The 127,719-nt window shown below is 33.2% G+C and overlaps 9 protein-coding genes, 2 long non-coding RNA genes and 1 pseudogene across 14 annotated transcripts; 6 read left to right on the top strand and 6 right to left on the bottom strand.

Annotated features, from left to right (window-relative positions):
- Positions 1-9,799: 9,799 nt before the first annotated feature.
- Positions 9,800-13,672, top strand: LOC130946829 (zinc finger protein ENHYDROUS-like). Its single transcript, XM_057875688.1, has 4 exons — positions 9,800-10,603; positions 10,732-11,128; positions 11,223-11,419; positions 12,672-13,672. The coding sequence occupies exons 1-4, from the start codon at positions 10,471-10,473 to the stop codon at positions 13,322-13,324; spliced, it is 1,380 nt and encodes a 459-aa protein (XP_057731671.1). The 5' UTR covers positions 9,800-10,470; the 3' UTR covers positions 13,325-13,672.
- Positions 13,673-14,830: 1,158 nt separating this feature from the next.
- LOC130944408 (uncharacterized) lies at positions 14,831-15,732 on the bottom strand. Its single transcript, XM_057872725.1, has 2 exons — positions 15,587-15,732; positions 14,831-15,500 (listed from the first exon to the last, which is right to left on the bottom strand). The coding sequence occupies exons 1-2, from the start codon at positions 15,730-15,732 to the stop codon at positions 14,831-14,833; spliced, it is 816 nt and encodes a 271-aa protein (XP_057728708.1).
- A 14,671-nt stretch (positions 15,733-30,403) lies between these two features.
- On the top strand, positions 30,404-34,591 carry LOC130943821 (probable protein phosphatase 2C 55). The gene is made up of 4 exons (XM_057871850.1): positions 30,404-31,437; positions 31,839-32,163; positions 32,599-32,748; positions 33,988-34,591. Exons 1-4 carry the CDS (start codon positions 30,842-30,844, stop codon positions 34,282-34,284), a joined length of 1,368 nt encoding a protein of 455 aa, XP_057727833.1. The 5' UTR covers positions 30,404-30,841; the 3' UTR covers positions 34,285-34,591.
- Positions 34,592-35,114: 523 nt separating this feature from the next.
- Positions 35,115-40,018, top strand: LOC130943461 (J domain-containing protein required for chloroplast accumulation response 1). Of its 2 annotated transcripts, none has more exons than XM_057871344.1 (9): positions 35,115-35,843; positions 36,409-37,145; positions 37,234-37,556; positions 37,710-37,812; positions 38,283-38,347; positions 38,442-38,504; positions 38,586-38,663; positions 38,825-39,001; positions 39,752-40,018. In XM_057871344.1, exons 1-9 carry the CDS (start codon positions 35,395-35,397, stop codon positions 39,788-39,790), a joined length of 2,034 nt encoding a protein of 677 aa, XP_057727327.1. In that variant the 5' UTR covers positions 35,115-35,394; the 3' UTR covers positions 39,791-40,018. The 2 variants fall into 2 exon arrangements, with proteins under 2 accessions (XP_057727327.1, XP_057727328.1); XM_057871345.1 differs by having other exon boundaries at positions 35,131-35,843; positions 37,234-37,550; positions 39,752-40,016.
- A 3,649-nt stretch (positions 40,019-43,667) lies between these two features.
- Positions 43,668-47,936, bottom strand: LOC130944899 (lysophospholipid acyltransferase LPEAT1). Of its 2 annotated transcripts, XM_057873486.1 has the most exons (9): positions 47,118-47,936; positions 46,609-46,725; positions 46,471-46,508; positions 46,144-46,208; positions 45,722-45,790; positions 45,170-45,303; positions 44,946-45,086; positions 44,545-44,608; positions 43,668-44,171 (listed from the first exon to the last, which is right to left on the bottom strand). In XM_057873486.1, the coding sequence occupies exons 1-9, from the start codon at positions 47,670-47,672 to the stop codon at positions 44,152-44,154; spliced, it is 1,203 nt and encodes a 400-aa protein (XP_057729469.1). In that variant the 5' UTR covers positions 47,673-47,936; the 3' UTR covers positions 43,668-44,151. The 2 variants fall into 2 exon arrangements, with proteins under 2 accessions (XP_057729469.1, XP_057729468.1); XM_057873485.1 differs by lacking the exon at positions 43,668-44,171 and having other exon boundaries at positions 44,270-44,608.
- A 10,092-nt stretch (positions 47,937-58,028) lies between these two features.
- Positions 58,029-62,245, top strand: LOC130943802 (uncharacterized). Its single transcript, XR_009071894.1, has 4 exons — positions 58,029-58,296; positions 61,126-61,174; positions 61,274-61,352; positions 61,783-62,245. It is a non-coding gene; the product is annotated as an uncharacterized LOC130943802 (long non-coding RNA).
- Positions 62,246-62,589: 344 nt separating this feature from the next.
- On the bottom strand, positions 62,590-67,116 carry LOC130944407 (uncharacterized). The gene is made up of 7 exons (XM_057872724.1): positions 66,996-67,116; positions 65,648-65,807; positions 65,485-65,537; positions 65,334-65,383; positions 63,765-63,858; positions 63,019-63,252; positions 62,590-62,886 (listed from the first exon to the last, which is right to left on the bottom strand). Exons 1-6 carry the CDS (start codon positions 67,114-67,116, stop codon positions 63,194-63,196), a joined length of 537 nt encoding a protein of 178 aa, XP_057728707.1. The 3' UTR covers positions 62,590-62,886; positions 63,019-63,193.
- Positions 67,117-71,917: 4,801 nt separating this feature from the next.
- LOC130946873 (transcription initiation factor TFIID subunit 13-like) lies at positions 71,918-73,636 on the bottom strand. Its single transcript, XM_057875756.1, has 5 exons — positions 73,534-73,636; positions 73,347-73,384; positions 73,186-73,245; positions 72,984-73,058; positions 71,918-72,301 (listed from the first exon to the last, which is right to left on the bottom strand). Exons 1-5 carry the CDS (start codon positions 73,634-73,636, stop codon positions 72,170-72,172), a joined length of 408 nt encoding a protein of 135 aa, XP_057731739.1. The 3' UTR covers positions 71,918-72,169.
- Positions 73,637-81,870: 8,234 nt separating this feature from the next.
- LOC130946430 (transcription initiation factor TFIID subunit 13-like) lies at positions 81,871-93,092 on the bottom strand. Its single transcript, XM_057875183.1, has 5 exons — positions 92,990-93,092; positions 92,802-92,839; positions 83,157-83,216; positions 82,955-83,029; positions 81,871-82,272 (listed from the first exon to the last, which is right to left on the bottom strand). The coding sequence occupies exons 1-5, from the start codon at positions 93,090-93,092 to the stop codon at positions 82,141-82,143; spliced, it is 408 nt and encodes a 135-aa protein (XP_057731166.1). The 3' UTR covers positions 81,871-82,140.
- A 4,264-nt stretch (positions 93,093-97,356) lies between these two features.
- LOC130944606 (transcription initiation factor TFIID subunit 13-like) lies at positions 97,357-105,527 on the top strand. 2 transcript variants are annotated; one of them, XM_057872998.1, is made up of 9 exons: positions 97,357-97,814; positions 102,471-102,522; positions 102,622-102,700; positions 103,135-103,164; positions 103,738-103,841; positions 103,994-104,031; positions 104,133-104,192; positions 104,321-104,395; positions 105,084-105,527. In XM_057872998.1, the coding sequence occupies exons 5-9, from the start codon at positions 103,739-103,741 to the stop codon at positions 105,213-105,215; spliced, it is 408 nt and encodes a 135-aa protein (XP_057728981.1). In that variant the 5' UTR covers positions 97,357-97,814; positions 102,471-102,522; positions 102,622-102,700; positions 103,135-103,164; position 103,738; the 3' UTR covers positions 105,216-105,527. The 2 variants fall into 2 exon arrangements, with proteins under 2 accessions (XP_057728981.1, XP_057728980.1); XM_057872997.1 differs by having other exon boundaries at positions 103,135-103,841.
- Positions 105,528-111,964: 6,437 nt separating this feature from the next.
- On the bottom strand, positions 111,965-113,125 carry LOC130943985 (uncharacterized). The gene is made up of 3 exons (XR_009071931.1): positions 113,097-113,125; positions 112,371-112,517; positions 111,965-112,013 (listed from the first exon to the last, which is right to left on the bottom strand). It is a non-coding gene; the product is annotated as an uncharacterized LOC130943985 (long non-coding RNA).
- Positions 113,126-115,539: 2,414 nt separating this feature from the next.
- On the top strand, positions 115,540-116,651 carry LOC130943475 (transcription initiation factor TFIID subunit 13-like; annotated as a pseudogene).
- Positions 116,652-127,719: the final 11,068 nt, after the last annotated feature.

Genomic DNA, 127,719 nt, shown 5'->3' with positions numbered 1-127,719 from the left:
TTCATGCATTTCAACCTATTTTAGGAGCAACTAGCCTAAGTTTCACATAGCATTATATATTAACCAAAGGAAACTGAAATCATACCTTAACCGATTTTTTCTAAGCTTAAAATGCCACAATTCAAACTTCCAAGATTTCAAATCAATTCCAATAAGCTCTGGCCACCAAAGCTTGATTCCAAGTGCTCTAATTCGCCAATTCAACTTCAATCCAACACAAATTCAATACAATCCATACAATTCACCACAGTTAACACTAGGATTCATAAAATTAGACAAATTACAAGAATTTAGAGTTTTCTTACCTTATTCATTGATGATTGGGATAAAATCTAACAATTATCTAATGTTAGATTGCACATAAACCACCAAAATCATCAAAATCTCTCAATAAAAAATCCAAAAATGCGAAAAATAAAGGGATTGAGAACTGGGCATGAAAATCTGAGATTCTTACCACTTTGTTCAATTAGAATCGAAAAGTTCGACGAGACGAACGCGTGGCCACAAACGGTGCAGCAATCGGAGATCCAGATTAAAAGTTATGAGCAATTTAAGGTGATGTGTGAATAATGCTTCAAAGGATTTTGTCTCCCCTCTTTTTTCTACGGTGCTTTCCCCTCTCTTCTATCTTTTTAATGAGCTGAAAGTTCATGGTGGGTGATTAAATGAAAAACTCCAATATGGATTCGATTCAACTAGTTTAATCTGTTGGTTTAATTTTAAGTCAAAATTTTTGAAATTAGTATTTTAATTTCTATTTTAAATAATTTTATTTTTTTAAATTATAAAATTTATTTTTTAATCTTTTTACTTATAATTAATTTATTAATTAATTATTTATTAATTTTAAAATTTTATAATATTTAAAATTTACTATAAAAAATAAATTCAACAAATTCAATATCAAATTTATAGAGACCAAAAAATTTGCCATAAAGATTTTACATAGAGGAATTATTTTTAGTAAGCATCATGATGAAGGGTGGCCTGAGTGGGGCTTCGCATCAAATGAGGAAAGAGTTGAAAGGCATGAAAAAGATAATCAAATTGGAAATGATTACACATGGACATATCTTGCTCTTCTACTTTTTGACATTGTGCAGATTTCAAGCAAAAGGTAGGGTCACATTACTCACAACACCTTACAGCTGTGCTTCTTCGTACCATTAAGTCCACATCGCAACAGAATAGCGTTACTGCACGCTCCTTTATAACCCCCTCCCTCCAAAACAGTGATGTAAAGTTTATTTATATGTCTAAATACCAATAATCTATAGCAACAAAAATATGTTTTCACTTCTGGGCAAAATCTCAAATGCACCATAAATCCATAATGTCAAACACGAGCACCACAATCAAGTGTGTCTTCAGCCGGCAAATTGTTGACAATGGCACTTATAAATTTGCTCACTGTAAATAATTAGCTCATTACTATTTCAAGGTAGGGTTGAGTACTTGAGTGTCATTTGATTAAGTTAGCAACCTTAAAAGGCGAATCGGGTTCATACTTGCACACATTGATCTCTACACTATGATTGTAATAATTACCACCACATTTTTTGGGCATACATAATTAGTTAATTACAACCATTTGGAAAACTAAAACTTTTCTTTACATTAACAAAACGAAGATTGAACGGAAATACTATATTAAGGAAATAGTATTGAAAAATTGTGTTTTAAAAATATTAATATTTCAGCCATATTAACCATTAATTATATATATTATATAATAAATATTAATGATTAAGATTGTCTAATAAGACATTAATATTTTTAAAACACTTGATAACTTTTAAAAATATTATTAATATATTAAAATTAATTATTAAAATCAATCATTAATATAAAATACACATTAAAAATAAGTTAAATAACATATATTTATATATAAATATATAATAATTAAATTTGATAATTAATTTTATGTACACCTATCATGGTTAGATAACTTTTGAATAGTATTATTTTATTTATATTTGTTTTTATTCAGGGTGTTATATCTTTTTTTTTGGTGAGGCGGTATCTTATATTAATACATATACTTGAAATTTTAACAAGCATGTATTTTAGTTAAATCGATTAAGATATTGGATTTCAATTTTAAAGTATGTAACTAGCTCCTTGAATAATTATACTAAATTTTGGAACAATTCCATTAAAATTAATTTTTCATTAGTCAATATTATCGATTGGAGCTGACTTTAAAATTATTCTTTTACTTTATATTCACAATCTCTATTTTTATTTTTAATTTTTAAATTTTAAATTCTAAATTTTTTAAAAAGTGAAAATTAAAAAAAATAACACTAAAAAATCTTAATATGGACTAATAAAACATTGATTTCGTGTACATTTTCTTTTTAAAATATTTGTGTTTTCAATATATATATTCATTTGCTTTGAAATTTTTTAATTATTATATATGAATTTTATACTTTATTTAATATAGTAAAAATATTTTATGAATGTGATAAAATGATTATAAAAAATAGATATAAATATTGAAATGGTGAGGTGGCGTGTGTGGATATCGATCCATGGATCAATTGCATGCCTAACCCGTCTTCTTTTCTTGTACTTGTTCCACATCAGATGCTGGACTTTACAGTTAGTGGGTCCCAGACACGATTTCATTCTGAAATTTGTAGTGTGATGAAGTGCAGGCCAGTGAGGCTTAATTATAGATATGCATCTGATGAAAAGACCAAAACACCCTTGCCTTTATCGCCATCATCATCATGGCACCCTTTGAAATGGAAAGAGTTGGCCCTTGCAATTTGCGCGTACAGCTTAAGTGGCCCATCCTCTTTGCTGTTTAGTCGACATTTAGTTATAAGTTATAACCCCGTATCAGATCTCCCTCCTTGCATGAAAAAGACAAAAAGCCTCCTTTGCTTTTTTAAGTAACAATATTGTTTCTTTATACATCACTTTTAAAGTCACATTTTAATGATTTTTAATCATATTATAAATTAATTATTGCTGTCTAAGATTCTTGAACGAGCCATTTGACCTCAAGTTACGTTCATTTTGGCATAATAAATTGGCTGATCATTTTGCAACTAAATTAGATCAGTTTAAATAAAAAACACAAATTGAAACAGAGCAAGATTTGTATAGTGTATGTAACATTTTTGTGTATCTTTTTTCTGGAATGTTTAAAAACATATTTAAATGAGACCTTACTTTTCTTTTTAAAATAATATTTACTTTGACAGTATTACTTGAATAATTTATATGAATAAAATAAATGAGACTTAAAATTATATAAATATCTTAAATATAATTCGGTTACATATCTTATTTTAAATATATCTATATAAATTAAATTAAATTAAGTCCATTTACATTAAATATATGTATATAATTTAATTTAGAGAAAATTTCACTCCTCTTTTCTGCGAAATGCTAAAATGACACTCCCCTCCCCTCTATTTTATAAATGTACATTCCTCTCTCTTCTAACTTTTAAAAAACATACTCTTTAATTCATTTTAAATTTTTTGTGTTAACTAATATTAATTTTATCCATTTTTTAAGAAGAAAAATTATTTTTTGAAAAAATACCCATTAACAAAAATTTTATTTTTTATCATTAAATTTTGCTTACTAAAATATCCTTTAATAAATTTTTTTATTAATTAAATCATATTTTTATTAAAATACTTTTAAAATAAATTAATAATTAAATTATTTTTTTAAGATACCTATTCTTCAATAATTTTTTAATTATTAAATTGTGATTTTACCAAAATTTTTGTTAATAATTATTTTTATATTTTACTGTTCCTACCCTGGCCCAATAATAAAGGCCCAGGTCCAAATAAGAGGCCTAGTCCAGAGGATCGAGCCTTACTAAACACCAACCTTCACACTTAGAAGTCGGTGTCAAACCCGACTTACTCCCAAGAAGTCGGGACGGAGAATAGCTGGCAGATAAGCACTCATTCAAATGAGTAACTGCCCCTAAAATCTCTCCAACTACTTTAATCGAGCCATATCTTAACCTCCCAAAGATAATGGGACGGTTAACACCCTAAAAATATGGCACTACTCCAACGTTGGTTATCGGCTCACCACTACAAATACACTGACACCCCTCAGGTATCTCTAAGCCCAATACTCTCTAGACCTGCTCACACCCTTGCTAACTTAGGCATCAGAGTGTCTTTGCAGGTACCACCCCCCATTCACTCACGAACACAAGTCGGAAGGAGGCTCCAACGTGCAAACCAGCTCGGAAGCCACCATCCACGAACGATTGGGCCAACCAAAGCCATCCCTCTTATTAATCTCCGGTTACCCATCGTAACATTTACTATTAATTTTTTTTATATAAATATATATTATTTTAACATTAAATAAAAAATCTTACCACTGTTAATATATATAACAATTAATATATATTGATATTGAAAAATAATCTTACTAAAATTTTTTGTTTAATGTTAAAATAATATATATAAATATCAAAAAATTAATAGTAAAATATAAAAAGAATTGTTAACAAAATTTTGGTAAAATGATAATTTAAAAATTAAAAAATTATTGAAAGATATTTTAGAAAAAATTATATAATTATTACATTTTTTAAAAAATACAATTTAATCAATAAAAAATAATTTATTAAAAGATATTTTGGTAAATAAAATTTTTATTAATGGGTATTTTTTTAAAAAATAATTTATTTTTTCTTAAAAAATAGATAAAGTTAACATTAGTTAACACAAAAAGTTTAAAATGGATTAAAGAGGAGGTTTTTTAAAAAAATAAAAGGGAGGAGAAAGTACATTTATAAAATAGAGGGGAGGAGAGTGTCATTTTAGCATCTCGGAGGGGAGAAGAATGTAATTTTCTCTTTAATTTATTATTGGTATAGTATATACATATAAATCGAATAACCTAATTTAATGTACTACCGATACAGTATATAAATAGTAAATTGAATCAGTCTGTTTCGATTTACTACTTGTACCAATGTTCTGAAAATCGGACCAGATTGATCGGTCGAACCTGTTCAACCAGAAACTAACAAAAAAATGGTCCGGTTCAATATATAAAACCGCCCAATTGAAAATCATTCGAAAACTGATAACCGATCAGTTGGACTGGATTAGGAACCAACCAGTTCTTATAAACACCGTCATTTTGAACTTTGAAAAGAAAAAAGAAACCAACGCTTAAACGCATTATCCTCGCCCACCTCCTTCCCCCAACACCCCCTCCTCTCATGACATTCAGAATTGGAAAGCAAAAAATTAGGGTTCTGCCACCACCGTCCGTTGTTGTCAGTGCCTCCGTAGCCTTCTCCTTCCCCCTGTCTCGAGCTGAGCCACTCTCTTGTAGCTCGGCACGTCATTTGGTTGAGGATTGGAGCTGCTCGCCGTCTGTTCGTCATCATGTCTCGCTGTTTGTCGTCTGTTTGTCGTTGTGCTCTCCGTCGGAGGTTAGTGGCACTGTTTACAGACTTACAAGGTTGTTCACTTCTTCGGATATTGCTTTTATGCTTTTTTTAGTGATTTATTGATTTCTGACTATGGATTGAAATTAAATTGTTGATTTTGTGTTGTTAAAAATGGATTTGTTACTATGCTGTTGTTCTTTTTAATTTCTAAGGAAGTGAGTGTGCTGTTTTTGAATTTTAATTGATATATTTATTAATTTCTGGTTTAAGGTGATTAATTGTTGCTGTTTTTTTAATTTTTGTTGCTGATTGTTCTTGATTTCTGGCTGTTGTTCAGTCTGTTGTGGTGTTGGTAATGGTATTTTTTATTGGAATCCTTTGAGAGTTGCTAGTAGTGTGTTGCCTTATTGATTTTAGCTATGAAATTATGGATGATTAATTGATATTTGACTGTGCTGCTGCTGTTTTTAACTTTGTGAATGGTTTATTAATTTCAGTCACTCCCCATTCTCTAAGCTAGCCTCTCTTCGAGCCACTGCCGCCGCCTGTCTGTTGAGCCACTGCCGCCGTCCGTCTATCGATCTCGGTCACTGTCCGTGCTTTCCAACTCCTGCTCTCTTCCAACTCCTGCTCTCTTCCAACTCCTGCTTTCTTATTCTTTTTTCTTAGGTTCATTGAAGATAAGATTGGGTTGAATTTTTTATTTTTATTTATTTTTTAAAGCAGATATAGATATGCTTCAATTTTTTTTAACTCTTATTAGTTAGTTCTGATCTCAGGGTCTTCGTTTGTTCTACCAACAATAAAAATATAAATAAAACAGAAAAAAATGATCCTTTTTCATCCTTTGATAAAATTTTGAGACTTGAACATGAAAAATCCTATTTTTGTGGCTTCCATTGAAAAAAAATGAGATTCTTTATATTTGAGTCTTTTGTATGCCATTTATGGCTAAATGTATGATATCTGTGTTGATAACTCAGATGTTCATATTTTTTTAGTATCAAGGCATGTTTAGTTTTTTATTTGAGAATTTTTTTTATTAACTTAGATAGATAGATAGATAAGAATAGAGAAAGTTGAACAAACTAATAGATTAGCTGTTAAAAGATGTCATAGAGTTCTTAGTATTTTGTCTCAGTCAAGAAATCAAATTTAGAATAGGAATTTAATAGTGGAAACTGGTAAAGCTGTATTAAGGTTTAAGAAAAGAGCAATGCTAGGGAGCCAGCAACTTTCGTGATTGGTAGCCAGCAAATAACCATCAATGATGATTTAATGGTGTGAGATTGGTGTGAGATTTCATCCAATGACTCACATTTCTCTGCTGGTTACATGCTGGCCAAAATTCAACAAAATTGCTGGCCCCCTAGACTTTTCCATAAGAAAATTGTTTCTTTGCTTCACAATGATTTTGGGTCATGCAAGAGTGAAGAAGCATAGAAAACTTTAAGTACTCTTCTTTCAAAGCATACTCTCATATAATCCAATTGCTTCAAGAACAACAACCACCTTAATCATGATCAATCAAAGAAAGTAGTGACGTTGCCTTAAATTTTGATAATCCTTGTTAATATTTGAAAAAATTTGTTCTCCTTTTGTAATTTGTTATTGTGTTATTGTGATTTAATTATTGGTATTATTGCTGTGTAATTGTTATTGTGATTTAATTATTTCTTTTAACATTACAGATTGATTGTTAATATTTTTATTTTGTAATTTTTTTAGGATATTTATTTATAATTTATTTATTATTTTATTATAAACAATTTTTTCGGTTGAACTACGGTTAGACTGGTTGAACCAGTAAACTAGTGACTAAAGCGGTTTGATGACTGATCCGATTTTTAAAACTTTGACTTGTACAGATTATTATTTATTTATTTATTATTAATTTTAAAATATAAATATCAATACAAAATATCCTTCATTTGAATTTAAATAAAATATCAAAACAAATAAGAATAGAAATTTAAATTTTGTGTTTTAGTTCAAATTTCAGAAAATGCATATTTTTACAAACTTGTGAATTTAAAATAGAACAATAATAATTTTTGAAGATTTATTAAAAATCATGATTTGATTCATTAATATCTAAAGAATCATTACTGGGACTTTTGATGTTGAGAAGATTAATATAAAGTATAATCCTCCAAGGTAGCATAAGAGTTAAAAACTTAGATTTTTTTTAAAATTAGAAGTAACAGATAGTTATATAATATAAAAATACTAACTATATTTGTACAATAGAGTAAAATACCAAAACTGACCATGAAATATTATAACGCTAACAAATCTGACCATAGAAAAATTAAAACTAATATCTAACCATGAAAGATAGGGTTTCATAAACAAAACTACCAAAATCCTAAAAATTTATTAAAAATTTTTGAATTGTCTCTATACTCTAACCAAATCACTCTCAAACTCTAATCCCACCTCATCTTCATTCTCCAATTCTCTTTACCACCCCAATCTCCCAATTCCTCTTCTATTTTCTCTCTTTCCTCATCTATTCCATCTCAATCTCAACACCACTAACAACAACGGTAACATTCCAAAATTCTATCAATTTCAAGTTCATCATCAGCTACTGCATTTTGTTGGAAATGAGTGCTGTTGTTCTTCATGCATAGAAGATCAAAATTACAGTAACCAAAATGCAAAAAAATAGAGTCAGCATAGTAGCATAATCTCCGATGGTATCACATTTACTGTTGTAATATGTGGAGGAAGCTCCTTCGTCATCTTCCATATCATACCAGAATCATCGGCGAATGTAGCCGAGATCAGGAAAGATGGAGTGCTAGTTAGTTGCGAAGCGACAAAAAGTAACGATTAAAATCGCAACAAAGTCGTGAGACTAAGTTGAAAGAGAATATGGCAGTTCGAGTTAGATTTCCTTCACTAATGAAACTGTGCATAGAATCTCTAAAAGATGGCAAATCGAGTTGCAATGGTGGCTAATAGGAATAGTTGTTCTTTTTGGTCGGGTTTGTGTTTAGCCTAACCCATGCAAAAAAAGGACAGTAGATGAAAAATTTGTCTAAGATTGGGAGTGTTGGTGAAAAGATTGGAGAATGGAGATAAGGTGAAATTAGAGTTTGAGAGTGATTAAGTTAGAGTAGAGAAGCAATTTAGATATTTTTGATAGATTTTTAGAATTTGGATAATTTTATCTATGAAATTTCATCTTTCATGGTTACAAATTAGTTTTAATTTTTCTATGGTCAGATTTGTCAGTATATATAATCTTTCATGGTTAGTTTTGGTACTTTACTCTTATAAAATATGTGATTTGAGTAATAATTAAAATATTATATCAATTAAATTATCATTTAAATTGTAAAATTAAGTGTAGTAAAAACGCTTTGATAATGTTGTGCGTTACTTCTGATTTAAAAAAAAAAGCCAAGTTAGTTTAACTCCTATATCATCTTAAAAGGCTATACTTTATATTAATTTTTTCGACGTCAAACATCGCAAAAATTATTCTTTTGATACTAATGAGTCAAATGATAATTTTTAATAAATTTTTAAAAGCCGTTTATTATTGTTACATTTTAAATTCATAAATCTGTAAAAATGTAAATTTTTTGAATTTGAACTAAAACATAAAATTTTTATTTTTATTTTTATTCATTTTAATTTCTAATATTTTATTTTATTCAAATAGGTTTTTTTATTGATATTTATGCTTTAAAGTTAATAAATTAACTTAAAGTAAAAAAAAAAAATCAATAATATGTAGAAATAGTAAATTAAATCAAGTTGATTTAATTTACTATATATATGCTATACAATAATAAATTGAAACAGGTTGATTCGATTTACATATATATTATATGTATTTAGTATAAATCGACTTAACTTAATTCAATTTATATAAGTATATTTAAGATAAGATGTATACATAATTTTAAATTGCATAAATTTTATTAACGTGAATTATCCGTATTACTCTAAAATTGCAAGAGTGAGAATTAAATAGATTAATAATCAAATAAAAATGTTTAATAACAAAAAAAAATTAACAAAAAATAGTCAAAATTTATCTTATTAAATAATTTTTTTTTTTCGCTCTAACGTTACTATTACTGATAATCAAATAGGTGTTTCATGGTCCAAATATTTATCACGCGTTCTTTATACTGTAGGGGACAATATTGGAATCATACTCTTAGGATGGCTAGGTGGCTATTGCGAGAAAAACCAATATGAAAGATGAGGTGATCTAAGGCCAAGTATCACGTTGATATGAGGTGATATATCCTTCTTAACTTAATATTCTCCTAAATTTTACATAAAAATAAGTTAAATAAACATTACAATTTCAAAATTAATAAATACTACTACTAGATTGATTAGAGAAGAATATTCAATAGTACAAGGTTGTAGTACAGGAAATTAGGAAAAGCACCGCGGTCTTAACAATGAAATTAACACTGGTGGTCATAGCCCATGGAAATCTGGTGTTCCAGTCATCCCTCAAATATTTCTTTTTTTACAAAGAAACTCTTCTCTCTCCCGTAGTACTTACCCATGGTTAACTGGCGCCGCTTTAGCCTAATTTTTTTAATGCATATGCAGATACCATGTTAAGTTCTTACTTTTAAGTCTTAACTCATTTTCAAATAAATAATATATTCTCTCCTTGTTTCTCTCTCTCTCTCTTCCTTTGAGGCTTGAGCCCCTACCAAACACCGCCGCCTTATAGGACCGTTGTACACAGTTCCCACCGCCCACGACTCCACCCAGAAAATGTTGAACACTTGAAAACCTGTCTCGTAGGAACCAGCAACACCTTTCTCTCTTTTCTCACCCTCCATTTCTAGGGAAAAACCAAAAGTTAACACACACCATATGATTAGATATTTTTAATTATTATCATAAGGTCTCAGTTGACCAGTGATTATAACGTAGGTGATCCTTGTGTTTCATTTCATTTCATGGAATACTAAACAGGTGAGTTTTCAGTTTTCCAGAGAAGAGAAGAGAGTACTACTTACATCTGCATATGAATGAGCCTCTGCCCTCATTCATAAATTGATTGAGCAGCTATGACGACGGAGCCACCACCAATGCCACTTTCCGGCGAGGAAGCCGCCACCTTATCGGCTTTGGACTTAGAAACAGCACCTCAACCAGCCGCACCTCCCCTAAAAAAGAAGCGAAACCTCCCTGGAATGCCAGGTACATTCAATCATTAATTAACTAATTAATACAACACCACTATCTTTTTAACTCAGATATCTTAAATTTTTAAAAAGTTTACTCCATTTTGTGTCACTTTATGAGTGCTTTTGAATAATGTTCTTCAGATCCGGATGCTGAGGTGATTGCTTTGTCGCCAAAGACGCTGTTAGCGACGAACCGTTTCGTGTGCGAGATCTGCAACAAGGGGTTCCAGAGGGACCAGAATCTCCAGCTCCACCGGCGGGGACACAACCTCCCGTGGAAGCTCCGGCAGCGTGCCACCAAGGAGGTACGAAAGAGGGTGTACGTGTGCCCCGAACCTTCGTGTGTCCACCACAATCCTTCCAGGGCGCTCGGCGACCTCACCGGCATCAAGAAGCACTTCTGCAGAAAGCACGGCGAGAAGAAGCTCAAATGCGAACGTTGCTCAAAGAAATACGCCGTTCAGTCCGATTGGAAGGCACACATGAAGACCTGCGGAACCAGAGAGTACAGATGCGGTTGCGGAACCTTGTTCTCTAGGTTTTTCTTCTTTTCAATTTCCTTCAAAATCATTGATCCTTTGATTCTTCTCTTTTCTGCTTCTAATAGTGTGTGTCTCGTGTGTTTGAAAAAGGAGGGATAGCTTTGTTACGCATAGAGCTTTTTGCGATGCGTTAGCTGAAGAGAGTGCTAAGGCTCAAACCCTAAGCACTGATGACAAGGACGGTGTTGGTGCTGGTGTGACCGCGGCTTCTTCTTCATCGCCGCCGCAGCCGCCGCTTACTCCGTCGACTTCGGTGGTGTCTCCGACTCTGTCAATTCAGAGCTCAGGTAGGTACTGTTCAATGGCTGTTTCCGAGCGTCGTTTTGCTGTTTGCACGTTCCTTTTCGTACATTCGGGTCAAATCTGTTGTCAATTTATGTTTGAAATTATTTTCATCCACATTCAATTACACGCTAGAATTTTCAAATTAATTATGAAATTTTGCTAAAGAATGTCTTAGGTGTATTATACAAAGAATTAGAATGTCACCAAAAAAATACAAAGAATTAGAATAATTTTTTTTTGCTGTATATTCAACTTATTAAAAATTTACAGAATATATATTAAAATAAGTATTGACAAATTTTATTATTTTAAAATAAAAATAAGATATATAAATTTGTTTATTATATTTTAAATCATTTATTTTTTTAAATAAAAATAACAAAATTTAATTAAAAAATTACATATTTTATTTTTATAAAATTTAATAATTTTAATATAATAAATTTTTTTAAAAAATAAAAAACGCCAAGGACAAAATTTCTTTTGAACCTGTTTGAGTATATACCCAAAATTATATTCTACAGTTGTAGCTATTTAATTATTTAATTTAAGATACTTTTAGAGGCATGACGCAGACGTCAATTAAACTCAGAGGATCCGTTTTTTGTCATTACTATAGTATATACATACTACCATGTGTTTCCATTTTATTTTATTTAATTTTTTTCCAATTGTTTTTGCTCTTGCGGACGGGGTCGTTTGGAAGCTGACAATTTAAGGCAATTTAAGCAGTAGCGAGTAGTGACAAACCCGTAATCTGGTCGTCGTCATGTGGTGGTTTTATGAAAAAGAAAATGTTAAACATTCACATTTCTCCTAATTTATTTTGAGAAGAAAAGCAAGAAAACAGTGATGAAGTACGTTCTCTTATTCTTCATTTTATTTATTTTTATTGAATAATTTAGAACTTAAAAATTACAACTCATTAATGTTTCTTTTCTTTCCATTTCATCTCACCTTTTTTCCACCCATCCTAACATATGGATATATAGTAACACCTTGATTTTCCAGTGTGGAGTTAGGCCATTGTCTCCAAATTTAATAACAGACATAAGTGATCGAGATACTGAAGTTAAAGTAGTACCAGATATTTCCATTTATCAATGGGCTTGTTGTCTTGGTTTTTAGTACTCATATTTAGGGAAACGATGATTGTATTATTTTTGTGTATATCTGTTTTCTATAATGATTTTTAATATTAAAAGTAAAAAAAGACAAGTGATGCATATAACATTTTTTTCGCTTTGGCATCAGAAATTCCGGAAAATGCGACGAGGCTGTCACCGCCAACAACGTGTGTTGCGAAAGCTGTGACAACTAGCACTGTTCTTGCAACTGTGTTGGCATCCTCAGCCGGAGCAGCAGCACCATCAACCACCTCATTCCCCAACGTCACGGCAGCCACGTCACTCTCCCTCTCCGTGCCACTCTATCTCTCCAACAACGTTAACGACCCTCGCCATCACTACACTGCATGTCCACAGCCATCAACAACAGCTGCACTGTCTGCCACCGCATTGCTCCAGAAGGCAGCTCAAATGGGTGCAGCTTCTTCCAACACGTCGCTTCTTCGAGGTTTAGGCTTAGCCACGTCATCTACGGGATATCATCCTCAAGACGAGAGCGGCATTGACAACCCAATAATGCAATGGAACATGAGCAGCCATGTGAAGCAAGAGAATCCGAGTTTGGCAGATCATAACCTTGGGCTTGGACTTCCATGTGGGGATCCGGGTTTTGCAGATGTGATGATGGGGTCCCCTCCCATGACCCGGGATCTTCTTGGTCTTGGAATCGGTGGCAATGGCGGTGATAATGTTAGCAGGGGTGGTCTTTCTGCTTTATTAACCTCTTTTGGAGGGAACTTCGATTCATCTGGAGATGCAGGTGGAGTTCGCCACCAGTAGAATATGTTGATGTGGCTCGCCGCGCTTTTTTTGGTGACGAGAAATCAACTCTACTCTTGTATATCCTTTGAGCTTTCCCAGTCAGAAAAATGACGGGTAAAGACAAAAAGTCACACTTATATTAATCTCACGTCACATGTAGTATACAAACCTCTTTTTCGGGATATAATTATTGTATGCCCCAAGTGTTTTGTACTTTTGTCTTTCTCTGTAATGAGTGTTTAAATTTGGTAGATCAACGGACAATTAAAATTGTAGAAAAATGATGAAATATGACATGGGATAATGTAGAACTGAGCTACTGTAACTATACGCCTTACATGAAGGAAAATATTTTGTACATACGAAGGTAAGATTCCCTTAGTAGTTAGTTCATCTTTGGAGAAGTGTTCAACTTCAAATCTCATTTCTCAGAAGATTACTGCTCGCCAAGAATTGCAGTTGTTTTATTCTATATATTTTGTATCTTCTAATACAACCCTTAGTCAAACAATGTGTTACGTGAATGTTTTTATTTAGAAAAGATATTTATGCTCCTTTTTGTATTTAACACTTATGAGTATACACTATACAATATGTTCAAACAATTTGAAAATGTAATTTAAAAACATAGTACTAGATAAAAAGCAAAAGAAAAGATAAGTAAAATCATTTTTAACATGAAAATGGGAAACAAGTCTGAAGAGGAGGGCGGGTTCAAACTTCCAAGTTCAAACTCGGAGTGTTGGCATCATTATTGCTTCGGGAATGGATTTATGAGAGAGTGGATGGCGGTGGCGGTAGTCAATTGTGGGGCGTATATGTGTGTACGTGAATTCGACTTAGCTTAAGGGGGGTCCTGCTTCCCTTCCTACTCCGTCTTTTTAATATTCAATGTACGTATAGCTGGCGTGTGGTGACCACCAAGGCACCAATTGTGTGGAAAATCTACCCAGGTTAATTTTTTTTTTTTTCCACGTTCCTTCAAATCTTAATCGATTTTAAAGTTCTAATATCAGTAGCCACCAGAAAAACAAAAAGTTCTGATACCAGTGTATCGGTAAGAATTGAAGGCTAATGCTTACAGAGTTACAGTAACGTCCCCCAAAGCAGAGTATTCGTTACAGCTTAGACTATCTCCGGTAGAAAACTCATTCCAATTTCTGTTTGTGGTCGACCTATCATAAAAAATAACTCCACATCAGTTTTTGCGTTATAAACAATAAATAGAAACTTAAAACATCTTTCTCTTCTCCATTAAGAGAAACTAACTTTAGTCCTTATTGTGATCCCACTTAATTAATTAATTAAAATACTTAAAATAAATATAATTAATTTTTTTAATAATATAATTTAAATTTGTAAATTTAAAAATAATTCGCTATTAAAAGATATTAATATTAAATAAATTCATATATAACAATAATACACAATATATAATTCGGGATTACACTAATTTATAAAATTACTTAATACAAAGAAAAATATAATTAAGCTCTATAGTTGACGATAAGCATTGTGAAATTGTCATATGTGTTCAATTAAGTCCTCTTTCAATTGTCTATGCTGCTGTCTATTTCGAAGTTGGGCATTTCTTTGAAGAAATTGATGGTATGGTGCTAAATCTTCTTCTCCCAACTGAGGTTGTGATAAGGCATTTTTGACATCATCATACTCTAAGCCTTGAGCAAAATTTCCTGCATAAGTGTCTCTTTCATCCTCAACAATCATATTATGCAATATAATACAAGCTCTCATTATGTTGGCAAGTTTTTTCTTTTTCCAAAAGCGAGCTGGACCACGTACAATTGCAAAGCGTGCTTGCAACACTCTGAATGCTTGCTCCACATCTTTTCTTTGCCCTTCTTGGTATTGTGCAAATAACTTGCGTTTCTCCCCTTGTGGCTTTGAGATTGATTTGACAAATGTGACCCATTTAGGATAAATACCGTCTGCTAAATAGTATCCCATAGTATAATTGTTACCATTAATAGTATAATTTACCTCCAGAGCACGGTCATTTAGAATATCATCGAACACTGGAGAACGGTGTAACACGTTGATATCATTATTTGAAGCAGAAACTCCAAAGAACGCATGCCATATCCAAAGGTATGAAGATGCTACAACCTCAAGTACTATGGTTGCAACCCCACGATAACCACTTATGTACATACCTTTCCACGCCTTTGGACAACTTTTTCATTGCCAATGCATGCAGTCAATACTACCCAACATGCCAGGAAAGCCACGACCCTCCGCCATTTGTAGCAGGCGTCGAACGTTATTTGGATTTGGTTTTCGCAAGTATTCATCCTCGAACACCGAAATGACACCTTCAACAAATTTTTCAAGCATTCAATTGTAGTGCTCTCGCGTATCCGCACATAATCATCAACAGCATCAGCTGCTACGCCATATGCTAACATCCGTATCGCAGCGGTACATTCTTAGAGTGGTGACAAGCTTCTTCTTCCTGTTGCATCAACTCTTTGTTGGAAATACAGATAGACGTTTGAGAGAGCGTTTACTACCCGAAGGAACACATGTCTTCTCATTCGAAATCTCCGTCGAAAAATGTCAGCATTATACACCGGTTCATCTGCAAAGTAATCTTGAAAAAGGTGATCATGTCCTGCTTCTCGATCTCTGTTGATCCATCTACGAGGAGTTGGAATAGAGCTTCTATCGATATTTTCTTCTTCTTCTTCTTAATCTTCAAGTAAACAGTTATCGATTCAATTATCTATGAGTGTGTTATCTTGCCGTCTTTTTTTGCCATACAAAGCCTCATCCTCTTTTCAATGCCAGTGTTGAATACTATCTTGCCTCCGATCTTCAATATCATCATCATTGAGGTCGTTAGCATCTAATCCACGAGGGTTGGCAAATTCTAAATATTGCGAATTTGGACTAGATTGTATAGGAGTATGAGAGGATGGGTTAGAAGAGCCATCAACACCATATGAGTTATGTCTGGATGCACTGAATTGAGTTGAAAACGGCAAAGAAGTTGGAGTAACATTTCCGATAGAGGGGTTAAATATGGATGAAAATGGAAAATGTAGTGTTTGTGAATTTTGATTTTGCAGTTGGAATATAAGAAATTGATTATTATAAGGAGCTTGAAAATTGAAATTAGAAAGATTTTGTGAATTTGGATTTGAAATGTATTTGGTAATGTGAAGTTTTGATTTGAAACTTGAGAGTTTGCGGTTTTAGATTGTTGGGTATTTGGAATTTGAGAAAAATTTTGTAAGTAATTGAAGAAAGAGTTGAGTTGGTTTGGATCTATTCTTTTGAACAAAAATTAATATTAGCAGAACTTTAATTTTGTAAACTTGGAAGAAGATGAAGAAGAGTAGTAGAAAGTGTGAGAATAGAAGTGTATCTAAGTAGTATATATAGAATAACAAAATATTAATTTGTTAATGATAACGGTAATATAGTAACAGCAAGTTTCCAACGGCTAATTTTACAACGGCTAGTTTTACAACGGCTAATTTAATATAATAATATAATTAATATTTAATATTAATTTAATTACTTATATTAATTATGATTTAAATAATTAATATAAATTATTAATTAAATAGAATTATAATTAATTATTATAATTATTAAGTGCCACATGTTAGAATATCATTGATTAAAATAAAAACAAATCAAGTCCCTTTAAGCAAGACTTTGCTTGTTTTAAAAAATGTATTGAGACTCATATTTATGTTGCTCCAATAATTAGTTTTCATTTTTTTGTCAAATAAACAGTAAATAGGTCCTTCATTTGTTCACCTCATTTGTTCACCGTTAGAGATGTTCTTACAAGTTCCTTGGATACGGTACATGTTTAATGTTTACAATAACTTTGAGGCTAAGTTTTTAAAAAAATGCTATTGGTACAACCATCAAAATATATATATATATATATATATATATATATATATATATATATATATATATATAAATTTATTTTTAATGTGTATTTATATTTCGACATGTAACTTTGAGGCTAAGTTTTTTAAAAAATGCTATTGGTACAACCATCAATAAATATATATATATATATATATATATATATATATATATATATATTAAATTTATTTTTAATGTGTATATATTTTCGATATGTAGTCATTCAAATAAAGGCGTTTGAAATGTCTTTTTTAAAGATGTATTATAATAATTAAAATTTAATACATATAATCGATTAAATCGTGTGTTATTTTTGTCAAAATTAGTCCAGACAAATTAATTTGACCGAAAAAATAGTAAATCAAATTTTGAACGGTCTAAATTAATATTATTTTTTATAAAAGATGATTATAATACCCTTATTATAAAAAATAACATATATATATATATATATATATATATATATATATATATATATATATATATATATTAAAAACTCTAAATCCTAACTCTATAAAGTTACGACGATAGAAAAGTAAATCACTAGAATTTAGAATTTTTAAAATTAATATATATAATAGGAGTACTTTAGTCATTTTTTATAATAAGGATATTATTGTAATCATTTTTTATGAAAAATAATATTAATTTAGACCAGTTTAAGATTTGATTCATTATTTTTTTAGTTAAATTAATTTATTTGGCCTAATTATAACAAAAATAGTACCGTTTAATCAATTATATATGTTAAATTTTAATTATTAAAAAATATTTTAAAAAAAAAGACATTTTAAATATTTTTATCTGAATAGTTTCTATTTTATATTAATAGTTGATTTTAATAACTGATTTTAGTATATACATAAAATATTTATATATTTTTATATGGATTAAAATAGTGTGTTATCGCCGATTATTCTAGTCGTTCGAATTTTTTTCTAATATGGAGCTAATTTTTATTATAAATTGTAAATTAGCAAATTGTTCCCAATGATTTGTTTGTTGACATGATGTAAAAGAAATTTCGACAGTTCGATTTTATGATGCCCAAAATGGAGGGGGACAAAATTGGGAGGGTCTAAGTTATGGTTTGATGTTTTTTTTAGATAATAAAATTGCAAATTGCTGGGTTTCATTTAAATTGATGCAAAAATATTTTAAAAGCCAAATAGAAAATGAGTGTCCTACTTAGAGATGGGAATTTTTATAGGGGTGAGACGCTTCTCTCGTTCTCCATTTCATTTAGTAAAATATCCTTTTTTTTTCATTTTCGTCATGAGTTTTCTTTTTTTTTTTTCTTTAGTTGTTTGCAGAAGAGGCAGATATTCATAGATATTTATTGATATTATTAAATTTTATTTAAAAAAATTAATATAATTATAATAAAATTTTATACAATTCAATAAAATATATCAAATCAAATACAATTTAACACAAAATTAACATAATAATACACATTAAACTTTTAACATATAAATTAAAATAAAATAAATTAAAGTTACTTACACAACTTTTATATATATGAATATTTAAGTAAATTTTCTTTTGCAAAAATTTCACTGGTCCTATGAGGCGGGTACCTCAATTCCCACCTCTGTCTTCATTTATTTGCGGAGGCGGATTGTCGTCCTTATAGAGATTTTGTAGGTCTCTGTTAACCTCTTCGTCGTGAATAATTTTTGCGGGTGCAAATTTTTTTGCTATCCCTACTTCTATTTGTGGAATCTATAAATATGCAGTGTGTTTTTACCAATTGTGCATTTTTCTATTTCATCTTCACCTCGCTCTTTCTTTCTTCTAATAACAGAAGAGAATGGGTGAAAGTAACAGTGAGAAAAATACTACAAGAAAAACGTTGAATACCGTCAGAATTTTCATCGGATTTTCCGGTAAAAAGGAAGAAAAATTCGTCGCCATAAAAGGTTTCGAAAGATATTTTCCGTCGCTAAAGCTGATGGTAATTATTGGCGCGAAAATATAACTCACTGGTGCCAATGTTACAGTTGGATTTTCCGCGGGTATCACAGTTTAATGAAATGCGTCGTTTTAGTGATTTACAGTCGGAAAAATCCAACGGTAAAATTGGATTAAAATTCAAATGCGAAACCCTTTCCCCTCAGTTGTGCGAATGCTCCATCTCTTCTCTCTCTCTCTTCTCATCTTCTCTCTGCCTCGCCATTGAACTATCACCGTCGCCACTGCCGGGGGTACCCACTGAAGTCGCTGCTACACGTCGTTGTTGATTCTGCTACTGCTGCTATCCTTGCCGTATTTTTCGCCGTGATTTTTGTTCACGTCGCCGTCACTGCCACCTCTGTCACCACCATGTTAAAGAGACCATGCAGCCACTATCATTGGATTTATTGGTTATATGGTTATCTTATTTTTACATATTAATTTGTGGCTTTAACATTTTGTTAAAATTTTTGTTAAATTAGTGGTTAAATTTGTTTAATGAAGTGTGCGCTTAGAATTTGTTATGTTAATTTAATCGATATCAAAATTAAATAATGTTAAAGTAGGTTAAGTAAGGTGAGATTAAGAGCGATTGTATTATTGGAAGATTTTAGTTGAGTTTAGTGAATGGGTTTCTTTCAATTACATTAAACTTATGGTACTTATTTTTGTCATGTCTCTTGTTAGTTTTGTGAAATTAGAGTTAAATTTTAATTAATTAGAATAATGAGTTTTACTTATTCTTTTAAATTAGTTTTTGAATTAGTTTTAACTTGTGAATTTAATACGTTGTCCTTTTTATTAAGACGGTATTATTTTCTCTAAGATCAATTGGAGTTTTCTTTTTTCATTGTTTATGCAGTAATATTTCAGGTTGATTTTCTATCTTTGAATATAATGAATTATTAAATTTTATTGAACTTACTTTTTCTAGGATAGAGTTTTAGGATAGAAGTGGGAGAAGGTCGCGTAGTGGCACCTTCACAAAACCCTTGTTTGCTGAAAAATTGTGGAGTAAGTGGTTGCGCACTAGAACAGTTAGAATTTGATGTTTTATTGAATGCGTGTATGTTATAATTTATGCCAGCAGCTGTTTTCTCTGTGAAAGTTGTTATATTTATCTGATGGATGTCTTTGAATTAAGAAGAAGTTCTGCCGAATTGTCGTTTAAATTGTTTAAAATATGTTTGGTTTGTCAGAAAATGATAGTTGTATTTGGCGGGAGATTCTAATTATAGGGTACACTCTACGGAATTTTCTAAAAAAAATTAATAATTTATGTTGTTCGTTGAATTTTAGGGTATGTATTTCAATATGATTCTAAGTCATCATCTATGGATGTATGATAGGGATAACGGTGGACGGGGGGTTTAAAACCTGAATTCTTTAAGGGGGTTGACGCATTTGTTGCATATGTCTTCAGTATGGAACCGTTTAGATCTAAAGGAAATTAAAATCTAGGTGTCCGTGTCAAAAGTGGTGACTGATTAAGTGGTTAGGACTTGCAGACATAATGCCTCACCTCTACTGTAATGGATTCAAGGATGTGTATTGGATGTGGACGGAACATGACGAAGTAGATGAGTAGGGAATTAACCAGTCTGCCTCGAATTTGATGTTGATCAATGAGGGTTCGGGTGGTGAGAGAACTAAACATGGAAGAAATGATTTGGGAGGGTAACCAAGAGAGACACAACGAGATGATATTTGATGCAAGAGGTATTACGGAATTGGAAGAGGTTGAACAAGAACCTAACTTTGAAGGAAAGAGATTTTTATCATGTGTTAGAATCTGCTGCGAGACCTTTGTTTGAGGGGTGCATTCATTCAGTGTTGTCTGCACGTGTTAGAATGATGAGTATTAAGTCAGAGTCAAATCATACTCAATAGGCTTTTGATAAGTGGGACACTCTTTGCAACAAACTGGTACTTGTCGGGACTACTAGCATCCCCTGAAACCACTACGAAGCAAATAAGCTAGTTTCGAAATTGGATCTAAATTCGGTGAAAATTGATTGAATGGTTGTATGCTATATTACAATAGGGATGCCAACCTAACTAAATGCAAATTTTGTAAATCACCGAGGTTCCAAGTCGAGAGAGAACAGATTAGTAAATGTCAGTTAAAGAGAGTTCCAATGAAACGGATGCACTAGTTACTCTTAATCCTTATGCTGAAATGATTGTATTCATCGATGAGTTCGGCCTATCACATGATCTGACATAGCAACAACAAGAGAGATGATGGAATCATGACGCATCTGTTACACGGAGAAGCCTGGAAGCATTTTATCGGGTCTATCCTACATTTGCGAGCAAGCCTAGAAACGTTAGACTAGCTTTTTGCTCTGACGGGTTCGCACCAAATTCCAATTTCGGTATCGCGTACCCATGTTAGCTTGTAGTCATGACACCTTATACCTTGAATCCTGAAAAATGCATGAAGGACACATACATGTTCCTAACTTGCATCATACTTGGTCACAGCAATCCAAAGGTCAAAAATAGATGTCTTTTTCTAGCACTTGGTGGATGAGTTAAAAGAGTTGTGGATTCATGGCATAGAAATGTATGATATTTTGACGAAGACAAACTTTCAATTGCATGCTACATTGATGTGGACCATTAACAACTTTTTTGTATACAAGATGTTGTCAGGTTGGTCCATTCAGGCAGAATGACATGTCCCATTGGTACTGAAGATACAAAGACATTTTGGTTAATGAATGGCAGTAAGAATTTGTGGTTTGATTGCCATCAAAGATTCTTCGATATGGATCATCCTTTTCAGCGCAACAAAGACTCATTCAAAAAGAATACAACTGAACAACAAGAGGCATCTGTGAGGTTAAATGGTAGGCAAGTTTGGCATCATGTTAGTAGAATCCCAAGGATTGTCGATAACGGGGCAAGTTTGAGACCATTGGGATATGGTAAGAAGTATAATTGGACTAAACAGAGTATATTTTAGGAGTTGCATTATTGAAAAGACAATTTGGTTCGATATTGTCTTGATGTGATGCATATTAAAAAAACGTGTTTGATAATATCATGCAAACAATAATGGACGATGAGCAAACAAAGGATAATGGTAAGACTATGTTAGACTTGGTGGACATTTGCAAGCGGCCAGATTTGAACTTAAAGAGATTTGATAACGAGCAGTGGAATAAACCAAAGGCGATGTTCGCTCCAATGAAGGACCAGAGATAAAATGTTTTTAAGTGGATTAGAGGATTAAGGTTTTCTGATGGTTATGCCTCTAACTTGAGCAGGTATGAAAAACTTCTTACAGGGTAGGCTTGCTGAGTTGAAGAGTCATGATTGTCACGTCTTCATGAAGTCTTTGCTTTCTATCGTGTTCAAAGAACTTCCAACCAATATCTGGAAACCCCTCATAGAAATAAGTGAGTTCTTTAGGGAGTTATGTGCTATGAAACTTAGCATTAATGATCTCACAGTCATGGACAAGAACATTCCCATCATACTTTGTAAGCTAGAGAAGATATCTCCTCCATCTTTTATTGAACTAATACTATGTGGGTCGGTCCAATTTTGGTGGATGTACTCATTTTTGAGAGGATGATTGATTCATTCAAGCGCACTATGAAGAAAAGAGCTCGAATTGAGGGCAACATCTGTATTTTGCTAAGGAAATATCTGCATTTTGCTTATTCTATTTCACCCTCATATTGAGTCACGTAGAACAAGGGTTGTAAGGAACGATGAGAAGGAAGAATCCTCGTCAAGTGGAACAACATATCCAATCTTTGTTTCAGAAGGAGCTGCAATGGGTGCGGGCAGTGACTACTGGTTAGAGCAAAAGGAAATCGATGCCGCACATCCGCATGTGTTGCTTAACTGTGACTAGATTTCACCCTACCTCATGTGAGTTTGTTCGTAAATATTGCAATCAGTAAGATACTAACTTTTTAACCTAATCAAAACTTCTTTATCTTATACTATCATATAGGTTATTCCAAGAGGCAAATCTTGGTACCTCATTGAGTAATTTTCCATGTTGGTTTAGAAAATAGGTTAGCGTACATCTAGCTGACACAACAGATTCGAAACTAGTTGTATTTAGTTGGGACCCAATGAATAAGGTCACTACCTATCCGATATACAATGTTAATGGATATTGGTTCCATTCTTTACAGTGTTCGATTGGAAAGAAAATAGATAACACCAGAGTTTGTGTTTGTGGGAATTTAGGCGGTAGTCATTCTGATTGGTTTGTTGTATTGCACAACATAGTTGAATTAGAGTATTTCTGTCACACTACGTACAAGGTGTGTGTGTGTGTTTAAATGTGAATGGTATGATCCAAGTTCGCGAAAAAGAACACGAAAGCATAAGGACTACGATATTACTAAAGTTAATGTAACTAAGAAATATAGGCACTACGATCATTTTATTCTACCTCAAAATGCATGACAGGTATACTATTTGTCTTATCCGGGTTCATGAAAGTTTAGCTGGGTGGTTGTTGTTAAGACTAAGCCAAGAGGCTACATCGAGTCTGATGATAGGACAGAGGGTCAAGAACCTTACCAGATTGATAAACCAACTCTTTCAAAAATAGTGGTTGATACCAGTGAGCTGATCACCCTTAGGTCGGCTATTATGGAGGATGACATTATTGACCTTGGAATAGATGACGACGTACTACCACTAGAGGGCGATGATCTTCAAGAAGAAAATAGGGTCGATGGCGATGAAGAAGAGGAAGACGAGTTTGATGATCAGGAAACTACCTCGGAAGAAGAGGATGGTGAACTAGAAGAAGAAGATGATGAATCTGAATAAGGTTAATATAGATATAGTTCTATGATATGTATTTCTTTATCGAACTTTGAGAAGAATGTAATATAATTAATATTATTTCATATATTTCAATTACCATGATTCCGTATTTTTAATCTGTATATTTGATATTTCACATCAGTTTAAAATACTATTTCAATTATTAATTATCAGGGTACATTATAAATGGACGAAAAAAATTATTAAAAAAATAAAAAAGATTACCGTCAGAATTACCATGGGAATATACTGACGGTAACAACCCAATCAATTTTTTCAAAAAAAAATTAAAAAAATTTCCATCGGTATTACCGTCGAATTAATCTACTAGTAAAAAATTTCTCATGTTAACGTTCAATAGACTCTGTTTTCTTAGTATCTATATTTTGTCACTAAATCTGACGAAAATTACCTTTAGACGCAAAAGTCAGCTGGTTTTACCATAAATGTTTATTCTGTCTGATAAATACCGACGTAAAATCCGACGATAAACGTTTTACCATTGGATTTTATCATTTTTTAGAGGATACTTCCGACAGTACTCAATAATTTTTTTGGTAGTGAAAAATAAAATGGATAATAGAATTATGTTAAGAATATATTATCGTGGATAGATTTTATTGCAAACACATGAGGGAGAAAGATTTGGTTGTGAGAATTTATCTGATCTTGTTATTCATTTGATATTATCATTTGAAAAACTAAAAAGTGTGATTTGTGAAAGGATAGATCCTCAGATATTGAAGAAAGTGCCGTCATGTATTTTGTACGAGTATCATATATTAATGTTTGGTGAATTTGTTCAATTTTTCAAACGAAGTATGTACCCGATGAAGCGAGTATACAAGAGATGTTTAATTTTCTGTCTATTATCAAACTCGATCACAAGTGTCATTCATCAATCTGTATATTGAATTCGAACAATCTTAAGTCGATCGAAATATTAAATGAGAAGATTATAATAATGATAGTGAAGAGGAGTTTGAAAATAACTATGCAATTGTTGATCCAAATGAAGACGAGGACCAAGTTGATGGCATTATAAAAGCAGATGTAGCAAAGTAGCAAATATACTAGCAAACTAGCATTCATTTGAAGAGCCATATTTCATGCATGCATTGGATCTAAAGATCATACATACACTAAAGTTTCCTAAATATTTGAATGTAAATATATATATATAATTTAGATATTATGATAGATTAATATTATAGATTTAGTTAAGTTTCATATAATACAATATAGTTAATATTAAGTTTGTTATGCAGTTACTTGACTATCATGACAAGGATGAAAATTGTGTATTTATATTATAGATTAATATGATTTGTAGAATTGGTAGATTAATATGATTTGTATTTATATTAGTTCTAATTTCTAACAAAAATTAATAATATTAAAAAAAGAAAAATATAATTATAATTTTTAGTAACATACTAATATTATCATTATAATTACCTCAAAAATAAAATTCTAATTCTTATCACATACTATTAGATGTATGATTAGTAGCAAGTTAAAGTTAGTTAGAAATTAAAATTAGTTGTATCAATTAGTTAGAATTAAGGCTCAATTAGTCACAGGTTTGATCAACTTCATTATAGTGCATGTATATAAATCTTGAATTGGGAAGTTCAATAATAGATTTTACTTTTCCCTTCTTTCTGTTCAATATGGTATCAGAAGCAAAACCTTCTTGAAGTTAATAATTAATTTAACATTAACATATAAAATTAATAAAAATAATGTAATTAATAAAATAGTATAACTAATTTTACATAAAAAATAATATAATTAATAAAATTATAAAAATATATAATTTTTATTAACATATAATAAATAATATTACAATAATTAATTAATTATCTAAAAAATACTAAATCTATATTTCGAAAAAAGCCACCACCGCACCCCAAAAATCCTAAATCTCACATCCACTAAAAATTACATAATTTATAAATACTAAATTATAATATTTAATAATACCAAATATAATTTAGCTTCTAACAATAACTAATAAAATTCAAAAATATCTCAATTATAATTCTAGTTTTTGTGATCATGCTAATAAATTAACATCAAACTTACCCAAAAATTTTTTTTATGTAATTTCTCTAATAACATACACGATAACTCATAACATTAACATAAACAAATTCTTACTAATACATATTATTTAAACACAATATATTATAATATTATCATTTAAGCAACATAAACATGATTAATCTATAATATTATTACTTTTATTATTATTGAAAAACTAAATTAAAAAATAATCATGCAATATAATTAAGACAATTAAAATAATAAATAATGTATTTTTGAAGACAATCAACATCTTAAATTTTAAGACACTAAAACTTAGGTTTGTTGATGATGAGGGAGACATTGATTGGAAGAGAGAATTCTTTTTCTCTAATTTATTGGTTTTATAAGCAAAGAGTGAAAAGAGTTTTGAGTGAGTGAGTGTGAATCAAATAATGATCAATGATAGGTGAAAGGAGATATTTACTAAAAAAAAATGAAGTAGTGGATGGACCAGAAGCATGTGTTAGGTAGGAGTGAAATCGGACCCTTCGATTTATATACTCTAGATGGACCGTTTGATTTGTGTCTTTTCAAAATTTTTTATACTGCTGTATTATATTCCTTAGTCTAATAATCATGCAAAACATAAAGTCCTCCTTGATATTAAAATTAAATTTGAACAATGATTATTTTAAAGAAAACAATATTATAAAATGACATAGATAGTAAAAAAAAAATAAGTTGACACTATAAAATCTTAGTCAAATTAGATAAGTTAATTAGTTGTAATTTTTGACTTAGACAAAAAATATTTTGCTAGAAAACTACATATTGTAAAGTTGAATAAAGAAGTTAAATTCAATTTGCCATGCAACTTAATAAAATTGAATAAGATGGTAATATTCAAGTTAATATTATCAATTCTGTTACGTTACCAAAACAGATTCTGCCAATTCTTGCTAATTTTTAATGGGCTGGACCAAAAAATCCAATATCCTAAAAAATTCACATTCTCAATTACTCAAGATAAATCCTATTGTATCCAATTTATCAATGTAAACCTAATTTACACACAAGATTACCGTGCATCCTATTTCCTCCAACCTCTCCAATTTTAGCGCTGTTCAAAACCTTCCTGCCTGTGGTCAGTGCCGCTGTCAACCGAGGTCAACGCCGTTGGAACACCGGTCATCGACCCAAACAGGGGCGCTTCAAAGGCACAACTGCGCCACGAAGACCCACGAAGATGCATTGACTCCTCAATTCGCTCCGCAACAACCCACGCCACTGTTGGAGACCCACCCTGCGCCGCCGGTTCTGCTACATGTCACCGTCGGTCCTGCATTCACTCCTCATCTTACTCCGCCACATCGCACACCAGCACGGACATACTCCTCATATAGGTTTAGGACCTATGTATTCAATTACTACTTAGAGTCGGTTTGAGGATGGTGCGCTGTACTTAAACTTAGCTGAGTTCCAAACGCTCGTTGGAAAGCTCCCCAGAATCTTGAAGTGAAACAAGGATCTCTGTCTGAAATTATGGTGGTAGGAACACCATGCAACCTTACAATTTTCTTGATATACAAGCGCACTGGTTCCTCCAAGGTATAATTCATTCGAACGGGGAAAAAGTGAGCCGACTTGGTCAGTCGATCCACAATCACCCAAACTGCATCAAACCCTGCTCGAGTTTTAGGCAACCCTGACACGAAATCTATTGCGATGCTTTCCCACTTTTATTTTCTAAAGGTTGAAGGGTTTCAAATGGTCTCTAGTGTTTAATTTTGATTTTCTGACACATTAAGCACTTAGATACGTGCAATGCTACATCATTCTTCATCTCCGGCCACCAGAACATTGACTTTAGATTGTGGTACATTTTAGTACTTCCTGGATGGATAGAAAACTCACTTCGGTAAGCTTCCATTAACACGTCTTGTCTCAAACTTCCCACGTTCGGTATACAGATCCTTCCCTTATACTTCCACATTCCTTCTTTGTCTTGTGTGACTTCCTTAGGTTTCTTTTGTTCAACTCTCTGAAGTAATTTCCGCATCTCCTGATCATTCAGTTGAGCTTTCTAAATCTCAGCCTTAAAGTCACTCGAGACGTGCAACTAACTCAAACATACTCCACTTGCTACTTCCCTTACGCCCAAATTCAAATCTTCAAACTGCTTCAACAACCTTTCCTCTTTAAGCATCATCCATGCGACATATAATGATTTTTGGCTTAAAGCATTAGCCACGACGTTAGCCTTTCCTGAATGTTAATTTAGTTCAAAATCATAATCTTTCAGCAACTCCATCCACCTCCTCTGGCGCATATTCAGTTCCTTTTGATTGAAAAGATATCTCAAAACTCTTGTGATCAGAGAAAACTTGAAACTTGACTCCATATAGGTAATGCCTCTAGACTTTCAGAGCAAACACAACCGCAGCGAGTTTCAGGTCGTGAGTCGGGTATTTCATTTTGTGCGGTCTCAACTGTCGAAAAGCATATGCCACGACATTATGGTGTTACATCAGCACACACGCCAAACCTTTCAAAGATGCATCACAGTATACTTCAAAAGGCTCATTAGGCTCAGGTAATACAAGTACAGGTGCTGTGGTTAATTTCTGCTTAAGGGTTTGGAAACTCTCCTCACATTCTGACGTCTAGATGAACGGTGCGTCCTTTCTAGTTAGCTTAGTCAAAGGCAATGCAAGTTATGAAAAGCCTTCGATAAACCTTTGGTAATAGCCTGTCAAACCTAAGAAACTTCTGATTTCCGTCACTGAGGTTGGTCACCCCCAATCCATCATAGCCTCAACCTTAGCAGGATCCACAGCTATTCCTTGCTGACTCACTACATGTCCTAGAAATTTTACCTCATTCTTCCAGAATTCGCATTTAGAGAGTTTAGCATACAACTTTCTTTCCTTCAGAATTTGTAGCACGATTCATAAGCATTCCACGTGTTCTTCTTCGGTTTGGGAATAGATTAGGATGTCATCAATGAAGATGACAATGAATTTGTCCAACAAAGGATGGAAGATTCAATTCATGTAATCTATGAACACCGTCAGGGAATTGGTTAACTCAAATGACATTACCGTGTATTCATAGTGGCCATAGCAGGTTCTAAAAGCGATTTTCGAAATGTCTTTGTCTCTTACTCTTATCTGGTGATAACCAGACCTCAAGTCAATTTTAGAAAAATACTCCAGCTCCCTACAATTGGTCCATCAGGTCATCGATTCTTGGCAATGGATATTTGTTTTTTTACTGTAACTTTGTTTAATTGCCGGTAATCTACGCACAGATGCATACTTTCATCATTTTTTTTACCAGTAACGCCGGCGCTCCCCACGAATAAACACTTAGTCGGATGAACTTTTTACTCATCAATTCTTCGAGCTAAGTTTTGAATTCAACCATTTCCAATGGTGACATTTGATAAGGGGCAATCGAGATTGATATAATATCTATTTTGTCTTTCTTAGTAATGTTGACATTATTGGTCCCTTTTATTCATTAAAATCTCTTAATGGTATTTGGCACTAATTTTTCAATAATTTTATGACATGTGGCACCAAAACGACATGTGAACAAACTATGTTTTGTCACGTAACACCATCATCTACGTTGATATGTCACGTATTCACGTGTTTTTAACTGATTCATCCTCATTCTATTACATATTGATGAATAATATTCTAATACGTGACACTGACAGTCTACATTAGCATACCACGTTATCATGTTATTAAAAAAATAATTAAGAAACCAATATAAGTCATGAATGTAAATTTTGGAGATTAAATTTTATGACATGTGGTACCAAAGCGACATGTGAACAAACTATGTTTTGTCACGTAACACCATCATCTACGTTGATATGTCACGTATTCACATGTTTTTAACTGATGCATCCTCACTCTATTACATATTGATGAATAATATTTTGATACATGATATTGACAGTCTACATTAACATACCACATTATTATGTTATTAACAAAAAAAATTAATAAACTAATATAAGTCATGAATGTAAATTTTGGAGATTAAATTCGATAAATTAAAATTTTAGAGAATAAATTAAAAAATAAAATTTTATGACCAATTTAAAAATTAATCATAACAAATGCATTAAAAATTAGGTTTTAGATTTATTTTTGGAGATAAAAAAAATTTAATAGTAAAAATTAATAAAAATTTAGAGTATATTTAGTTTATATTTTTAATATTTTTTATTTTTTAAATTTTATAAAAAATAAAAATAAAAAATAAAAATAAAAATTATTAAAAATAAAAACAGAAAATAAAAACGTACCAAAGAGAGTGTTAATTTGGCAACCCAGTGACCAAAGGTCATTCACTCATTTGTTCCCAATGATGAGATTCGGTACTGTTTGAACCCGGAAGAATACATGTTTTTTTTTTTTTTTTCCCTCGTTTCTATTCCTTTCTTTCCGGTCATTGGCATCTAACAATGCTGATCGCTGTAGCGGGAACATTTATAAAGAGGAGACACCGAAAGGATCAGCTACCACCCAATTTCTTTATTATCATTTAATTTAATTATGCACCGAACTTCTTCCGTTGTGTTTCGATTCTCCTAGGAATTTTCTGGTTAGGGTTTTCCTTCGCTGCCTTTCTTCTCTGATCAGCATCAGCTGTAAGTCGTTTCATTTTGAATCTCGTTTGATTTCTCTGCCATCGGTTCTTCCTCTGATTTATTTGAATGAACAATGCGGTTTTTGACCTTTGTTGTCTGTTGCAAATATTGGTGTTGTGTTCCATAGAGTTGAATAAGCCAAATTATTGTTTGTGAAAAAAAAAATGCCACTCGTGTACTTTTCAAGATTGGGCACTGCAATTCAAAGTTCAAATGTAGGAATAGGTGGTGGAACCATAAGTTCTGTTGTTTTCGGTGTTCTGATTGCACAAGGGAAGTTGTTGTTTAGTACTACCAAGTTTTGTCACCCTGTAAACTTCGAAGCTTGTACCTATTTAGTTAGACAGAGAAGAACATTGTCTGTAATTGCCACACCATGGCCCACAGTGTCTACTGATTCTGCTCTCACTTCTCGCTTATCTGCAGCTGCAATCAGTGAATGCTCTGATAATAAGTTAACTTTGAGGTATCGTCGCCACTCACTGTCAAGAAAGGTTGTGAGTAATCTGTGTTTGAGGACAGGTTTGGAGAATGGTAGAAAAGTGGGCATGAAAAGCTCTTGGCAACCCGAAAATCGTACAATTTATAGCTATCTTATTGCTGCAAGGACCTTGCACACTTCTTACCTCTGCACAGAGTTGCCATCTAGAGATTTGCATGGATCATCATCATGCGCTATTTTAGGGCCTGCTCATGGTGTACGTCGTGACACTTGTGCTTGTAAAGAGAACTCAACAAATTCTTCTAATTCATCTAAACCGTATGTTCTCTCTCCCTTCAATTGAAACGTATCCAAAAAATAGAAAAGAATTTTCTACATTCAAATCAATTATTTAAATATCACGGTGAAGCTTTCTCTCCCCTCTCCCCTCCCCTGTGTCGCACACCCTCTTTTCCCCTTTTTCGGTGTCAAGGAAAATTAGTTACTTTTTCCCCGTTTGTTTGTGATTGTACTGGTAACAAAAGTGTATTTTATTTAAGTACATTTTAAAACAGATTGAAGAATGAAGATATATATTCAACATAAGAACTCTGAATACTTGTATTTTGAGAAGCAAATATTTTAGGATGACTCAATTTTAGCGTTAGTACTTGGCAATTAAAATTTACAGTGGAATTCCAGTCTCATTGCTTTACAATATGGTTGGACGATAATTGCAGGAAAGCTCCTTTAGGTAAAACCCTTAAATTAGCATCTGGATCATGCTACTTACCTCATCCTGATAAGGAAAAAACCGGGGGAGAAGATGCTCATTTTATATGCTCTGAGGCACAAGCTATAGGACTGGCAGATGGTGTTGGCGGCTGGGCCGATCATGGTGTTGATGCTGGACAGTATTCTCGTGAGCTCATGTCCAATTCAGTGGCTGCTATTTCGGGGGAGTCCAAAGGTTCAATTGACCCAGCAAGGGTGTTGGAAAAAGCATACTTAAGTACAAAAGCTAAGGGTTCCTCCACAGCATGCATTATCACACTTACTGATCAGGTTACCACCTTTGTATGATGAACTGATAATATTGTTCCTTCAGTGATAATATATTAAAATGGTATAGTTCAAGTACATGCTTAACACAACACTAATCCAAATATCCAATAGTTATAAATTTATAATGGCTCTAGTCCCCTCAAACTTTATTGTGTTTTAAATTTTAAACATGTTGACACACTAATAGCAATAGCTCTGACATTACACATTATATTTCTACGTATATCAGTTTTCTGACTCCTTTGATGCCTTTTCCCTCCTTTTGGGATTCATTTGTGTTTGTGACTGAATGGTACAATTTCCTACAAAACTAGTTAGTGATATATTTGGTCTCTCAGTATAATTTTCACGGTTTCTAGTGACATTATGTTATAAATAATCAGTTCTGGTACATCATTTTATTTTTGACAATTTTCTTTACTCATGATACTGCAGTGGCTTCATGCTATTAACTTGGGAGACAGTGGTTTTATGGTGATCCGTGATGGGTGCACTGTATTTCGGTCCCCAGTGCAGCAACATAATTTTAATTTCACTTATCAGCTGGAAAGTGGAAATAATGGCGATTTACCTAGTTCTGGTCAGGTAAGATGCACAGGATTGTAAGAGAATGTTACTGCATTAGTTAATAAAATCTTTTAATTTCTGTTAGTGACGAATATCACATGATTTTGCTAGTGGCCCTGTACACCTTTTGCAGTGCATACGATTCCTTCATGGTTTCATTTCCTTGTGTGTATGTGTTTGTGTTTTATTGTGATTTTGTTTAAATTTTAGAAAAAAGATTTATTGACAGCTTGTGTTGTTTGTTGAATTTATAATAAGATTTAATTATCATGTTGGTCCTTATAGTTTTGCCAAATTTGCAATTAGATCCTTATACTTTTTTCCTTTTCGGGTCCTTACATTGCTTTTAACTTTGTAATTAGCTCCTTTCTGTGAACGTTAAAATTAATGAAATATTCCTCCCAAAAAACATGTAGTTAATGATCTAATTAGGTTATTAATTATGGATACCTTCAATTTGCTGAGAAATATTCCGTTAACTCTTAACATTCTTTATACTAGTAAGGACCTAATTATAAAATTAAAAACAGTGTATGGACCCAATTGAAAGAGAAAAAAAATATAAGGATCTAATTATAAATTTAGTGAAATTATAAGGACTAACAAAATAATTAAACCTTATAATACTTTATGTGTCGTATTTGATTTGTTTAATCTCTAATCAAGTTTTTAATCCCTTTATTTACAGGATGTATTGATTTTACTGGTTTCTTTAAGTCCTATAGTAGTTCTGTTGATTTACTCTCTGTTCAATGTAGTCCCACAGTCAATTATCATATTAGATTATTATGATGTGCTCTTTAGATATGTTATCTCCGATCAGCTGTAAGTGAGATGTGAAATTTGACAAAGTAACTTGCAGCATAAACACCACCGGTTAAAGTAGTCTACTTTAGATTGAAGTTTACTGTAGGCTGTAGGACATTGAAAGATATGGTAAATCCTGGTACTGTGTCTTTAAGAAAGTTGGGGAAATGCAGACAAAGCTTACTACCATTTAAGTATGATCTTGTTAATGCTAGCATATTACTTGCATTCATTATAACAAGCCATTAAAACTTTTGGTGGTTATCTAATTCTTTTCAGACAGTTTTTATGTTTTGTGTCTCAATTATTCCCCTCTATAACATGCGATTGGCATCCATATCCTTAAGTAGTTCACCATTGCCATAGTCAATAAACTAGTTAATCTTCTTGAAAATTTGTTTATCTATGCTTCTTGTTGGATGCTTATGTGGATTGCCTTGTTCACGTCAGGTTTTCACGATTCGTGTTGCTCTTGGTGATGTCATAGTCGCTGGTACGGATGGGTTGTTTGACAACTTGTACAATAATGATATCACGGCAGTGGTGGTTCATGCCAAAAGAGCTGGCTTAAGCCCTCAGGCAACAGCTCAGAAAATAGCTGCCCTGGCACGCCAACGGGCACAGGACAAAGACCGGCAGACGCCTTTTTCAACTGCTGCTCAAGATGCTGGGCTCCGTTACTATGGTGGCAAGCTTGACGACACAACAGTTATCGTTTCATATATTACCGGCTCTGAAGATGCCTAAAATCCAATCCAGTTCTCTTGTACATACACTTTTTGTCCTCATGCGCACCATGCAGCATATGTGATTATTATAAATAAAAGGTTTAACATTGTTACCCTCCAGAAAATGATGTTAGTGACAACCAATTCAGAAATGTAGGTCCGAATTTAAAGTTTTGACCGTCCAAATTTTGTTTGTAAGCAACCAGCCTCTTAAGTTGGATGTTGTTTTGCTTGGTTGTTGGTTTTGGCACTGAGCAGGAAAGTGTGACAACTGACAAGCATTCAAATTGAAATAATGTAAATGAGAGTTCAGCTTCCTTGAGTAATGAATGAGCCTTTGCAATAGTTTGGCGCTTGTTGCGAATTTATTATCGATTTTTCTCTGGCACGATTGGCTCTTTTCCCAAACCATATGTTCTGGTATTGCATGGGCCCCTGATCTTCGTGCCTAATCAGGAATCCCGTGATGGATGCGTTTCATCTACGTATATCGGAGGTTACGGAAAATCTGAATTACTGAAAAATTATTGAAAATAAGAAACTTTGAACCAGTGAAAATGAATGCATAAATATATAACAAAAAAAAAATGATATGAAGAGTGCTACGTGGGGCCAAAATTTCATATTTTTCTCTTGTGACATCGGTTCCTATTCCTAATGCCAACTCTTGAATGGCCAAAAATATGATAGGAAGAGACAAAATCAGAGAAGTGGCAGAGGGTGTGGTGGCCGTATTGAAAATTTTAAGCGAGAGGGGATTTAATTAGTATCCCAAAGAAGAATTGAGGGAAAAGATTTGTTCAAAAAAGCATGGAGTAGAGTGGTCGAGTTATCAGCATCACTGTTTTATAGTTTTGTTTCTATCCTTTAAAGTATTATCCCAAGTCACTCATATCTTGTGGCTTGCCAATGGCAATTGGTCTTCGGCGCACCTTCTCTGTCGTATTGTGGTAGTTACTTCCCTTTCAGAATTCGTGCCTGTTCTCCTCTGTGTCTCTGATTCATAGCAGGCAGAGGCAGTTACAGTTCAAAACAAACTTTCCATTGCCCTCCGCTGCGTTCCACGTTTTCCCGCCATTTTTTAATCCTGAATTAGTTGACAGTTATTATTAATTATTAATAATAATTAATGGAGAGGTTTTACTCCTCTTCTTATTCTTCACAACAAGGGGAAAGCGCTTTCTACACGAGTCCAAGCACGCCAAGCAGAAACTCCGATGTGGATTTCAACGATGTGTTCGGAGGGCCGCCACGGCGGTCTTCCATTAACAGCGAGATTCGGCATAGCCTCAGCTACAGCAGGTTGCAGGATTTGAGTCAAGAAGGAGAAGGAGAAGAAGGGGAGGTTCCAAGTTCGTGTGCGTGGCGTCCTGAGCGGGAGAGACCGGTGTTTGGAGGGGAAGATTTCGTGAATCGGAGGCGTTATTCAAACAAGAACAGTGACTTCTACGATGATATATTCAGAGGCGATGAGTCTCCGATCAGGAATAGGGATCAGAGTCAGAGCCCTTTCCCCAGCAGAGTTTTGAGCCCTTCCCTTGCTGACCCTCTCTCCTCTTCTCTACCTTCGAACTTCAGGTTTTCCTCATTTATTGATGATTTTTAACAAACTCATAAAATTGAATCCAAATTATGGATTAATTAATCATCACTATTGTTCCCTATTTGAGTCTCTCCTTCAGTAAGCAATTTCGAATTAGAAACACTGTTATAATCGTTTATTGTGTGTGAGGATATCTGTGCTTTGAATTTTTAAACTGACTGTGGGGGATAGGATGGCATCGTTACCCGGACGCGCGGTACCCACTCTCCCCCTCTCCGGTCCAAGTGGGGTAATTACCCGACCCAGTCTAGGGCGGAACAGGGTAGAAAGTACGAGTCTTGGTATATATGTAATATATAATATATAATATATAATATTATTATTAATTTTTTATTTTATTTTATATTATATATGTAATGATAGTTATATTGCAGATCGATAGCCATTGCTAGTTTTATTCATTTGGGACTGCTTCATGCATTGTTTTCAGCATGGATAATAACTTTTCAGCTTCTAAGTTGTGAACTAAGTGACTTGCTCATCTCCTATTGTGACTGATGCTAAGTTTCTAACTCCCGTCACTTTCCACTGACCAACCAGTCTTCCTGCCAAATTGTCAAAAGGGATGGACCTTCCAACATTTGGTTACTCTACCAGACGCAGGAACCCACTTAACAACTTCAATGATGGTTTTGGTGCTTCGGATGGAGTAGGCTCTTCAGATTCTCATCTTTCAAGATTTTCAACCCCACCAACCAAGCACAAGGAGGATCCAAAGAATGCTTCAAAACCCGCCTATCGGCAGAGTCTTCTATCGAAAGAGTTTTCAGATATAGAAAGTAACATGAAACAAGACCAATCTAACAGTAATGGCCAATTTCATTTCTCAATATACAAATGGGCAAGTAAAGGGGTGCCAATGGTTATGCCTCTTAGGACAGAGAGAAAAGATAAGCTTAAATTTGAAAGAAGCTCAAGCGCCAAGGAATGTGTAGCCAGTGAGATTACCACACAAAATGATAGTCCTGCATCATACAAAGCCTCCTTGTTATCGAGAAGCACAAGACAAGATGGATCAAATTCTCGTACAACTATTCAAAATGGGGCAGATTCTATTCGAATCACAGAACAAAGAGCTTCTTCCAAAGCTCAATCAGAGACGATGAGCAGCTCTCAAACTGTAACTAAAGATGATCCTGGTAGTCCTATCTCATCTTCTCATTCTGCGAGTGAGAAAACCTTCTCTGGAAAAAAAGAAGCAGCAAGTGGAAATCAGAAGCTTGAGACCAAAACATTACGTTCACTGTTAAATGAAAGTAATGCAATAGCGAAACAAGGTAAAGCCATATTCACCATCCACTTCTCTGTGTGTGCAAGTATACTACTTTATGACTCCATTATAATGTTCTCAATTTCATATATCAGATTATAATGAGATCACTCGAAGGGAGAGACAAGATGAAAGTAAGATGAAAATCACAAAAGAGTTGTCTAATTTTGATAACGTGAATCCAAATAAACGAGAAGAAACGACTGTTTCTGTGAAAGCTGTAGAGCATAGCAAGGCTGCATCCCCTGGTTCCTTGAACTTTGGTGAGAATATGGGGAAAGACCGCATTAAAGGAAAGGTCAAAGAATTTGTCCGAATATTCAATCAAGAAGCTGCAACAAAACCCAGAGTTGAACCCAAATCTGAGGGTTCTTTATACAAGCAAAGAGATGCTTTGAGGACAAAGAACGGAGTAAGTGTAAGCAGTAAGAACTAATGAATAAGATGGATAGAAAAGAAAAATTCATATTATAAGAAGCTGTCAATAGTTATGACTATTCTTCAGTGTCAAGTTCATGTTATCCTAGCTTTACAACAATTAAGATGCTTACGGTTGCTCAATCTTATTTAGGCGGACGAGTATTCCGAACAGTCCAAGAAAGAAAGTTCCAGGGTAGAGTCCTCCAATGGGTCTTCTAATAATTTGTCTCAGCAGGATGATATCTCAGCATCAGGTACAGCTTAATTTTCTGAATTCTAGTGTAATATGACTGCTCTAACAAAGATTATGTGCGTAGCCTGCATGTAACAATAGGAAACATTTACAGGGCATCGAGCATATTCTAGTTTAAACATGCTTCTATGGTCATTTGTTATTTCCACATTGCATCCCTCCTAAGTTTCTGTTAAGCATGGTGCTGTAACAAAAATTGTGCTTTTCTCTATGGTCTGCATCCATTCCAATATGCAGTTGTGTTTACTTTTTACAAATTCAATGAATAATAGGGTGTCACCTTTTAAAAGAACTAGCATAAGCTGTTAATCAACTGAAGAGACTTTGTTAAAATATGAAATGACCGTGACACTTCCTTATTGTTGTAGAGCTTTTTATACTAATCAATGTTAAAATCTATATAGATTATAGACATGCTTTATATACTTGATGATTAAATATTGTGACAAAACAACTTGATTTTGTTACCAGCAACGCCAGATATTTCATTTACTGTTATTGGAGATAAGGATGGATCCTTCCATGGGAATTTCACGGTATTCAATTGCTGAGCTAAATTCCAATCTTATGTTTAAATTACTTGCGTTTTAGGAACTTTCTGTGAATATGCTCCTGAATTGAATATTACAGATACAAGTACTAGCAGAAGATGAGAATGATGATTTAAAAAGCCAAGATAACAAAGCAATCCAAGTAATTTGCACCAACTATCATGCTTTCTTTTTTTCAAGGTTGTCAATATTATGTGTATACATATTTCTGTATACAATGTAGGTCATTGACAAGAAGATACAACAATGGTCTAAAGGGAAGGAAGCAAACATACGCTCGCTACTATCGACGTTACAATTAGTAAGGAAAAATGGAGTTCTGTACTCCTTGCCGTTCTTCTTTCTTGTCAACAAAGATAAAAACATTTTGATGTGTCTCATTCCATTTTTAAAGGTTATTTCCTTGAGGTTGATAGATAAAATTCACTTTTACTAAACTGACATTGATTTGTATAATTAAAGGTGCTTTGGCCGGAGTGTGGCTGGAAGCCTGTGCCTCTTGTCGATATAATTGAAGGAAATGCGGTGAGAAGAGCTTATCAAAGAGCTTTACTTTGTCTACATCCAGATAAATTGCAGCAAAAGGGTGCTGCTTCACATCAAAAATACATTGCAGAAAAAGTTTTTGACATCTTACAGGTAAACCTATATTTGTAGCTACTTAGTTGGATTGATATATATCATGTTATCTATTTCATGGGTATTGTCTAAAATCTTGCTTATTATTTGTTGGTCATACATATTGCGTGTCTCTTACATTCATGTAAGGTTTAATTATTTTGTTAAGTCTTATAATTTTACTAAATTTGCAATTAAATTCTTATACTCTTTTTTCTTTTAATTGACTTTTATATTATTTTTAATTTTGTAATTAAGTTTTTTTTAGTGTAAAAAAAATATTAAAGTTAATTGAATATCTCTCTGCTAATTGAATGTATCCATATTTAAGAACTTAAGTAAATCTTTGACCCATATTTTTTAGAAGAAATATTCTGCTAATTTTAATATTTTTTGACATGAAAATGACCTAATTATAAAATTTAAAACAGTATAAAAATTTAATTAAAAAAGTATAAAAATCTAATTATAAATTTAGTTAAAATTCTGTAAATCGTTTTATTTGAGTAAATAATTAATTTATTTTATTTAAATAAAAAAGCGTCCAAGTACTTGGTAGGGACAACGAACCCAAGTAGTTCATAACATAACAGGTTATCACAGTATTTTATTTGATTGAACATTACGTTATCAGTGCTGGAAATTATTTTAAACTTATTACAAGTACTTAATAGACATCATTATTCTTAAATTCAGTTGACGGGTATTCATTGAACATGTTTTTACTAAAACCCGATCACTAAGCGCATTTGTTAAAAACTTACAATACAGGAAGCATGGACGCAGTTCAATATGCTCGGTGCACTCTAACTAGTAATTACTCAGACCCGAGGAAAGGTTCTTTTACAGTCTCAATGGGATATATATATTGTGCTTATTAGGAGTGCAAGTGATTACTTCATAGCTGAAGCTGTTTTCATTGTAAGGTTATAAACTTGTAATTGATAATAAATGATCGATTTCACGAAAATATATTTTCAAGTTTGTTATACAAATGCAAGTGTTCACTTGAGAGCCTGTAAGCTTTTTCTGTCTTCCTCCTTGCTTCCTTCGGAAAAAAAAAATCCTCTTTCTGTCTTTCTCCTTCTAAAATAACAATGTTAGGAAAGTAATAAAATAATATTTTAATCACCTTTAAATTTATAACATTTATTATTTGTTAGTTTTATTATCTTAATTTAATGATAATTAATGATATACTTTTTATTCTAAAATGACAATACAACTTTAAAAGATCCGAATCCCTTCTTTTCATATTTGTTACATCTTTGTACAGTAACAATTCTTGATAATATTAAATATCGTTAGCGCACACAAATTTTAGCAGTCGTTATTTGGATGATTGCTTTCTGTTATCTAATGGATGACAACAATCGAATTGAATTTCGACAACAACAAAATAACTTTTTCCTTATTGTTTAAAACTTCATATTTTTGTATTTTCTACGGTTTGAAGCTCCACATAATTTTATAACAATAGGTTTAAAACTCCAACAAAATGAACACTTTTATGGAACTCTAAATATGCATGTTTTTTAAGGTTTAAAATCAAATAATTTTGTAGTGACGAAGTTCAAAGTAACCTCTCCTCCGCCGCCCCTTTCCCAAAAAAACATAGAAAAACAAATCAACATATCACTTTAGGGTTGGAAACTCTAATTATATAATGGCAGGGGCTCAAATATCAAAACACCCAAAAAGTAAAACACTTTTAACTTAGGGTAAATTTATGTTTTTTAGGGGTTGAAACTTTAAATAACTCTATGTAGTGGGAGTTCAATAACCCCGTCCTCCGAAACAAACATTTTTTTTTTTGCATTTAAAACCAAAAATTTATATATTTTCTAAAGTTTGATATCCTAAATAATATTTTAGTAATAGAAAGCTCCAAATTCTAATTAATTTTTTCCATTAAATTTATGTTACTCCACACACGAATACAGCTTACCTGGCAAAAAGAGTTCAATAAATATAATTAGTTTAATTACTGTTAGTCCCTATAATTTAATCAAAACTTTAATTTAGTTCCTAATTTTAAGACTTTGTACTAAATCTTTAAGTTAGATAAAAACTTTTAATTAAATTTTTTAAAATTTTAAAATACTTAGTTTTAAAATTTTTGATAGTTCATCCATAAAAAATAGAGTAAGTTATTTAAATAAAATAATTAAAATCTAAATTTACTATATTACAATTTTCTAAAACAGCATATGTGTTTGCAATTTTTCTATATCTATATAAATCACTATCGGTACAATAGTTTTCAAACTGAAAGAAATGACCCTACATAAATTGCCGCTGGCTAGAGCGGTTTATAAAAAAACAAAAGATAGCGTAATTCCTGGCACATTGTAGCTGATTATGTATATATACATAAAGATTATCTATGTTTCTCTAACAATTATGTATGGAATGAAATGAATAATAGGATAAGATTGAATAATGAAATGAATAAAAATTTAATATTTTTATTATCATTCAATTAAACTTATCTATTTTTTTACACGACTATATACGATTAATTATAGTGGTAAACTTCTTTTATATTCATATAATATAAAGTTAAATTCTTTCATTAAACACTCTTAAAATAATGAAAATAATTTGTAATATTTTTAAAAAATAATTTTAAATATAATTTTTTATACATATTTATTATTGTTTCTAGAATAAAAATGAAATTTTTAAAATTTATTGTGGTAAAATTTAAAAATTTTATTTTTATTCTAGAGGCAACAATAAATATATATAAAAAGACATTTAAAATTATATTTTAAAATATTACAAATTATTTTTATTACCTTCTGAGAATGTTTAAGGAAAGAATTTAACTTTTATGTTATGTGAATATAAAAAAAAGTTTATAATTATAATCAATCGTATATAGTGTTTGTTTAGGCGTCATTAAATCGATAAAAATATATTTTTTTTTCAATGAAATAAATATTTTTTATTTTGGGTAAAGTATTAAATTGGTTCCCTATGTTTGGGCGGTTTAAAATGTTCTATTTGAATCTAAAAAAATTTATTTAGCATCAATTTAGTCCCACAGTAAGGTCAAAGTTAAATAATTAACGAAATGTCCTACATAACAACAGTACAAGAATAAAATCGATAATTTGGAGAACAAGTAGAATCTCCAGAGGCACAAAATCAACCGTTGATGCATCAATACATTTATTTATCATTCTCTTTAGTTATATAGAAAATATTTTATTTATATTATAAGAAAAATAATAAATAAATGTATTGATGCATCAACGGTTGATTTTGTGCCTCTAGAGCTTGTACTTGTTCTCTAGATTATCAATTTTGTTTTTGTACTGTTGTTATGTAGGACATTCCGTTAGTTATTTAAGTTTGACCTCACTGTGAGACTAAATTGATGCTAAATGAAACTTTTTTTGATTCAAATAGGACACTTTAAACCTTAAGGACTAAAACATAATTACGTCCAAACATAGGGGACCAATTTAGTACTTTATCCTTTTATTTTTTAGTATGTTTGGCAAATTTCTAATAATAAAAGTAAAGGTACTAGAAAAAAAAAGATATCTTTTTTTGAGAAGTTATAATTTATATCTTTTTTTAAAAGTTTTTTTTTAAAAAGATATTTTTCACATAATAAATCAACAAAAAAATATTTTTATCTTATTTTACCCAAACATGATTAATAAATAAAAAATATTTTTATATGAGATATTCAAATATAAAATCACTTTTACTTTTGTAAAAGATTTTTTGAAAAAATATCATTTAAAAAAAAATCTTTTTCGAAGATAACGCCCAACCACGCCCATAGTCGTGTAAAAAATGGATAAGTGCTTGTTGAACGCCATTAAGTTGATAAAAAAAAAACCTTTTTTCAATAAAAAATATCCTTTTTTATTTTTTGGCGTGTTTGGTAAATTTTTAGTAGTAAAAGTAAAAGCAACTAAAAAATAAAAAAAAAAAGATTTTTTTTGAGAAATTATAATTTACATCTTTTTTTAAAAGATCTTTTTTCTTAAAAAAAATATTTTTCACGAAATAAATAAACAAAAAAGTGCTTTTATATGGTTATATCCAAACATAATTGATAAATAAAAAGATCTTTTTGCACAAAATATCTAAATATAAAATTATTTTTACTTTTCTATAAGACCTTTTAAAAAAAAAAAACTTAAAAAAAATCTTTTCTTAAAAACTCACCCAAACAAACTCTAAATTTAATTGAATGATAGTAAAAATCTTAAATTTTTATTCATTTCATTCCATTATTCATTTCATTATTCAATCTCAAGTTCTCAACCTATTATTCATTTCATTCTATGCATACCAATAAGGTGTCGGAAATTTAGCTACCCATTGTTTTCTTGTTTTCTCATAAACCGCTATACCAGCAATTTATGTAGAGTATCATTTCCTTCAAAAATCACTGCACCCTCTAACGGTTCTGTTCAACTCGCTTGCTTTTCCATGTAAACCATGAACGATTTATATAGATATAGAAAGGTGCAAACACATGCTGTTTTAGAAAGTTATCATCTGGCACCTAAAAAACAAATATTTCAAGAAATTTCATATTTTTTGACAAAAGAGTTGGCAAGTGCCTAATTAAAAATTATCTAATATCTAGTATAAAGGTAGGATTACAAACTTATAAAATATAAAAATTTAATGGAACTAGAGAACAAACAAAATAATTAAGCCCAAGTGATAATGGTTTCCAACTGGTATAAAATGGGTTTCTAATTCCAGGTTACAATCATGTTTTATATCTGTTGTTTGACAAAATAGACAGTTTAGATAACTCTGCGCTTGGCAACAGAAAAATTGAAGAAAAAAGGGAACTTCAAAGAAAAAGAAAAGAAAAAGCAATTGAAACGTTAACCTCTTCTCCCTAAAGCAAATTATAATCAAAATCAGCTGTTATATGCTAGACAACCTAACCCTAACTACGGGGAGGATCCTACAAGTAATTGACAAATTTAACAGAAAAATATAGATACAGAACCTATGCGGCTATGCTCAGCCAGTGCCCAGCGGCATTAAGGTCCTAGAGGCATTTCAGATACATCATTTTCGACTAGGAATGCTTGTTCTGCACAGAATTTTCTATATTTGTATCTTTTTCTTTCAGAATAAATAACAGAACCATACAATGAATATACACAGACCAGGAATCCGAATTAGCATTGGGAAAACAAACCTGCAGAACACGAAACAGAAGATTCAGATCTAAGGTCACTAGGCCTTTCTAAATTTGTTAGGTCATTATGTTAGTCAAAAACGTCACAACACATGATATCCCTTGAAATCTTTGATGGGGAGCCTCAATAAAATTCACCAGGGATTATGTCACAATGTTGCTACTTGGTCACATTATTTACATGAAAATTACACAAGAGTGAGATGTTTAGATGAATGTAAATTAATAGGAACCCCCCTCAAGCAAGCTGTCCATTCATACAAATAACAATTTTGACACTAAAACTCGACTCGAACTACATATCATTTGAGCCTGAGGCCATGAAATTATCAATCGTCTTTCTGATGCAAAACACTAGGCAGACTATTATTACCATTCAGAGCAGCATGATATATTCGTTTTTCAGCGAGTCCAATGTCAGCAAGTATCAAATTACCCTGCAACAAGAGCATAGAGTAAACAAAATCAAGCTGGTACCAAAAGCAGTTTAGTCAATAACATTTAAAACCATATACAAAACACTCGTTACTCCTTTTTTGCACCAAGGAGAGAACTGTCCTACATCTTGTCTCGATTTTGAAAATTTGGAAAGAATAAAGGATCAACAAGAATTTTAACACATGGATCAGCCAAATTAAAATAAATTATAGCATGGAGAAGCAAGTGCTGTCTTGATGTCTTCTATTAGCATAAATTAATCAAATTACAGCAATCGTATAAGCAAGCACCCTTGTATATTATATCTGTTTCCACAAAAAAATCCAGAAGAAATACCTCAGTAGCCATCAATCTTCTAACATTATTGGCATATAGTTTAGGGTCATCCTTCTCCTGCTGTGAGGGATAGTAAACAGGTAACCGAATCACCTCCACATAATTTACAAATTGACATAGGAGAAAAATCACATGACGCACCTGCCAATGTAAATGTAATTCGATAGCATCAGACTTGCTGGTGAAAACCATGCTTCATTAGTATATAAGTAAAAATTGCTTACCCCGGATATGGAATCCCAGGCAGGGCTAAACCTCTTGTAATGGTATCGTAAAATTACAGGAAGTACTGGTGCTTTTGCTAAAAAACCTCCTGTCTTGAATGGAAGGAGGTACTCTCCATTTGTGGTTGTACCTTCTGCAGAATATGCAAATAAATGAACAATATTAAACCAAATTATTACAGCATTTTAACACAAGTAGCTTAGAGCTTTAGGCACTCAAATTACTTGCATAATTTATTTTTGGTAAAAGTTTACTTAATAATTTACTCACAGATAAAATGAGCAAAAGAAGAAATATTTCACCATATATTTTGACACTGATATCATCAGATAAATAAATATATATAGGATAGTTACGAATGACAAGAAAACAACCTACATTAACCATCTTGATGTTTATATATACCAAATTTACCTTAGTCATGTAAATCTGCACCAATATATATTTATTAAGGTTTGCAAAACAGGCGTACCCATATTGGTCAAATACATGTATTCTACATAAAGAAAGCAACAGTGAACTCAGCTCCAGAAAACTCAAAGGATGATAACCTGGGAATAGCATCATTACTGGAGCAGACTCATTTTGATGAGCTTCTCGAATTCTTTCAGTGACGATCGCTGCGGGAAGAAAGTCCAAAGGTTAAGCTACAATGTTAATTAACAATATGATGCCCCCCAAAAAGTTAATCTAACTGGAACACCATTTCAATGGGATATACATATATCTTTCCACTTCTGCACCAATATTTTCATTATGATACACGATATAATCTACCCACAGAATCAACCAAAATCTGATACGTTTCATTAGAAAATCCAAAACTTCAAGGTGCAAAAGATTCATGCAATAAGTGTATGAAGAGAAACAAACAGAGCAGGGGAAGAAAGATGAATTCAAGGGCTTTTGCTTTATTCAAATAGTGCAAGTTTTCATAATTAATACAAAGTGATGACATCAATAGTTTACCCACCAGAAACGCCCTTGAAGTCTGATGATTTTGATTCCCGCTGAACATAGACACATCCAAGGCACTTGCTGTCATAAAACATTCCATTATACGTAAGCAGTGGGATCTGAATATTCTCTTATAATAAAAAAAGACAATTGATGCCATTAAATAATGCAAAATGCAGCCTTCTGGAACTGCATGTTTATCATTTCATTACACATGAAAGTTCAATTCTGCAGTGGAATTTGAGAGAGGATGTAGAGCAGCAGAATACCACAAGATCTAAAGTAAATAAAATGAAGCAATATCATTAAATCATTGGAAGCCCCAAAAAAATGGCCAACAAACCTGATGAGCCCGACGAATGGAAGCTTAGACACAGATCTCTTCATGATGAAATCAAATATTAGAGTGGAACAAAAAATAAATGTCAGGAACAACACCTATGAACAAGATACACTTGGGAAAAATTGTCATCTCACAGACCTTAGCAACAAAACTGGGGAATACAGAGGACATGTGATACAAAATATCCAAGTACGACACATGATTAGATATTACTACGCCAGGTCTTCCCACTTCTGGCTGAGTTTTGTCTCCATTCTGAAATTGTAAACAGACAGAAGAAATAAGTAGACTAAAATCAATTAAAAAGACAGAACACTCTGCTTCCAGAATATTATGAAATTATATGGCTGGGAGCTTGTTATCTAATAACAGATAATTGCTAAGCTAAAACAGCATCAGTAGCAGTAGTAGTTTTGCCGATTAGAAACGACAAACCAGCCATACAAATACCATACACAGAGTACCCTAATATCAAACGACAATGCAAAATAATAAAATATTTTGATAATTCAAAAACCACAAAACATGAACCACTTGCTTCTCTATGTAACTCAAGTCAAACGTAATTAAAACACTCCATGATCATAATCTTATGTAATCATACTCTGAGAAGCAGAACGAATCGAATCAAATCAAATCAAGAATACCTTTGTGTGAGTGAAGGAGCTTCCATTTCCATCTGCATCGTGATGATCAGGGATATGAGACTCGGGGATCCAATAGAAGCCGAAGATAAAGAGCATGGACCTCGATAGAGCTCTCCCGCAGCGAACAATAACTGCCCTACGCCACCCGCCCATGTGAGCGTAATCCTCCTGCTCGTCGTCGCGGTTAGGAGAAGAAAATAGAGTGCACACGCGACAGATGACGTAGTAGAACACCAGGATGGTCATAGCAAGCACGACTCGTATGGGGAGCAGCGTGACGAGTGCGAATCCCAAGAGGAGCTTCTCCTTTGCCGGGAGGTCGCCCCGGCCCATGGTGCCGTACGCGTCGCGGCGGACGAAGGCGGCGTATTTCTTCTCCATGTCTTCAATGGTGTCGGATGTTGTGGTGGTGGAGTCGGAGGACTTGAGCAGAGGGCGATCGTCACCTTCACCTTCTCCATCCCCGATGTTGGATTTGGAGATTCCATTGGGTTTGAGGTCTTTGGAATTTAGGGTTTTCAGTTCTGACTCCATGCTTCCAACTTGCATAACCATCGATCAGTGCTGACTTATTTTATTTATTATTAGTGACTATTTGTGTTCCATGTGAGTAGACATATGTACATAGATGGATAGGGTTTTGGAGTGCAAGAAGGTGAAATGCAAAAGAGATTGATGGATAGGTATATGTTATGGTGATAGAATAGGGATGGAAGGAAGGAAAAGGATGAAGCACGATAAAGAGTTCTTGCTTGCTTAACGCTGATACAGGTATGCAGATCTGAGATAAAGTGCTCAAATTCACCCTCACGCGCTCCTCACCCCTCCCTCCCACAATATAATAACCAAAATAAATAGATATAAATATAAATAATACTATCTAAATTAAAAAAGTGAGATATCAGATAACATAGTATATAGTTAAAAATCAGTTATTTATATTTCTATATATTATATATTAAAATAACTCAGATAAATAAATATATAATGATAAAATATTTATATTTATTAAAAAAATAATTAAAATTGGAGTATTTTTTTGAATACATACCCAACGCGAAATTTAAAATTTTAATATTTGTTTAAAAGCCAAGTCTTTGGTGGCTATGTCTATGGTAACTAGGGGTGGAAAAAGGCCAGGCGGCCTGTCAGGGGCCTGCAGCTTGGCCTGTGTTTGGCCTGGCCTGGCCTGGCTTGTGTTTGGCCTGACCTAGCCTGGCCTGTTATAAAATAGGTACAGGCCCAGGCTCTTTTAAAAGCCTTAATACGTTAATAGGCCAGGCCCAAACTCACTAATTAGCTTTATAGGCCTGTCAGGCCTGCCTGGGCCTGTTAAAATATAATTAAATATATAAATAATTATTTATTATTAATAAAATTATGAGATATTTTAAATTTATTATATTTTATTATAAATATTTTTGTATATTTTAAATACGTTAAAAGTTTAAATTTTTTTTATAAATATTAAATATATGACATATTACATATAAATATTTTTATTAAAAAATAATTTTTTAAATAATATTTTTATTTTTGTAAAAAAAAATTATCAGGCCTTTTAACAGGCTTCAGGCCAAGCCAGGTTGAACAACAGGCCAGGCCTAGTACTTTATAAAGAGTCTGTAACAGGCTGCAGGCCAGGCTCAGGCCAATTAACTGTATAACAGGCCATGCCTGTTAAGAGCAAAGCCTGGCCTGGCCTGGCCTGTTTCCACCCCTAATGGTAACTAGTGGTGGCTAAGGCTACACTTTTAACTTAAAAGTGTAGTCTTTCACAAAGAAAAGCGTCACCTAATGGAAAAAAGTAAATTAGAAGATTTAAGAGAAGAAATAATTAAGTTATCAAAATTAATGATTTTAACTAATGTCAACTGTAATGACACCGAATTCTTAAAATCAATACAAAATGATTTTTCTCAAAATCTTTATTTTACTATAAGTTTTATTTAAGGACTTCAAAAACCTGAAAAAACTTATTTTTCACACGGAATTTCTAAAAAATGTTACCATGAAAATGATTTCCCACATCTATATCATACTTTTAACCCACAATTAAATTCTATAGTAGATATGCTTGAAGAAATATTAACATCCATAAAATTTCAAAGAAATAAGGAAAAAGAGAATCCCAAGGAAGAAAAATTTCAAAACATAATTAACATAACAGATTTAAAAGTAAAACCACCACTAAAATTATGAATATTGAAGAAAAATTAGAAGAAGTTACAATGCTTTTTAAACAATTAAAAATGGCTCAAGAAAATAATATTATGGAACATGATTTTCAAATAGAGGAAGAATTAGTAAATTCTGAAAATATAGAAAATGAAGAACACATTTTAGATTATTCAAGTGACGAAGAACCAGCTATTCCAATACAAGTAAAGAATGAAGCTGGAACATCTAAGGATAATCAATCTCAATTTAAATGGGAAACAGGTTTTGATAATTATGCTTTTAAAAAAGGGTTTATAAATAAAGATTCAAAATATACAAAAATACTATCAAAATACGTTCCTAAAATCCAGGAAATGGAAGGAGAAAGAATGCTCGATTTAGACTGCAAAAAGAACGAAAAAGAAATTTTCGAAAATTGGTTGAATTCCTTCTTATTAGAAGCCTTTACTAATCCAAAACTTGGTGAATTATCTGGAAGGGACATTTGGAATTACATAGGGTTTCATACTAAAGGAACTATAAGAGATTATATGACATCAATAGAAAACCAAATAATAGAAGAATTAGAAACAAAAACAACAGCTTATGATAAGGTATTATATATAATGATGATTCTATATAAAGAATTTTTTGGAAAAAATATTATAGATCATAGACAAGAAGTCTATAATAAAGAATATCAAGAAGCAAAAAACCATTTAGCTAATATTCAGATATATGATTTATGTAATGTGGAGTCCTATATATGTGAATATAGAATACATTATTACAAATTAAAAGAAGAAGATAAAAATCATTATCTTAGTATGTACATAACAAAACTCCCATATCCTGCTAATGAATTTATAATGGGAAGATTTATTAGAGAAATAAATAGAGGAATAATTGAAAATAATTTTGGTGGAGCAACCTCTGCTATAAGAGAGGAAATAAAAGAACGTTGTATGCAAGAAGCAACTCAAAAAAGATTTGCAAATATAATCAGAATTTGCTGTCAGGATAATGAGGAGATACCTCAAAAATATGGTCTTAATAAAAATCTTCGAAGAAAAAGAAAATATCAATTTAGAAGAAGAAAATACTATCCAAACTGGAGAAAAAAAAGATATTTTAGAAAAGAAAATAACAATAAAAACAAAAGACAAAGAAATAACTATTGCCCGAATAAAAAAGAAAATTGTAAATGTTGGTATTGCCAAGAAGAAGGACACTACGCAAATGAATGCCCGAAAAAGAATGATAAAAAGGATCTTACTAAACAAATAGAAATTGCTAAGTCTTGTTTCATGGAACCATTAGAAGAATCTGATGATAACTTAGACTATATTTTTGAATATGTCTCGGAAACAGACTCAGAGACTGAGTAATAATGCTACATTTATTACTATAAAAATAACAGAAAAGTTTATAAATGCTTTCATAGATTCTGGGGCAACACAATGCTTTGCTAGTTCAAGTATAAAACTTGATTGGAAAAAATTAAAGAAACCATTAAGAGTTAGAATAGCTGACAAATCAATACATAAATTGACCAAAAAGCAGAGATGGTTGAAATTTTTATTCAAATTATAGGTTCATTGTTCCATCTATATATGTTAGATTCTGGAATGGATTTTATCATAGGAAATAACTTTTTAAAGCTATATCATCCATTCATTCAATAATTAACATATATAGTTTTAAAAGCTCCACACGATTCTTTAATAAATAAAAAATCAAAACGTATAAAAATACCAACTACTACTATAGATAAGATCTTAAAGTTTAAAATATTTTCTATATTAGAAACATGTTATTTAAATCTATACTTTCAGATAAATATTCCAAAAAATAATCTTGAAATAAAGATAGAAGAACTCTTGGATGAAATTTGTGCTGAAAATCCTTTAGATATTAAAAATACAAATAACGAATTAGTAAGCATTAAATTAAAAGATCCCACAAAAGAGATAAATGTTCCAAATAAAATTTCTTATTCCGCGAGAGATAGAGAAGAGTTCTCATTAGAGTGTAAAGACCTTTTGGAAAAAGGAATTATAAGATTAAGTAAAAGTCCTCATGCGGCTCCAGCTTTCTATGTTGAAAACAATAATGAAATTAAAAGGGGAAAACGAAGAATGGTAATAAACTATAAGAAAATGAATGAAGCAACTATTGGTGATGCTCATAAACTTCCAAGAAAAGATTCTATTTTAGAAAAAATCAAAGGAGCAACTTGGTTTTCATCTCTTGATGCAAAATCAGGATATTGGCAACTTCGTTTAGACGAAGAAACAAAGAAATTAACTGCTTTTACTTGCCCAACAAAGGAATCAACAAGTGTGTTGCTTTATGAATGGAATGTATTACCATTCGGATTAAAGCAAGCCCCAGGTATTTATCAAAGATTTATGGAAGAAAATCTAAAAGAGTTAAATGAATTTGTTTTAGTATACATTGATGATATACTAATTTTTACAAAACAGGATAAAGAAGATCATCTTCAAACATTATTAATAGTTTTAGAAAGATGCAAGGAAAAAGGATTAGTTCTTAGTAAAAAGAAAGCAAGAATAGCAAAACAATAAATAGAGTTCCTTGGATTAATTCTATCCACTCAAGGAAAGCTAAAACTTCAACCAAATGTTCTAGAAAAGGTAAATTTATTTCCTAATAAAATAGAAGATAGAAAACAATTACAAAGATTTTTAGGGTGTATAAATTATATTTCTGATCAGGGATTTTTAAAGAATATAACAGAATACACTAAAAGCTTATTTCCAAAAATAAGTACTAAAAAAGTATGGAAATGGGATGAAAAAGATAGCATACAAATTCAAAGAATTAAAGAATTATGTGAAAAACTTCCAGAACTTTATATTCCAGAAGAAAATGACTACTTAATAGTAGAAACAGATGCTTCAGACATAACCTGGTCAGGATGTCTAAAAGCTAAGAAAGCTATAAAAAGTTTGGAACAAGAAAAAGAATCACTAGATTCTAATATCCACCAAGGAATTACTTTGCAGGTATATTTCAGGGACTTTTACTCCAACAGAATAGAGATATACTACTCATGAAAGGGAAACTCTAGCAGCAATTAAATCTCTTAAGAAATGGAAAATTGATTTACTACCCAAAGAATTTACATTAAGGACAGATTCAAGTTATTTAACAGGTTTCATACGATATAATTTGAAAGTTGATTATAATCATGCACGATTGGTAAGATGGCAATTATTTTTGTTACAATATCCAATAAAAATTGAATATATTAAGGGTGACAAAAATGTTATTGCAGATACATTAACAAGAGAATGGAGTTCGTCTACAACACATTAAATCAAGAAATTCAAAAATATGAACAAGAACTCGAAAAATGCAAGCATTGTCAGCAAATAAGGACACAGATCCAATCCCTCAAGAAGGCCATTGAAGCAATGAAATCAACACAACAAGCAAAACCATCAGAGTTCAGCCAGCTAAGCGTGGTGGACAAATCAGGTGAGGAAAAAATTCCAGAAAATAAAACAATTGCTGAAATCATCAAAAAATCCACCCAAGATAAAAAATATTATGTAATTTATAATGGCCCCATGAAAGGAGTATATGATGCCTGGGAAAAAGCAGCACCATTTACACATCAATCAAGGATAATTCATAAATGAGGGTTTTTAACACTGGAAGAAGCAAAGGAATCCTTCAGAGAATATGAAACTCTTCATCCAGAGCAAACCCTAAAAAGAGCAGATAAAGCTCCAATTCAAACCCAGAGAACAGGGATAATAAGAAACATTCCTACAAGGGCTGAAATCAAGGAAAAGAAAAGGGTCTGTAGATCAAATCTCAGAGAAACCCTTAACATAGTCCTGAATTGGACTGAAGAAAAGAGGGCAATCTTGGGATATTATCCTATTGCCAAAGAACATTTAACAAATCTGGTTATATTTCCAGAAGCTTCCCCATCTGACACCTATCAGTTTTTCCAGTATAGATTAATTGATACAATTTTAATTTTTAATGATTTAAAAATTATTAGTGAGTTTCCTGCAGGATTCGTTGATGCAGTAAAAAGATTTAAAAATATGATTGACAACGTAAATCCAAGGGATATATCCCTAAAATTTACGAACAGTCAACCTATTTTTAATGAAGAAGAAGAATGCTTGGTTCCAGCACATCAAGTAATCTTCATGTCCGTCTTCCCAGGAAATTTTCAACCAATTGATCAAGTTCAAGATTTAACAATCTACAGTCAAGAAGGAAGACTAGCCAGCACACTAGCAAGGGTCTTCGAAAGAACTCAAAAGATAACAAGGGAATCTCACACAAGAATCAATTATAAAAGCAGAAATACTTTGCTTGTGTCCAGTAAAAGGAATGAAATTGAAGAAAGAGAGATGAGACTCTTAGTGGAATTTGAATCAGCATTCTACAACTTATCTGGACTCTTAGAAAAGCTCCCCGAAGGGATAAAGAGGAATCTCTGCTATTTGATAAAAGACAGAGAAGACCACAAGTGCCAGCTATGTGTCTCAGAGTTATCTGAAGAAAGCAATAAATGAAACGGAATCAGCCCACATGATAAAGGAAGAAGACAACGCATCTGAAGGTCACATAATGAAAGAGGAGGACAGCACATCTGAAACATCTCTCAACATTATTGCATAGTGACGTAAGCGCTTAGGTCATAGAGCACCAACAATGTAGCTGGTGCAAGATAATAAACGATGACGTAAGCAATGACGTCATAAGAAGGGTAAGGATGGGAATTGTCCATCAGACCCAACCATTATAAATAGGTTGCTTAGGCAATTGAAGAGGGCATCAAACAATAGAAAGCAGAAGGTTAAGAGTACTCATATGCTAGGAGAGCAAGGAGGAAGGGGCCGAGACGATTCTATAGTTTGAAGAAGAATTCCCTTAGGAAAAACCAATTCTAAACTCCCCTCTGGAGTTAGTATCTACAATCTCCCCTCTGGAGATAAAAACATCTTATGTAAAATATTCTAAATAAAGAAAGTTTTTCTCCAGAAATGTACGCTTTTATCTTAATCTCATAGTTATGAATTATTTAGAAAGTTTAGAATTAACGGAAGAATCTGATTATTATAGATTATCTGCCTTATTAGATAATGAAAAACAGGCTGTTCTAAAAACAGAATTAAATCTCAAATCAAATGAAAATTTTAATAAACAAAATCTTTTAAAAGAAGTTTTTAATAGAAAAAATATAATATACTATGGAAAAATTCAACTCGAAGCCCCTATAAAAGTAAAATATGCTAATGGAGAACTTGAAATAGCTTTGATAAATGATGAAGAATTGAGTAAACAGATTGAGAAAATTAAGGATCAACAAAAAAGATCTAAAATTGGATGGATTCATATTAGTACTATACAAGTCTTAATCAAATCTACATATATGAAAGGAATTAATTCACCAATAAGTTTAGCAATCTGTGACAAAAGAATTACTGATGACCCAATAGATCAAATAATTGGAATTATTCATGGAAACTTGGCAAACGTAAATGTTAAATTCAATGCCCATCTTGGATATGCTATACCTTTATCAACTGAAAATCTTGGAAGATCTATAAGTTTGGCTTATAAATTTCACATAAAAAATCAAATGGAACAAGACGATGAACCATTTTCAATTACATATGCAATAAATTATGCTTTAACAAATAGCCATCATAGTATAATATTTAAAAACAAAGAAAGAATTTATGTCGATGAATTATTTCAGAAAATTGTAAAAACAGAAATACCAAAATATAAAGCTATTGAAAACCCAGTTCTTTTACTAAAGAACCATCAGGAAATTAGTTTCATCAAATTTTTAAATAAGAGAATCCAAATTAATAGCCCTTTAAGTTTATCTAAGTTAAAGATTAAAGAAGAAATTCTGAAATAAAAGAATTAACAAAAAGGTCGAAAATTAAATGAAACCCTAAACACTAAGTTATGACAATAAATAAAGAGAAAATATATGTAACCTACCAAGACAAGAAACAAGAGCTCTTTGAAAGAGAAAATCGGTTGAATTATTTACAGTTTTCTGAAATAAATCAAAGAGCATTTGAAGCTCTAAAAATAATCTATGACAAATTGAAAGGAGAAGTTAAAGAGTTAGAAAAATTAATAGAATCTCTAGAAAATAGTGATGAATCGATGATAGAATTTGCAGAAATCCTAAGATAAATAATGAAGTATACAAAGATTGAAAAACCAGAAAATAAAATAAAAAGAAAAAGGACGAAAAAATTAAAAAGTAAAATAAAGGAGTATAAAAGGGAACTAAATAATCTTCAGTTCGAAATTAATGACCTTATAATAAAGAGGATAGAAAATAGAACAAATATAAACAAGTTGGAGCTAAACTTAAAAAGTTTATAAATGCCTGGAACACCATATTATGACTTAAAAGAATTAAAGCTGTTGAAAGAAAAAATGGAGAATGAAGTTGAAAAATTAAAAAGACATTTAGAAACAACAGAAAGTGTAGAAATAAAAGAAGTTTTGAAGGATTTGAAAAATTATATCAAAGAAAAAGACAAACAGATAAACGATTTTATATATAATAATCAATGCAAAAAAGAATATTATAAACTAAAACAAGATTGAAAACTATAAAAATGAAATCAGAATTAGTAATAATAGACATGCTCAATATTTTACTACCAACCAAATCTATACAAATTATAAATTTATTCGAAGCAAAATATGAAGAGTTGATTTTAAAATTTGGTATCAGAGCCAAGTTAACGATTAAGGGTAACACTTTCTCTTTAAGCAACACTTTTAGTGATACATTTTAAAAAAAAAATCAGTTACCAAATGTCCATAATTAATTGGTAAACTTTTTTGTAGTTACCATAGATACAATAAGATAATAGGTACCATAGAAGGCACCTTGTTTAAATTTATTAATATATGAGACCAACTCAACTTAGAAATATAAATTGTACAGTTGACCATGGTTGTTACATTCCTGGATCAGCCTTGTAATTTGGGCTTTCAGGGTTTTTTTCTTTTGATTTGTTTTGGTCAGAAGCCTTCAGGGTTTTTCTAGGTTTTTGGTCAAGGAGGTCTTCAGGGTTTACAGCCTATAAAAACTCAAATACGTTGAATGCTCCATGGAGCTAACAAAATAAATGATCAGGGCCCAAAAGGAAGTTCAACTATCCATTATTATAAATGACCAAAACATATTCACTATACATTATGATCAATGACCAAATAACAATAAACATATGGTGCATGCTATAGTGCCTATATATATTTGTCTAACTTACTAAAATGAGATAAAATTTAATATTTAAATTAAAAAATATAAAAATAAATAATTTTTTAATATTTAAAATTTATCATAAAAAATAACTTCGGTAATTTCGGCACCAAAATTACAAGCACCATAGAATTAGCCTAAACATATACATTATTATGTTGTTCATTTTTTTTTCATTCAAAGGATCCAAAATGCCACTTTGATGGTACACGTTTCCCAGTCCTGAAAAAGGCAACATTAATACTATCCATTATTATCAACTTCGGTCTTTTACTATAGAGTAATTGAGCAACAAATCACATATAACAAAAATGGGAGCCAGACGTTTAAAACGTCTTTTTTTAAAGATGTTTTTTAATAACTAAAATTTAACACATATAATCGATTAAACTGTGTATTTTTTTTTGTCAAAATTAGGCTAGACAAATTAATTTGACCAAAAAAATGATAAATCAAATCTTGAGGCAGTTTAAATTAATATTATTTTTTATAAAAATAACTATAATATCTTTATTATAAAAAATGACTAAAATACTCTTATTTTATATATATATATATATATATATATATATATATATATATTAATTTTAAAAATTCTAAATCTTAACTCTATGACAACAAAGAAGTAAAGGACTAGAATTTACGATTCTCAAAATTAATATATATAATAAGAGTATTTTAGTCATTTTCTATAATAAGGGTATTGTAGTTATTTTTATAAAAAAATATTAATTTAGACCAATTCAAGATTTGATTCACTATTTTTCAATTAAATTAATTTGTCTAGCTTAATTTTGACAAAAAAAACACACTATTTAATCGATTATATGTGTTAAATTTTAATTACTAAAAAATATCTTTAAAAAAAGATATTTTAAACATCTTTATCTGAGTGGCTCCCAACAAAAATATAAATATTTTGGTGCCTAAAAAAACGAATGAATATAATCTCTGATGAATGATGCAACCATTTTTTTGAAAAAACTATATCTCACACACTTTACTCTTCCTATAATATCTTTTCATTTGTTTAGTTAATCATTTCATATTCTCAAATGGTCAAATAAAAATTAGATTTCACTTTACAGGTGACGAATAATACACGAAGACCTAAAAAAAAAATATTTGCTACGGTACGTTAATAAATTCATATGTATCAATATGTTAAAAATATAGACAAATAGTAATAAGCCACGTGAAATTTATTTTTCACATTAACATTTAATTTTTTTTAATATATATTATATCACCACTTTTACTAATACATCCCTTTAATTAAATAAAAATAAAAATATATTTTTTATTTAATTTTATAAAAAATCTTAAATATTTTTTTTATTTGATTAGACAAAAATATCCTTTTAAATTAATCAAAATTTAAAATTAAACAATAAAATAAAACAAAAATATATCTAAAAAACAAAAAAACAAAATAAAAAATTATTTCTGAAATCTGATTTCAAAAACCCTCTTCATCTTCTCAAGTTCTTCTCTCCTCTTCGTATCACTATCTCTCTTTTCCTGGAGCTCGGTCTCTCTCATCTCTCTCACCGTGGCGTCGCCGTCGCTCTCTGTCTCGTCATCGTCTTGCACATAGTCGCGCGCCTTCGTTGCGCTCTTCGTCGCCGGCAGCAGAAGCAGCAGGTCCTGGGCTCGTCGTCTTCTTGCTTCGAGTGTCGCCGTCAGCCTCCTTCACGCAATCAGAAGCTGCTTCATGATTTGGTGAGTTCTAACAAAGGTAGGATTTTATTGTTCCAAGTTAGTTGAAACTTAAAACCGTGACGCTGATGTTTTCTTCCCTTTTCATTGGAATCATCGAAACCAAAGCCACACACTGTTAAAACCAGTGTTCCTCCTTCGTAGTTTCCATCATTCATTGCAAGTTTTTCTCCATTTCCTCGCACACCATTCTCCATTCCTTCTTCGACCTCATCGCCACAAAGAATCCTTATATTCTCGCTCACCCACTTCGCTAGATCACACTGTGATTTGAGCTCAGCAGCTAAAAAAATTGGTTTTTGATTTGTGGGGTTTGTTCAAAATGACGTCTTTCACCATCCCTTGACCCAAGTGTCTCTCTTTTTCACATTTGGGATTGAACTCTCAGACCACACAACGGAACATGCACGTGGCTGGGTTGGGATTGAAGAAATCCCAGTCATTTGGATCTTTGGTTTGTGATTCAAACTCAATTGGGGTTCAGGTGTGTGTGATTTGTTCTGATTCCAAATGTGATTGTTTTTTTTTTTGTTCCTTTGTCGTGCTGGTTTATGTAGATTACATGTTTGAGATTTTGATTCTATGGTTTTGAAGCTGAAAATGTCGCTATAGAATGTTCAATTTTGATTATATTCTATCACCTTCAATTTCGATAGTGAAGGTTTGAAGCCTTGAGTTGAAGGTAAGAAGAGATAGTTTTCAAGTTTATTGGCTGGATTAAGAAATTTGGGTGCCGTGCTGGTAACTTGTTTCTTTTTTAGCATTTATCAGTTGTTAATTATTGTCTATGTTCTCATTTTAGCAATTCTATTGAAAAGTAGCAAAACCAGAAATGAGCACTGTCTACAAAAGCAAAGCATTTACAAAGTACTTAGTTGGAACATGCATAATATAAACACTAAACAACAAGAAACTCTCTCAGCTCATATTTGCTTGCATTTGCATGTCGGTTTTATCTCAATCCATATCTAAAAAGTAAAAACATCATGGTCTGGATCTTCAGTGGTAAACATAACAAGGTTGTTTTATCTAAGTGGTAGTTTTAATTTTACTATATATTTGTAGGACTTGTGGTTTTTTGAGACTGAAAATCGCAGTAACAATAACTTCAACGCTGCCATAAAACAAAATATAACACTGGAAAAGTGTTACACTAGACAATATAAAATTAGAATGGAAAAACATCTTAGGTGGTTTGGCCATGCGTAAAAAGAAAAGTATGTAAAGTCATGAACTCCGTCGGGTACACTAAAACAAAACTACTGCTGAATCCATATAAAAAAGATATAGATTAAAAATATTTATCTATATACATAGTTCTAATAAAATGTCATTTATTTGTTTGTATAACTCGCACACTTAGTAGGAAAAGAGTTGATTGTTGTTTTATTTATACTACATAAGTTGATGCTTTGCCAGAGATAAAGGACAATTCTACACCCAAAGTCCTCCTTAGATATAGAAGTATATAATAACAAGACTATGTACTTAGTCATGTCATCATAATCATTAATTAAGAACGAGAAACCAGCTTTACAATGACATTCTGCAAGTAATAAGGTGCAAGCGACCCAACTAATGGTAATGAATGAGAAGCTTAATTTTACCTAGCATAGCGAATAAGCAGATTATCAGGCTTCAAATCACCATGAAATGCTAAAAAATGAGAACATAGACAATAATTGAAGAAATCCCAATCATTCGGATCTTTGGTTTGTGATTCAGGTGTGTGTGATTTGTTCTGATTCCAAATGTGATTGTTTTTTTTTTTGTTCCTTTATCGTGCCTGGTTTATGTAGATTACATGTTTGAGATTTTGATTCTATGGTTTTGAAGCTGAAAATGTCGCATAGAATGTTCAATTTTGATTATATTCTATCACCTTCAATTTCGATAGTGAAGGTTTGAAGCCTTGATTCGAAGTTAAGAAGCGATAGTTTTCAAGTTTATTGGCTGAAGTAAGAAATTTAGGTGCCGTGCAGTTAACTTGTTTCTTTTTTAGCATTTATCAGTTGTTAATTATTGTCTGTGTTCTTATTTTAGCAATTCTATTGAAAAGTATTCCAAAGTGCATATTTTTTTGAATTACACTGTAAGCGCATCTGTTCAATCAGGTCCTGTTTTTTTTAATACTTTGATATCTGATTTCTTGGCTGTCATTGGGATATGACCCGGTCATTTTATAAACACAGGTTTTGCTTGTTGTCAGCTCAATAAATTCTTATATGAATCAGATAAGATATTAACTGATTGATGAAACTGTCCTGTATGAACCACAATGATAGAAATAAAAATTTCCTTGGAGATGAATATACTTTGTTTTAAATTAAGGTTTCTTTTATATTGCATTCTTTCTCTTTTTTTTGCCGAAAATTTAATTTATTCAGTTAGAAATCAAGGTAACAAAGTCACTCCATTAAAGTCAAAACTTACTTATTTATTTGATGTAATTCCTAGGATATATGTGATTATTGTTTCATGCTCACTGAGAACTTGTATGGATATCTCCCTTTTTCAAGTTGGTGAAAAACAGATGCACAGGCCGAATTTGCCTCTTTAATTGCAAAGATAATTTATAACAATGAAATTAAAGGATTGGTTGTCATGGTTAAATTTATAGTTGACCTATTAGGTCCTAGATATCTTAGTATGCTATGTCTTATGTTTCTCAAATTCATCTGTTGCATGAACGATTCATATATGTATCTTTCCATATATCTCATTATCTATCTTCTTAAAGGTGTTGTTTCTTTGATGATTCCATCAATATCATTGTTTATTTAGTTGTTAATCCAACACTATGTTAATGTAAAATAAATTGAATACTTCTAGGTTTGGGTAAAGTGGGGATAGAGCCAGTTCATTCCCTAGAACAAGCTAGGTAACGTAATTGATAATTTTTTATAATAGATCAGTTGTTCATTCCTTCAAGTTTTTCATTGTATGCTAATTTGTTTTTCTTTTTCAATGTTCATCTCAGGTGCAAGATTTACACTTTATTATTCCTGACTATTTCTTTTGAGTGGAGCAGTGATACACACCCGCTTTCTTATCAGCAGGTTAGTATTATGTTCATTAAAATTGCACTTTCATAGATATTCTGATATTTTGGAAACCATGAGAGTAGACTGTTAATTATTTTTTTATTTTGCATATATAATTTTATAGATAACAAGTAATAACAAGCTACGTAGAATTTATTTTCCACATCAGCATTTAATTTTTTCTTTTTTAAATATGTACTATATCACCACTTTTACTAATACACCCCTTTAAAATAGCTGTGGCTTGGTCATACCGGCTTCAAATAGAAGGTTTTCTTTAAGACTTATTATTTTTACCTCCAATTGTATTTGACTTTTTTTTATTGCATTCTTGAATATATTAAATGCTTAAAATCATAGACACGTCTAGTGCGTCAGTGAATTCTTTACTATAGTTGATGATTTACAGTGCCTGTTTCTTATCTTCCTTACCTTTTGTATTCAGGCTAAGGGAGGGGGACTTGCGTTTTGAAAGGTGATCTATCTGAACGAGCAGTTATTGATGGAAAAATGTCACAAATACTGCTTGGTGTGGTGTGTTGGAGGGGAAACAAGAGAGGGACATGAATCCAGAACACTGTGAAACCATTGTAGGTCAAGAGAAAGAGGAAGAGGAGAGCATATAGTGAAGTGGGGAGAGAGAGGAGCAGATAAAGTAAACATCTTTTAAAGTGAAGATATAGATAGATACATGGATTTCACAAAGAATGGGATCCAAAACTTTTTGCTACACTGTAATTATGGGAATATTAAGTAGAAATTCCAAATTAGAAATTTTTTTCTTTTTCTCCTTTCTTAGTAGTTGAAAGAAGCCTTATAATCATACATGTTAAATGGTTAGGTGAGTAACAGATTGATTATTAACCGACCCAAGAATATGCTTTTCAAATCTCATTGCATTCGATATTCATTTGCTTCTTTCTTATAGTTACTTTACAAGATGCACTTTGTTAAATTATGCAAAAGAATCTCAGCTTAACTTGTCACCATTGTAGACAATATAACTGGGATTTTTCAAGAATAAATCAATTGACATTTTTATCACAGTAGCATAACAGGAAGATCCAGGCATGAATTTCACTAATGTATTTGTTCATCACTACATTTAAAACCCATTCATCAAAGCTTTAATATCTCATCTTAGCAATTGTATCCCTACCGAACCAAAACATAGAAACCATTTGTGTTATGATTTTATTCTGAAATTGGAACCCTCACTTATTTTCTATTATCATGTATTGTAAAAGGAAAGAACAAGGGGGAAAATATACTAATCCCAGAATAATTTGCAGAATGATTTTTAAATATATAAAGAGCAGAAGCACTTTCTACATACATCCACAAATCCTGAATCCCTCATAGAAGTGTCACTAGACTTCTCGGGAAGACACCTTCTGATGTCACCATATGTCAGTATTCCTTCGAGAAAACCTTCTTGATCGACCACTAGCACACACTTCTGGTGGCCATCATGAATGCATTGGATTGCATCTTTCAGGGTTGCAGATGATGAAACCTTCAAATAGCTGTCAGACATGGCCTGAGAAACCTGAAAAGAGCAATAATGACATTAATGAAGGCATAAAGTTGATGGACAAAAAAAAAAGGATCACATGTCAGCATTCTGCTAGAGAGTTAACAAGAGAAGGATTATTTTTATTGATTAAAAGCTTTTATCAACCTTAAGATTTTCGAGATGAAGTTCCTCGTCAATTGCTTCATGATCAGCAGCATCACCAACAACAGAGAGTTCTAAACCATCAGCAGCATTTGCCTGTCTCCAGTTATCTTCATTTTCATCAGCAGGTGAAACTGGAGAATATCCTTTAGGTGAGTTTCTTGTATCAGATTTGTTGTCAATTTCCTTCTTCCGGTTTGTCACAGAGGGAACCCATATTGCTAATCCAACAGCCCCCTAGGTACAAAGTTTACAGTAACACAGTACGACAACTGTAATCAATAAGAATTACAATAGGACAAAGTACTCCCTTTATAATAAAAATATTATGTAAAATCAATAAAATATTATGCCATAGAGAAACAATTTTCTTTTGCCTTGCTTTAACATAAGATACAGCGAAACAACCAATGAGAAAATGAGCATGTAAGAATATACCAAACATCTTCTCTTGTTCAGTCGAGGTAAAAGAATGCAGTTTGCAAATTTTTAATTTTGTTAAACAAAAGAATAGGAGAACAGCAGAAAACTGCACATGCAAGACATAAAATAAACATTTTAAAAAAAAAGGAGTTACTATTGATAGAATCAACTAACCTCTTCAGCTAACACTTCATTGTTTTTCATTGCATTGAGCCAAAAAGGAAGACAAAAGAGAAAGAAATAAAAGTAAAATAGCATGACAACAAAAGAGAAATAAAAAGACAAACCAGCAAAAGGAAGAGGTTACCCCTTTGTGCGATCATTACCTGAGAGAAATTTTATGATAGTTAAAATCAGCTCCACAAAAGAAATCGGAGTTGCTTGAGGAATGAGATTCCGTTTTAGTCCAAGAAAATGAGCCTGTTAAGATAAAGTACATACAATGAATGATAAATTAGGAATGCAGCAGAACATGAGTATACTATACAAAGGGGAAGTCAAGGAAGCAAGACTCAAGATGAAAATCATAAACTATGTCTATGGTGAGGTAGCAAGTTGGATTGTGTGTCGAATTTTAGTGGTGATTTGAACTTTGTGATCTATCTTGCGTAGCTGCTTTACCGGATTAAAAGTTTATGCAAGAATGATCCCTTTGCGGCTTTGCCCATTGGACTATTGGAGTGAATTGATCACATTCAAGGTGATGATATCAAATTCTTAATCTCTCTATTAGATAAGGGAAGCGCTTTTCAAAAGACCTAGGTGACCATAAATCTTGACAAGGACTGCAATTAGAGCACATCATCCTACGTACATCTCTAGGATTTTGAGAGTGCTTTAGAAAATATGAAATGAATGCAATTTGATATTTAATCTTGTCTATCCATGAAAAAGAGTAAAAATAAAAAAATCGTGTGTGCTTCTTAAATAGGCCTTGATGGCAAATAACATAAAATAAAATCTAGTCAATTTTGCCAAAAATGCCAAGCCATATGTATATTGGATTGAATAATTTCTGAATTTCTGATATATCGTATGCTTAGCAATTGGTCTATGCATGACAAAAGAAAACTACAATTTGTGTTATGCTGCTGCATAATTTGGTTTTTCTTGTAGTAACAAGTGGCAATACAGCAATAGGCTTCTAAATTTGATATGAAATATTTATGTAAATTAGATGGTACATGACCAAGCAGGCACTGGTATTATTACATTAGTTCAGATTATGTGTTTGCTGTTTAAGATATCAAAAAATGCTTGTAGGTGCTGTTTGTAAGGATAATTTTAATAGAAAGGTTAATTTGACAAAACAGTGCATTCACTTCTTGATTGCAGCTGTAGAACTACACCTCAGGCTGCATGAGTGGGGCAAGAAGAGGGATACAAGCAGAAGGGTCAATGAAGGCACTTCTAGTGATGAGGGTACAACCCATGATTTGTCAACTTCAAGATAACATTAACAATTGCAACTTGGGAACCATTCAGAATCAAGGATTCTACCTTGGATTTTTATCTTGTTCTATTTAAGATACATTTAATTAGGATAGCATGAAAGCAAACTAATTTTTTTCTATTGTTGTTGTCTGCAATAAACCCAGCAAAGGGGTCTTATTGATTTATGCATCAATTTGAGTTAGACTTCTGCTTAAATATCATGTGATCAATTGCAATATTTCACATTGGCAAAATGTTAAATGAATTCAGGTTTCTGAAACAGACCAAGGCATACTTATGATTGTATTTGCAGACTAATATCTTCTTCTCTTGCAAGAATGCAAAATGAACATAATAATAGTGCAAAGTACATCTAACTAGCCATTAAACATATTACAAGCACAATGAAGTATTTCCATAATCCATCTTAAGAACAATGTCGTTTGAAATAAGATCATTACCTTAGTAATAGACTTTTGAGCACTCAAGCAAGCCACAGCATCTTTCACCTCTGCAGTAACACCAAGGATTGGATGCAGTTAAAATATATACAGTTTTGGTATGTAATAATTCAATAGTTGAAAGAAACAGAAAAATTGATTCGAAACTTACTAGAGTAAAATTGAACATTTTTATCTAACTTGTGATTGGACTTCGATTCCGCACTGCAAAAGCGAGAGAAGAACATAAATAACTGCAAACTCCAGCTCAAGTCGCAAAGTAGATTTTAAATTTTGGGAACTAGGAAAACAGGGAAGGAGGGGAAGATATTAACTTTTTCCCTGGCCACGGATAGAGAAGCCAGCGAGGATGGGGACGACGTGCCGAGCTACCTAGGTTCCGGACAGAGGGAAGAGGAAGAAGCGGAAGCGCTGAGCCTGGGGACGCCGGCGGCAAAGAAGCTAGGACTAGGGTTTTGATGTCTTGGTTTGGGACTTTAGAGAAGGCATGAATGATTAGGAGAATTGGAGAAGATGAAGAACGATTGATTTTTTGTTTTTTTTTTTTATGTTTTGTCTTGCTTCAGGAGAACAAATGATTAGGGAGAATTGGAGAAAATGAAAGAATAATTTTGATTTTTTGTTTTTTTTTATATGTTTTTGTTTTGTTGTTTAAATTATTGGAAACTATAAAATTAGGATTAATTGAATTCTAAAATTTGATTAATTTAAAAGGGTATTTTTGTCTAATCAAATAAAAGAAGGATGTTTAAGATTTTTTATAAAATTAAATAAAAATATATTTTTATTTTTATTTAATTAAAGGGGTGTATTAGTAAAAGTGGTGATATAATATATATTTAAAAAAGAAAAAATTAATTGCTGATGTGAAAAATAAATTCTACGTGACTTGTTACTATTTGTCCATATTTTAAACGTATCGGTACGTATAAATTTATTATCGTACCTTAACAAACACTTAAAAGTTAATCTAATAACTTAACTCACATGTAGATTTTTAAAAAAATATTATTTATATATTAAAATCAGTTATTAAATTAATTATTAAAATATTTATGTATAAATATATATAATTTAATTTATTTTTAATATATATTTATATTTTAATATATATTTTATACTAATGATTGGTTTTGATAATTAATTTTAATATATACGTAATATAACTCATATTTTTTAGAAATTAAATTAAAATGTTTAATTTTTCAAAAAAAATCAAAGTAACTTGTATATATTCTTTTCGGAACAAAATCAACTTGATCCTTATTTTAATTTATGCAAAAGTTGACCCTTGTCTAATAAAGGGGAATGATGATGGATTGATGGGATAACATTAACAATATAATTTTTTTCTATTAATTGATGAGCAAATATCCAGGACCTCGCTCAAAGAATTAAATGCCTTAGATTAGATAGTTGATAATAGGAAAAGTATTCGTTACCAAGAAACTATCTGCCAACCTTTGACAACAATAATTAATTTTTTTTATATTTTAGAAAAATAAAATTTGAATAATTAAGATTTAATCAAAATATATCCTTTCATTTTCATTTTCACTCAGAAACCCTAATCTCTCTCCCAAGCCCCACGCTGCCCTCTCTCCACCCTAGTCTCCTTGCATCCGTTGCCGCCCCTTCATCCACCGTTCGCGCAGGAAAGACAGTCAGCATCACGCGTCTGCTTCACCGTCATCGCATCCCTTCGACCACCCTTCCTCGCGTGCAGCCGAGCTCCCACTCGTCGCCTCGCCGCCGCACGTCCTCCATCGCAGCTGTGACGCATCCTCGCCTTGCCGGTGCACCGTCTAGAGTTCGCGAGCTCCCGTCGCCGCTAGGTATAGCCATTGATGCAGCACGCCTCGCGCTACACGCGTCTGAGTTTTCGCCACTGTAGGCCTTCTGAGCCAGCACTGCCTGTCCTTCCACGTCAATCTCCTCTTGCTGCCAGTCCGTTCTATTTGGTCACTGCTGCAGGCCTCCCGAGAGAGCAACGCAGGCGAATTGTTTTTGAATTTGAATCAGGTACAGTCTCTCAATGGTTCAATCTCCCTCTCCAAATTTCTGATTTGTCCAACTGCATGTGTATGGTGTTTGAATTTTAGAGAATCAAGTATGTTATTCACTATTTTTGGAATTTTTGTTGGTGTTATATGTGAATCCACAAGTGTATGGTGTTTGAATTTTGAAATTGTTTTTACTGGCTGCAGTCCCAACTCTTTGACGCACCAAGGCGGCTCGCTGCAATAAATGCAATCATGGAGAAGCTGTGTTTTTTCAGGTAAATTTCATCTCAATGGCATTGAAGAATTGCTTTTCTTGTTATTTGATTTGATATTAAATATTTGAGGAAAGGGAGAAGAGGGTGTTCCAATCCAATATATGGGCAATTCCAAATTTCCAATGATTGTGTATCCCATAAGTAGGATTCTGATTTTGCAATTTAGGAATTTTGCTCTGTTGTGTGTGTTCATGGAATAATAAGTAGAGCCATTTATTTGACTCGTTGAAAGTCATGAATTATTTTGTGGATAAATTAAAATCTTGACTAGTCAGTAAAGATTTCAACTTGTATCACCTACTAAAGAACAAAATTTTTCTAAGGAAAGCCTGTGAGTGTTGTTGCTTCAACAGGAATATTTCTAACTTAAACTTCATTCTATAATGCACTGAATATGTTTGTAATCTTACTCCCTTAAGCTGTGAATTTTTCATTTTTTGAGGTTTCAGATGTGTCTTTTTCTATTATTTTACATGTTTCTTTTTTATATATTCTGAATGTTTCTATTTCGTAAGTTTCAATTTTTTTTTTCTGTTTTAGATTTTTTTTTGTTAAAGGTTTTGAATTATTTTTGTTATTGTACATTTGCAAAGTAAAAAACATACAAGAAGAAGATGACAACATCCGAAAATAGTCTTTACATGAGAGTTCTGGTTGTTGATAATGATCCAACATGGCTCAAGATCCTTGAAAAGATGCTCAAGAAATGCTCTTACCAAGGTAATTAGTAACTGTTTCTTTTACTCATCATATCATTGCTATGGTTTGTTGATATTATTAGGGTCCAATTGTTAATATAATAAGGGATGATGTTTTCTTTCCTTTTCTTTTCTATTTTAGAATAGTTACAATTTCTTGTTGCTACTGCGTGTTTATACAAGTGACTCTTATTACAAATAAAACAAGCATATCTTATATATCCTACTCTGAATCTGATCTCTCGTTTTTCAGTGACTACATGTTGTTTGGCAACCGAGGCTCTGAAGAAGCTTCAAGAGAGAAAAGATATATGATTTGGTGTGGATTATTTTTTAATGCAAATCGGATGTTCCAACTATGATATATGATTTGTTTTTGGTGGAATTCTTTTATGCAAGTTGTATGTTTCCTTTTAAATTTGTTCTAATTTTTGTCTTGGTAGGTAGCAACAGTGATAATTTTGTGCATTTTTGTTTATCTTTTGCAAATTAGTAATGGAATTTTTATGTAAATCAGTTGATGATTATCAACTTGAGTTTTGCTAGTTGCTTAATTAGCTTGATGAAATATGCATATATGGCTCCACAGCAATATGATTCACATTAAACTTGTGTGCTTAATTAATAATTTTGCATTATTTATGCTTCAATTCATCGCGGCGCATGCATTGATGCACATTATTCTTTTCAAATTGGATATTACTACTCTCTTTAATTTGCTTGCTTTCATTTTGTTCAAATGTATATACTATGGAAGAGTTTCACCTAATAAAAAAAGGCACGCAAATTCTAAATGTATGGGGTAAATGCTTCCAAATTAAATATTGCTATTTGTATACTATTTCTTATCCTTTGGGCGCACATTTCAATTGTTAATTTGGGAATAAATTCTCACAATTGCGATTAATAATTGAAGATTAAATATTTGCATTTTAACTTAAATAAACAATCTAATGAGTTCTTTAATATTTTCTCATTTTTTTATTATTTAATGGTGAGCATTATTTGATCTTCCGCAGTATAGTAGTAGCTTTTTTTATATAAACAAGTGGAAGTTTTTTTGTTTATTATGTTGGATCAAAAAGCAATAATTGGTAATTTTTATTTGATTCATTCTACACTTTTAGAGAATTTTGAATCAACACTAGTTATATAAGTTCTATTTGTGGAGGAAACAACTTGGGAGCTTCTGGTTAGTAAAAGTCAATTTTCCAAGTTTATATTGGCAAGTTTTTAAAGAAATATATTTTTTTTTGGTTTACTAAAAGAAATTATTAGGAAGACAATGCACAAAAATCATATCCTCTCAAGACACTACCTATTAAGACACATCTACAAAAGACACTTCCATAAATAGACATCCATAAATAGATGTATAACAAGGACACTTCCATTAAAAAGACATATCCTTTGAACACACTTCTAATAAAAGACACCTCCATTAAAAAGATATATCATTTAAAAAGATATATCTTCTGAAGATATATTCACAAAAGACACTTCCGTTAAAGAAGACACATTTCTAGAAGACAAGTCCATTAAAAGACACATGTATAAAAAAGACACATCCTTTTAATAAAACATGCATAAAAAAAACACTTCCATTGATAAAACTTACCACCTGAAGACACTTTCAATAGAAGACATATCCATTAAAAAGACATCTCATTTAAAAAGATATATTTTTTGATTACACATTCACAAAAGACACCTCCATAAAAAGACACATTCTGAGAAGACATGTCCATTAAAAAGACACATGTAAAGACATATCCTCTGAAGTCACATTTACCAAAAGGCACTGTCATATAATCACACATGCATTAAAGTAGACGCGTCCAATGAAGTTATAAAGGGAATACACTTCTGTAAAAGTTGCTTCAGAATAGTAACTCGTTAAAACAAACTAACTGTATGTCGAAAATAAAATGATACTTCTATTTTTGCTATCCTCGCTTGAGCCTGATTTTTTTCCAGATCTCTCATCATGTCAGCAATATAACAGGATGAGCACCTTGACTCCAATTGTTTCTGTCAGCATATGAAGCGACCATGAGAGGGAAATAGAATCACAAATTAGGAAGCATCAACTAAATCAAAGGTACAAAGATAAGAAGAGATAAAGTGGCCTAATAGCAACCCCCATTAATCAAACGAAAACTATGGAACATTGAACTAAACCAATTGAATTCAGTTACTGAAAGCGTTACATATAATCTGAACCATAGAAAAGTGAAGAGCACAAAATTTTACTTGGAAGACACATCCAACTAAGTTTATACAGATAACACACATTAGTCTAACAAAGACACACCTAAAAAATTATTAGTCAAAAGACACAATCCACATCAGAAAATAGTATAGGTTTCAACTTTTTCCTTACTAAAAACCCCATATCTTTGAGGAAGCGTCGACTAAACCCAAGGTATAAACATAAGAAGAGAAAAATTCTTTCAATAGCAGCCTCTATTAGTCACACAAAAATGATGAAACATTGACCAAACCACAATTAAATTCAGTTCATGACAAGAAATTTTAAGATTAGACACATTAATCTAGCAAAGACACTTCTAAATGGGTATTCACTCAAAAGACACACCCATGAAATATTTCAACATCAACATATACTAATCCAGCAAAAACAATAAGTGATAATTAGCATACTTAACATGAACAAAATAAATTATATTTAGTAACTGACAAATATCCATTTAACATGAACAACGGAACATAGCATAAAAACAAATTTAACTTAAAGACCTAAACATGTTCTAGCCAGAGATTCTAATTTCATCAATTGAAATCCATATGATACTATACTTATAATAAGAACATGCAAGATACATAAATAAGTACTAACCAAGGAGGTCACTCAATAGCAGATTCACGGCAGTACAAGGTGAACCGGAGCAGCATGCGTACAGATCCAAGCACGGGTAAGGTGCCGTCGTCTGGACGGCTAGGTGGTGACCTTCAATCAAAGCTCGCCGACGGAAGACCTGTGTCACCACTGAAGGAAGCTTGCCGGTGGAGGCTATAATGTGTGATGCAATTGCGGGTGGAATCGTTGGCAGCGCTGACCTGGATTGACGCCGGCGACGGGAATGCGTCGGAGGTTGACTGTCCGAAGACGCAGCCGTCACGGGTTTTGGGTGGGGGAAGGTGTTCTGCACGGTGAAAATCAATGTGAATTAGGTTTACTATTTGGTAAATTGGGTTAACTATGTGTAATTAGGGGTGTGTTAATTTATGATTTATGGGCTTTGGATCCAGCCCAATAGAAATTGGCAAAAGTTGGCAGACTCCTTCTTGGTAACGTAGCGGGGTTGTTAAGTTTATCTAAGTTCAAGTTTGGCTCATTTAATTTGTGAGCTCAATTCCAAGCTCAAGCTCGGCTCACTAGTTCAACTTGTCGAGCTCGAACTCAAACTGGCTTATGAACTGGTTTGACTTACTTCCAATTCTAGTTTGTGTCAATATAATTTATGTTTAACAATTCTATACCAAAATCGATTTTGATTAATGTTGGATAACCTTTTAATTTCCTAGCTAATTCTCTGTTCAACTACATTAAGAATACAATATACATCATAACAAAAATATCCTGCTAAGACCAAATAATTTCTTTTTGGTTTAAGATAGTTACTCTAGGGTGTTAAAAATTATTTTCTTCTAATCACAAGATCATGGACACAATAAATAGGAGAACAAATATATTAGGAAGTTACAATTCAACTATTTAAATATCTAGGTTGGCTATTTTCAAATGTAAGACATACTCAAATTCCAAAAATTTGATCTAGAGATGTCAGAACAGGAATGGTGTATTTGGTGCAATTCAATGATCTTTTTCTCATTCATCATTCAACTGGTTCGTCCACTTCAAAAACCTTCCTCAATTTCTCTTCATCTGATTCGAAAACCTTTCTTGCCTGTTTCAGCTTTTCATTCATAGATAACAATTCTGTACATCGATTAAGTTTTGGCAAATCCTGCAGCACAGCAGTAGTAAAAAAGTTGAGATTAATCCTGAACAAAAATGTTCAATCATGTATTATAATGTAAGGTGCACTGGCCTAAATCAAGCTATCGTGTATCAGAATGGTCACAATACAAATATTTTGTAGTGTGGAGTCACACAATTTCAGATATACCAATAATTTTTTATATTTCTTAACAGTTACTGTGTTGTATTACACAATGTCACAATGATCCTTTAATGGTAAAGAGTGAAGATTGTATGAGCCTTAACCTGTTTTGATAGATATATTTAGGATTAAAAATAATTTAAGAAACACGGCTACATTAGATGCACCTTCTTGCATGTTTCACACACTTGACTTTTAGTTTAGTTTCAACTTGCGGATTGGTTGACAAAAACTTTAAAAATCTAGCATAAAAAACTGAATTGGATTAATGTTTATGGATACTTGAAAGTTTGAACAAATTATGAAGAATTAGCCATTTAGCCTCTTAATCCATGACAGTACAGCTTCATATATCATGCCTCAAAGCAATTGAAGAGCAAATGGGACAAGATTTCAATGAGTGGTTTCCTTTGAGATATTTCATTCAACGCAGAAACTAAAAGAACTCCAGAGAGTTCGAGAATAGAACATAATCTTCAATTCTTCATGATAATTATTTGAAATTCTTTTATGAACAAAGAAGTACCTTGCGAATCAAATAAAGGAAATCCTCAACTGATAGTTTCCCTCTCTGTGATCCAATATCTTGAGCTTTATGTACCTTCGTAAGAAAAAATTTCAAAGCACAATAACAACAAAAAATTCAAATTAATCCAGAACACCGTAATTCAGTTGAACAAGAACAATAAAAAATTAGGTTGAAAAAATAAATAAACAAATTTGGTTACCAATTCCGTGACATATTCCACAATAATATCCTCCATAAGCGCCACACTTTTAGGAAGAGGCTAATTGTGCAAAACATAAAATAGTTCAAAGTTTAATAGCCATTAAATTCACATCCCAAAAAGTAATTAAGAAATTAAAAAAAATGGTTTAGGTCACTTACATTGGGATCATCTCCAAAGCCGTACATCATATGCTGCACTGTATTAGCAAGTATAGAGAAAATTATTAGTGATAGTTACATGCATAACTTGCAAAGAACTTTTTTTCCCTTTCTCTTCAAAGAAAAGGAAAAAGAAAAAAGAAAATTGCAACGAAAAAAGGAAGGTTGGATAGGGGTGATTACTGATGTTCTTTTTGGAAAACTCCTCTTTTGCGCTTTGAAAAAGTTTCGGAAGGTTGAGAAGAAGCAATTCTTGGTTTCGACGAGCTTCCACCACCGTAACTGCTCATTCTTCCGCACAAGAAGAAGAAGAAGGAATGAATGACGATGAGTTTCTTTCTTTCCACTTCACAAGCCGGTTTTTCTTTTGTGTGTGTGTGTGTGACATTTTGGGCCTAGATTTTATGTTTGGGCTTCTTATATTCTTGGGATTACTGGGCTAGCACCTAGAAGTCCAGTTTTTTTATAAATCCAACTTCGGCCCAGGTGAAACGGATGGCTCACATTAGTAGGATAATGAATTAATGATGTTTTTCACCTGTAGCCTTTAATTTATTTTATGATGATTTTACTGATTCTAGTTCAAACACTTCACAACCATTTGTTGGTTAGACTGAATTGGGCGACGGTTGGCATAAAACTCATTAAATTGTAACGAACCTTTCCTTAAGCCTTAACCACAAATACCTAACTTCATAACCACTTTCGTAACTATTTATTGAACCTCTTACCTGTATGCTGCATCTATTATTGCTTTTATCCCCAAACTATATTCCTAAATGCCGATGCTATACTATACTATTGTTTACGTACACAAAAGGAAAACAGGTTAATGAAAAAAAGAAAAATAAAAAGAAAAAGAAGAAAGAGGAGAGTTGCACTGTTGCGTGCTTGTGTGGGGCGTATGTTTTTGGCGAGTAGCAGATACCGATAACAGTTACGCGTAGCCCGAATAAATTGCGATTAATAATTGAAGATTAAATATTTGCATTTTAACTTAAATAAACAATCTAATGAGTTCTTTAATATTTTTTCATTTTTTTATTATCAACCCCGCTACGTTACCAAGAAAGAATCTGCCAACTTTTGCCAATTTCTATTGGGCTGGATCCAAAGCCCATAAATCATAAATTAACACACCCCTAATTACACATGGTTAACCCAATTTACCAAATAGTAAACCTAATTCACATTGATTTTCACCATGCAGAACACCTTCCCCCACCCAACACCCGTGACGGCTACGTCTTCGGACAGTCAACCTCCGACGCGTTCCCGTCGCCGGCGTCAATCTAGGTCAGCGCTGCCAACGATTCCACCCGCAATTGCATCACCCATTATAGCCTCCGCTGGCAAGCTTCCATCAGTGGTGACACAGGTCTTCCGTCGGCGAGCTTTGATTGAAGGTCACCACCTAGCCGTCCAGACGACGGCACCTTACCCGTGCTCGGATCTGTACGCATGCTGCTCCGGTTCACCTTGTACTGTCGTGAATCTGCTATTGAGTGACCTCCTTGGTTAGTACTTATTTATGTATCTTGCATGATCTTATTATAAGTATAGCATCATATGGATTTCAATTGATGAAATTAGAATCTCTGGCTAGAACATGTTTAGGTCTTTAAATTAAATTTGTTTTTATGCTATGTTCCGTTGTTCATGTTAAATGGATATTTGTCAGTTACTGAATATAATTTATTTTGTTCATGTTAAGTATGCTAATTATCACTTATTGTTTTTGCTGGATTAGTATATGTTGATGTTGAAATATTTCATGGGTGTGTCTTTTGAGTGAATACCCACTTAGAAGTGTCTTTGCTAGATTAATGTGTCTAATCTTAAAATTGCTTGTCATGAACTGAATTTAATTGTGATTTGGTCAATGTCTCATCATTTTTGTGTGACTAATAGAGGCTGCTATTGAAAGAATTTTTCTCTTCTTATGTTTATACCTTGGGTTTAGTCGACGCTTCCTCAAAGATATGGGGTTTTTGGTAAGGAAAAAGTTGAAACTTATACTATTTTTCGATGTGGATTGTGTCTTTTGACTAATAATTTCTTAGATGTGTCTTTGTTAGACTAATGTGTGTTATCTGTATAAACTTAGTTGGATGTGTCTTCCAAGTAAAGTTTTGTGCTCTTCACTTTTCTATGGTTCAGATTATATGTAACGCTTTCAGTAACCGAATTCAATTGGTTTAGTTCAATGTTCCATAGTTTTTGTTTAATTATTGAGGGTTGCTATTAGGCCACTTTATCTCTTCTTATCTTTGTACCTTTGATTTAGTTGATGCTTCCTAATTTGTGATTTTATTTCCCTCTCATGGTCGCTTCATATGCTGACAGAAACAATTGGAGTCAATGTGCTCATCCTGTTATATTGCTGACATGATGAGAGATTTGGAAAAAAATCAGGCTCAAGCGAGGATAGCAAAAATAGAAGTGTCATTTTATTTCCGACATACAGTTGGTTTGTTTTAACAAGTTACTATTCTGAAGCAACTTTTATAGAAGTGTATTCCCTTTATAACTTCATTGTACGCGTCTACTTTAATGCATGTGTGATTATATGATAGTGCCTTTTGGTAAATGTGACTTCAGAGGATATGTCTTTACATGTGTCTTTTTAATGGACATGTCTTCTCAGAATGTATCTTTTTATGGAGGTGTCTTTTGTGAATGTGTAATCAAAGAATATATCTTTTTAAATGAGATGTCTTTTTAATGGATATGTCTTCTATTGGAAGTGTCTTCAGGTGGTAAGTTTTATCAATGGAAGTGTCTTTTTATGCATGTTTTATTAAAAGGATGTGTCTTTTTTATACATGTGTCTTTTAATAGACTTGTCTTCTAGAAATGTGTCTTCTTTAACGGAAGTGTCTTTTGTGTATATATCTTCAGAAGATATATCTTTTTAAATGATATATCTTTTTAATAGAGATGTCTTCTATTAGAAGTGTGTTCAAAGGATATGTCTTTTTAATGGAAGTGTCTTTGTTATACATCTATTTATGGAAGTGTCTTTTGTAGATGTGTCTTAATAGGTAGTGTGTTGAGAGGATATGATTTTTGTGCATTGTCTTCCTAATAATTTCTTTTAGTAAACCAAAAAAAAAATATATATTTCTTTAAAAACTTGCCAATATAAACTTGGAAAATTGACTTTTACTAACCAGAAGCTCCCAAGTTGTTTCCTCCACAAATAGAACTTATATAACTAGTGTTGATTCAAAATTCTCTAAAAGTGTAGAGTGAATCAAATAAAAAATACCAATTATTGCTTTTTGATCCAACATAATAAACAAAAAATTTCCACTGGTTTATATAAAAAAAGCTACTACTATACTGCGGAAGATCAAATAATGCTCACCATTAAATAATAAAAGGAAAAGTATTCGTTACCAAGAAACTATCTGCCAACCTTTGACAACAATAATTAATTTTTTTTATATTTTAGAAAAATAAAATTTGAATAATTAAGATTTAATCAAAATATATCCTTTCATTTTCATTTTCACTCAAAAACCCTAATCTCTCTCCCAAGCCCCACGCTGCCCTCTCTCCACCCTAGTCTCCTTGCATCCGTTGCCGCCCCTTCATCCACCGTTCACGCAGGAAAGACAGTCAGCATCACGCGTCTGCTTCACCGTCATCGCATCCCTTCGACCACCCTTCCTCGCGTGCAGCCGAGCTCCCACTCGTCGCCTCGCCGCCGCACGTCCTCCATCGCAGCTGTGACGCATCCTCGCCTTGCCGGTGCACCGTCTAGAGTTCGCGAGCTCCCGTCGCCGCTAGGTATAGCCATTGATGCAGCACGCCTAGCGCTACACGCGTCTGAGTTTTCGCCACTGTAGGCCTTCTGAGCCAGCACTGCCTGTCCTTCCACGTCAATCTCCTCTTGCTGCCAGTCCGTTCTATTTGGTCACTGCTGCAGGCCTTCCGAGAGAGCAACGCAGGCGAATTGTTTTTGAATTTGAATCAGGTACAGTCTCTCAATGGTTCAATCTCCCTCTCCAAATTTCTGATTTGTCCAACTGCATGTGTATGGTGTTTGAATTTTAGAGAATCAAGTATGTTATTCACTATTTTTGGAATTTTTGTTGGTGTTATATGTGAATCCACAAGTGTATGGTGTTTGAATTTTGAAATTGTTTTTACTGGCTGCAGTCCCAACTCTTTGACGCACCAAGGCGGCTCGCTGCAATAAATGCAATCATGGAGAAGCTGTGTTTTTTCAGGTAAATTTCATCTCAATGGCATTGAAGAATTGCTTTTCTTGTTATTTGATTTGATATTAAATATTTGAGGAAAGGGAGAAGAGGGTGTTCCAATCCAATATATGGGCAATTCCAAATTTCCAATGATTGTGTATCCCATAAGTAGGATTCTGATTTTGCAATTTAGGAATTTTGCTCTGTTGTGTGTGTTCATGGAATAATAAGTAGAGCCATTTATTTGACTCGTTGAAAGTCATGAATTATTTTGTGGATAAATTAAAATCTTGACTAGTCAGTAAAGATTTCAACTTGTATCACCTACTAAAGAACAAAATTTTTCTAAGGAAAGCCTCTGAGTGTTGTTGCTTCAACAGGAATATTTCTAACTTAAACTTCATTCTATAATGCACTGAATATGTTTGTAATCTTACTCCCTTAAGCTGTGAATTTTTTATTTTTTGAGGTTTCAGATGTGTCTTTTTCTATTATTTTACATGTTTCTTTTTTATATATTCTGAATGTTTCTATTTCGTAAGTTTCAATTTTTTTTCTGTTTTAGATTTTTTTTGTTAAAGGTTTTGAATTATTTTTGTTATTGTACATTTGCAAAGTAAAAAACATACAAGAAGAAGATGACGACATCCGAAAATAGTCTTTACATGAGAGTTCTGGTTGTTGATAATGATCCAACATGGCTCAAGATCCTTGAAAAGATGCTCAAGAAATGCTCTTACCAAGGTAATTAGTAACTGTTTCTTTTACTCATCATATCATTGCTATGGTTTGTTGATATTATTAGGGTCCAATTGTTAATATAATAAGGGATGATGTTTTCTTTCCTTTTCTTTTCTATTTTAGAATAGCTACAATTTATTGTTGCTACTGCGTGTTTATACAAGTGACTCTTATTACAAATAAAACAAGCATATCTTATATATCCTACTCTGAATCTGATCTCTCGTTTTTCAGTGACTACATGTTGTTTGGCAACCGAGGCTCTGAAGAAGCTTCAAGAGAGAAAAGATATATGATTTGGTGTGGATTATTTTTTAATGCAAATCGGATGTTCCAACTATGATATATGATTTGTTTTTGGTGGAATTCTTTTATGCAAGTTGTATGTTTCCTTTTAAATTTGTTCTAATTTTTGTCTTGGTAGGTAGCAACAGTGATAATTTTGTGCATTTTTGTTTATCTTTTGCAAATTAGTAATGGAATTTTTATGTAAATCAGTTGATGATTATCAACTTGAGTTTTGCTAGTTGCTTAATTAGCTTGATGAAATATGCATATATGGCTCCACAGCAATATGATTCACATTAAACTTGTGTGCTTAATTAATAATTTTGCATTATTTATGCTTCAATTCATCGCGGCGCATGCATTGATGCACATTATTCTTTTCAAATTGGATATTACTACTCTCTTTAATTTGCTTGCTTTCATTTTGTTCAAATGTATATACTATGGAAGAGTTTCACCTAATAAAAAAAGGCACGCAAATTCTAAATGTATGGGGTAAATGCTTCCAAATTAAATATTGCTATTTGTATACTATTTCTTATCCTTTGGGCGCACATTTCAATTGTTAATTTGGGAATAAATTCTCACAATTGCGATTAATAATTGAAGATTAAATATTTGCATTTTAACTTAAATAAACAATCTAATGAGTTCTTTAATATTTTCTCATTTTTTTATTATTTAATGGTGAGCATTATTTGATCTTCCGCAGTATAGTAGTAGCTTTTTTTATATAAACAAGTGGAAGTTTTTTTGTTTATTATGTTGGATCAAAAAGCAATAATTGGTATTTTTTATTTGATTCACTCTACACTTTTAGAGAATTTTGAATCAACACTAGTTATATAAGTTCTATTTGTGGAGGAAACAACTTGGGAGCTTCTGGTTAGTAAAAGTCAATTTTCCAAGTTTATATTGGCAAGTTTTTAAAGAAATATTTTTTTTTTGGTTTACTAAAAGAAATTATTAGGAAGACAATGCACAAAAATCATATCCTCTCAAGACACTACCTATTAAGACACATCTACAAAAGACACTTCCATAAATAGACATCCATAAATAGATGTATAACAAGGACACTTCCATTAAAAAGACATATCCTTTGAACACACTTCTAATAAAAGACACCTCCATTAAAAAGATATATCATTTAAAAAGATATATCTTCTGAAGATATATTCACAAAAGACACTTCCGTTAAAGAAGACACATTTCTAGAAGACAAGTCCATTAAAAGACACATGTATAAAAAAGATACATCCTTTTAATAAAACATGCATAAAAAAAACACTTCCATTGATAAAACTTACCACTTGAAGACACTTTCAATAGAAGACATATCCATTAAAAAGACATCTCATTTAAAAAGATATATTCTTTGATTACACATTCACAAAAGACACCTCCATAAAAAGACACATTCTGAGAAGACATGTCCATTAAAAAGACACATGTAAAGACATATCCTCTGAAGTCACATTTACCAAAAGGCACTGTCATATAATCACACATGCATTAAAGTAGACGCGTCCAATGAAGTTATAAAGGGAATACACTTCCGTAAAAGTTGCTTCAGAATAGTAACTCGTTAAAACAAACCAACTGTATGTCGAAAATAAAATGATACTTCTATTTTTGCTATCCTCGCTTGAGCCTGATTTTTTTCCAGATCTCTCATCATGTCAGCAATATAACAGGATGAGCACCTTGACTCCAATTGTTTCTGTCAACATATGAAGCGACCATGAGAGGGAAATAGAATCACAAATTAGGAAGCATCAACTAAATCAAAGGTACAAAGATAAGAAGAGATAAAGTGGCCTAATAGCAACCCCCATTAATCAAACGAAAACTATGGAACATTGAACTAAACCAATTGAATTCAGTTACTGAAAGCGTTACATATAATCTGAACCATAGAAAAAGTGAAGAGCACAAAATTTTACTTGGAAGACACATCCAACTAAGTTTATACAGATAACACACATTAGTCTAACAAAGACACACCTAAAAAATTATTAGTCAAAAGACACAATCCACATCAGAAAATAGTATAGGTTTCAACTTTTTCCTTACTAAAAGCCCCATATCTTTGAGGAAGCGTCGACTAAACCCAAGGTATAAACATAAGAAGAGAAAAATTCTTTCAATAGCAGCCTCTATTAGTCACACAAAAATGATGAAACATTGACCAAACCACAATTAAATTCAGTTCATGACAAGAAATTTTAAGATTAGACACATTAATCTAGCAAAGACACTTCTAAATGGGTATTCACTCAAAAGACACACCCATGAAATATTTCAACATCAACATATACTAATCCAGCAAAAACAATAAGTGATAATTAGCATACTTAACATGAACAAAATAAATTATATTTAGTAACTGACAAATATCCATTTAACATGAACAACGGAACATAGCATAAAAACAAATTTAACTTAAAGACCTAAACATGTTCTAGCCAGAGATTCTAATTTCATCAATTGAAATCCATATGATACTATACTTATAATAAGAACATGCAAGATACATAAATAAGTACTAACCAAGGAGGTCACTCAATAGCAGATTCACGGCAGTACAAGGTGAACCGGAGCAGCATGCGTACAGATCCAAGCACGGGTAAGGTGCCGTCGTCTGGACGGCTAGGTGGTGACCTTCAATTAAAGCTCGCCGACGGAAGACCTGTGTCACCACTGATGGAAGCTTGCCGGCGGAGGCTATAATGTGTGATGCAATTGCGGGTGGAATCGTTGGCAGCGCTGACCTGGATTGACGCCGGCGACGGAAATGCGTCGGAGGTTGACTGTCCGAAGACGCAGCCGTCACGGGTTTTGGGTGGGGGAAGGTGTTCTGCACGGTGAAAATCAATGTGAATTAGGTTTACTATTTGGTAAATTGGGTTAACTATGTGTAATTAGGGGTGTGTTAATTTATGATTTATGGGCTTTGGATCCAGCCCAATAGAAATTGGCAAAAGTTGGCAGACTCCTTCTTGGTAACGTAGCGGGGTTGTTAAGTTTATCTAAGTTCAAGTTTGGCTCATTTAATTTGTGAGCTCAATTCCAAGCTCAAGCTCGGCTCACTAGTTCAACTTGTCGAGCTCGAACTCAAACTAGCTTATGAACTGGTTTGACTTACTTCCAATTCTAGTTTGTGTCAATATAATTTATGTTTAACAATTCTATACCAAAATCGATTTTGATTAATGTTGGATAACCTTTTAATTTCCTAGCTAATTCTCTGTTCAACTACATTAAGAATACAATATACATCATAACAAAAAATATCCTGCTAAGACCAAATAATTTCTTTTTGGTTTAAGATAGTTACTCTAGGGTGTTAAAAATTATTTTCTTCTAATCACAAGATCATGGACACAATAAATAGGAGAACAAATATATTAGGAAGTTACAATTCAACTATTTAAATATCTAGGTTGGCTATTTTCAAATGTAAGACATACTCAAATTCCAAAAATTTGATCTAGAGATGTCAGAACAGGAATGGTGTATTTGGTGCAATTCAATGATCTTTTTCTCATTCATCATTCAACTGGTTCGTCCACTTCAAAAACCTTCCTCAATTTCTCTTCATCTGATTCGAAAACCTTTCTTGCCTGTTTCAGCTTTTCATTCATAGATAACAATTCTGTACATCGATTAAGTTTTGGCAAATCCTGCAGCACAGCAGTAGTAAAAAAGTTGAGATTAATCCTGAACAAAAATGTTCAATCATGTATTATAATGTAAGGTGCACTGGCCTAAATCAAGCTATCGTGTATCAGAATGGTCACAATACAAATATTTTGTAGTGTGGAGTCACACAATTTCAGATATACCAATAATTTTTTATATTTCTTAACAGTTACTGTGTTGTATTACACAATGTCACAATGATCCTTTAATGGTAAAGAGTGAAGATTGTATGAGCCTTAACCTGTTTTGATAGATATATTTAGGATTAAAAATAATTTAAGAAACACGGCTACATTAGATGCACCTTCTTGCATGTTTCACACACTTGACTTTTAGTTTAGTTTCAACTTGCGGATTGGTTGACAAAAACTTTAAAAATCTAGCATAAAAAACTGAATTGGATTAATGTTTATGGATACTTGAAAGTTTGAACAAATTATGAAGAATTAGCCATTTAGCCTCTTAATCCATGACAGTACAGCTTCATATATCATGCCTCAAAGCAATTGAAGAGCAAATGGGACAAGATTTCAATGAGTGGTTTCCTTTGAGATATTTCATTCAACGCAGAAACTAAAAGAACTCCAGAGAGTTCGAGAATAGAACATAATCTTCAATTCTTCATGATAATTATTTGAAATTCTTTTATGAACAAAGAAGTACCTTGCGAATCAAATAAAGGAAATCCTCAACTGATAGTTTCCCTCTCTGTGATCCAATATCTTGAGCTTTATGTACCTTCGTAAGAAAAAATTTCAAAGCACAATAACAACAAAAAATTCAAATTAATCCAGAACACCGTAATTCAGTTGAACAAGAACAATAAAAAATTAGGTTGAAAAAATAAATAAACAAATTTGGTTACCAATTCCGTGACATATTCCACAATAATATCCTCCATAAGCGCCACACTTTTAGGAAGAGGCTAATTGTGCAAAACATAAAATAGTTCAAAGTTTAATAGCCATTAAATTCACATCCCAAAAAGTAATTAAGAAATTAAAGAAAATGGTTTAGGTCACTTACATTGGGATCATCTCCAAAGCCGTACATCATATGCTGCACTGTATTAGCAAGCATAGAGAAAATTATTAGTGATAGTTACATGCATAACTTGCAAAGAACTTTTTTTCCCTTTCTCTTCAAAGAAAAGGAAAAAGAAAAAAGAAAATTGCAACGAAAAAAGGAAGGTTGGATAGGGGTGATTACTGATGTTCTTTTTGGAAAACTCCTCTTTTGCGCTTTGAAAAAGTTTCGGAAGGTTGAGAAGAAGCAATTCTTGGTTTCGACGAGCTTCCACCACCGTAACTGCTCATTCTTCCGCACAAGAAGAAGAAGAAGGAATGAATGACGATGAGTTTCTTTCTTTCCACTTCACAAGCCGGTTTTTCTTTTTTGTGTGTGTGTGTGACATTTTGGGCCTAGATTTTATGTTTGGACTTCTTATATTCTTGGGATTACTGGGCTAGCACCTAGAAGTCCAGTTTTTTTATAAATCCAACTTCGGCCCAGGTGAAATGGATGGCTCACATTAGTAGGATAATGAATTAATGATGTTTTTCACCTGTAGCCTTTAATTTATTTTATGATGATTTTACTGATTCTAGTTCAAACACTTCACAACCATTTGTTGGTTAAATTGAATTGGGCGACGGTTGGCATAAAACTCATTAAATTGTAACGAACCTTTCCTTAAGCCTTAACCACAAATACCTAACTTCATAACCACTTTCGTAACTATTTATTGAACTTCTTACCTGTATGTTGCATCTATTATTGCTTTTATCCCCAAACTATATTCTTAAATGTCGATGCTATACTATATTATTGTTTACGTACACAAAAGAAAAATAGGTTAATGAAAAAAAGAAAAATAAAAAGAAAAAGAAGAAAGAGGAGAGTTGCACTGTTGCGTGCTTGTGTGGGGCGTGTGTTTTTGGCGAGTAGCAGATACCGATAACAGTTGCGCGTAGCCCGATAAAATAGCAAAATACTGTTCTTTCACGCTTTTACTGACACGTTACCGGATATTTGCAATTTTGCATGTTGTTCACCACTTTCATCGACACCACACCATGACGTGGCAATTCTTCGATGATGTTGGGGAACCTGTATTTGGAAAATGTGGGTCCAATTCCAAACACGCACTTTCCTACGAAAACTGCAAGGCTCAGAGAGTTCAGAGTTCTTCACTACCCGACATAGTAGCCTCCCCCTCACGTGAGGACCAAGCCCAAAATAAAAAAACCCCGTTCAAAGGGTTTATGAATTATGACTTTATGGCTAAGTGCCTAACCACAATCCAAACACGGAAAAGTCACCATTTTTTTCCTTCTTTCTCAATGTCAGCAGCCTGGACGACGACGTTTTGCATTCCTAAAATTATTTTTTGGTGACTTCCTGAAATAAGTAAATAACCTCTCAATGATTATTTAAGAATGTCACATTCAAGCCCAATAAAATTGTAATTAGATCATTCCATAGAAATCATCAATGTCTGATGATGAAATAGTGGGACATATGCAACGATTCCCTTACTGTAATTGAATTTAACTCATACTATGCCTCCACTTTTTTTATTTATTAAAAATTAATACAAAAGTTTTTTTTGGTGACTACACAAGTTTAATTTTAATAGGCATAAAGGATTTTATACATTATTTAATTAAATATATGCATTTAAATAACAATTCGATGATATATAATTAGATATTTTTAGAATTATTTTAGAAAAAAATTAAAGATCAATAATTTTAATTTATATTAGACTTGTGAGTCGAGGTCGGTTGTCAAATTATCTCACTGGAGCAATGAGATAAATACTTAGGCTCAGATCAAAATGGATCTAAAAAAATATAAAGTATGTAAAATGGATGATGTATCTTAGAGATATTTTGGTTCTCCTTACCTAGTCGGTGATAGTTATGACATCATATCTTATTTCGTCTGTCTAAAATAAAGAAGATATTTAAATGTTAGTTAGAGATTATAAGATCGATTTGAGACGTTAATAAAAAATAAAGTCGGTCTAAAATAAGAAAGATATTTAAAGTAAGTTAGATATTGTAGAGCAGGTTTGAGACGTTAAGAAAAAAAAGAGACAACCCTAGATATTTGGGTCAAATTCGTAACACATATTTTTAATTAATTATGATTAAAAATAATAAATCATATTGATTCTTAAATTTTACAAGTTTTTAATAAAATTAAAATTATAAAATGTATAATTTTAAACTTAAATTTTAAAATTAAAAAAATTCTATCTTTTTTAATTTTTTTGAAATATATTAACATTCGTCTTAGCGAAGTAAAAAAAGAAAAGAAAATATTTTGGCTGTGAGATACATAAAGAAGTTTGGTGAGCGGCTTTGATTCCATTGCCAATCCATGTTTTACTCATTTATTTATTTTTTATTTATACCTTGTCTGTCGCTTTAAATCCTCCCTCCTCTTTCTCTCTGTTTCATTCTTTCTTTTTGCATTTTGAATCCAAACTCCAACACAAAAACCCCAACTCTTTAGGAACAAATTTTACACCAAACTCCTAAAGAGCCCTGTAAAAAAAAATCATCGCTCTTCTCTTCTCCACCATCATTGCTTCACTTCTTCTCAAAACTAACATACAGAAAAAAGAGAAAAGAGAAGAAGAGAAAAAGGAATGGAATCTATCTGCTTAAACACCGGGATCTCAGGGATAGTTCCGCCGATCTCGATTACAGGCTCGTTAGACTCACGCGCCACCGCTAACTCAATCTCTTCTCAGCTCAAACTGCCGCCGCAGAAATCCTCCATGTTCTCCAGATTCTCCTTCTAGTGGCCGGGTGGAGCAGCAGCAACGACAACCAGTAATAGCCGGTACAAGGGTTTGGCACTCGATGACACCGTTTTGGATGAGAGAGATTCGAAAAAAGAAGAAAAGGCCATTCCAGATGAAGAAAACGAAGGAGAAGAAGGAGAAGGGCAAAACGGTAAGAAAAAGTATTCGTTACCAAGAAACTATATGCCAACCTTTGACAACAATAATTAATTTTTTTTATATTTTAAAAAAATAAAATTTGAATAATTAAGATTTAATCAAAATATATCCTTTCATTTTCATTTTCACTCAGAAACCCTAATCTCTCTCCCAAGCCCCACGCCGCCCTCTCTCCACCCTAGTCTCCTTGCATCTGTTGCCGCCCCTTCATCCACCGTTCGCGCAGAAAAGACAGTCAGCATCACGCGTCTGCTTCACCGTCATCACATCCCTTCGACCACCCTTCCTCGCGTGCAGCGGAGCTCCCACTCGTCGCCTCGCCGCCGCACGTCCTCCATCGCAGCTGCGACGCATCCCCGCCTTGCCGGTGCACCGTCTAGAATTCGCGAGCTCCCGTCGCCGCTAGGTATAACCATTGATGCAGCACGCCTCGCGCTACACACATCTGAGTTTTTGCCACTGTAGGCCTTCTGAGCCAGCACTGCCTGTCCTTCCACGTCAATCTCCTCTTGCTGCCAGTCCGTTCTATTTGGTCGCTGCTGCAGGCCTCCCGAGAGAGCAACGCAGGCGGATTGTTTTTGAATTTGAATCAGGTACAGTCACTCAATGGTTCAATCTCCCTCTCCAAATTTCTGATTTGTCCAACTGCATGTGTATGGTGTTTGAATTTTAGAGGATCAAGTATGTTATTCACTGTTTTTGGAATTTTTGTTGGTGTTATATGTGAATCCACAAGTATATGGTGTTTGAATTTTGAAATTGTTTTTACTGGCTGCAGTCCCAACTCTTTGACGCACCACGGCGGCTCGCTGCAATAAATGCAATCATGGAGAAGCTGTGTTTTTTCAGGTAAATTTCATCTCAATGGCATTGAAGAATTGCTTTTCTTGTTATTTGATTTGATATTAAATATTTGAGGAAAGGGAGAAGAGGGTGTTCCAATCCAATATATGGGCAATTCCAAATTTCCAATGATTGTGTATCCCATAAGTAAGATTCTGATTTTGCAATTTAGGAATTTTGCTCTGTTGTGTGTGTTCATGGAATAATAAGTAGAGCCATTTATTTGACTCGTTGAAAATCATGAATTATTTTGTGGATAAATTAAAATCTTGACTAGTCAGTAAAGATTTCAACTTGTATCACCTACTAAAGAACAAAATTTTTCTAAGGAAAGCCTGTGAGTGTTGTTGCTTCAACAGGAATATTTCTAACTTAAACTTCATTCTATAATGCACTGAATATGTTTGTAATCTTACTCCCTTAAGCTGTGAATTTTTCATTTTTTGAGGTTTCAGATGTGTCTTTTTCTATTATTTTACATGTTTCTTTTTTATATATTCTGAATGTTTCTATTTCGTAAGTTTCAATTTTTTTTCTGTTTTGGATTTTTTTTGTTAAAGGTTTTGAATTATTTTTGTTATTGTACATTTGCAAAGTAAAAAACATACAAGAAGAAGATGACGACATCCGAAAATAGTCTTTACATGAGAGTTCTGGTTGTTGATGATGATCCAACATAGCTCAAGATCCTTGAAAAGATGCTCAAGAAATGCTCTTACCAAGGTAATTAGTAACTGTTTCTTTTACTCATCATATCATTGCTATGGTTTGTTGATATTATTAGGGTCCAATTGTTAATATAATAAGGGATGATGTTTTCTTTCCTTTTCTTTTCTATTTTAGAATAGTTACAATTTCTTGTTGCTGCTGCGTGTTTATACAAGTGACTCTTATTACAAATAAAACAAGCATATCTTATATATCCTACTCTGAATCTGATCTCTTGTTTTTCAGTGACTACATGTTGTTTGGCAACCGAGGTTCTGAAGAAGCTTCAAGAGAGGAAAGATATATGATTTGGTGTGGATTATTTTTTAATGCAAATCAGATGTTCCAACTATGATATATGATTTGTTTTTGGTGGAATTCTTTTATGCAAGTTGTATGTTTCCTTTTAAATTTGTTCTAATTTTTGTCTTGGTAGGTAGCAACAGTGATAATTTTGTGCATTTTTTTATCTTTTGCAAATTAGTAGTGGAATTTTTATGTAAATCAGTTGATGATTATCAACTTGAGTTTTGCTAGTTGCTTAATTAGCTTGATGAAATATGCATATATGGCTCCACAGCAATATGATTCACATTAAACTTGTGTGCTTAATTAATAATTTTGCATTATTTATGCTTCAATTCATCGCGGCGCATACATTGATGCACATTATTCTTTTTAAATTGGATATTACTACTCTCTTTAATTTGCTTGCTTTCTTTTTGTTCAAATGTATATACTATGGAAGAGTTTCACCTAATAAAAAAAGGCACGCAAATTTTGAATGTGTGGGGTAAATGCTTCCAAATTAAATATTGCTATTTGTATACTATTTCTTATCCTTTGGGCGCACATTTCAATTGTTAATTTGGGAATAAATTCTCACAATTGCGATTAATAATTGAAGATTAAATATTTGCATTTTAACTTAAATAAACAATCTAATGAGTTCTTTAATATTTTTTCATTTTTTTATTATTTAATGGTGAGCATTATTTTATCTTCCGCAGTATAGTAGTAGCTTTTTTTATATAAACCAATGGAAATTTTTTGTTTATTATGTTGGATCAAAAAGTAATTATTGGTATTTTTTATTTGATTCACTCTACACTTTTAGAGAATTTTGAATCAACACTAGTTATATAAGTTCTATTTGTGGAGGAAACAACTTGGGAGCTTCTGGTTAGTAAAAGTCAATTTTCCAAGTTTATATTGGCAAGTTTTTAAAGAAATATATTTTTTTTTTGGTTTACTAAAAGAAATTATTAGGAAGACAATGCACAAAAATCATATCCTCTCAAGACACTACTTATTAAGACACATCTACAAAAGACACTTCCATAAATAGATGTATAACAAAGACACTTCCATTAAAAAGACATATCCTTTGAACACACTTCTAATAGAAGACACCTCCATTAAAAAGATATATCATTTAAAAAGATATATCTTCTGAAGATATATACACAAACGACACTTCCGTTAAAGAAGACGCATTTCTAGAAGACAAGTCTATTAAAAGACACATGTATAAAAAAGACACATCCTTTTAATAAAACATGCATAAAAAGACACTTCCATTGATAAAACTTACCACCTGAAGACACTTCCAATAGAAGACATATCCATTAAAAAGACATCTCATTTAAAAAGATATATTCTTTGATTACACATTCACAAAAGACACCTCCATAAAAAGACACATTCTGAGAAGACATGTCCATTAAAAAGACACATGTAAAGACATATCCTCTGAAGTCACATTTACCAAAAGGCACTATCATATAATCACACATGCATTAAAGTAGACGCGTACAATGAAGTTATAAAGGGAATACACTTCTATAAAAGTTGCTTCAGAATAGTAACTTGTTAAAACAAACCAACTGTATGTCGGAAATAAAATGACACTTCTATTTTTGCTATCCTCGCTTGAGCCTGATTTTTTTCCAGATCTCTCATCATGTCAGCAATATAACAGGATGAGCACCTTGACTCCAATTGTTTCTGTCAGCATATGAAGCGACCATGAGAGAAAAATAGAATCACAAATTAGGAAGCATCAACTAAATCAAAGGTACAAAGATAAGAAGAGATAAAGTGGCCTAATAGCAACCCCCAATAATTAAACAAAAACTATGGAACATTGAACTAAACCAATTGAATTCGGTTACTGAAAGCGTTACATATAATCTGAACCATAGAAAAGTGAAGAGCACAAAACTTTACTTGGAAGACACATCCAACTAAGTTTATACAGATAACACACATTAGTCTAACAAAGACACATCTAAGAAATTATTAGTCAAAAGACACAATCCACATCGAAAAATAGTATAAGTTTCAACTTTTTCCTTACCAAAAACCCCATATCTTTGAGGAAGCGTCGACTAAACCCAAGGTATAAACATAAGAAGAGAAAAATTCTTTCAATAGCAGCCTCTATTAGTCACACAAAAATGATGAGACATTGACCAAATCACAATTAAATTCAGTTCATGACAAGCAATTTTAAGATTAGACACATTAATCTAGCAAAGACACTTCTAAGTGGGTATTCACTCAAAAGACACACCCATGAAATATTTCAACATCAACATATACTAATCCAGCAAAAACAATAAGTGATAATTAGCATACTTAACATGAACAAAATAAATTATATTCAGTAACTGACAAATATCCATTTAACATGAACAACGGAACATAGCATAAAAACAAATTTAATTTAAAGACCTAAACATGTTCTAGCCAGAGATTCTAATTTCATCAATTGAAATCCATATGATACTATACTTATAATAAGATCATGCAAGATACATAAATAAGTACTAACCAAGGAGGTCACTCAATAGCAGATTCACGGCAGTACAAGGTGAACCGGAGCAGCATGCGTACAGATCCGAGCACGGGTAAGGTGCCGTCGTCTGGACGGCTAGGTGGTGACCTTCAATCAAAGCTCGCCGACGGAAGACCTGTGTCACCACTGATGGAAGCTTGCCGGCGGAGGCTATAATGGGTGATGCAATTGCGGGTGGAATCGTTGGCAGCGCTGACCTGGATTGACGCCGGCGACGGGAACGCGTCGGAGGTTGACTGTCCGAAGACGCAGCCGTCACGGGTTTTGGGTGGGGGAAGGTGTTCTGCATGGTGAAAATCAATGTGAATTAGGTTTACTATTTGGTAAATTGGGTTAACCATGTGTAATTAGGGGTGTGTTAATTTATGATTTATGGGCTTTGGATCCAGCCCAATAGAAATTGGCAAAAGTTGGCAGACTCCTTCTTGGTAACGTAGCGGGGTTGTTAAGTTTATCTAAGTTCAAGTTCGGCTCATTTAATTTGTGAGCACAATTCCAAGCTCAAGCTCGGCTCACCAGTTCAACTTGTCGAGCTCGAACTCGAACCGGCTTATGAACTGGTTTGACTTACTTCCAATTCTAGTTTGTGTCAATATAATTTATGTTTAACAATTCTATACCAAAATTGATTTTGATAAATGTTGGATAAGCTTTTAATTTCCTAGCTAATTCTCTGTTCAACTACATTAAGAATACGATATACATCATAACAAAAAATATCCTGCTAAGACCAAATAATTTCTTTTTGGTTTAAGATAGTTACTCTAGGGTGTTAAAAATTATTTTCTTCTAATCACAAGATCATGGACACAATAAATAGGAGAACAAATATATTAGGAAGTTACAATTCAACTATTTAAATATCTAGGTTGGCTATTTTCAAATGTAAGACATACTCAAATTCCAAAAATTTGATCTAGAGATGTCAGAACAGGAATGGTGTATTCGGTGCAATTCAATGATCTTTTTCTCATTCATCATTCAACTGGTTCATCCACTTCAAAAACCTTCCTCAGTTTCTCTTCATCTGATTCGAAAACCTTTCTTGCCCTTTTCAGCTTTTCATTCATAGATAACAATTCTGTACATCGATTAAGTTTTGGCAAATCCTGCAGCACAGCAGTAGTAAAAAAGTTGAGATTAATCCTGAACAAAAATGTTCAATCATGTATTATAATGTAAGGTGCATTGGCCTAAATCAAGCTATCGTGTATCAGAATGGTCACAATACAAATATTTTGTAGTGTGGAGTCACACAATTTCAGATATACCAATAATTTTTTATATTTCTTAACAGTTACTGTGTTGTATTACACAATGTCACAATGATCCTTTAATGGTAAAGAGTGAAGATTGTATGAGCCTTAACCTGTTTTGATAGATATATTTAGGGTTAAAAATAATTTAAGAAACACGGCTACATTAGATGCACCTTCTTGCATGTTTCACACACTTGACTTTTAGTTTAGTTTCAACTTGCGGATTGGTTGACAAAAACTTTAAAAATCTAGCATAAAAAACTGAATTGGATTAATGTTTATGGATACTTGAAAGTTTGAACAAATTATGAAGAATTAGCCATTTAGCCTCTTAATCCATGATAGTACAGCTTCATATATCATGCCTCAGAGCAATTGAAGAGAAAATGGGACAAGATTTCAATGAGTGGTTTCCTTTGAGATATTTCATTCAACGCAGAAACTAAAAGAACTCCAGAGAGTTCGAGAATAGAACATAATCTTCAATTCTTCATGATAATTATTTGAAATTCTTTTATGAACAAAGAAGTACCTTGCAATTTCAAATAAAGGAAATCCTCAACTGATAGTTTCCCTCTCTGTGATCCAATATCTTGAGCTTTATGTACCTTCGTAAGAAAAAATTTCAAAGCACAATAACAACAAAAAATTCAAATTAATCCAGAACACCGTAATTCAGTTGAACAAGAACAATGAAAAATTAGGTTGAAAAAATAAATAAATAAATAATATCCTCCATAAGCGCCACACTTTCAGGAAGTGGCTAATTGTGCAAAACATAAAATAGTTCAAAGTTTAATAGCCATTAAATTCACATCCCAAAAAGTAATTAAGAAATTAAAGAAAATGGTTTAGGTCACTTACATTGGGATCATCTCCAAAGCCGTACATCATATGCTGCACTGTATTAGCAAGCATAGAGAAAATTATTAGTGATAGTTACATGCATAACTTGCAAAGAACTTTTTTTTTCCTTTCTCTTCAAAGAAAAGGAAAAAGAAAACAGAAAATTGCAACGAAAAAAGGAAGGTTGTATAGGGGTGATTATTGACGTTCTTTTTGGAAAACTCCTCTTTTGCACTTTGAAGAAGTTTCGGAAGGTTGAGAAGAAGCAATTCTTGGTTTCGACGAGCTTCCACCACCGCAACTGCTCATTTTTCCGCACAAGAAGAAGAAGAAGGAATGAACGACGATGAGTTTCTTTCTTTCCACTTCACAAGCCGATTTTTCTTTTTTGTGTGTGTGTGTGACATTTTGGGCCTAGATTTTATGTTTGGGCTTCTGATATTCTTGGGATTACTGGGCTAGTACCTAGAAGTCCAGTTTTTTTATAAATCCAACTTCGGCCCAGGTGAAACGGATGGCTCACATTAGTAGGATAATGAATTAATGATGTTTTTCACCTGTAGCCTTTAATTTATTTTATGATGATTTTACTGATTATAGTTCAAACATTTCACAACCATTTGTTGGTTAGGCTAAATTGGGCGACGGTTGGCATAAAACTCATTAAATTGTAACGAACCTTTCCTTAAGCCTTAACCACAAATACCTAACTTCATAACTTTCATAACTATTTATTGAACCTCTTACCTGTATGCTGCATCTATTATTGCTTTTATCCCTAAACTATATTCCTAAATCCCGATGCTATACTATACTATTGTTTACGTACACAAAAGGAAAACATGTTAATGAAAAAAAGAAAAATAAAAAGAAAAAGAAGAAAGAGGAGAGTTGCACTGTTGCGTGCTTGTGTGGGGCGTGTGTTTTTGGCTGCTATACTATACTATACTATTCCTTGTGCTACTGCTGCGCGTCCCTAACCCCCAATCGAAACCTAACCTAGCTCTCTCTTCTCCAAATCTCGCCCTCTGCGCACCCAGCCACGGAGCCACCCACGTCCTTGAGTCTCGAGGCCGGCGGCGCCCACGTTCCTCCCACCACCTCGAAGCCTTCCTCCCAACTCCCAACGCCGAAGCCTTCCTCTTCGCGGATAGAGCAGAGATCCCCCACCGCTGGTGCACCACGAACACGAAGCCGTCGCACAATAGGCCAGGACCCACTGACCGCCACCACTCACTGACTCAACAGGCCAGCACAGCACCACGCCTGTGAGACGCCACCACCCAGCAGCGTTTCTGGGTTCTGGCCACGATCAACAGTTCAACACATCACCTCCCAGTCTCCCACCCAACCACCGATTCAAGTCAATATGGAGGCCGAGCCATCGATTCAGGTAATGTTTTTACCAATTGCTGTTTATTGATGCATTGTTGCTACTTGCTGTTTGTCAGGTAATGTTAGTAACTTGGTATTGATGAATTATTTTATTGTTGGTATTGTTGCTGGTTGCTGTTTATTGTTCATAGATGGAGCCCGAGCCACTGAGTCAGGTATGTAATTTGACTGAAATTGCTGTTTTGTTTGTTGTTCATTTCCAATTGCTGTTCTGTTGAATTACTGAAACTACTTCTGGTTTGTATTGTTGGTATTGTTGAATATGTGTTATCTGATAATATCTGAAAACTTTATCTGAAACTGCTTCTAGTTTATTATTATTATTAGTTTTTTTGGAAAAATAATATGAAATAAAAAATTACTTTTGAAGTGATTTAGTATGATTTATCAAGTGTTGGAAGTTCTGGATCTTGATAGGAAGAGATTGAAACCAGTATAGTAAGATAAATTTGAATAATGAGAAAATGGAAGCAGTTTTAAAATATTAGATTACCTTCGTCATTTTATCTAATGATTTAGTATATGTTATGAGAAACTGGATATTGTTAAATTACTTTGTTGAATTACTTTATTGTTGGTATTGTTGCTGGTTGTTAGTATTGTTCTGTTTTTAATTTATTTGTTGTGTTTCTTCTATTTATTGTTTTTTATCTATTGTGTTCCTTACGTCATGGCTTATTGTAATCCATTTAGGATTGATTTCTTTGTGATTTCATGTCATATTAGATCTTTGTAACTATTTATGTACATCAGTTGCCATTTTAAAGTCCCTTACAATGTTAACAGCAGCAACCATCTGCTGTAAAGCTCCTCCATTGTCTGTTGTACGATGTCATTGCAATATTCTTGCTTGATGACTAGAGAATGTGATCTCATCATACCACTGTGGTTTATAATACCGAAATTTTATTCATTACCACATAAAATGCAGTGGCTGTTCTTTTGTTCTTCTCTTTTATCTCTCGCAGGTCTACTTAATTAAAACAATTAATAAAAGCAAAATGACTATATTTTCCTTGACCATTGCACTTTGTTTTATTAAGCGATTTATGTTGTTTGTAAACTTCTGACATCATACTATGTAGGAGACAAACGCAGATGCACTAGATATGATAGTTGCTACTTCTTCTTTTTTTTTTGTCCTATTTCAAATTTTCTCATTTAAGATGAATTAGAGAAGAATATGCCATGTATTTGAAAATTTAAATCATGGAGTGTTTCAGAAGAGACATTTATATCAATGTGCATTCTTTAGAGTGAAAAACCATAACTCAATAATGTATTTGTTCTTTTAATTTAATTTATTATTTCTGCTATTTATTTATAGTAAGTTTAATGTATTTTGTTGGATCAAGACTTTGTTAGATATTGTGTATTTGTGCTTGTCGATTTCAATATTATGACTTTGTGAAATAGTATGATAGTATATTTTTTGAATTGATTGAAAAAATCGAACAAACCGAACCAAACAAAACCGATTTTAATTGGTTTGGTTTGGTTTGGATGGTCTCGATAAAAAAACCGAACCAAACCGAATCGTAGTTTAATTAAATGATTGGATCGGATGATTTTTCTCTAAAAAACCGAACCAAAACGCATCGCGAACACCCCTAATTGCAGCGGCAGTGGCTTCAGGGGCTGGTTCACTGCATGTTGACATATATCGTACTATAAGAATAAGAATAGACGAATGATATCGAAAACCAAGTTCTATTGTGCTGAACTTACATTTTAGATGGAGCTGGTAGCACCGTGGATGTGCTTTCATCAACTTTCTAGAGTTGTGGAGTGCTGCAGGGTTAGAGAAAACGAATCAAATTATAAAAAAAATCAACTACAGCTCAATTTTCATGATATACACCCAAATAATAACTAAATAGACCCGAATATTTTTCCTCACCTCTCTGTTAGGGGGATGGTTCAAATGGCGGCACAGGACTTGCTAATGTTGTCTGAGATGAAGGCATGCAGAGTTGAATTGAAACTCTAAACAAGGCAAAAATAATACATCAAGAAAATCCTTTAAAATAGATTATTAGAAGGTTGAAATTTAGTTGTAAAACTTACATATTAAGCAGTTCAGAGGGCGGTTAAAAAACGATCATCTGTTGTTGAGCTGGGTCACTTACCGATTCTTCTTCCCGACTCAACCTGAAATCCACCCAAATAAGAAAATAATTCGCCCAAATAATAACCAAATACACCCGGAAATGCTTTTTTTTAGAACTTACGTAGTTGCAGATTTTTGTTTTTTCCTACCTTTTTTTCTTGAATAAAACATTAAAGGGCTCTTTGTTCTAAAAAAAATATATACAGAATTAGAAGAATATGGTAAAAAAAGAATTAAAAAAATGGTATAAGACAAAGAAATTACATGCAATTCGAAGGTTTGTTTACACTGCTTTGATCCGTCTGTCTTTGAAACAAAGGATTAGTCTCGGTTGCTAAGTTCACCTCCGGCATTCTAAGTATAGAATAAATACCATTCAGTAAAAAATATTATTTAATTAATATTTTTTATTATTTTCAGAAAAATATATTTTTTATTTACAAATACACGTATCTTATTTACAGTGTAAACGAGATATACACGGGTCATATTCACCTGACTTATTTCATTTACCGTATAAATGAAATACATATAAAATTATCTCGTTTATAATGTAAATAAGATAAGACAGAAAAATAAATTTAATAATATTTTTAAATTATTTATTTCGATAATTATTATATTTATTTAATTTATTAAAATAAAAAATCCCTGATATATAAGATAAAAAGCCACGTATTACGTTCTTAGCATATTATGTGATTTTTTTTTATTTTACCAAAGATAGGAGACTCGAACTCGCAACCTCTTAATTGAGTATGGGGAGACTATGTCATTTGAGCTATTACTCATTGGCATATTATGTGATATTTGCTACGGTACGTTAATAAATTCATATGTATCGATACGTTAAAAATCAATGTTCTGAAAATCGGACCGGATTGGCCGGTTCAACCGGGAACCGGCAAAAAAAACGGTCCGATCCAGTGTGTAAAACCGCAAAATAAAAAACCACTCAAGAACCGCTGAACCGGCCGGTTACCGGTGGGTCGGACCGGACCGGAACCCGGCCGGTTTATAGAAAACCACGTCGTTTCCTTCCTTGAAAGGCAGAAAGCACGCGTTATCCCCATTCCCCCTTCTCCAACTCCTTCCTTCAGCAAAGAGCAAATTGCCCTAGCCTCCACCAAAGAAAGCAACCCTAGCCTCCACCAATAGTTGTCGCCGTCTGTCGGAGTGAGAGACTGCTGCCGCCGTCCATCGCATTCAAGAACTTCTGTCTTCGTGCTCTCGGGCCTCTCGCCGGATCCTCCACGTTGGGTGCTCGCATCTCGCCGTTCTCCTCTGTGCTCGGCTGCTCGCGCCTCCCTCCGCCATTGAGTGCTCGAGCTGTGCGTGTTGGTTGCTGCTTGTCGTCCGTCGTTATCTCTGCTCGATTCTGCCTCCCAGTCTCACTCGAGTCTTGTCTCAGTCACTGGCATCTCGTGGTTCGTCTGTCTCGTTGCCGGCGGCAGAAGCAACTCGTGGGGTTGTCTCTTGCTTCGTCGCCTTCCGTCGGGTGGTCGCCGACTCGCTGTCGACCGTTGGTGAGTCCCTGCACCATCCTTCCCTGTTCTCTCTTTCAGATTTTCCTTCTCCCTGTATTTTTGCATGTTGCTGAATTGCTAATCAAATTTTCCTTGTTGCTAATCTAAATGTTACTGTAAATTGGGACTTTACTTGGATTTGTTAAATTTGTTGCTGTAACTTGAATTTGTGGCTGAATTTGTTGCTTCCTAGTCACAGAATCAGAACAGAATACTTAGTTAGTGCTTGGTTGATTGGCTTTGCTCACTGATTGTATTTGATGATAAATTTTAAATTAACTTTTAAATTTTAAATTTGCAATTCACTGTTCCTTCAGTACTTTTTGTTGTTGTTAATCATTGTGATGAGCTTTATTAAAATTGGGCTGAAAACTGTTGAATCTTTTTTCATTTTTCATTGTTCTTAACTTCTGTTCTTATTAAAAAACTTGCTATTGGTGATCTTTTGATTTATTACATGCTTCATGTTTTTAATTTCACTCTGCTTCTAGGCTTTGAAATCAGTTTATGATAACTGTGATGCAATTATTTAGTTGGATATCGGATGTAATTATTGAGTTCAAGAGATTGAGTTTTTGATTTGCAAGGTGATTTTTGGTTGATTTTTTATTTAATTTGGTAATGGTGTTTATGATTGTGGTTATTTCAATGCATATTTGTCTCTCTGTTATTAGTCAAAGTCATGTCAAGGCCATGCAAATTTATTCAATGTAGTTAAGCATTACTTGCCTAGTCCAGTATGTATGCTCTCTGGTTCCCTAGAGTAAACATTTTGTGAATTCATGAATATTATAATGTTTCTTGGAGACAAATTCACAGGGGGAGCATTGTATAATCTCATGTTAACAACAGAGACAAAAATTCACCTCACTACACTACATAATCATGCATCTAAGCTCATATCTATTTCCAGTTAGTTTGTAGTTTTGTACTATACGCGATTTGTACATATCATCGTAAAAGAAAAAATAACATTGGTTACAATTGTTTGCTGAAAATGTGAACTTAAGTCATGAAAGTTGTTTGTATAATGTGAGATCTCAATGAATAAGTAGCTTCGCATTGTATTCAATGATTATGTTGTCTGAATGATAGTGTTGTCATGAGACAAAAAATGGGATGAGTTATATTTTAGGATGTTTATTTATAATTTTATTTTAAAACGGTTTTTTCGGTTGAACCACGGTTAGACCGGTTGGACCAATAAACCAGTGAACCAGTAACTAGAGCGGTTCGATGACCGGTCCGGTTCTCAGAACCTTGTTAAAAATATAGACAAATAGTAACAAGCCACGTGAAATTTATTTTTCACATCAGCATTTAATTTTTTTTAAATATATATTATATCACCACCTTTACTAATACACCCCTTTAATTAAATAAAAATAAAAATATATTTTTTATTTAATTTTATAAAAAATCTTAAACATCCTTCTTTTATTTGATTAGACAAAAATACCCTTTTAAATTAATCAAAATTTAAAATTAAACAATAAAACAAAACAAAAATATATCTAAAAAACAAAAAACAAAATAAAAAATTATTTCTGAAATCTGATTTCAAAAACCCTCTTCATCTTCTCAAGTTCTTCTCTCCTCTTCGTATCACTATCTCTCTTTCCCTGGAGCTCGGTCTCTCTCATCTCTCTCACCGTGGCGTCGCCGTCGCTCTCTGTCTCGTCATCGTCTTGCACATAGTCGCGCGCCTTCGTTGCGCTCTTCATCGCCCGCGGCAGAAGCAGCAGGTCCTGGGGCTCGTCGTCTTCTTGCTTCGAGTGTCGCCGTCAGCCTCCTTCGCGCAATCAGAAGCTGCTTCATGATTTGGTGAGTTCTAACAAAGGTAGGATTTTATTGTTCCAAGTTAGTTGAAACTTGAAACCGTGACGCTGATATTTTCTTCCCTTTTCATTGGAATCATCGAAACCAAAGCCACACACTGTTAAAACCAGTGTTCCTCCTTCGTAGTTTCCATCATTCATTGCAAGTTTTTCTCCATTTCCTCGCACACCATTCTCCATTCCTTCTTCGACCTCATCGCCACAAAGAATCCTTATATTCTCGCTCACCCACTTTGCTAGATCACACTGTGATTTGAGCTCAGCAGCTAAAAAAATCGGTTTTTGATTTGTGGGGTTTGTTCAAAATGACGTCTTTCACCATCCCTTGACCCAAGTGTCTCTCTTTTTCACATTTGGGATTGAACTCTCAGACCACACAACGGAACATGCACGTGGCTGGGTTGGGATTGAAGAAATCCCAGTCATTTGGATCTTTGGTTTGTGATTCAAACTCAATTGGGGTTCAGGTGTGTGTGATTTGTTCTGATTCCAAATGTGATTGTTTTTTTTTTTGTTCCTTTGTCGTGCTGGTTTATGTAGATTACATGTTTGAGATTTTGATTCTATGGTTTTGAAGCTGAAAATGTCGCTATAGAATGTTCAATTTTGATTATATTCTATCACCTTCAATTTCGATAGTGAAGGTTTGAAGCCTTGAGTTGAAGGTAAGAAGAGATAGTTTTCAAGTTTATTGGCTGGATTAAGAAATTTGGGTGCCGTGCTGGTAACTTGTTTCTTTTTTAGCATTTATCAGTTGTTAATTATTGTCTATGTTCTCATTTTAGCAATTCTATTGAAAAGTAGCAAAACCAGAAATGAGCACTGTCTACAAAAGCAAAGCATTTACAAAGTACTTAGTTGGAACATGCATAATATAAACACTAAACAACAAGAAACTCTCTCAGCTCATATTTGCTTGCATTTGCATGTCGGTTTTATCTCAATCAATATCTAAAAAGTAAAAACATCATGGTCTGGATCTTCAGTGGTAAACATAACAAGGTTGTTTTATCTAAGTGGTAGTTTTAATTTTACTATATATTTGTAGGACTTGTGGTTTTTTGAGACTGAAAATCGCAGTAACAATAACTTCAACGCTGCCATAAAACAGAATATAACACTGGAAAAGTGTTACACTAGACAATATAAAATTAGAATGGAAAAACATCTTAGGTGGTTTGGCCATGCGTAAAAAGAAAAGTATGTAAAGTCATGAACTCCGTCGGGTACACTAAAACAAAACTACTGCTGAATCCATATAAAAAAGATATAGATTAAAAATATTTATCTATATACATAGTTCTAATAAAATGTCATTTATTTGTTTGTATAACTCGCCCACTTAGTAGGAAAAGAGTTGATTGTTGTTTTATTTATACTACATAAGTTGATGCTTTGCCAGAGATAAAGGGCAATTCTACACCCAAAGTCCTCCTTAGATATAGAAGTATATAATAACAAGACTATGTACTTAGTCATGTCATCATAATCATTAATTAAGAACGAGAAACCAGCTTTACAATGACATTCTGCAAGTAATAAGGTGCAAGCGACCCAACTAATGGTAATGAATGAGAAGCTTAATTTTACCTAGCATAGCGAATAAGCAGATTATCAGGCTTAAAATCACCATGAAATGCTAAAAAATGAGAACATAGACAATAATTGAAGAAATCCCAATCATTCGGATCTTTGGTTTGTGATTCAAACTCAATTGGGGTTCAGGTGTGTGTGATTTGTTCTGATTCCAAATGTGATTGCCTTTATCGTGCCTGGTTTATGTATATTACATGTTTGAGATTTTGATTCTATGGTTTTGAAGCTGAAAATGTCGCATAGAATGTTCAATTTTGATTATATTCTATCACCTTCAATTTCGATAGTGAAGGTTTGAAGCCTTGATTCGAAGGTAAGAAGCGATAGTTTTCAAGTTTATTGGCTGAATTAAGAAATTTGGGTGCCGTGCAGTTAACTTGTTTCTTTTTTAGCATTTATCAGTTGTTAATTATTGTCTGTGTTCTTATTTTAGCAATTCTATTGAAAAGTATTCCAAAGTGCATATTTTTTTGAATTACACTGTAAGCGCATCTGTTCAATCAGGTCCTGTTTTTTTTAATACTTTGATATCTGATTTCTTGGCTGTCATTGGGATATGACCCGGTCATTTTATAAACACAGGTTTTGCTTGTTGTCAGCTCAATAAATTCTTATATGAATCAGATAAGATATTAACTGATTGATGAAACTGTCCTGTATGAACCACAATGATAGAAATAAAAATTTCCTTGGAGATGAATATACTTTGTTTTAAATTAAGGTTTCTTTTATATTGCATTCTTTCTCTTTTTTTTGCCGAAAATTTAATTTATTCAGTTAGAAATCAAGGTAACAAAGTCACTCCATTAAAGTCAAAACTTACTTATTTATTTGATGTAATTCCTAGGATACATGTGATTATTGTTTCATGCTCACTGAGAACTTGTATGGATATCTCCCTTTTTCAAGTTGGTGAAAAACAGATGCACAGGCCGAATTTGCCTCTTTAATTGCAAAGATAATTTATAACAATGAAATTAAAGGATTGGTTGTCATGGTTAAATTTATAGTTTACCTATTAGGTCCTAGATATCTTAGTATGCTATGTCTTATGTTTCTCAAATTCATCTGTTGCATGAATGATTCATATATGTATCTTTCCATATATCTCATTATCTATCTTCTTAAAGGTGTTGTTTCTTTGATGATTCCATCAATATCATTGTTTATTTAGTTGTTAATCCAACACTATGTTAATGTAAAATAAATTGAATGCTTCTAGGTTTGGGTAAAGTGGGGATAGAGACGCCAGTTCATTCCCTAGAACAAGCTAGGTAACGTAATTGATAATTTTTTATAATAGATCAGTTGTTCATTCCTTCAAGTTTTTCATTGTATGCTCATTTGTTTTTCTTTTTCAATGTTCATCTCAGGTGCAAGATTTACACTTTATTATTCCTGACTATTTCTTTTGAGTGGAGCAGTGATACACACCCGCTTTCTTATCAGCAGGTTAGTATTATGTTCATTAAAATTGCACTTTCATAGATATTCTGATATTTTGGAAACCATGAGAGTAGACTGTAAATTATTTTTTTTATTTTGCATATATATCAATTTTATAGATAACAAGTAATAACAAGCTACGTAGAATTTATTTTCCACATCAGCATTTAATTTTTTCTTTTTTAAATATGTACTATATCACCACTTTTACTAATACACCCCTTTAAAATAGCTGTGGCTTGGTCATACCGGCTTCAAATAGAAGGTTTTCTTTAAGACTTATTATTTTTACCTCCAATTGTATTTGACTTTTTTTTATTGCATTCTTGAATATATTAAATGCTTAAAATCATAGACACGTCTAGTGCATCAGTGAATTCTTTATTATAGTTGATGATTTACAGTGCCTGTTTCTTATCTTCCTTACCTTTTGTATTCAGGCTAAGGGAGGGGGACTTGCGTTTTGAAAGGTGATCTGTCTGAACGTTTTTCTTTTTTTCATTAACCTGTTTTCCTTTTGTGTACGTAAACAATAGTATAGTATAGCATCGGGATTTAGGAATATAGTTTGGGGATAAAAGCAATAATAGATGCAGCATACAGGTAAGAGGTTCAATAAATAGTTACGAAAGTGGTTATGAAGTTAGGTATTTGTGGTTAAGGCTTAAGGAAAGGTTCGTTACAATTTAATAAGTTTTATGCCAACCGTCGCCCAATTCAGCCTAACCAACAAATGGTTGTGAAGTGTTTGAACTAGAATCAGTAAAATCATCATAAAATAAATTAAAGGCTACAGGTAAAAAACATCATTAATTCATTATCCTACTAATGTGAGCCATCCGTTTCACCTGGGCCGAAGTTGGATTTATAAAAAAACTGGACTTCTAGGTGCTAGCCCAGTAATCCCAAGAATATCAGAAGCCCAAACATAAAATCTAGGCCCAAAATGTCACACACACACACAAAAAAGAAAAACCGGCTTGTGAAGTGGAAAGAAAGAAACTCATCGTCCTTCATTCCTTCTTCTTCTTCTTGTGCGGAAGAATGAGCAGTTACGGTGGTGGAAGCTCGTCGAAACCAAGAATTGCTTCTTCTCAACCTTTCGAAACTTCTTCAAAGCGCAAAAGAGGAGTTTTCCAAAAAGAACGTCAGTAATCACCCCTATCCAACCTTCCTTTTTTCGTTGCAATTTTCTGTTTTCTTTTTCCTTTTCTTTGAAGAGAAAGGAAAAAAAAAAAGTTCTTTGCAAGTTATGCATGTAACTGTCACTAATAATTTTCTCTATGCTTGCTAATACAGTGCAGCATATGATGTACGGCTTTGGAGATGATCCCAATGTAAGTGACCTAAACCATTTTCTTTAATTTCTTAATTACTTTTTGGGATGTGAATTTATTGGCTATTAAACTTTGAACTATTTTATGTTTTGCACAATTAGCCTCTTCCTGAAAGTGTGGCGCTTATGGAGGATATTATTGTGGAATATGTCACGGAATTGGTAACCAAATATATTTATTTATTTTTTCAACCTAATTTTTCATTGTTCTTGTTCAACTGAATTACGGTGTTCTGGATTAATTTGAATTTTTTGTTGTTATTGTGCTTTGAAATTTTTTTCTTACGAAGGTACATAAAGCTCAAGATATTGGATCACAGAGAGGGAAACTATCAGTTGAGGATTTCCTTTATTTGATTCGCAAGGTACTTCTTTGTTCATAAAAGAATTTCAAATAATTATCATGAAGAATTGAAGATTATGTTCTATTCTCGAACTCTCTGGAGTTCTTTTAGTTTCTGCGTTGAATGAAATATCTCAAAGGAAACCACTCATTGAAATCTTGTCCCATTTGCTCTTCAATTGCTTTGAGGCATGATATATGAAGCTGTACTGTCATGGATTAAGAGGCTAAATGGCTAATTCTGCATAATTTGTTCAAACTTTAAAGTATCCATAAACATTAATCCAATTCAGTTTTTTATGCTAGATTTTTAAAGTTTTTGTCAACCAATCCGCAAGTTGAAACTAAACTAAAAGTCAAGTGTGTGAAACATGCAAGAAGGTGCATCTAATGTAGCCGTGTTTCTTAAATTATTTTTAACCCTAAATATATCTATCAAAACAGGTTAAGGCTCATACAATCTTCACTCTTTACCATTAAAGGATCATTGTGACATTGTGTAATGTAATACAACACAGTAACTGTTAAGAAATATAAAAAATTATTGGTATATCTGAAATTGTGTGACTCCACACTACAAAATATTTGTATCGTGACCATTCTGATACACGATAGCTTGATTTAGGGCCAGTGCACCTTACATTATAATACATGATTGAACATTTTTGTTCAGGATTAATCCCAACTTTTTTACTGCTGCTGTGCTGCAGGATTTGCCAAAACTTAATCGATGTACAGAATTGTTGTCTATGAATGAAGAGCTGAAACAGGCAAGAAAGGTTTTCGAATCAGATGAAGAGAAATTGAGGAAGGTTTTTGAAGTGGACGAACCAGTTGAATGATGAATGAGAAAAAGATCATTGAATTGTACCGAATACACCATTCCTGTTCTGACATCTCTAGATCAAATTTTTGGAATTTGAGTATGTCTTACATTTGAAAATAGCCAACCTAGATATTTAAATAGTTGAATTGTAACTTCCTAATATATTTGTTCTCCTATTTATTGTGTCCATGATCTTGTGATTAGAAGAAAATAATTTTTAACACCCTAGAGTAACTATCTTAAACCAAAAAGAAATTATTTGGTCTTAGCAGGATATTTTTTTGTTATGATGTATATTGTATTCTTAATGTAGTTGAACAGAGAATTAGCTAGGAAATTAAAAGGTTATCCAACATTAATCAAAATCAATTTTGGTATAGAATTGTTAAACATAAATTATATTGATACAAACTAGAATTGGAAGTAAGTCAAACCAGTTCATAAGCCAGTTCGAGTTCGAGCTCGACAAGTTGAATTGGTGAGCCGAGCTTGAGCTTGGAATTGAGCTCACAAATTAAATGAGCCGAATTTAAACTTGGACCGGTGATCGAACCGGTGAGGTTACTGGGTTACTGAGTTATTGGTTCAACCGGTGGGTCACTAGTTGAACCGATTAACTCGGTATAATTAAATAATTATATAAAATTTAATTATTTTTTCTTTATTATAAGTACTTTTATTTTGTTTTTATAAAAATAGTTATCATTTTCAAATTTTAATACTTTATTAATTAATTTATATTTATTGTATTATTATATTATTATAAATAAAAACTTACATACAGTTAATTTTTATGCGAAGTTGATATTTAAAAATAGTTAGATGATTTGATAAGTTTAACTAAATATCATCTAATGATTTTCAACTATCAACTTCATATGAAAACAATTGCATGTGAGTCTTTACTTATTATTATATACTACAAGTATTTATTAAAAAAAATAATATTAATAGATATCATATAATCATGAAAAAAAAAAATAGTTTGTGATTAATAATTTTGTTTGTTTATCTTAATATATATATATATTAATAAAATTTATAGTTAAATAAAATATAATTGATTTAAAAATGAGGGACTTTAAAATTAAAATTAATTGAATATAAGTATAATAAAAAACTACTATATGTATTATAATTTGGATATAAGTTGGAAAGAAGCAGTTCAGCTTGGTGGCATGGGCGTCCTACTTGCATCTTTCATGTGACAAGTTCAAACCCCATTGTAGCCATTTTAAAAAATTTTCCAAAAAACACAAAGCTTTGACACTTGGCACGCTGGAGCATGAGGAGAGTATGGTGGACTTGCAGAATCCAGATGCGTCGTAGCTTCGCCTTCGGTTGGGACCGAGCGGTTCGGTCCGGGTCGGTTTTTACCGGTTTTGGCCGGTTCGTTCCGAGTCTAACCGGTTCATTTCGGTTTTCGGCTTTGAATGGTCTTATCTTTGGACCGGACCGGTATAAAATTTGGTTTACCGGTTTTTCGATCGAACCGGCCGGTCCGGTCCGGTTCTGCTAACTATGGGTAAACCGTAAACCTATCTCTCTTCTTTTCATTCAAGGATTGCATTGAACTTTGCAAGGAAATTAAAGGACAAAATTCCAGGAAGCATCAACCAACGAAATTATTTATATGTTGAAAAGTAGTAATTTTTTAAATAGAATAATTTTTTTTAATTGTGTTAGGAGTCATCCAACAGGACGGACACGTAGCATATGGAGTTTATGAATTTGTGTTAGCTTAACCAGAAATTTTTATTCAAATTATTGATATACAACTGTTATTGTACTAAAATGTATAAGAAGTTCTCAGAATTGAACGAGGTCAACCAGTCAAGTTATTAATTTAACTGCTAAATTATTAGTTAAACCGATAGAACTTATCTTATATAAATAAAAAAAATATTTAAAAATTAAAAATTAAAATTTAAAATATATATTTATTAATATTTTAAAAATAATTATGTATTAAATTTTAAAAATAATTAGTACAAAGATAAATATAAAATTAATCAATACTATTACAATAATATCTTAATTTGACACAATAAAAATAATAATTTATAAACTATATTAAACTAAATATATTTTTTTTTGTAACACATTATTTTTATATTAAATTGATTATTATTTTTTATTTTAAAATTTATTAATTAATTTATACCTATTACATTATATTATTTATGTGCAAATAATCATGTAATTTATTTATCTAAATTTGTTAGTCCAATTGAAATTAATAAATAAAAATTTTTGTTTGTGGTCTCTCAAATATAAAAAAGGGTCCAATTTGATAAAAAAAAAAATCAGCAATGTCCGTTGCCCAATTTTGACAAAAAAAAGGGCCTAATTTGATCATAGTTATTTGGTATGTAATATATTTAAAATAAAACACACATTATACTTGACCAAAAAAAAAAAAAAACACACACATTATATTAAAAAGCTAGCTCAGTGGCTATAGGGGCACTCCAATGCTTTTGAGTTGTGTTTGGATCCTACCTCAGGAGTGTTTTTGAAAATTAGTGGGTTGACCAAATTTTGATCGGTTTAGACACGGTTCAAACAAATTTGACTGATTTTATTCTTAAACAATTAGAATATTAAATCAGACTGATTTAAAGTCTAATTCACTGATTTTTTAGTTGAACTGATCAATCCAATTTGTTTCTTATAACTATGCATCTCAACTCTTTTGTTATGGTTGCAATTGATTTTTTTTTTAATTAACTGCTAGGCCATTATGTCATTTTCTAGTTCGATTCCCATCCTCATTAGCATTTTTTATGCTACCCGATTCAACGCATCCAACTCAACTGCTTACAAAAGAAAGAGAATGGGTATATGGATTAGGAATTTAAACTTGGTTTTTGTTGTGGCTTTTTTTTTTCCAAGATAAAAAGTAATAACATTAATTAAGTCCTAATCCAAAGAATGTCAGTTCTTAGTTTGATCTAGTTTATTAGTTTTCGGTCGATTTTTCAATTTATGGTCGGTTTAGGAACTAAGGCTGTGATTAAAAGAGAGACTGAAATTAGAAGATTAAGAGTGAAATTTTGTATTTTAGAATTGAAATTTTAGTTTTAATTTTTAACCACCAAACACAATATTAAATCCAGTTTCTCAATCTTAATCTCAGTCTCAGTCTTTGAAAACAAACGTTACTTAAGAGATTTTACATAAAGAATGAGCTAGATTGACCTTTGGTAATTGATTTGTCGGGTCTCCGTGTTTAGAATAATAGACTTACACCACTCATATCTCTTTATAGATGTTACTTTTTATCGGTTTATCTATTGAATTATAATTTTCGATTATTTATACAAATATGTAAAACTTGAACATGATGAACAAGACTATATTATAATAATTCAAATTAATGCATGTTTTAAACGTTATATTACTATCAATTTTGATATAATTAAAAAAGTATATCAAATGATTTTGAATTGATATTAATCTAATAAAAACTTGTTCGCAAGCTATGAGCTATCAATGAATTTGGTGGTTCCTCCATCTTTTTCAGAAATTTTTTGTTCAATTTCTCCTTTCACCAAATTTAATCCCTATTCTCATGTAAATTCAGTTTCTCATGGTTGCAGGCTTACTGATTATTGTTGATCGTTTCTTCTCCCTCTTTTTTCCTGTTGTCACCTTCAATTGATAAGGTATGGTTATCTGATTTTACATTGTTTTGTTTATCGCTTTTCTGCCCTAACAGTATCATGTTGACTATTATTATTACCTTCGTTTTATCTGATTTTATGAATCAAGTTGTAGCATTATTATTATTACCTTCGTTTTAATGTTTAGGCCTTATGAAACATTGCAGTATATATAGTTCTTAGCCAAGCATATGCTTCTTCTGGGTGTGAGAGAAATTGGAGTCTTTTTGACCAAATTCATACAAAAAGAAGAAATAGATTGGAGCATGATAGACTTAATGACATTGTTTATGTTACCTATAATTTGCGTCTTATAATTATATTTTAGGATGTGTATTTATAATTTATTTATTATTCTATTCTAAAACGATTTTTTCGGTTGGACCGGTTAGACCAATAAACCAGTAAACCAGTGACTAGAGCAGTTTGATGATCGATCCGGTTTTTTTAACCTTGCCTATTCCGCAGCCAAAGTTGTGGGCATCATGGTAAAAGAAAGTGAACAGAGCTAATAAATGTTAATGCTTTAAAGTCGCCAATCACAGTCTAACGGCTAATTTCACCTGTAGTTTTTCAGATTTGATGTGGCTATATTTGATGTAGAATTAAATATATTGTGATGGAGATTCTCCTGTACTAGTGATTGAAATTTAATTTAGCTTTGATTATTGTTTGTTACTGTAAAATTGTGTTCAATATAGGATATTTGATGTGTATCTTTGAAGAAAAACTTGAAGAAACCACTCTGGAGAAGCTTGTGGATTGGGAATACACAGTATGTTGATGTTTGCACCCGGTAAACAAATTTATGTAATTGATATGTTCTATTTGGACAACGTTAATTTCAAATATAGTTTTGTGACGCAGATGCAGAGACAAAAAGATACTTTTATCGTACACCAAAAACAAGAGAACTGGACAATCTTCTAGGAGATATCTATCATAAAATTTTAGGTATTAAAATCATATACTTCATATTTCCATGATGTTTTTCATTTTTGGGATAGTTATATTTGGTTTCTGGTGCAAATCTTATTTCTAATTTGTATCTTTCCAGATATGGAGAGGGCGATCACAAGAGACTTGTTTTCACATATGTTCTGTTCTCAAGCCACTTGACAAAGGTGGCAACATTTGCAGCTGAACTGGACTGCTAAAACACAACAAGTATGCTATGGTCAGTTTAGTTTTGTTCAAATAATTTGTCGTCATAAATTAGCTTTTATTCTTCACTTTGGGTTATTAATTTGCATTTTCTCTGAGAACTATATATGCAGCTTCAGTGTGGTGTCTAGATGAAGGTGCCAAGATCCTCGAGTGTCAGAAGGAAAAGGGCCAGCTTGTGTTTCCCATATTCTTCTACAAATAGAGCCATCGGATGTACGGCGTCAGAGAAATAGTTATACAGCGTCAGAGAAATAGTTATAAACTTGCCATGGCTGTTACTCTGAGAAGTGCAGAGGTGTTACATACATAGATTAAATGAACCAATATGTATTAGAGACTCTGAGAAGCATATATAGACTCTGACATAGATTAAGTGGGCAGTAAATTTTGCTCATAGAGACTGACATAGATTAGTTGAGACAAATTTTGTAAAGAAGGCTCTTTCTTTTTGTTTTGAAGATTGTCCATTTTGCTCTCTTCCTTATATTATTCCTTAGAAAGTGTAAAAATTTAGATGAATGAAAGAAAGTTATTGCATCCCATTTGTTGACTAATTTTATTTTTGGCTTTTGTTGTATCTGAATGATAATTTAAGAAAATTGTGAGTTCTTAACAGATTTACTAATTATCTGAACTATAACTATATGTATTTCAACCAAAAAGTATATAGGTTGTCTCCTTTAAAAAGAACACTAACAGTATTTTCATAAGTCAGAATCAGATAAGAAAGCTCAACATAGAGCAGCAACATTACATTATTTTCATCCATTGTTCAACTGAACTGAGCTAAATGTTGTAATCACAAAAAGATGAAATTACAAAAACACCCTTTTTGATATTTATGATAGATAATCAAAGATAGAATCCCCAGTGTAGAGGTGGAAGCACCTTGATTCCATGACCACCAACAGCTCCCCTGGTAGTTCCCAAGGGGCACGGTATGAGTTCATATCATCCTCCATAGATAATCATTGTATTATAAATTATAAATATTACTAATGCGCCATATGACTCGGCCTATATAGTATGACAACTACCCCAAAAAGGTTCAATTTACAAGGGAAATGTGCAAAACTTACAATATTTGACCCCAAGAATGATGTGATCCCAAACCAACCAACAAGGATTTTAGGCATATACATCATTTCTGTGAGCCTTGTTGATTTGAGTTGAACATTTTTTGCTTCCGATTCGTCAAGCTACATCATACATAAATCACATTGGTCGACATGGTTGCTCGAGTGCATCATAATTCATAAGATCAAGCTTCGACAGCAGTTGAGGATTCTTCATCGGTAGACTCGAGTGTTGTTGTAATTTCTTCTTTGACATCACTAGTCACATCTGAATCTTGTTCCTTTTCCACCTCGGTATCATCAAAAAGCTTCTGCCTGAGTTTCATTTGAAGTTCTTCAAATGCACTATGATTCTCGGCCAGGAAACTCTTAAAAGCATCCCTACCACAGAAATTCTTATCATTGAAGTAATATATAGCACCGGCCTTTAGGATGATTTTGTGTTTTACACTCAAGTCTATGATCTCACATTCTCTATTTATACCCTTGCCAAATTGAAGCTCAAACTCAGCAGTTTTAAATGGAGGGGCAAGCTTGTTCTTCACAACCTTGACAAGTACCTGGATTCCCAAAATCTGTAAATAAAAGCCAAAAGGACAAACATTCATGGCAGAAGATGCAATAATCCAAATCAATCTCAAGTCCCTCAGAACAGTGCTGATTCCAGCAAAACTGCGTTTACATATTTATCACGTAGGCATTATTTGAAAGTTCAAACTGCAAGGTTTGAAAGTAGGAAGAATCACAGCAGAATAATCAATGGTTGATTACCTCTTCCACTTTCTTCACAAACCCTATTCTTCTAATATTTAGCCGCACCAATGCATAGAATTTCAATGCATTGCCACCACAAGTAACTTCCTGGGGCCAACCGAATCCACCAAAAGTAGAAAGCTTTGACCTTACCTAGAGACACATAGAAAGCAATTCCCATTAATGGAAGATACAAATCCCCTAGTAACTTGAAGAAAGGTACACGTTTACCCCACAGAAAACACACACTAAAAAAATAATACATTTTTTTTCTTTTTTGTTTTTTGTAGAATCGCCAATAAAATATGATAGTATATGGCAGAACATCCCTCAGCAAAAAAATAGTTACAGACCAAGATCAAATTGGTAGATAGCAGAGTAACCCCCCCCCCACACAAAACAAAAACACCAAAAAAACAAGTTTTCTGTATTGGCTAAGTTGCTAAGGTTAAAATTAAAAATATTCACACAAGACTGACAACAGTGCAATTACTGGGTTTTAACTCATACCTGGTTTATAAAAATCAATATACATTGAGAAACTGACAAGGAGTGGCTTAATTTCCGAAGGGCCTGGCTCATCAACCTAGCCTGCATTGCCATGTGTGCATCCCCCATTTCACCATCAAGCTCCCCTTTAGGAACAAGAGCAGCCACCTGTGAATGTAAAGACAGAAAATTTAGTAGACATATACCCAAATAAAATGGAGGAAGTAAAAAGAAAGACATCAGAGGAACATTAAATTCGCTCATTCTTTCACACTGTCAAGTCGGACTAGTAAGTCAGTGAAAGATTTATAAGTACAAATTTCAAAATCTAAAATTTGGCCCTAGGTATGAGCTAAAAAGAGAATCCATTGATGAACAGTTTCCAATTTTCCCCATCACAAATCTTTCCTCACTTATAACCAACCCAGAAATGCTATATAATACAAGTAGACACATATATCTTTGAACATGAATAAAAACAGAATCAATCAAAAAATTTCTAGTGCTGATGAATCTTTTTATAAGAAGGCTATTTTGAGTTATTACCATAACTAAGTAGAACTAAATAATAATACTGGCTAAAATCACATTCTATTGGTGAAAATTTTCTAGTTCTTATACTGATTTGGCAAATCCTATAATAGATAAGTACTTAAGTGCAGCCACCACTACCGATATAATCCTAGACAAGTTACAATGGGAACCAAGGAAAGTATTAATTAAATCAAAAGGGAGCTGCATACTTACACTGTCAACAACAATTACGTCAACTGAACCCCTATGGATTAAGGTATCCACAAGACTAAGGTATTTCAAAACTGTAAAAATGCACAGATTTGGCCTCCGAAAAGAACCAAAGAGAATCAAAAGCGTTTAAATCAGATTATACAACATAACAAGTGGCATGACATTCAGAAATCAAAAGGACATCAACAGAGCAAGTAGTTAAGTTACAGTGGTGATATCACTCAATGCATGTCAATAAAAAATAAAGAACACATAAAAAAGCAACACAGCAACACACAAAACAGCACCACAGCAGAAGATCATTCAAAAAATATCACAACACACAAAAATAGCAACACAACAGAACTAGAGCTCATTAGTAATCAAATAATCATTCAATAAAAAATTAAAACACAAAACATTCAAATATTCAGTAATCAAATAATCATTGAACATGGCATAAATAAAAAATGCAGAAGAGGTTAGCAGTGAACTGACCGTCGAAGTCTAAGGTTTTTTTCTTGGTTGAGCTTCTGCTCTCTGAACTCGAAGGAAGAAAACTGGAATGGAGATAGGTTTTTCTTCTGAGCAGTCTGAGAAGAGAGGGGCATAATCGTGACGGAGACAGAGGCCAGGCGACGAACACAACTCAGAAGACGGTGGTGGGTTGGAAGAATCTGCGACGACCAGACGAAGACGATGGTGACTGAGCGTCCGACGGACGGCGGTAGGAGCGCGATGGAGCAGATGAATACCAGGAACTGACGCGCCGAGCTCGAGGAAGAAGAAGCTGCGATTCTTGAAGGAGGAAGAAGCATGGACGACCAGACGACGATGGTAGTGCCTGAGAGCGACGGACGGCGGCAGTCCTTGCGGCGGTGGTGGAGAAGCTAGGGTTTCCTATTTCAACTTCCTTTTTTGATTTGGGGAGAAGATGTTAAGATAGAGATTTGGAATGAAGACTGAAGGTAAGAGGAAGGAAGGTCATTCGGGAAAATGACATAGTTTAATCCAAAACGATAAGAGAGATCGAGGAGCAGAGAGACGAGAAGGTTTCTGAATCCAGAACAATTTTGGTTTTTTATTTTTTTAATATGTTTAAAGTAGATGAAGAACAATTTTAGTTTTTTGTTTTCTTAATATATTTTTGTTTTGTTGTTTTAATTATTTGAAACTATAAAATTATGATTAATTGAATTCTAAAATTTGATTAATTTAAAAGAGTATTTTTGTCTAATCAAATAAAGGAAGGATGTTTAAGTCTTTTTATAAAATTAAATAAATAAATATTTTTTTATTTAATTAAAAGGGTATTTTAGTAAAAGTGGTGATATACTATATATTTAAAAAAAAAATTAAATGTTGACGTGGAAAATAAATTCCACATGTCTTATTGTTATTTGTCCATATTTTAAATGTATCGGTACGTATGAATTTATCATCGTACCGTAACAAATTTATCAAATGAATTAGAGAGCCCCTTCAATTCTAAACATCACTGGACCTGGCATATGATATGTAAAAATCTAAAAATGTGAAGAGATGTTTGCCTTTTATTTTTGGTCATAGAACTTGACTAGAAAGAAAAACCCAACTCAGATCATTATCATCATCAACACTCTCAGTCCCACCCTTCTCTCCTCCATCGATACCCATAAGGCCATAATCCCACCAGGATTTTCCCTTTCTACCCCCACTCGATACGAGCATACGACGTCGTTTCTCTTCAGCCTGAACGTCTCCTTCCTCTCGGCAGAACCAGCAGGTCCCTACTGGTGGTAATCGTCGCGCTCTGTCTCGTCACCGTCTCACACTCAGTCGCGCGCCTTCCTTGCGCTCATCGTCGCCGGCGGCAGAACCAGCAGGTCCCTGGGATGGTCTTCTTGCTTCGAGTCTCGCCGTCAGCTTCCTCCCCGCCGTCGTTAGCTTCTTTCGCGCAACCACAAGCTTGTCCCCGATTTGGTGAGTTCCAACAAATTGTTATGATCTTTCTTTTTCAGTTCTGTTGCTGTAATTCATGACTGCACTCTGATTTTGTTGCTGACAGTTGAATTTGTTGCTGAAAATATCACTGAACAAGTTTTTTTTTCTGAAAATCATCAGTGACATGATTTGTTACTGATTATCATCACCGAACCTTGAATAATTTGTCGCTGAAAATATTAGCTAGTTTTTTATTGCTGAAAATCATCACCGAGATGAATTTGTTAATGATTATCATCATTTGTTGCTGTCTTGCTGAGTAATCACTTAGTTAAGTTTTCTTGTTGCTAAAAATGATCAGAGTTGAATTTGTTACCGATTATCATAGAAAACAACTTGTGAATTGGAAAGAGAGAATCTCAATTCTCAAGAGTGCAGGATCTTCACCGAAGGTACTCCAAAACTATCCACACCAAACGAGAATCTGAAGAAGAAATCTGAACTCATCGTCGTTCATTCCTTCTTCTTCTTGTGCGGAAGAATGACCAGTTCCGGTGGTGGAAGCTCGTCGAAACCAAGAAGTGCTTCTTTTCAACCTTCCGAAACTTCTTCAAAGCGCAAAAGAGGAGTCTTCCAAAAAGAACGTTAGTAACCACTCCTATCCAACCTCCTTTTTTTTTTGCAATTTTCTGTTTTCCTTTTTCTTTTTAAGATGAAAAAGAAAAAAGTTTCTTTTATGCATGTAACTGTCACTAATAATTTTTCTTATGCTTGCTAAAACAGTGCAGCACATGATGTACGGCTTTGGAGATGATCCAAATGTAAGTGTCCTAACCTTTTATTACATCTCTTAATTACTTTTTGGGATGTGAATGTTAATGGATACTAAACTTTGATCTCTTTTATGCTTCGCACAATTAGCCTCTTCCTGAAAGTGTGGCGCTTACGGAGGATATTGTTGTGGAATAAGTCACGGAATTGGTAACCTAATTTATTTATTTTTTAAACCTAACTTTTTCATTGTTCTTGTTCAACCGAATTACAGTGTTGTGGATTAATTTGGACCTTTTATTTTTGTGCTTTGAAATTTTTTCCTTCGGAAGGTACATAAAGCTCAAGATATTGGATCACAGAGAGGGAAGCTATCTGTTGAGGATTTCCTTTATTTGATTCGCAAGGTACTTCTTTGTTCATAAAAGAATTTCACATGGAGTTGTCTTAATCTGAAGTTGATAATTGAGAGTAGTTAGATAACAATCTAGTCAAACATGTCAAATCATGTAACGGTTGTCAATACCAAATCCATGGCTTTTACTACCAAGAAAATGCACTTATGATTTGCCTTTAACACCATTTTGTCTTCAATTGCTTTGAGGCATGATATAAAGAGCTGTACTGTCAAGAGGCTAATACTTCAGAATTTGTTGCAACTTTGCAACTTTCAAGTATCCATAAACATTGATCCAATTCATGATTGAACATTTTGTTCAGGATTAATCCCAATTTCTTATACTGCTACAAGATTTGCCAAAACTTAATCGATGTACAGAATTGTTGTCCATGAATGAAGAGCTGAAACAGGCAAGGAAAGTCTTTGAATCAGATGAAGAGAAACTGAGGAAGGTTTTTGAGGTAGATGAACCAGTTGAATGATGAATGAGGAAAAAGGGTATTGAATTGCATCGTTACTGAATTCAGGATTATTGCTTTTCCTGTTCTAAGATGTCTCTATCAAATTTTTGGAATTTTGGAGTATGTCCTACATTTGAAAATAGTCAATGTGCCTTGGATAGTTGAATTGTAACTTCCTAATATATTTGTTCTCCAATTTATTGTGTCCATGATCTTATGATTATAAGTCTGAGTATTAGAAAACAATTTTGGACACATTAGGTAACTTACCGAAATATAGGAGAAATTATTTGGTCTTTACCTTCTACAGTTATTATTTATTTCTTTTGAGAGTTATTTGGTCTCAGCAGGATAGTTTTTATCCTCCTTCTATTGTACTCTTAATGTAGTGGTAGAATTGGGAATTGACCAGGGAATTTAAAATGTTATCCAACATTAATCAAATTCAAATAAAGCTTTAAACAAAGTTAGTTTTCTGGTTGTGGCGAAGTAGTATTTCATTGTTTTCTCTTGGTAGTTGCTATGACCATTGCTTCCATTTAAGCAAGCCCTTAGAAACTGAATGTTAATACTTGATCTTTAGTAGTAGGATCTAGGTATTTTTCCTTTTTTTTTAAATTGGATTATCACTTAGAATTTGGCTAGACTTGTATAAGCTTAGTGATTTTGAGCTTGGTGCAAATTTTAGAGTACTAGATAAATTAGGTATGTAATTCATTAGTATTGGTGACTATAATTGATTCGATTATAATAACAATTCCACCATAGTTTATAGTGAAGATTATATATAAGTCCCATTATACTCAAAGACTGAATCAAGGTATATAGTTGTTTGTTTTTTTCCTTTCTGTGTTCTGTCCAAATTGGAATGAGAAAATGAAAAATCACCTACATAAGCCTATTCTACTACACTTATAACAAAAATGTAAAAAAAATATGAAACAACCTTGATTCAATTTTCTTCTCAAGGACTAGTAAACTCATATGGTGTGTTAGTGGATATTTTATTCGGATTTTTTATTTAAATAAATAAAATAAATATAATAATTATCAAAATAAATCATTATAAAATTAATTATCGATTTAAATTTTCCTACCTTATTTCGTTAATGTCATTTCGTTTACAATGTAAACGAGATAATGTCATCTCGTTTTGTAAACGAGATAAGACACGTTAGCATGACACGTGTCTATTTCGTTTACACTGTAAACGAGATACATGCATGTCTGTAAATGAGATTGGGCCTGTCCGTGCTTATAAGAGGAAGTCGTTCACAGCATTATTCCGAGCTCCAATTTGACTTTGTCAACCACTTTCTCCTCTATTTTAACCCTTTCTCACCCTATTTTAGACTCATACTGTGATGGCACACCAGGCGGGAAACGACTGAGACATCAACAGGTTGAACGAGATGCCGCATTATGCCGGGACGGCCGACTTTGAGGTTAGTTTTGCTTTGTTTGTTTAATCTAAGTATGTGGCCATGGTTAGAGTAGTCGTGAAGAACCAGAATGTAATTTGCAGCTTTAGTAGTAGGTCTCTAGGAGGAACTTAGAGCTCTATGTCCTTGTGGAAGGTTGTTACGAAATAATTATTAGTTTCGAACTGTGTTTTTCTTGTGTTAGGTTGTTACTGTTTATAACGTTCCAGTTAGGGTTTGGTTAGTATGCAATATGTAATCTAGAAACATGTGTAAGTTAGAAACATAGATATATGTTCTTAAGTAGAAGTAGATGTAAATTATAAAGGAATATTTATTTAACTGTAATTTTTTTTTGTATATAATAGTAAATTGACATATTTACGAAACTAGAGGAAATTGTCAGAAATAAATAAGAAACAATTTTAAGGTTATTTTATAAAGCTGAATTTTTTTTATTTTTCAGAGGCCTCGCCTTCTACTGTCCCGGTGAGTTAGCCATACCCTTCCTCCACCCGACGCCATCGTCCCATATCTGGTTGAGGCCGGATTTGGCGACACGGTGCCCCCTCAGGGACTTCACTTTTGATAATTTCCTGATCTTGACACTCGTGGAGCGATGGCGTCCAGAGACATACACATTTCATCTCCCATGGGGTGAGGCCACTATCACCCTGCAGGACATGGCGTACCACCTAGGTCTACGCGCACACGGTAACCCTGTTGGGGGTGCCTTCATGACTTCGGTAGGTGGTACCACATGGAGACGTGGGCGTTGGTGGAGCAGTTGTTGGGTGTCAGGCCTCCGGTGTTACCACAGCAGGTTGCACAGAGGAAGGAGTCCTTCATGCTCAAGCTTGTGTGGCTGCGGGATCGTGTCCGCCAGATGCCCCCTGACAGACGATCCGGAGACCCTCCGACAGTATGCCAGGTGGAAAATCTGGTTAATTAATGGCTAATTAACCCATAAATTAAAATATATTCTAGAAAGTGAGAAATGAGGTTTTCATGGTTTAATGTGATAGAAAAAATTAAAACTAGAATTTTGACACCAATTTTAAAAAAATCGGCCCAAAATTGGGTCGAACGGGCCAAACCAGACCAACCGGACCCAAGTTGGGCCCAAGGCCCAGCCAAGCCTCATTAATGTTGAGAGTTCAGCACTCTCTCTTTCCCTTAAACAGCACACACATGCTGAGAAGAGAGTGGGAAAACATGAAACCCTTGCTCTCAATCAACTCAATCTTCCATTGATCACAACTTTTGATTCAGAGCTCCGATTGACGCATCGTTTACGGCGACGCGACCGTAGCGTTGAGCTCTACAAAACCCACACAAAGATTCTTGAGGTAAGTGATGAGCGGATATTTTATACGCTTTTTGGGGGCAATTTCATGTAGATTTTAGTATGTTTTAATTGGTTTTTAGTAGAATATTATTGGTTTTTAGGCAAAAATTATATTTCTGGACTTTATTATGAGTTTGTGTATTTTTCTATGATTTCAGGTATTTTTTGGCTGAAATTGAAGGAGCTGAGCAAAAATCTGAGTTAGGCTGAAAAAGGACTGCTGATGCTGTTGGATTCTGACCTCCCTGCACTCGAAATGGATTTTTTGGAGCTATAGAAGTCCAATTGGCGCGCTCTCAACGGCGTTGGAAAGTAGACATCCAGGGCTTTCCATCAATATATAATAGTCCATACTTTGCATGAAGATAGATGACGTAACTTGGCGTTGAACGCCAAGTACATGCTGCTGTCTGGAGTTAAACGCCAGAAACACGTCATGATCCGGAGTTGAACGCCCAAAACATGTTATAACTTGGAGTTTAACTCCAAGAAAAGCCTCAGTTCGTGGATAGCTTTAGTCTCAGCCCCAGCACACACCAAGTGGGCCCCAGAAGTGGATTTCTGCACCAATTATCTTAGTTTACTCATTTTCTGTAAACTTAGGTTACTAGTTTACTATTTAAACAACTTTTAGAGACTTATTTTGTACCTCATGATATTTTCAGATCTGAATTACATACTTTTTGATGGCATGAGTCTCTAAACTCCATTGTTGGGGGTGAGGAGCTCTGCAGCGTCTCGATGAATCAATGCAATTGTTTCTATTTCACTCAAACGTGTGTATAGTCCGATCTAAGATGTTTATTCGCGCTTAATTATGAAAGAGGTGATGATCAGTGACACTCATCACCTCCCTCAATCTATGAACGTGTGCCTAACAAACACCTCCGTTCTACATCAGACTGAATGAGCTTCTCTTAGATTCCTTAATCGGAATCTCCGCGGTATAAGCTAGAATTGATGGCGGCCACTCTTGAGAATCCAGAAGGTCTAAACCTTGTCTATGGTATTCCAAGTAGGATTCAAGGATTGAATGGCTGTGACGTGCTTCAAACTCGCGATTGCTGGGCGTGATGATAAACGCAAAAGGATCAATGGATCCTATTCCAACATGATCGAGAACCAACAGCTGATTAGCCGTGCTGTGACAGAGCATCTGGACCGTTTTCACTGAGAGGATGGGAGGTAGCCACTGACAATGGTGACACCCTACATACAGCTTGCTGTAGACGTGCTTTACAAACAATTGAGTTGAATATTACATTACAGAAATTCAGAGGACAAAGCATCTCCAAAACTCCAACATATTTCTCATTACTGCACAACAAGTAACGATTTTATTCTCTTTTATTTTTCCAATCTAATAATTCCAACTGATAATTTTAATTAATATCCTGACTAAGAATAATAAAATAAACATAGCTTGCTTCAAACCAATAATCTCCGTGGGATCGACCCTTACTCACGTAAGGTATTACTTGGACGACCCAGTGCACTTGCTGGTTAGTTGTACGGATTACAAATTCGTGTACCAGTAAGCCATGTTTTCTTCTTCGAATTCTCAGCCCTCATTTTCAAAATTTAGTGGGTAAAGTGTTGAGATTTTTGAGTTTGTATGTTATAGGCTCAAATTAACTTGAAAGAGAAGCTTCTTCTTGCCTCTTTTGATCTTTGGGCTTGGTAAGTACCTCTAACCATAGTGAAAATTCTAAATTAAAAGCATTTGGGAATTGAGTTATTGTGTTGGGTGTGATATTGTGGCTTAGGCATTGTATATATGTGTATTGGAGTTTTATTGGTGGTTTTGGAAAGCTTTGGAGTGGAGTACCAAGCTTGGAAATCTGTTAGTGAAGTTTTGGAGACCTTGGAAGTTGAATTTGGGAGTGTTCCGGGTTAGACGGGAATCGACCAAGGTATGGTTTCGGTTTTCTGTATCTAAAATGTAATGTGGTGTTAAAACTTAGGCTAGAGACCCTAAGATAGGAGTTGAACTATTAATGTTGTTGATGGATTGAAATGAATTATGTTGTTGTGTATGAATTTAGTGGATTGTGGAATGTTGATGTAGTTGTTGAATAAATTGGATTGAGATGAATATTTGAGTAGTGGATGAATGATTGTGAATCATGATAATTGTTGGCAAAGCATGTAAAAGTTGTATGTGATATGGAGTGATATGTTTAATGGATAATAAGGTTGGGGCTCTTGTTGATGAGCATGAGTTGAAGTATGATGTTGATATGTATATATATGTATGGTAATCGATGAATTGAATATTTGTTTGGAAATTGAGATATGAAATGTTGATTATGATGTGAGATTTGTTAAATTGAGATTTGGATAAATATGATGGAATTGGTGGGTTGATGATTGAATGAGGGTTTGGAAATGATTGATGTTGGAAGGGTGAGTTTTGGTTGGTTTTAAATGAGAATTGGAAGTGTATGTTTTAGAAATTGGGAGTTTGTGAGTTTTGGTAAAAATGGAATTTTGATGAACTTCAATGGATCATATCTTGAGCTATTGTTTTTGGAATTTGATGCTTTTTTATATAAAAAGAAAGATAATTTTACAAGCTTTAAAATGGTTTAAATTTGGTAGAAATCTGAATTTTGTGGAAGGAGATATGATCGTTGAAAGTTTGGGCCAAAATTATGAATTCTGCAAATTCTGCAGAATTTGTGATTTCTGGTTTGTGTGCGCAAGCACACCCCGTGGATTTTTGGACCTGTGCGCACGCACAGCCTTGTTCGTACGCACACACGGGGAAAGGGCTACTAATGGAAGTGCTAGCAAACCCTGTGCGCGCACACAATCATTAAGGTTTTACAAGCTGTGCGTACGCACACGTTGGGAATGATATGCTGTTGGTGGCGCTAGCACACCTTGTGCGCGCACTCAACAATGGAGATTTTACTTTCTGTGCGTACGCACAGCCCTGTGCGTACGCACACTTTTAAAAATTACTTCTGGGCATGCGCATGCACGCCCCTATGCGTACGCAAGCAACCCTGTTCTTTTCTAAATCTTTTGTTTTCAAGTATTTCACATTCCCAACAAGCTTGCGAACTTTCGGGACGCTATTTCAGGCTTATAAACCCCCGTTTTCATCTTTTAAATCTTAAATTAATGTAAAACACCTAGCGATTGAGAGGAAGCTACGGAAGGGGGTAGCTTGTGAATGAAGAAAAGGGGTATTATGATGAGTTATGAATAATGATGAGGATATGAGTTATTGAGGAGGATGATGGGGTGCTGTATATGATATGAGCCGAATGGCTGAGTATGAAATGAGCCGAATGGCTGTGTGTGATGATGGTTATGGCTAGTTATGAATTATGATTTATAAGCCGGATGGCTGAGAAGAATGTTAATATATGGCTGTGAATTGATTGTATATATGCTGAATTGTTGATTATTGTGATTATTGCACTCCACCTATCTGAGATACGAGTTTCCCTGGGTAAAAGCAGTGGCTAGCCACCACGTGCTCCAGGTGGAGACTTGATACTTTACTGACCCTATGTCGTAAGTGTGGCCGGACACTGTGAAAGTTCCAGATGAGCTCGCTCCCATAAATATACACCAGTGATGGTGTTGGATATAAATTATGTTTATGTTGTGAATAACTCGAGTTGGGGATGCACGACAGAGGGACAGTCTAATGGTTAGCTACCAGGACTTGTCGGGTTAGCTTTATAACCGATAGATGAGACTCATCAGCCACTAGGACAGGCATGCATCATATGCATTATTATATGTGATTTGTTTGGAATGCCTAATTGATTGCATCATTACTTGTTAATTGCCTAATTGTCTTACTTGCTTCCTACTTGTGCATTTCTTGTGTGATATACTTGTGTTTGCATACCTTTACTGTTGGTGGTTGGGAGGTTCGAAGGACTTGCAAAGGGGATACTTAGTTAGATTGAAGATCCTTAAGTTAGTTGCTTACTTTCACTTTCTTATGGTTTAGTTATATTTATACGCTTTGATTATATCTGGAAGTTCTAGGATTGCCTTCAACTTTCCCAGGACATTACATGTTAGATATGTGAGCACTGTTACCATGCTGAGAACCTCCGGTTCTCACCCATGCGGATTTTGTGGTTTTCAGATGCAGGACATGAGGCTCCTCGTTGAGGCATGCTGGAGACTTCCATTTTGGCGAAGATCCTTAGCTCTTGGGATTTTATTTTGATTCTATGCACTTGTCTAGATACTTATATTCTCCACTGTATATATTTTTTGTATTAACTCCTCTTAGAAGTTATTTTGGAGAAATAGGTTTTTGTATTTTGTCTTTTGAGTTCTTTTGGGACTTCCTACTATATATGTATGTATACTGTATGCTCGGACCGGTTATCTTCGCAAACCGAGTCTCGAGCCTTGATATTTGTATTGTTGGCACTCTTTTGTATATTTTCTCATGTTAACTTATCCATATTTGCTTCGTTTACGTTATTGGTGCGGTATTTGTAACCTACTAACTTACCGGCAAGTGCACCGGGTCGTACCAAGTAATACCTTACGTGAGTAAGGGTCGATCCCACGAGAATTGATGGATTAAGCAACAATAGTGTTTGATAGGATTAGTTAGACAAACAGAAAAGAGTGTTTTGGTATTCAAAAAGCATTAAACAGTAAATTAAAAATTTCAGAAAACAAGCACTAAATGAGCTATGAAATATATGGGAAAATAGTTAAGGCTTTGAAGTTATCTATTTTTCCAGATTAATTTTTCTTACTAACTATTTTAATTATGTAGAATTTAATTTATGGCAAACTATATGTGACTAGACCCTAATTCCTTAGACCTTTCTAGTCTCCTCTAAAATTCATTAACTGGCAATTTCTTGGTCAATTAATTCCAATTAGAAGCTACATGATCAAATTCCAGTTTACATGCCACAAAAACTCTAATTACCCAAAAATAAAAGGATTATATGTCACGTATCCCGTTAAATCCAGATAATTAAAATTTAGGAGAATATGTTTTCAAGCTGTTGTTCAAGTAAAGAGCTTTTCCAAGAACTCAAATAGAAAGAGGGTCATACTTCCATTCCTCCCAAATTCATAAGATAAAGAGCGAAAAAAATTCTTAAATTATAAATCCATACATGAATTAAAATAGAAAAAGTAATAAAATCAATCCATACAAATAGACAGAGCTCCTAACCTTAACAGTGGAGGTCTAGTTGCTCATGGTTCAGAAAGAAAAGAAGGATTCAGGTAAAATATACTGAGTTCCAATCTCTTGGGATTAGGTAGAAATCCCCCCTTTTATAACTAATCCTAATAAATTTAAAATCTAACTTTTAAAATTAAAATTAAAATAATATCTTTTCCTAAAATCAGATTTGAATTAATTAACAAGTCTTCAGCTGATGGGTGAGGACCACTTGCTTTGTCCATTCTGTAGCTTCTAATCTGTGTTTTCTGGGTTGAAAACTGGGTCAAAACAGCCCAGAAATCGCCCCAGCATTTTTCTGCATTTTTTGCACGTGGCGCATGTCACGCGTACATGTCGGTTACGCGTACGCGTCGATGGTCTTCTTCGCGTGTCAGGCGTACGCGTCGCTGAGCAAATCTTCAAATCACGCGTACGCGTCACGCGCACGCGTCGCCATGGATACTTCCAAATCACGCGCACGCGTCAGGCACGCGTGCGCGTCGCTCCTCGCTGCCATCTCCTTTGATTCTTGTGCTGCAGAAACTCCATCAAATCTAGCCGAATGCTACCTAAAATAAACAGTATTGCACAAAACTCAAAATAGCATCCATAGTGGCTAAAATATAATTAATTCTTGATTAAACTCAACAAATTACATGCAAATTCACTAGGAAACAATAGGAAAGATGCTCAGGAATCAATTATCGATTAGAGTGTTGCGCTTTTCAATTTACCGGTTTTGATTTGCCCCTTTTTCTTCAAAGGCTCCTAGTTACAAACCTTTTTACACTACTATACGTACTAAATTTTATTTTAGAAGTCGTAATACCTTGCCACCTTTGTTTTATGACTTAAGCATAAGACTCTGTGTGGTAGGGTATTACACCAGGTGCTATATTATGTTATTGATCAGAGGATATCTGATGATTGACAAGTTCAACAACCTAGTGCATCTGCGAGGGCTCCCTCTTCTCCGGGGACTTCGGGGAGTGTAGGGCGCTTTCTTGGGACTCGGCTGTGCTGGCCTAGACGTACCAGTCACTTTGTTCGGCAGCACAACGGGGCATCACAGACATTGCCGGCTGCATGATGCCAAGGCATCTTAGGCTAGTTTCACTAGCCTTTTTCTTTTATTTTTAGTTGTTTTATGCATTTTCTTGAGCCTTAAGTAATCATTTGGGCCAAATAGTCATGCTTGTCTTAAATCATTCAAACATGAAGATTTTGATGCAAATTCCATGAGTTTTTAGTTATATTCCTTGAATGCTATGAATGGAAGAATTCTCATGAATTTTTGCAAGACCTTGATGCAATTGTTTGGATGATTTCAGGGAAGAAGAGAGGCTAGGCAAGGAAGCAACAAAATCAATAAAGGAAGCTTGAAGATCACATGTGGAGTTTAAGTTCCAGTTTAAGCTTAAACTGGAACTTAAACTGCCAAGCCATATAATGCTGAAAGTGGCGTTTAACCTCCAGTTTAACCTTAAAGTGGAAGTTAAACGCCAGAATGAGAAATGCACCAAAGCTGAAATTGGCGTTTAACCTCCAGTTTAAGGTTAAACTGGAAGTTAAACGCCAGAATCATGGAAGTTGAGAAATGCTGAAACTGGCGTTTAACCTCCAGTTTAACCTTAAACTGGAAGTTAAACGCCAGAATGAGAATTTCACCAAGGGGGCATTTCCACGTTTAACCTCCAGTTTGACCTTAAACTGGAGGTTAAACGTGTTCGTCACCATTTCTCACCAGGAAGCAATTCCACGTTTAACCTCCAGTTTAACCTTAAACTGGAGCTTAAACGTGTTATATGGAACAGCTTGACCATGCCTTCTTCAAACATAAATAACTTGAGCTACAAAACTCCAAATGAGGTGATTCAAAATGCATTGGAAAGAAGACATCTAGAGCTTTCCAAGCATATATGGCATGCATGGTGGATACTAAAAATTGAGGGAGAAAACAGCCCCGTAATGTGCATAGAAGAGCATAGTACCAACATGCAATCAGGCCAGCTGACCTCTTCACCTTCCATGGAGTATAACTCGAGTTGTAGAGATCCAATTGAGGTGCTTCCAGTTGCGTTAGAAAGCTGACATCCATAGCTTTCCAACGAGGTATAATAGTCTATATTTGGCATCAAATTGGCAAGGTTGACAAGAGAACAAAGTGACGACTCAAGAAAGGGGGTGCAACGTTTGAGTGTAGTTTAATGGATCATTATCCTTTTTGGATCAATTATGTCACTCTACCCTTCAAGCAAGCAAGGCCCATCAACAACACCAAATCAAGGCCACAAGAATCATCTAGAATAGTTATTTTCATTTGATTGTAATTTGCTTTTAATTTCATTTTCATTTTGTAATTTAGGGAGCCTATTTAAAGGCCTTAGTTTCTGCAAAAAAAAGAAAGAGGGGGATTGAAGGGGAATCCAGCCCCTGAGGAGGACTTTTTACACTGGGGAACTTTTTGGATCATTTTGCTACTTTTCATATTTTGTAATTGAATTCAGAGCTATGACTCACTAAACCCCTTTCATTGGGTTAGGGAGCTCTATTGTAATTCAATGAATCAATAATAGTTTTATCTTCTTCTTCAATCTTTTCTCTTGAATTTTGTTAGAAAGCTTCTCGATCTAATTCCATTGGGTAGTTGTCTTGGGAAAGAAACTACCCATAATTGGAATCCTTCGGAACCTTGGGAAAGGAATGGAGGATTCATGCTAGAGAAGCTTTCTCACAGTGAATTGGATTGGGGTTTGGATGGATATTGTGACATGTAATCCTACCAAATTGTGGTTCATGAAACTGTGTGGTATAATCAGTGATCGAGCATCATCTCTTCTTATGAACATTTAAACCAAGGGATTGGGAATTTGTTTGTTTTTAGAGAGAATTGGTGAGCCAAGGGATTGGAATCCAATCATATAAGATTGCCAAGCAAGATTCAATGAATGCATTGGTTGAGGAAGAGATGAAAATGTTTTGATTCGGAGATTTCAATATCTCCTGACCCCAATGAACCCCTCTCTCTGATCTATCCCTTTCTATTTACATTCTGCAAATTTTAATTCATGCAATCACCCCCATCCCTTTTAATTTCAGCAATTTAGCTTCTCGCTCTTTAATTCATGCAATTTTACATTCCGCAAT

This window comes from Arachis stenosperma, chromosome 8, assembly GCF_014773155.1.
Source record: "Arachis stenosperma cultivar V10309 chromosome 8, arast.V10309.gnm1.PFL2, whole genome shotgun sequence".
NCBI lineage: Eukaryota > Viridiplantae > Streptophyta > Magnoliopsida > Fabales > Fabaceae > Arachis > Arachis stenosperma.
Note: the sequence above shows the minus strand (reverse complement) of the source record. Positions and strands in the feature narration are given on the sequence as shown.

Coding starts and splice junctions, on each gene's coding strand:
- LOC130946829 (XM_057875688.1), top strand. CDS start 10,471: ATGACGACGGAGCCACCACCAATGCCACTTTCCGGCGAGGAAGCCGCC. Junction 10,604..10,731: donor AAACCTCCCTGGAATGCCAG/GTACATTCAATC, acceptor AATGTTCTTCAG/ATCCGGATGCTGAGGTGATT. Junction 11,129..11,222: donor TGCGGAACCTTGTTCTCTAG/GTTTTTCTTCTT, acceptor TGTTTGAAAAAG/GAGGGATAGCTTTGTTACGC.
- LOC130944408 (XM_057872725.1), bottom strand. CDS start 15,732: ATGTTAGCATATGGCGTAGCAGCTGATGCTGTTGATGATTATGTGCGG. Junction 15,501..15,586: donor GAAAACCAAATCCAAATAAC/GTTCGACGCCTG, acceptor GCAATGAAAAAG/TTGTCCAAAGGCGTGGAAAG.
- LOC130943821 (XM_057871850.1), top strand. CDS start 30,842: ATGCCACTCGTGTACTTTTCAAGATTGGGCACTGCAATTCAAAGTTCA. Junction 31,438..31,838: donor TCTTCTAATTCATCTAAACC/GTATGTTCTCTC, acceptor CGATAATTGCAG/GAAAGCTCCTTTAGGTAAAA. Junction 32,164..32,598: donor TTATCACACTTACTGATCAG/GTTACCACCTTT, acceptor ATGATACTGCAG/TGGCTTCATGCTATTAACTT.
- LOC130943461 (XM_057871344.1), top strand. CDS start 35,395: ATGGAGAGGTTTTACTCCTCTTCTTATTCTTCACAACAAGGGGAAAGC. Junction 37,146..37,233: donor TAATGCAATAGCGAAACAAG/GTAAAGCCATAT, acceptor TTCATATATCAG/ATTATAATGAGATCACTCGA. Junction 39,002..39,751: donor AAGTTTTTGACATCTTACAG/GTAAACCTATAT, acceptor CTTACAATACAG/GAAGCATGGACGCAGTTCAA.
- LOC130944899 (XM_057873485.1), bottom strand. CDS start 47,672: ATGGTTATGCAAGTTGGAAGCATGGAGTCAGAACTGAAAACCCTAAAT. Junction 45,304..45,721: donor AGTAATGATGCTATTCCCAG/GTTATCATCCTT, acceptor CATATTCTGCAG/AAGGTACAACCACAAATGGA. Junction 45,087..45,169: donor CCTGGGATTCCATATCCGGG/GTAAGCAATTTT, acceptor TTACATTGGCAG/GTGCGTCATGTGATTTTTCT.
- LOC130944407 (XM_057872724.1), bottom strand. CDS start 67,116: ATGCGTCACAGCTGCGATGGAGGACGTGCGGCGGCGAGGCGACGAGTG. Junction 63,859..65,333: donor CTCAAAAGTCTATTACTAAG/GTAATGATCTTA, acceptor TTATCTTAACAG/GCTCATTTTCTTGGACTAAA. Junction 63,253..63,764: donor TATCATAAAATTTCTCTCAG/GTAATGATCGCA, acceptor CTTTGTACCTAG/GGGGCTGTTGGATTAGCAAT.
- LOC130946873 (XM_057875756.1), bottom strand. CDS start 73,636: ATGAGCAGTTACGGTGGTGGAAGCTCGTCGAAACCAAGAATTGCTTCT. Junction 73,385..73,533: donor AGGAGTTTTCCAAAAAGAAC/ATCAGTAATCAC, acceptor TTGCTAATACAG/TGCAGCATATGATGTACGGC. Junction 72,302..72,983: donor TCCTTTATTTGATTCGCAAG/GTACTTCTTTGT, acceptor GCTGTGCTGCAG/GATTTGCCAAAACTTAATCG.
- LOC130946430 (XM_057875183.1), bottom strand. CDS start 93,092: ATGAGCAGTTGCGGTGGTGGAAGCTCGTCGAAACCAAGAATTGCTTCT. Junction 92,840..92,989: donor AGGAGTTTTCCAAAAAGAAC/GTCAATAATCAC, acceptor TTGCTAATACAG/TGCAGCATATGATGTACGGC. Junction 83,217..92,801: donor GCTTTGGAGATGATCCCAAT/GTAAGTGACCTA, acceptor TTGCACAATTAG/CCTCTTCCTAAAAGTGTGGC.
- LOC130944606 (XM_057872998.1), top strand. CDS start 103,739: ATGAGCAGTTACGGTGGTGGAAGCTCGTCGAAACCAAGAATTGCTTCT. Junction 104,032..104,132: donor GCTTTGGAGATGATCCCAAT/GTAAGTGACCTA, acceptor TTGCACAATTAG/CCTCTTCCTGAAAGTGTGGC. Junction 104,193..104,320: donor TGGAATATGTCACGGAATTG/GTAACCAAATAT, acceptor TTTCTTACGAAG/GTACATAAAGCTCAAGATAT.